The 108,880-nt window shown below is 42.6% G+C and overlaps 5 protein-coding genes across 5 annotated transcripts; 2 read left to right on the top strand and 3 right to left on the bottom strand.

Moving 5' to 3' along the window:
• Positions 1–4,860: 4,860 nt before the first annotated feature.
• On the bottom strand, positions 4,861–27,937 carry LOC139408327 (solute carrier family 38 member 9). The gene is made up of 15 exons (XM_071152075.1): positions 27,831–27,937; positions 24,101–24,227; positions 22,188–22,317; positions 20,570–20,688; positions 20,039–20,102; positions 19,591–19,684; positions 16,351–16,521; positions 16,007–16,066; positions 14,636–14,869; positions 13,859–13,966; positions 13,305–13,411; positions 11,253–11,366; positions 9,803–9,951; positions 7,118–7,207; positions 4,861–6,857 (listed from the first exon to the last, which is right to left on the bottom strand). The coding sequence occupies exons 2-15, from the start codon at positions 24,193–24,195 to the stop codon at positions 6,692–6,694; spliced, it is 1,701 nt and encodes a 566-aa protein (XP_071008176.1). The 5' UTR covers positions 24,196–24,227; positions 27,831–27,937; the 3' UTR covers positions 4,861–6,691.
• An 8,997-nt stretch (positions 27,938–36,934) lies between these two features.
• LOC139408326 (DEAD (Asp-Glu-Ala-Asp) box polypeptide 4) lies at positions 36,935–49,144 on the top strand. Its single transcript, XM_071152074.1, has 24 exons — positions 36,935–37,014; positions 38,382–38,416; positions 38,602–38,617; positions 38,811–38,870; positions 38,946–39,050; positions 39,096–39,143; positions 39,297–39,320; positions 39,590–39,640; positions 39,789–39,827; positions 40,007–40,027; positions 40,469–40,519; positions 41,183–41,215; positions 42,731–42,766; positions 42,864–42,902; positions 43,309–43,454; positions 43,715–43,867; positions 46,211–46,365; positions 46,581–46,710; positions 46,841–47,007; positions 47,201–47,346; positions 47,442–47,541; positions 47,666–47,936; positions 48,250–48,357; positions 48,463–49,144. The coding sequence occupies exons 2-24, from the start codon at positions 38,399–38,401 to the stop codon at positions 48,541–48,543; spliced, it is 1,998 nt and encodes a 665-aa protein (XP_071008175.1). The 5' UTR covers positions 36,935–37,014; positions 38,382–38,398; the 3' UTR covers positions 48,544–49,144.
• Positions 49,145–49,328: 184 nt separating this feature from the next.
• Positions 49,329–64,251, top strand: LOC139408325 (interleukin-31 receptor subunit alpha-like). The gene is made up of 15 exons (XM_071152073.1): positions 49,329–49,826; positions 50,743–51,027; positions 51,145–51,259; positions 51,531–51,703; positions 54,288–54,415; positions 54,571–54,733; positions 55,521–55,603; positions 57,093–57,300; positions 57,703–57,870; positions 58,948–59,046; positions 59,198–59,341; positions 59,433–59,573; positions 59,948–60,032; positions 60,217–60,298; positions 60,783–64,251. Exons 1-15 carry the CDS (start codon positions 49,742–49,744, stop codon positions 61,323–61,325), a joined length of 2,502 nt encoding a protein of 833 aa, XP_071008174.1. The 5' UTR covers positions 49,329–49,741; the 3' UTR covers positions 61,326–64,251.
• LOC139408323 (interleukin-6 receptor subunit beta-like) lies at positions 63,954–83,820 on the bottom strand. The gene is made up of 16 exons (XM_071152072.1): positions 83,534–83,820; positions 82,529–82,603; positions 82,056–82,355; positions 81,496–81,637; positions 80,585–80,748; positions 80,147–80,301; positions 79,069–79,228; positions 78,775–78,857; positions 78,207–78,444; positions 77,808–77,990; positions 77,083–77,184; positions 76,615–76,758; positions 73,297–73,437; positions 72,683–72,779; positions 71,557–71,635; positions 63,954–66,718 (listed from the first exon to the last, which is right to left on the bottom strand). Exons 2-16 carry the CDS (start codon positions 82,596–82,598, stop codon positions 66,056–66,058), a joined length of 2,721 nt encoding a protein of 906 aa, XP_071008173.1. The 5' UTR covers positions 82,599–82,603; positions 83,534–83,820; the 3' UTR covers positions 63,954–66,055.
• A 2,627-nt stretch (positions 83,821–86,447) lies between these two features.
• On the bottom strand, positions 86,448–102,220 carry LOC139409837 (ankyrin repeat domain 55). The gene is made up of 11 exons (XM_071155223.1): positions 101,641–102,220; positions 97,624–97,743; positions 96,301–96,431; positions 95,170–95,279; positions 93,803–93,863; positions 93,309–93,437; positions 90,775–90,959; positions 90,094–90,261; positions 88,755–89,851; positions 88,033–88,134; positions 86,448–87,149 (listed from the first exon to the last, which is right to left on the bottom strand). The coding sequence occupies exons 1-11, from the start codon at positions 101,678–101,680 to the stop codon at positions 86,863–86,865; spliced, it is 2,430 nt and encodes an 809-aa protein (XP_071011324.1). The 5' UTR covers positions 101,681–102,220; the 3' UTR covers positions 86,448–86,862.
• Positions 102,221–108,880: the final 6,660 nt, after the last annotated feature.

Genomic DNA, 108,880 nt, shown 5'->3' with positions numbered 1-108,880 from the left:
TTTATTTCGACATAAAGAACACCTTTTATAAACTATGGCAACACTGCCATGTTGATCTGAGCCTTGCTGTTGGAAAATCAGTGTCCAACTTTCGCCTGTCGCCGATGCACCTCCCCCACCTTCACTCCTACAGTCAGTTGCTTTTTCCTTACCATTCAAAAGCGCCCTTCTTCCATTTGTTAGCTAATTGATTTGCAGGTGATGGCATCATGCCCAGTAATTGCTTATACAGTGCATTCGGAAAGTATTCCGACACCTTGACTTTTTCCATATTTTGTTACATTAGCCTTATTCTAACATTTATTAAATGCCCCCCCCCCCCCCCCCCCCCCCCCCCCCCCCCTCTCAATATACACACAATACCCCATAATGACAAAACAAAGACATTAAATATACATTTAATATTCATACCCTTTACTCAGTACTTTGTTGAAGAACCTTTGGCAGCGATTACAGCCATGAGTCTTCTTGGGTATGACGCTACAAGCTTGGCACACATGGATTTGGGGAGTTTCTCCCATTCCTCTCTGCAGATTCTCATGCTCTTTCAGGGTGGATGGGGAGCTTTGCTGCACAGCTATTTTCAGGTCTCTCCTGAGATGTTTGGGTTGAAGTCCGGGCTCTGGCTGAGCCACTCAAGGACATTCAGACTTGTCCCGGCTGTGTGCCATCTGCTAGCCCCAGCCTGCTAGCTGTCTGAATCGCCGTGTCTCCAGCTCACCTAGCTACTCTATGATCTCTCGCTAATGATCTCTCGCTAATGCCTCTCCCTAATGTCAATATGCCTTGTCTATTGCCGTTTTGGCCTCCAGCCTGGCTCAATATGCCTTAGCTAGCCCTTTTGTTCCACCCCCCACACATGCAGTGACCTCACCTGGCTTAATTGGTGCCTCCAGAGACAAAACCTCTCTCATCGTCACTCAATGTCTAGGTTTACCTCCACTGTACTCTCATCTTACCGTACCCGTCTGTACATTATGCCTTGAATCTATTCTTCCACGCCCAGAAATCTGCTCCTTTTACTCTCTGTTCTGAATGCACTAGCTGACCAGCTCTTATAGCCATTAGCCGTACCCTTATCCTACTCCTCCTCTGTTCCTCTGGTGATGTAGAGGTTAACCCAGGCCCTGCAGCCCCCAGCATCACTCCCATTCCCCAGGCGCTCTCATTTGTTGACGTCTGTAACCGTAAAAAAAGCCTTGGTTGCATGCATATTAAAAGCCTCATCCCTAAGTTTGTTTTATTCACTGCTTTAGCACACTTCGCCAACCCGGACGTCCTAGCCGTGTCTGAATCCTGGCTTAGGAAGGCCACCAAAAATCCAGAAATTTCCATCACTAACTAACAGTTTCCAACAAGACAGAACTGCCAAAGGGGGCGGAGTTAGCCTTCAGAGGTCTGTCATACTATCCAGGTCTGTGCCCAAACAATTAGAGCTTCTACTTTTAAAAATACACCTTTCCAGAAACAAGACTCGCCATTGCCGCTTGTTATAGACCCCCTTCAGCCCCCAGTCAGTTAGGAAAGCAAAGGCTAGCTTTTTCAAACAAATTTGCTTCCTGTAGCACCAACTCCAAAAGGTTTTGAGACACTAAAGTCCATGGAGAATAAGAGCACCTCCTCCCAGCTGCCCACTGCACTGAGGATAGGAAACACTGTCACCACCGATAATTTCAATAAGCATTTTTCTATGGCTGGCCATGCTTTCCACTCGGCTACCCCTACCCCAGCCAACATCTCAGCCCCCACCCCCGCCTCTCCTTCACCAGAATTCAGATAGCTGATGTTCTGAAAGAGCTGCAAAGTCTGGATCCCTACAAATCAGCTAGGCTAGACAATCTGGACCCTCCCTTTCTAAAAGTATCTGCCAAAATTGTTGCAACCCCTATTACTAGCCTGTTCAACCTCTTTCGTATCATCGGAGATCCCCAAAGATTGGAAAGCTGCCGCAGTCATCCCCCTCTTCAAAAGGGGGAGACACTAGACCCAAACTGTTATAGATCTATAACCATCCTGCCCTGCCCTTCTAAAATCTTTGAAAGCCAAGTTATCAAACAGATCACTGATCATTTCAAATCCTTCCATACCTTCTCCACTATGCAATCTGGTTTCCGAGCTGGTCACGGGTGCACCTCAGCCACACTCAAGATCCTAAACGATATAACCGCAGTACTGTACAGCAGTCTTCATCGACCTGGCCAAGGCTTTCGACTGTCAATCACCACATTCTTATCGGCAGACTCAACAGCCGTGGCTTCTCAAATGACTGCCTCGCCTGGTAACCATCTACTTCTCAGACAGAGTTTGTGTGTCAAATCGGAGGGCCTGTTGTCCGGACCTCTGGCAGTCTATGGGGGTGCCACAGGGTTCAATTCTCGGGCCGACTCTTCTCTGTATATATCAAATATGTCGCTCTTGCTGCTGGTGATTCTCTGATCCACCTCTATGCAGATGACACCATTCTGTATACTTCTGGCCCTTATTTGGACACTTAACTAACCTTCTTCCTATTTTGCAACAAAGCATCCTTCACTCATGCTGCCAAACAGCCTCATAAAACTGACTATCCTACTGATCCTTGACTTCGGCGATGTCATTTACAAAATAGCCTCCAACACTCTCCTCAGCAAACTGGATGTAGTCTATCACAGTGCCATCCGTTGTGTCACCAAAGCCCCATATACTACCCACCACTGCGACCTGTATGCTCTCGTTGGCTGGTCCTCACTACATATGTCGCCAAACCCACTGGCTGCAGGTTATCTATAAGTCTTTGCTAGGTAAAGCCCCGCCTTATCTCAGCTCACTGGTCACCATAGCAACACCCACCCGTAGCACATGCTCCAGCAGGTATATTTCACGCCTTTCCTTCCAGTTCTCTGCTGCCAATGACTGGAACGAACTGCAAAAATCACTGAAGCTAGAGTCTTATCTCCCTCTCTAACTTTAATAAGCATCAGCTGTCAGAGCAGCTTACCAATCACTGTACCTGTACACAGCCAATCTGTAAATAGCACACCCAACTACCTCATCCCCACACTATTACTTACCATCTTGCTCTTTTGCACCCCAGTATCTCTACTTGCACATCTATCACTCCAGTGTTAATGCTAAATTGTAATTATTTTGCCTATTTATTGCCTTACCTCCCTACTCTTCTACATTTGCACAAACTGTATATAGATGTTTTTTCTTTTTTTCTGTGTTGACTGTACGTATGTTTTTGCCGCACTGCTTTGCTTTATCTTGGCCAGGTCGCAGTTGTAAATGAGAACTTGTTCTCAACTGGCCTACCTGGTTAAATAAAGGTAAAATAAAGTCGTTGTCCTTTTGGAAGGTGAACCTTCACCCGTCTGAGGTCCTGAGCGCTCTGGAGCAGGTTTTCATCAAGGATCTCTGCACGTTCATCTTTCCCCTCGATCCTTACTAGTCTCCCAGTCCCTGCCACTGAAAAGCAACCCCACAGCATTATGCTGCCACCACGCTTCAACCTAGGGTTTCTTCCGGACACGACGCTTGGCATTCAGGCCAGAGTTCATTCTTGGTTTCATCAGACAAGAGAATCTGGTTTCTCATGGCCTTAATCCTTTAGGTGGCTTTTGGCAAAATCCAAGCTGGCTGCCATGTGCCTTTTACTGAGGAGTGGCTTCCATCTGGCCACTCTACCATAAAGGCCTGAGTGGTGGAAGGCTGCAGAGATGGTTGTCCTTCTGGAAGGTTCTCCTAATTTCTTCGACCTCATGGCTTGGTTTTTGCTCTGACATGCACTGTCAACTACTGGACCTTATATAGACAGGTGTGTGTGTGTGCCTTTCCAAATCGTGTCCAATCAATTGAATTTACCACAGGTCAAATTGTAGAAACGTCTCAAGGATGATCAATGGAAGCAGGATGCACCAGAGCTCAATTGAGTCTCATAGCAAAGGGTCTGAATACTTTTAAAAATAAACACCTTATTTACATTACAGTTGATAAAATTTCTAAACATATTTCCACTTTGCCATTCTAGGGTATTGTGTAAATTGAAAACCAGTTTTTAATCATTTTAGAATAAGGCTGTAATGTAACAATGTGTAAAAAGTCAAGGGGTTTGAATACTTTCCAAATGCACTATGTATAGAGAGCAATAGTAATGGCGTATTTGTGTAGGCACTAATGCCACCATGGCTCGTTGGTCAAAGCCTATGGCGAATGTCATTTCTGTCGGGTTTTTGGATAAAACTCTGTAGTTAACACAGGCTGAGGAGGTCACACTTTTTTCTATGAAAATCTTCATCAGCTAATGTAACATTTTGTGAATTTTTAAGCATTTATGTAATAAAAAAAGCACTGAGGCTTCATAATTCATAAAAGGTCATGTTAACTGACTTCTCATAGAACAATACATAAGATCTCCTAAACCGATGTTAAACAGAAAAATAAGGTCTGAGGTTATCCCAAATCCCTATTATATTCCGAAAGGAATGACCAAACGAACCAGAGGTAACTCACTTTAGGACTACAAGCTGGTGAGCTCTATAGAGGTCATGTATACAGTTACCTTGTTATAACTACGGACACGCAAAGTAATTTACAGTGAGGTATTATTTTCATGTGCTTTACGGTGAATACTCTGTCCATGTGCTTATGTACATTTCTCCACTAGTTATTTAGCACTAACTTCTATGTTAATATGGAGACATAATTGCTAGCTTGTATGCTAAGACTGGCTTCGTTGGCATTCCTCATGCTGAAGGGCTATTTGGCCTGTTTCTAGAAGTCTGCTCCCTTGTGGACCTTTTTAGTTGCCGTTTTCCTTTGGAAATCAATGGTGCATTTAACTATCATTGGTTATAAATGATTCCAATAGCAGTTTGTTACTTCCTTGTAATATTGTTTATTACTATATCCGAATAGTATTTGAATTCCTCATCATTGCTCTCTTAATTCTGTATTTTCAGACAACCACACACACACACACTTAGAACTCCCTGTGAACTGCCATTAAAAACACCCTAACGGCTATCATCTTACTTACCAAAGAATGAGGCCAGGTTTTGTATGACAAGCAACATTTTAGTGAACGTACACAATCCCTTTATCCATCCGATAACATTAAGGTGCAGTTTCTCTGAAGAATTAAGAGTGAAGAACCGTATGTGGCGATAACCAACAACAAAAGAGTTAGCTTCCATTTGTTCAAGTATACGGTTGGTGGTCCAAAATGACTGGCAGATGAACATTACGAGGTTTACACTAGGATTAGCTTTCCAAATCCTAGTGGGGAAATGACAAAATCAGCATCTCGAGGCAACTTTACCTTACAATAACAATGTAATACATTTAAGGAAAAATACCACTCAAACTATTTTTGTTCGCATTTGTTTCATTAGTTCACTGTTGACATGGCCCCAAAATGTTTTACGTCAGCAATCAAGTTTAAGATATAGAACTTCCAAAAATACAAAGTGTCAAAGTATAATGCTATAAAAAGACGTACAAATTATTTTGAAAGTTGTATTTTAAACTTGATTGCTTGACATGCAAAACATTATTGGACCGTATCAACAGTGGACTAATGAAACAAACATGAAAATAGTTTGAGTGGCATTTCCCTTTAAGAGCCAGGGAACAAATGAATTCCACCCAATTATCCACATGGGCCAAGACGATTTAAAAGGCCTAACAGTCACCACAAATTCCATCCAGATTCCCCCTCAAAAAGATAAGACTGAATACAGGACATGATTTGTGCATTTCCCCAGAATAATATGAACTATAAAGTACGTATAGTGTTCAAACAGAAGGGGGAGAATAGGAGGGAGGGGAAAGTGTTTAAGGGAATCATTCAGTAACATTTGTCAGTCAAATGCTTCACTCTCTGGGGAATTATGCTACAGAAAGTCTGACCACATGATTAACTATTGACAACTCTCCCACAGACTTCTTGCCATTGCACTGGTCTACTTTGACGCAAGCTACGCACACATTATTTATAATCAACTTATTAAATTGGGTTGCTTTCTATGTTCTACATATGAATTGCATTTAAACCAAAAAATTAAATATGAGTGTATTTTACACTGATGAGAAGAACCGTGCTTAAATTGTTCAAACTACAATGGAAACCCCAAAATAAATCAACCTAAAAGGAGGAAATAACAAAAGATCAGTTATCAGAACAGTACATGTGAACAAGGCTGTGCAAGGCTAGCTCAGTCCTACTGAACTACCCCCCCAAAAAAAAATTAAATCAACATAAAATAACCTAAAACATTTCTGCACCATCATGTTGAAGGAGGATAGTTCTGAGGTGAAAGTCAATGCCCTTAATACAAAGTCAGAATGATTAGCATTAACATGTTTGTGGAGGGAGCAAAACTAATGGAAATATCCAAAGAGTTAGTGAGAATAGAAGCAATCAGTTAAAGTAGAAAGACAAAGACATTAGCTTGAATTCCCCAGAGACTGCTCCCTGCGCAAACCAGACCATGAGAGTTGGATGCCGTCTCCGAACCGTACACAATGTATACAAAAGGCTTGTGCCGGGTCGTAATCATCAGGGCGCTCATCGGAAAACTAAAATTAGCATTTCACAATGGACAAGTCCAAGTCGTCCCACCTCCCTGTTTCTGTCCATTTTCTTCCGTTTGGTGACTAATGAACACGACCCAGCTTCATTGAGGGACAGACCAACCAAGTAGTGGCATAACTACATGAAGAACTGTCCTGCCACATTGGCCACGCCCAGGACAATGAGGAGGCTGTGGAAGATGGCCGAGGGCCAGCTGAGCTCCCCTCTACGCTTCTGGGAGATCATGTGGACTAGAGAGGGGAAGACAAAGACCAGGGCCAGGCCACACGTCGCCCCCGAGTACCTGGGAGGAGAAACAGAGAGAACAGATCTATATGGACTGAGCAAAAGAGGGGGTGTTATTTTACTGTGAGACTATGGGCTAAACGTGTGTGAAAATAAAATGTTATAGTGTCAATCGTGCATTAATGTCAATGGGGGAATTTGAAGGATAATTTCAATAAATTTTTATTTTCCATTTGCAAGGAATACCTTGTTTTTGGTTCTCTTTATCTACAAACATCTTCATAATTTCTCAGTTAACTGTCTCAGCAGCCATCTTACCTTATAATGGAGCCAATGTTGGGGTAATACTTCGCCATGCAGACACCAGTGCCAACGATGAAAATGTTCAGAGTGAAAACGTGGAAGAAACTAGGGGATAAAGAGATGAAGAATTGTAACATTTTGTAGAAAGCTTGTTTTAACCATCAAAAGCTTCAACACACAAGACTGGCCCCCCTTCCAATGAGGGGTACATTAGCTGGGGTAAAGGCTGCAACTAAGAAACATCACCTTTTCACAATAGATCTGCCATAGGCCAATAACCCATGCCGTTAGATGTTGTAATTAAAACAAATCTGCGATTTTGAAAGCAATGTCCTCCTTCCCCAACTTTTTTCACAGTCAGCAGTTTTCCGTGTGTATCAAGAATGTTCCACCACCCAAAGGACATCCAGCCAACTTGACCCAACTGTGGGAAGCATTGGAGTCAACATGGGCCAGCATCCCTGTCGAACGCTTTCAACACCTTGTAGAGTCCATGCCCCGATGAATTAAGGCTGTTCTGAGGGCAAGGGAGGGTGCAACTCAATATTAGGAAGGTGTTCTCAAAATCAAATGTTTTTCACCATTTGGAAGTTCAGTGACCTTATTTTTCCTCCTTCTGCTTTGGTCATGCAGTCAGTACGCTTCGCAAAATGATTGCAGTCTTCGTTATGACATTATACAATTTTAAAAAATGTAAAAAATGTTTTTAAACTTGACCCTGTATATCTAAAAATGACCATAAAATACTGATTGTTTAAAGCAAAACTATTACTGATGGTGAACCTGAAGAAACAAAATAAAAATCTACTGTAAGCCAGTTCAGCAGGAATAGCCAGATGAGTGGTCTCCGGTAACGTAATTTTACTATGGTAAAACACCATTTTCAACAGCACATAGATAACAACCTATAGCAAATTACATAGGTTGTCACTCAACTAATGAAGCCTAATATCCTACAAGCCATTTTAGCATTTGAAAACTGAAGGTGCTGTGCAGAAGTTCAAGATCAGAACAGGCCGCCACTGATATTACCTCGGGCTAGTCAGCACGAAGCTGGGCACAGTGCAGCAGTTTGACTAGGCTACTGATATTACCTCAGTCTGGTCAGCATGAAGCTGGGCACAGTGCAGCAGCTTGACTAGGCTACTGATATTACCTCAGTCTGGTCAGCATGAAGCTGTGCACAGTGAAACAGCTTGACTAGGCTACTGATATTACCTCAGTCTGGTCAGCATGAAGCTGGGCACAGTGCAGCAGTTTGACTAGGCTACTGATATTACCTCAGTCTGGTCAGCATGAAGCTGTGCACAGTGCAGCGGTTTGACTAGGCTACTGATATTACCTGGGGTTGTTCAGCACACAAAATGACTTGTAGATCAATGACTGAACACAGTTACATGCTTAGTTCATCACTGAAGGAGAAGACGTCACAGGAGATAAAAAGGTATTTATTTACCTAAGGTAATATCAGCAAAACACATTTGAGTGAATCGGCGATTCATAACGTTTGAATAGATTTTCTGACCGATGCAGTCATATATTTAGAATCAGGCATATTGATGAACCATTACATCCCTATTAAGGTGCCAAGACAAAACGGGCAGCTGGGTGCTGGTACCCAGACGCGAATGTCTCCCTCTCCTCACTGAATGAATGCTGTCAGTAGATGAATGGCTGATAGAAACTGGTAACTGTGCACATGACTTTACAATTACATTTTAATGAACTGAATGATGAATATGAGGCGGGTGAAGGTGATTGAATACCAAGAAAGCAGCTACTGCTGCCAACAGCGTGTCGTCATCGTCCCCCCCACACACCACAGGGGAGATGTACTGTGTTCTAAATAACTCAACTGGCTAGGTAGCCGGTCTGCCGATCCTAATGTTCTGATTGGATAACGTGAAGCAGTCTCTCACTTCATATTTCCCCCGATCACTTGTCATGGCATGTTTGGATCTGATCATTTAGATTGCCGCTGCCTCCTGTTAGCCTGCTACTATGATACATCCATAGGTGAGGATGTTTGCTCGCAAGCCATCAATGTGAATAATATCTAGCAAGCAAAGTGAGAGCAGGGAAAGAAGAAGAACCGCTGATGAGCATTCTGACTGAGTGACCACAAAAATGTCTGCCTGCTGAGGACAGTAAACAGACACACCTCTCCGCGCGCTGCTACTAATCTGCAGCTGTTTTGTTCTATAAACCTGCAGGGACATTGGTATTTTGCCAACATCTACGTCAGCATAATAAAACCCTTCAGTTTTTTTCCGTTCACGAGCATCAACTGTCAGTTTACGGATACGAGCATCAACTGTCAGTTTACGGATACGAGCATCAACTGTCAGTTTACGGATACGAGCATCAACTGTCAGTTTACGGATACGATCACGAGCATCAACTGTCAGTTTACGGATACGATCATGAGTATAGCCAGGTTGTCACACCTCTAATAACAAAACAGTATGTTAATCTGATTCGTAGGCTGAAGGACACTGCACCCGACAGCCGGATCTTTAACAGGTGCTTGGAGGCTGAGAAGCCCAGCAGTTCTGGTGTTAAAACAATACGTGTTCCTTGAGAATGGTGTACAGTTTTTTGAATTCTCTAGAGTTTCTAAACTCCGGTTCCAGGGTTGAGTCATCTAGGGTTTCTCGTCCACTGTGGGACAAGGCTAGGGCCAGTGGGGGCAGTTGTTACCTGGGGTAGTGTTTGCCGAAGACCTGGCTCATCATCTGGACACGCACCAGGTAGCCCAGCAGGGGGTAGACAGTGGTCATCTGGAAAAGCAGACAGGTCCGTGCCACAAACACCAGCACGTCACTGCTGGGGAAGTTATCCAGGAAGTTCTGTAGTAAACAGACAAGACAGAATGTCAGAAGGGTGGCAACTGTCATTTCATAACCCCAAACTTAAAAAGGAGTTGTTGAAGTTGCCCCTAGATGCTGATCTTGGGCCAGCTTTGCATTTTCCCCACTAGATGGTTATGGTTAGGATTGAGGGAGGGGAAGCTGATCCTAGATCTGTACCTACGGGAAACCACCCTGGAGCCAACTCAGATACTTGTAGTCATTTAGTGTGTGTGGACACCTGCTCGTCAAACATCTCATTCCAAAATCAGGGGCACTAATATGGAGTTGGTCCCCCTTTTGATGCCATAACAGCTTTCACTCGATGTTGGAACATTGCTGCGGGGACTTGCTTCCATTCAACCACAAGAGCATTAGTGAGGTCAGGCACTGATGTTGGGCAATTAGGCCTGGTTCACAGTCGGCGTTCAAATTCATCCCAATGGTGTTTGATGAGGTTGAGATCAGGGCTCTGTGCAGGCCAGTGAAGTTCTTACACACAGATCTCAACAAACCATTTCTCTATGGACCTCGCTTTGTGCATGGGGGCATTGTCATGCTGAAACAGTGAATGGCCCCAAATTGTTGCCACAAAGTTAGAAGCACAGAATCATATAGAATGTCGTATGGTGTAGCGTTAAGATATCCCTTCACTGGAACTAAGGGACGTAGCCCGAACCATAAAAAACAGCCCCAGATCATTATACTTTAGTTGGCACAGTGTATTCGGTCAGGTAGCATTCTCCTGGCATCCGCCAAACCCAGATTTGTCCATCAGACTGTCAGATGAGGAAGCATGATACATCACTCCAGAGAAAGCATTTCCACTGCTCCAGAGTCCAATGGAAGCGAGCTTTACACCAGTCCAGCTGACGCTTGGCATTGAGACACTTACAGCACTTATATTTGACCGGGGCCACTCCAGCAGCGCAGAAATTGACAGTGCCCATGTTGAAAGTCTGTGCCACGTTGAAAGTCACTGAGCTCTTCAGTACGAGCCATTCTACTGTCAATGTTCGTCTATGGAGATTGCATGGCTATGTGCTTGATTTTATATACCGGTCAGCAACGGGTGTGGCTGAAATAGCCGAATCCACTAATTTGAAGGGGTGTCCACATACTCTTTTATATATAGCGTAGACATGAGAGTTAAGACATAACTGCTAGAGGTGAAGTCAAAGAAGAGGGGAATAATATCCACTCTGCTCTCCTCCATGTCTCAGGACTTGTACTTGTATTGTTCAGTTCCTGTTATTTATGATAAAACCCTCTCTCTTCAAAAGTGAAGTGAAAAGCCTTACTGGTTCAATGCAGTCTTTTGACAGAGGAGGAGAGGGGAACGTAGAAAAGATCAACACTCCCACGTATAGGTACGTCAGTCCCACCAGTAGGTAGGCCACAGACAAGTCCCGCACCTGAAATCACAACACAACACTGTTTATTTCATGATAGAACACAATAGACACCACAGATGGAACATATGTTTCTACACCTGAATTGCTTGCTGTTTGGGGGTTTTAGGCTGGGTTTCTGTACAGCACTTTGTGACATCAGCTGATGTAAGAAGGGCTTTATAAATACATTTGAATTACATCTTTATTACTTCATTATATAAGGGAAACGTTTTGTTGTTGCTGCTGACAGTGTTCAACCCCCCGCACACAACAGGCTGGGTGCAGCACAGGGTCAGTCGTAGGAGGAAAGTAGGTTAAGGGTTAAGTGCCTTGCTCAAGGGCAACAAAACCATGGTCAAATAGACTGTTCTTCACAGCACTGTTGGTGACCAGGTTATGCTAATATTTAGTCATGCTCACCAGAGTTCAAAGCTTGGCAAAAGAGACAATTGTAGTCTATTTTATCAGGTAAAGGAATTGCTCAAAATCTGCAGGACAAGCATGTGAGGCGTCCAAAATTTGCTTCCAACAGTAACGGTAGTGAGACTAGAGACTGAATATACTGGGGGTTGTGGGTAAGAGAGAGAAGAAAAAAAAAGTAGGAACAGGAAACAGAGACCGCAGCCAGACTTAACAATAGAACAATGGGAAGTGAACCGGGTTCTGGTCAAAAGTGCAGTAGGGAATAGGGTCCCATTTGGGACGTACGATTAGTCTACTCCGTAACGCTGACAAGCCACTTCTTTTCTGTCTCAACAGTGGTTCTCAGAACAAAAAGCACTGACACGGTGTGACTAATGTTAAAAAAAATAGCCCGTTCAGCAAAAAAGTACACATTTTAAAAAAGGTAAGAATGTGTGTGGTCAAATGTTAATGGTTAGTCATACATAACATCAGCAGTCTCAAACTGATGTAATTGGAGAAAAGAAGTGGTTAACGGCCCAGTTAGACCAAACGCTACAGAGCAGTAAGGCATCGCAAAGCTCTCTCTGTGTGGGTGCATCTTCCAAACAGCATGCACAACGTCACATTGGCTGTTAGCCTATCTGGCGAGACCTATCCGTCCTCCAATTGGTTACTGTGCGGTCACGTCACTGCTAATTTGGCTAAACTTTGGACTTCGATGAGTTGATTGGACTAGCTCATAGTCGCTAACAGTCATGTCTTGTTCACCCATTGGAAATAAATTGCATTTGTAGGCGGTTTTCATTTACAGACATTAATCACAAAGCTCTTTAGTGCGTAATATATATATAATAAATAAGAATCCCCACTCTTTACATTGTGAGCAAACATAAAATATATTTTTCAAATGGTCTCCGGTAGTTTGATGGCTAGAGATAGTGCCTGGTGTAATAGAGACAAAATAATAAGTTATTTTAAGAACTTTTCGCGACACTAAAAGTCACTTTACATACACGAAAATCAGCAGGATAAAAAGCTAGAAAATCCCATTAAAAATAAGTATATAAAAGAACACTAAACATAATGACAGACTATCCAGGAAAGTGAACTAGATGGAGGATCAAATCTAAGTCAACAGAGAATCTGGGTAAGCCTGTGTGAAGAGGTGTGTTTTTAGTGTGGACTAGAATATGTGTATGGAGCGTGAGGTTCTGACATGGAGAGGGAGGGAGGTCCAGAGCTGGGGAGCTGCACTGCTGAAAGCCTGGTCTCCCATAGAGCGGAGCCTGGTGCGAGGGAGGGTGAAGAGGCCAGTGTCAGAGGAGCACAGTGAACAGGTGGTAGTGTTGGGGTTCAGGAGGCCAGTGTCAGAGGGGCACAGTGAACAGGTGGTAGTGTTGGGGTTCAGGAGGCCAGTGTCAGAGGGGCACAGTGAACAGGTGGTAGTGTTGGGGTTCAGGAGGTAAGTAAGGTATGTGGGCACCAGTCCAACTAACTCACGTTGTTCTCCTGGTGTAATGGAGACAAAACCGCTAGCGTGGCCAACTAACTCACGTTGTTCTCCTGGTGCTTGTTGCTCTTCATCAAGGTGATGATGCAGTTGTGGATGAAGAAGGCCAAAGTGAGAACACCAGTCAGCTGAGGGAACAGCAGCCTGAATTCTGGGGGGGTGGACACACACACGTTACTAAGTTAGTTGCATAAATTAACTTAGAGCAAATAAGGAGGGGTCTGTCATAGTTAAAAACTTGACATGTTATCCTATTGATTTGTAAAGGCATGGCCGCAAACTAAGGTATCAATCTACCCAGACATTCAAATTGAACAGGAAAAGGCACCCCAACTGTCTGCAAACACTGATTAAGATAGCATTGTTGTTTAATGGGCAGACAATATCCAAGGTATTTTGGGGTCAAAGTTGGGGGGGGGGGGGGGAATTGCTGGGCCGCCTCATCGTAAACATTAACATCATCGTGACTCATCATTATCGGCACCTATTTGTATACAATTACAATTACATCATCATCATCATCATCATCATCATCCTCCATCACCTTTGCCACCTTTTTTTCATAAACAATGAAATCCTAGTCATCATAATAATTTACCTGGGACGTAGAACTGAGTGGATTCTAACCAGTGGAACTCCAGATGAAAGCCCAGACGAATAGCCTTCAGTGTGACCAGGATGAGGAGGTAGACCACAGATATGGTGCCTGGGGGGGGTGGGGGGGTCGACAGAGATCAATGAGGCAATAGAAGTCATACAAGGCAGCCAGAAAACAGAGACACCAAACGATGACTCGCATCAAGCCGTTCACTTCACTTTAATAAAAAGCTGACTGCTTTATGACTCGCGTCAAGCCATTGTTTGCATGCCTCATTGACAACCATGAGCAAAAACGACTACTACTTTCACTAGCCATAGCAAAAAAGGTTATATCATTGAACTGAGCTTTCATTAACGATAGAGAGACAAAAAAAAAAAACTTGGAAAAATCCATAATAGCTCCTCACAAACATAAATAATGAATTTATAAAATGCATGGATTTTATACCTTTCTCCCAAAGTGTACAGTTGAACACTCCCTTGGTGGAAAATCACTCTAACTATTGCTTACACCTAACCAATGCTTTTAAACCATGACAGGGAAAGTGCAAAAGAACTGCGACTTAGTTAGCATAGACCTGCTCTTAATTCTGGTCCCGGGGACATCTTTGTTTTTGCCGTGACACACCTCATTCCTCTACTCAAAAGGTTTGATGAGTTGATTATTTGAGTCAGATGTGTAGTGCTAGGGGGAGGAAACTAAAATGTGCATCCCTTTGGGTCCCCGGGACCAGGATTGAGAAACACTGGCATAGGCTGTTCCTCCAGTCCTTACCCAGGAAGGTGAAGCGGGCGAAGAAGGAAGCAGAGCGGAAGTTGAGCAGCGGTAGCAGCAGGATGATGAGGTAGAATGGGATGGTGTTGGTCTTGCTCCACCAGCGGTCGAACACAGCTGTGTCTGACGTGTCGTTGCCGTAGTAGTAGTTGTTGTTGGTGTTCAGGTAGAGGCCGCTGATGCCGCTGCTGCAATTCCCTCTGTGGTCCCCCGTGTCGGGGAACGGGCAGATCACTGGGGGAGGCAGATGGGTGTTAGGGAACAGGCAGACCACTGGGGAAGGCAGTCAGGACAGGACAAGGGTGCGGTACTTTAGGACAGAGTTTAGTTTGCCAATGGTTGGCAAAAGCACAATCAGATCTGGGACCAGGCTAGAGGATGGTGACTATAGAACAAAACACTTCTGCACATCTGAACGTATTGTGATGGAACACCTAGACAGATGCGTAGAAGATTCAAAAACAAAAGTGAAAAGTTATTTGTTTGGCAAGTATACACAGTGTGCGGCAGTCATTTACATGACTGTCTATGGGGAGAGAGAGGAGCAAACCAGAGCAGGCTATGGGGAGAGAGAGGAGCGAACCAGAGCAGGCTATGGGGAGAGAGAGGAGCGAACCAGAGCAGGCTATGGGGAGAGAGAGGAGCGAACCAGAGCAGGCTATGGGGAGAGAGAGGAGCGAACCAGAGCAGGCTATGGGGAGAGAGAGGAGCGAACCAGAGCAGGCTATGGGGAGAGAGAGGAGCGAACCAGAGCAGGCTATGGGGAGAGAGAGGAGCGAACCAGAGCAGGCTATGGGGAGAGAGAGGAGCGAACCAGAGCAGGCTATGGGGAGAGAGAGGAGCGAACCAGAGCAGGCTATGGGGAGAGAGGGGAGCGAACCAGAGCAGGCAGAGCGAACCAGAGCAGGCTATGGGGAGAGAGGGGAGCGAACCAGAGCAGGCTATGGGGAGAGAGGGGAGCGAACCAGAGCAGGCTATGGGGAGAGAGGGGAGCGAACCAGAGCAGGCTATGGGGAGAGAGAGGAGCGAACCAGAGCAGGCTATGGGGAGAGAGAGGAGCGAACCAGAGCAGGCTATGGGGAGAGAGGAGCGAACCAGAACAGGCTATGGGGAGAGAGAGGAGCGAACCAGAGCAGGCTATGGGGAGAGAGAGGAGCGAACCAGAGCAGGCTATGGGGAGAGAGAGGAGCGAACCAGAGCAGGCTATGGGGAGAGAGAGGAGCGAACCAGAGCAGGCTATGGGGAGAGAGGAGCGAACCAGAACAGGCTATGGGGAGAGAGGAGCGAACCAGAGCAGGCTATGGGGAGAGAGAGGAGCGAACCAGAGATTGGATAGTGATACATAAATGACACATGAAGAACGAGTCTCACCTCTTTCTGACCCGTTGGTTCCAAATTCTGTATCTGACATGCTGACATTATGCGCATAGTCTGTAGAAGGTGGAAACAGATTAGTAGCAGTTCAAGATGAGCAAGATAACTTTTCAGAAATCCTTTAGTGTATCACTAAATGACGGTTCCTTTCTACTTCTGAAAACATAAATAACGTCAAGTTTGTATAGTTCTCTAAACTCTGTTATAAATCACAGTATTTGTACTATAGGTTATATTTTGTATAATTGAGAATATTAATTACAGTACACAAATGTATTTAGTTTATAGTTATGATTTACTGTAGATGAATTTATAGAGTTTATAGTTATAAAGGATCTTACTGTAGATGAATTTGCCCGTGTTGAAGAGGAAGTTGGACATTAGGACCCAGTAGACCACCATAGCACCAATGAGTGACACCATGGAAAACACCAGACTGGACCACTGGCCAAACTTCCCAAAGTAATATTTACACACGTCAGGGAACTCCCAGTCTGACGTGTCGATGTACGCTGCAAAAACGGAGACAGACAAATAGGATGTGTGTTTCAAGTCAGTAACAGGGGTGGACAATGTAAGGGTCCCCGAGGGCCACTGTCTACTGGTTTCCTACACAGTCTGTTTTTTTTAGGGGGTCACCATCTTGACCTGTCTGGGTAACCAGGGGTGTTCAATGGCGTGAAACAATCACAACAGGTAGAAATGTAATGTGTACAGCTGACATGGCTCACAGTTTTACATGAAACATTTATACCTGATCTACACAATACATTTCTATCTGAAAGTTCAGTAAAGTCACCCCCTCCTGAACAGTCCCCTGGTACCATGTGATTTTAGCATTCAGTTCTATAGAGACAAAAGCAGCAGGGTCGCGTTCAGTACAGTGTGCAACGTCAAATTCAATGGAAACGGTACTGAACGACCAGTTGAAAAACATTGTGATTATGGTAACCCAGAAGGAAGTGACCATATGGTGTGCTGCACGTGTTTTCCGATTTTCAAAATGGTCACACCCACCACACAGGACCCAAACGTACCTCAAAGGATGTTGAAGAAAGGTGTGCACCGTTTTGGCAAAAACCGCCCCGTAATATAGCAAACGTTGAAGCGAACTGAACGCACCCCAGGGTCGTGTACCACTGGCATGCAGTGCATTCGGTTACAGCCTCATTCTAAAAATGGAATGTTTTTTTTTTAATTATTTTTTTTTTTTAAATCCCCTCAAATCACACAATACCCCATAATGAAAAAGCAAAAACAGGTTTTTAGAAATGTTAGCAAATTTATTACAAATAAAAATACTGAAATATCAAATTTACATAAGTATTCAGATATTTTACTCAGTACTTTGTTGAAGCACCTTTAGCAGCGATTTCAACCACGAGTCTCCTTGCGTATGACGCTACAAGCTTGGCACGCCTGTATTTGGGAAGTTTCTCCCATTCTTGTCTGCAGATCCTCTCAAACTCTGTCAGGGTGGATGGGGAGCGTCGCTGCACAGCTATTTTAGGTCTCTCCAGAGATGTTCGATCGGGTTCAAGTCCAGGCTCTGGCTGGGCCACTCAAGGACATTCAGAGACTTGTCCCGAAACCACTCCTGCATTGTCTTGGTTGTGTGCTTAAGGTCATTGTACTGTTGGAAGGTGAGTCCAGTCTGAGGTCCTGAGTGCTCTGGAGCAGGTTATCATCAAGGATCTCTCTGTACTTTGCACATTCATCTTTCCCTCGATCCTGACTAGTCTCACAGTCTCTGGCGCTGAAAAACATCCCCACAGCATGATGCTGCCACCACCATGGTTCACTGTAGGGATGGTGCCAGGTTTCCTCCAGATGTGACGCTTAGCAGTCAGGCCAAAGAGTTCAATCTTGGTTTCAGCAGACCGGAGAATCTTGTTTCTCATGGTCAGAGTCCTTTATGTGCCTTTTGGCAAACTCCAAGCAGGCTGTCATGTGCCTTTTACTGAGGAGTGGTTTCCATCTGGCCACTCTACCATGAAGGGCTGATTGGTGGAGGGCTGAACAGATGGTTGTCCTTCTGGAAGGTTCTCCCATCTCTACAGAGGAACTCTAGAGCTCTTTCAGAGTGACCATCGGGTTCCTGGTCACCTCCCTGACCAAGGTCCTTCTCCCTTGATTGCTCAGTTTGGCTGGGCAGACAGCTGTAGGAAGAGTCTTGGTAGTTCCAAACTTCTTCCATTTAAGAATGATGGAGGCCACAGTGTTCTTGGGGACCTTCAATGCTGCAGACATTTTTGGGTACCTTTCCCCAGATCTGTGCCTTTGACACAATCCTGTCTCGGAGCTCTACGAACAATTCCTTTGACTTCATGGCTTGGTTTTTGTTCTGACATCCACTGTCAACTGTGGGACCTTATATAGACAGGTGTGCGCCTTTCCAAATCATGTCTAATCAATTGAATTTACCACAAGTGGACTCCAATCAAGTTGTAGAAACATCAAGGATGCACTTCAGCTCAATTTCAAGTCTCATAGCAAAAGGTCTGAATACTTATGTAAATGAGGTATTCCTGTTTTATTTTTTTTTATAAAATCGGCACACATTTCTAAAAACCTGTTTTGTTTTGTCATTATGGGGTATTGTGTGTAGATGAGGGAAACATAATAATTTTATAAATTTTAGATTAAGGCTGTAACGTAACAAAATGTGGAAAAATGGAAGGGGTCTGAATACTTTCCTCATGCACTGTTATAGAACATGTACTGTAGGCTTGTAAAACAGTAAAGTACTGTCCCACATGTGACCGGGGTTAAACTGCCTGGCTATGACATTACTCAGCGCACCATGCCCCGAGGTGCTAACAGTAGCATGCTGGTGTGACAGCAGCCTCATCTACACTGGGCAACTGCAGACAACTGCTACTCTACAATGTTCTACAGACAACAGCTACTCTACACAATGTGAGGGGACAACAAGGCTGTCAATCATCCCATGTCACATAACTAACCTCTCAACAGTCTGGCACTTACCTATACAAAGTTTATTTTTTATTTTTTACGTAAACTTGTGACAGATTTAATACGATCACAACTGTTGCTGAAATAAATACCTTCAGGCCTTCTGGCATCAGACTTGTCAATTGAAAGCAATACAATTTGAACTCTAAACCAGGGGTGTCAAACTCTTTTTGACCTGGGGCAGCATTCAGTCTTCACCGAAGTCCGGAAGTGACGCACTTAAAATTTATTATATTTCCTTGCCGTAAAATCTGCACAAATAAAAAAGGCCTCTTATCCATCACTTCAATTTGATGCTCCCTGACTGTCTAGCTTTGTTTCGATGACATGACTGTTAGCTAGCTGAACAGAGTGAAGACTATACATGTAGATTCATTGTAATTTCTATAGCTTCTATATGGTTTGTCATTTCAATGTCGATTAATAATTTGTAAAAAAAAAATATATATATATAATTATTTGTTTTACTAAAACCACCCAAACATGGTGTTTGACAGCCCTGATCTAAACACTTTTAGACAGAGGTGCAAGAAAGACACGTGAGGGGCACCGTCCCACATTTACAAGGGTAGGGGAAACACTTAAGTCACTGCTGATGGTCTTACGTATTGACTTGGGTGATTTGAGCACTCTGAGACAGCAGTAGAGGGTCAGCAGACCCATAGAGATCAGGAGGATGATGCCCAACGTGAACCCTGCCTGCAAGTAGAAGAGACAGGTCAGTGGGAGTTGGCTACGCATTACACTTTAGCCTGGTCCCAGATCTGTATAACCATGTTAACTATGACAAAATCAGTAGTAGTAGTTGGCGAGACAGCACAAACAGATCTGGGATAATGTGGGCTATTACTTACAGTGTTGTCTGGTAGAATTGCAATATGACTATTCAGTTAGGATAGAGAAATGAATCACAATTACCTGCTTCATCCCCCCCCCCCCCCCCCATGGTATACTGAGTATAGATGAATTACCTGCTTTATCCCCCATGGTATACTGAGTATAGATGAATTACCTGCTTTATCCCCCATGGTATACTGAGTATAGATGAATTACCTGCTTTATCCCCCATGGTATACTGAGTATAGATGTCCCCATCATCGTGTTCCATATGGCAAAACTAAGAGGAGAAAATCCCCATTGTTATTTGGAGGATTCATACAATTAGACCAGCTACAGTACATTGTAAACCTGTCAACTTGATGTAGCGAGGTAAGATACTAAACCTACATGTAAACCTGTCAACTTGATGTAGCGAGGTAAGATACTAAACCTACATGTAAACCTGTCAACTTGATGTAAAGAGGTAAGATACTAAACTTACATGTAAACCTGTCAACTTTATGTAAAGAGGTAAGATACTAAACCTACATGTAAACCTGTCAACTTGATGTAGCGAGGTAAGATACTAAACCTACATGTAAACCTGTCAACTTGATGTAGCGAGGTAAGATACTAAACCTACATGTAAACCTGTCGACTTGATGTAAAGAGGTAAGATGAGTAGTGTGATATTTTTTTACAGGCATTTAGCACCATGCAACTAATCTATGGAGCAAATATCAGTGGTGATGGCTGAGCGCTTACATCGTGATGATGCTGGGGTTTTTGGCCCCTCCGTCCCCTCCAGTCACTTTGAAGGCCATCCCCAGAGGACTGTACACGTAGAGCTCCTCTTGACAGGGGATCACATGGTCTGGAGGGCTCTGACATGGGGGGGAAAAAAATAGTTATCTTCTGTTTGGTGCCTAATGAACATGACCCAGAGCTGAATCAACAACCACCTCACTTAGTAGGGGCTAAGCTCTAACCAAATCAATAGGATTTCAGAGTCTAAATGTACACACAGACGGTCCAGTGACCTGTGCTTTGCAGCCACAGCAGAGTGAAGCTACATACCAAGCATTATTGATTAAAGACTTCCTAAAGGGTCTATCAGAGCACCAAACGTGCACGCACAGCAGTGTTCTAGAATATCGGACCATTGGCTTTCATACTTTTCAAATTCTCAACACATTCAAATGAATAGAGGGTGCGTATCGGCGATGGTTGTGTTGGGAATTGTGGGGAGGTGCGCAGTCGGGCTGTGCGTCCCCCGCGGCTGGTGGTCTCATAACCACATCACAATGGGATGCCGGACTACACTCTCTTTAGGTAACGGTGCTATTCTCTGTGAAACCTCACAGGTTATGGTAGTGGATGATCAACTGCTTGTCTGAAAGCGGTCAATTTGAACTGGAAGGGTGTAAAGGCGTCAGCATGCTTCAGTTTGGCCGACGCCTAGATGAACCAATCGAGTGTGTTTACATAAGACACTTTCACTTGAAATACTTGGAGAAAGCGGCAATAGTACTTTGTCCATTTTGAGATGCTGGAGCCAGTATACACTTCCTCAAAATAGTCTGAATGAATCTAAGATAACAACAAACAAACAAAAAAATCTATCATTACATTTTGCTAAGGAAGAACTTGGTTGCACAATTTTACATCTTAACTAAGATGTTTGGTGCAGTATTTCTCAATGAAAAAATATGAATGAATGATGCATGTCTCTGGAATGAAAGACTTATTGAAGAATCCCTACTGTTGACCAATCACAGACGAACGGGGCGTAGACTTCGGCTTGCCTCGAGGGGGAAAAAAAATGCGTGTGCCGGAACAGCCCAAAAAAACTTTACCGAAGTCCAAAATGTCACAAAAAGTCATCATGACACATTCAAACTCTTCCGAACTGTTTCGCCTGGGAAGCATGCGGACGCCTTAAGGTTATTGACACGGCCAACTGTTGTTAAGAGACAAAACAGGACTTTTATTCGCCAGAGTGGCGGGACTGTGTAATATGCCATACCAAAACCATTCTCAACAGATCATTGCAGGAAAAATGAAGCCATTGACAATTGCTCATCTACTCTCCCAATGATTGTCCTCTCAATTGGCACGCAATTCTCCACATACAAGTGGCATGAACACAGGTTCCTATGTGCAAGCTCCCAGCTTCACGTGTATGGGCTGATGGATTGGGTGTTCATGAATACTATTTAAACCACTTCATATACAGCAAGTCTGATCAATAGGAATACTACTAACAATATGCATCTACTGGTCTTAAAACAGGTGTGTATGTGGTGAGTGTGTGTGTGCACGCATGTGGTGTGTGTGTGTGTTGTTCCAGAAGTCTGTCAGTGTGTGTGTGTGTGTAGCCTACCAGCAGTCTGTCAGAGGAGGCAGTGAGTCGGCTGTAGTAGTGCACTCTGCTGCTGAGGACAGAGGCCTCTGCTGACACCCTCTCAGAGGGGTCATTCTCCACTATATTCCGATGCTCCACGTGGAAAGGCCTGAAGACAACACAAACAGAGACAGATTAGGCTAAATGACTTAAAATAGTTTACTGTAAAATGATCCACCTTCTTTGGTTACATGGATCCAGTTTGAAAACTTTTTTAAAAAATGCTGTATTTTCTTGAGAAACCCACTGACCTAACATGTGAATAATTGGTGAAAGCAAGGGTGTGAAACCATGCCTATCCACACACACTTACAGTACAGATCAGTGATTATCTCAAAGAAGGGAACAAGGAAGGAAACATATGAAAAGGTATTAGATGGAACCAGGTCCACGCAGTACAATATCATAATGGAACAGCCCTGATTAAATGAGCAAGAAGATTATTTTCTAAGATTTCCAGAACCAATTACACAACCTTTCCTAAAGCATTGGTCAGGATTTTGCCTCACAAACGTCCTATTCCACACACACACAGTATGACCGTCATTACACAATGAGAGAAAAAGAGACCGGTACACATTAGACAGCAGTGATGAAAACACTTGTGTACTTTGTCATCCCACAAAACAGATTCTACTGACATCAGAAAAGCATTGGCCAAAGCAGTTAAGCTTGATAGTTAAATTGCTCATAAAAGACTTGACAAAATAAGAAACATTGACCTCTCCAGTCCTACATTTCTTTGTGCTGTTGCAGTGTCGAGGAGGAACCTGCTAGTAAGCATTTCATTGGACGGAATATCCCATACACATGGTGTAGTTGGTGCTGCAGCGTGAAAAACAATGTCTCCGGGGTTCTGGGATAAGTCTACAGCAAAGCAATGCTGCATCTTTCTAATAAATCAAGCTATCACCTTGTTAGAATTTGTGAAATACCAAAGTGGATTAATCCACTGGGTGCCGGAGTTGTGATGCGGCCTGAAACAATCCCTGGGTGAAGTGAGGGCACAGAGGGCACGCTGTTGACTTCAAACACTGACAGATCATTACTCTTCTGAGGAAGCAGAGTACGGGTTGACCGCCTTCCCCTTTTCACTTTATTGTGTCAAACCAAACTGTGCTGGCTCTGATACTAATGGTGGATGGTAACCAGACCAGCTCGGCACAGTTTGGCTTGGCTTGGCTCGGTTCGGTTCAGCTCAGGTAGCCTAGTGGTTAGAGCGTCGGACTAGTAACCGAAAGGTAGCAAGATCGAATCCCTGAGCTGACAAGGTAAAAATCTGTCGTTCTGCCACAGAACAGGCAGTTAACCCACTGTTCCTAGGCCGACATTGTAAATAAGAATTTGTTCTTAACTGACTTGCCTAGTTAAATAAAAGGTTAAAAAAAAAAAAACATTTAATAAATTGTGACAAGACTGTTACACCAGGAACTAACCAAGTTAAATAAAAGTTAAGGGCTTCTCCTGGCTAGTAAACAACTCACTGGCATGCTGGGGGAGAGGGGGGGGGGCTAATGTGCACAGTAGATTCACATGCAGTCATAACTCCCAGAGTGGATCTATATGGCTTTAGAAAAACATTTTTGGCACTGTGCCATGTGAAAGCAATGCTAGTTCCGATTGTGTGGCACATGAGCGGTCAGTGATTAACTTGAATTAACCTGTCAGGTTAGAGATCTCACTTGAATTTACAGATGGAAGCTTGAAAATATTGAGTCAAACCATTTGTGAGGTAAGTTTCGGATAACAAATGCTCAATAACAGACAATAAAATACTAGTATTATAATCTTAGCAACGTTCATACAAAAGCTGTGTATGCTTATTCCGTCAGATTTTCCGCTGTGAGGTACTCCAGCGCACCCAGTACAAATGAGATTATGAAATATCCTACCTCCTTGCCCCTCGGTCCAGTGAATCTGTGGAGCCTTTGTCTGTGTAGCTTCCTCTACACACTGGGTCCAGTAGTGGTTTATTGTCCCCTTCCATGATGCTTTAAATCAGTGCCTTACAGTTTTCACCTGAGTAGAGAAGAACAAAAAAATCATCAACATTTTAGATTTAAAAAAAATGTTAATACTTCCATCCACCAACTTATCCCAACTGTAAAAACTAGATACATCCTTTAAAGCCTTGTGGTTACACAGCTTGGTTTCTCGTTGCTTCACAAAACACTTTCATTGATAAAGAATTACACCTAATATGCCCTCCTCAGGAATATCCATTACTGAGCTGCCTGCTACTGCATGACTCATTAGGGGTCAGAGGTGAGAACTCACATGCCACCTAACCTCGAGCGAGGACAATCCAACAACAATGCATGCCACTTTCCATTTTGATCAGGGGCTTGTGGCGAATAATTTGATACAGCGAAACCTCTGCCACCCCGAAGTGGACACATTTTTGCACTGGCCCATGGACTACTCCAACTAGTGATGATTATTAGATTGGCCTATCATTGATTACCTCCATTGTTAACTAAAATAGTGGACAAAGCCTTATGATGTCATGTAAGAAGAGTACTTTAGAGTCCAATGGTACTGTAGCAAATCTGTATCGGCTACATTAAAATCACACCGATTGGTCATTGTGTTGGGTTGGGACAAATGTAATCCACTTACAACAAGTAGGCCGGCTGTAGCCTTTAGCCAATTAAAAATAACATTTTAGATTGCATTACAGTAGACTAGTCTAACTCAAATCTGTTTAGTATCATCATCCAGAACTAACAAAAAAAAAACAATCAACAACAATAATGACTAACTAATGAAATTAGGATGTGGGACAAAAAAAACAACCAAAGTTAATTGATTATCTACAGAGTGATCTGCAATAGCACCAATTTCTTAACATTGTTATTATTTTTGAAGAATTTGTAAAGGCTAATATGTAATTTACCATTACAGGTTACATGGAAGGTCATAGGTACCCCAGTTAAACATGGGAAAAGAGCTGTTGTTATAAAACATATTGAGAGCGTGTATGTACAACTATGTAGACTAACTTGCAGAACATATGCCACTTCCAGGAAGTGTTAGTTCACAGCTCTGTCTTACGTTCCTAGCGAGGGAGACACACGTACTTGAGGCTTGGCAGTGACAGTGACACACTTAAGGTAGCCAAAATGCCACTGTATCTTATAACAGAGCAATCTTATCTTATCACCAGTGTCAGATAAACAATATTTAATTTGTCCTATTGCCTAAAGGCTGTTCTAACAACAAGAACTTAAAAAACATGACCTACAAAGCAGCTCAACAGTGTTCCCCCTATATTAATTTAGCAGTGGTGACCCACATACAAACATACATATTTCTACTGAGACTTTTAAATGGATAATCATTCGCTCAATGACTAGGAGTGATTAATATCTCTGAGGGTTTAGAGCTTGAGGTAGTCACCTCATACAAGTACTTGGGAGTATGGCTAGATGGTACACTGTCCTTTTCTCAGCACATATCAAAGCTGCAGGCTAAAGTTAAATCTAGACTTGGTTTCCTCTATCGTAATCGCTCCTCTTTCACCCCAGCTGCCAAACTAACCCTGATTCAGATGACCATCCTACCCATGCTAGATTACGGAGACGCAATTTATAGATTGGTGGTAAGGGTGCTCTCGAGCAGCTAGATGCTCTTTACCATTCAGCCATCAGATTTACCACCAATGCTCCTTATAGGACACATCACTGCACTCTATACTCCTCTGTAAACTGGTCATCTCTGTATACCCATCGCAAGACCCACTGGTTGATGCTTATTTATAAAAACCCTCTTAGGGGGGAGTGAGGCCTATCTGAGATATCTATTTCAGCCCTCGTCCTCCACATACAACACCCGTTCTGCCAGTCACATTCTGTTAAAGGTCCCCAAAGCACACACATCCTTGGGTCGCTCGTCTTTTCAGGTCGCTGCAGCTAGCGACTGGAATGAGCAGCAAACAAACACTCAATCTGGACAGTCTTCATTCAAAGACTCAATCATGGACACTTACTGACAGTTTTACATGATGTATTGTTGTCTTCTTGCCCTTTGTGTTGTTGTCTGTGCCCAATAATGTTTGTACCCGGTGTTGTGCTGCTGCCATGTTGTATTACTACCATGCTGTGTTGCCATCATGCTGTCTTAGGTCTCTCTTTATGTAGTGTTGTGTTGTCGTGATGTGTGTTTTGTCTATATTTTTTAATCCCAGCCCCTGTCCCCGCAGGAGGCTTTTGGTAGACCATCTAACTGACTTGCCTAGTTAGATACAGGTTAAATAAATAAAAATAAAAAACAATGCAGTTCAAGAAATAGAGTTAAGAAAATATTTACTAAATAAACTACTGTTAAAAAAAGTTAAATCCTAGTTGATATTTCTAGAAATCAGATGATTTCAAGGTACAGCTCAATAAAGCAAGGTAAAGCTTTTTTTTCCTCCCACAGTTGTTTTCAAAAAGTGACTTTATATTGGTTTCAATGTGGGGATACTATGCACTTTTTTTTCTAAAAATAGATTTTACCCCCTTTTCTCCCCAATTTCGTGGTATTCAATTGTTAGTAGTTACTATCTTGTCTCATGCTCACTGTATTAAGAAGCAGTACGGCTTGGTTGGGTTTCGGTGGACACATGGCTTTCGACCTTCGTCTCTCCCAAGCCCGTACGGGAGTTGTAGCGATGAGACAAGATAGGAGCTACTAACAATTGGATACCACGAAATTGGGGAGAAAAGGGGGTAAAAACTTTAAAATATATATATAAAAAATAATTTATACATAAAAGGCCTAGCTTTCATAAGAAATATACCTATAAAATCAGGGAAGTGGTGAACTGGAATTCTAATGAATGTTGCATGCATGAAGGGGGTCAGTGACTTCACATTATGTGGTTTTACATCTCCATTTTACCTAGACAGGAAGCTTTTGAAAAGTATTGTAAATGGGTCAAATATAGCACAGTAGTTATAGGTAACTAATAAAATGTTGGGCCATTTAGCAATTGGTGGCCCTATGCAGTGTGTAATCTTCATATATGGCTAACAGTCCTGGATGGGAATGCAAAAACATGTTTTATTTTTGCTTACGAGCAATCACCGGTTTTGCAATTTTACGACAGTCCCTAAAACACCTGCGTGTTAAAAACAGTATATTGCCTAATTTTCCGTCTGTTAAGTACGGTGTTCTACTATCGGTTAAAAAAAACAAATGGTGTTTCTTGCGCTCTGCAACAATCTGATACTAGATAGATCACACTCATCTTCCATCGGAGAGCAATTGATCTCATTTAGTGGGCAAGGTTTCATTATGAGAAACAGCTACTATAGCGTGCTATGTTATCAATAGCAATTAATTGATATTACATACACCGCATACTTACTCAATAGGCACCTAACCAAGAATCTCGTTGACCACCTATGACATACCTAGCTAAGGGATAACAAACAAAGTGGGGGGGGGTGAAACATATGAATGTTACCTAGCTAGCTAGCTACAGGAACGTTACGGTAGCGAGCCGGGGGGGCTGGCTATTTGAACACAAAACAGCTTCTAAAACTATTTAGCTAAATAAACCTTCTTACCTCGAGGTTGTGTTTTAGTCCAGCTTTGCAAACGTATCTACTACACATTATAAAAATGTCTGATACTCACCTCCGGAGGCTGCCCGTCACCAAGACTACTTGTCCGAACGTACAGTTTGAAAAAGAAAACAACACGAACGTGTCATGAACATTCTTCTTCTTCTTCTATACTATTATAGCGGTCCGTAAACAAATGTTTGGTGCATGCCGCCACCTACTGTACAATCCATTGTATATGGTAAAACATGATACAAAATTAGAAAAAAGTTCAATTACCCTGCCAACTATTAACTATTAAACTGTCGTTTAACCAACTATTAAACTGTCGTTTAACCCTATCTAATCCTACACCCGGTCGACGGCCTTGGAGGACAGAACACTACCCCTCAACCAGTGGCGGTCACTGCCGTTTAAGATGAGGGAGGACCAGTGCGACTTGGGCAGGAGCTCACCAGAGCTGAGTACCAGCAACTCAAATGTCCAGTCCACTGCCTGAGCTCCAGGTCCTCTTATAAAACATTAGTTTAAAAGTATTGTGGAGCTCCTGCACCTAAATGTAAACAGTACTGGCACACAAAATGAGTACCGGCACCTATATCAGTCCATGTCAAGAACCGAGAAGGACAATTATATTTTTAATGGACATGGCCTTATTTCAATTGCAGCATATTGGATGACTGTCATTCATATTCCATTCACCCAGCTCAATGTAACATTGATAAGTTAAGGCTACTACATGATACTCACATTCTTCCTATACCCATCATGAGGTTGTGACAAACTAGCCTATGAATGAAAGTTTACAAAATAGGTACACAGGTCGAGAGAACATTTTGAGTAATCAAGGTGACAGACAGAGACACATTCAATACCGCCTTGCACACTCTTGTCTGCATCGAGCTGATACAGGGTGTAATCATTAGTCCAACAGTTTCTATTGGACAAATTCCAGTATGTTTATCCCTGTTTCGTTCCATTTGCTTCCGTTTAAGAAAAGTTTTTCAACAGAATCAGCGGAATGAATACATCCCCGATCACACGCAAACACAATTTACTTTCATAGCAGTCACACACAAACAACATGATCACTTTGTACATTGTATAATTACTTCTCGCACTTCTCGCATCTTCTCTCACCTTTTCCCTTCACATGTGAACTTCAGTGCACAACACGTCAGCGACCAGGTGAAAAAACCTTTTCAAAACTAATGTTTTTGACCGTTTACTAAAACAACTACTGACTTAACCAAGGAGTTACTGCAAGTCAGCACAAAGACAACAGGAGCACTGCCTCCGCTATTCCAGCACCATTTCAACTTAAACATTTAAACATCAGTTTACATACACTTAGGTTGGAGTCATTAAAACTTGTTTTTCAACCACACCACAATTTTCTTGTTAACAAACTACAGTTTTGGCAAGTCGGTTAGGACATCTACTTTGTGCATGACACAAGTAACTTTTCCAACAATTGTTTACAGACAGCTAATTTCACTTATAATTCACTGTATCACAATTCCAGTGGATCAGAAGTGTACATACACTAAGTTGACTGTGCCTTTAAACAGCTTGGAAAATACCAGAAAATTATGTAATGGCTTTTGAAGCTTATGATAGACTAATTGACACCCTTTGAGTCAATTTGAGGTGTACCTGTGGATATATTTTAAGGCCTACCTTCAAACTCAGTCCCTCTTGCTTGACATCATGGGAAAAAAATAAAAAATAAATCAGCAAAGACCTCAGAAAGAAAATTGTAGACCTCCACATGTCTGGTTCATCCTTGGGAGCATTTTCCAAATGCCTGAAGGTACCACGTTCATCTGTACAAACAATAGTACGCAAGTATAAACACCATGGGACCACGCAGCCGTCATACCGCTCAGGAAGGAGACGCATTCTGTCTCCTAGAGATGAACGTACTTTGGTGCGAAAAGTGCAAATCATCCCAGAACAACAGCAAAGAACCTTGTGAAGATGATGGAGGAAACGTGTACAAAAGTATTTATATCCACAGTAAAACAAGTCCTATATCGAAAAAACCTGAAAGGCCGCTAAGCAAGGAAGAAGCCACTGCTTATAAACCTCAATAAAAAAGCCAGACTACGGTTTACAACTGCACATGGGGACAAAGATCGTACTTTTTGAAGAAATGTCCTCTGGTCTGATAAAACAAAAACTAGAACTGTTTGGCCATAATGACCATCGTTATGTTTGGAGGAAAGCCAAAGAACATTATCCCAACCGTGAAGCACAGGAGTGGCAGCATCATGTTGTGGGGTGCTTTGCTGCAGGAGGGACTGGTGCACTTCACAAAATAGATGGCATCATGAGGCAAGAAAATGATGTGCATATATTAAAGCAACATCTCAAGACATCAGTCAAGAAGTTAAAGCTTGGTCACAAATGAGTCTTCCAAATGGACAATGACTGCAAGCATACTTCCAAAGTTGTGGCAAAATGGCTTAAGAACAACAAAGTCAAGGCATTGGAGTGGCCATCACAAAGCGCTGACCTCAATCCTATAGAAAATTTGTGGACAGAACTGAAAAGGCATGTGCCAGCAAGGAGGCCTACAAACCTGACTCAGTTACACCAGCTCTGTCAGGAGGAATGGGGCAAAACTCACACAACATTTTGTGGGAGGCTTGTGGAAGGCTACCCAAAACATTTGACCCAAATGAAACAATTTAAAGGCAATGCTACCAAATACTAATTGAGTGTATGTAAATGCCTGACCCACTGGGAATGTGATGAAATAAATCAAATATGAAATAAATCATTCTCGTATTATTCTGACATTTAAAATAAAATAAAGTGGTGATCCTAACTGACCTAAGACAGGGAATTTTTACTAGGATTAAATGTCAGAAATTGCAAAAAACGGAGTTTAGATGTATTTGGCTAAAGTGTATGTCAACTTCCGACTTCAACTCTATGCTTAATTTAATACACTGAAACAAACTTAAAGATACCAATATACCTACCTCATCCTCATATTGTTTTTATTTACTTTTTTGCTCTTTTGCACACCAGTATTTCTACTTGCACATCATCATCTGCACATCTATCACTCCAGTGTTCATTTGCTAAATTGTAATTACTTCACTACTATGGCCTATTCATTGCCTTACATCCTCACACCATTTGCACATGCTGTATATATACTTTTTCTATTGTGTTATTGACTGTATGTTTGTTTATTCCATGTGTAACTCTGTGTTGTTGTTTGTGTCACATTGCTTTGCTTTATCCTGGCCAGGACATCCTACAGAAGTTGTCATAGTTACTGTGTAAGTCTATGGAAGGGGTTGAGAACCATGAGCCTCCTAGGTTTTGTATTGAAGAGGAGGACAGAAATGTTATGTACAGTTATGGACACAGAGGAGGACAGAAACTAGCTGTCCTCTGACTACACCATGGTGCTACATTACAGAATGCTGTTTAGGCTACTATAGACCTTAATTTAAAAAAAATTGTACCTTTATTTTACTTTATTTTACTAAGTCAGTTAAGAAGAAATTCTTATTTTCAATGGCGGCCTAGGAACAGTGGGTTAACTGCCTGTTCAGGGGTAGAACAACAGATTTGTACCTTGTCAGCTCGGGGATTTGAACTTGCAACCTTTCGGTTACTAGTCCAACGCTCTAACCACTCGGCTACCCTGCCGCCCCACACTGTATTTATTATTGCAAAACAGTGTGTTTTAATACATTATTTGGTGAAGTGAATATATTTAATATAGTTTTATCTAAAACATGTTTACTTTTTTAATGTTTCAGAAATGTTTTTTCTTCTGAAATTCACTGAGGTGGATGGTCCTCTGAGGAGCCTCCACTGCCTGCAACTCTTCTGCAGTAAAATCGCACAATCCCAAGTACTTCTCTACAGCTCCCACCACAACCTCTATTTTCTGTGACTGGCTATAAACTCTAAGAAACCCCCTTCCTGAAACATACAGTATATTATTCCCATCACTCATTTGGCCTTGGCCTACTCACAGGAATCCTTTCAGGATCCCTCGCCATCTACCCATCTTCCTCTACTATTCTCTTCACTGCCTCAGCATACGACACCTTCTGTACTACTCTGATCCTGGCAACATCAACCTGCCTTTCTTTAACCTGACACCTCCGATCTGCAGCACAATGGGCACCCCCACAGCTTACACGCAGAACGTTTTCCACCGATACTACACAGTCCTTTGTCTCATGCCCTCCTGCACACTTCTAACATGGTGTGCATAGGAATCTCCTCCTACACACTCCTGCAACATGACCATAAACTTGGCACCTAAAACACCATAATAGTTTGGGACAAAAGCTCTCATGGGATAAATGACATATCCTTACTTGACCTTGTCAAGCAAAGACTGCATCAAAACTCAGCAGGACAGATAGTGTCCTCTCCATTTAATCACACTCTCCACCGGGTCATCATCGCTAGCACACACTCCAGCAGGTATTTCTCACTGGTCACCCCCAAAGCCAACTCCTCTTTTGGTCGCCTTTCCTTCCAGTTCTTTGCTGCCACTGACTGGAATGAACTGCAAAAATCACTGAAGCTGGAGATTCCCATCTCCCTCACTAGCTTTAAGAACCAGCTGTCAGAGCAGCTCACAGATCACTGCACCTGTTCATAGCCCATCTGTATACAGCCCATCTATCTTCTCAACTAGCTTACCTGGTTAAATAAAGGTGAAATAAAATAAATAAATCGCACTAAACAGTGGGTGTCACATACAGTTGATCTTCCTCCACACTTAACGCCACCCCAGTTATCACTGAATTGTTCCTTTGTAGAACGTTCCTTATTGCAACAAAATTATGTTGGAAACTGTGTTTTTCAAATAAATGATGATTGCCAAATACTTTTGAAGGTACGAATGTGATGTCATCATGTAAGTATGAACTCCACTCCACATTTCATTCTAAATTCCTACTACTTGCAACAACAACAAAAAATCAACGATACAAATAATGTTTCTTTGCAGGACAAGGATTGGCCTGACTTTCAAGAATGCCTGAATTGCTTCGCCTTGCTTTTCTGGTTGGCTGGCAAGCGTAACAATTTAGAAGTTGATCCTGTAGTTCAGGGTTTCCCATCCTCAGCCCCCCCGCCCTGGGTGCACATTTCATTTTTTTGCCCTATCATTACACAGCTGATTCAAATAACCAACTCATCATCAAGCTTTGATTATATGAATCAGCTGTGTAGTGCTGGGGAAACAAACCTGGATTTTCTGACGGGCCGCCCCCTGGTTGTGAATGTAGGAAACAACATCTCCACTTCGCTGACCCTCAAAACTGGGGCCCCACAAGGGTGCGTGCTCAGCCCCATCCTGTACTCCCTGTTCACCCATGACTGTGTGACCATGCACGCCTCCAACTCAATCATCAAGTTTGCAGAAGACACAACAGTAGCGGGCTTGATTACAAACAATGAAGAGACGGCCTACAGGGAGGAGGTGAGGGCACTCAAACTGTGGTGTCGGGAAAACAACCTCTCACTCAACGTCAACAAAACAAAGGAGATTATCGTAGACTTCAGGAAACAGCAGAGGGAGCACCCCCCTATCCACATCGAAGGGACAGCAGTGGAGAAGGTGGAAAGTTTTAAGTTCCTCTGTGTACACATCACAGACAAACTGAAATGGTCCACTCACACAGCCTCTTCAACCTCAGGAGGCTGAAGAAGTTTGGCTTGTCACCCAGAATCCTGACAAATTTTTACAGATGCACAATCAAGAGCATCCTGTCGTGCTGTATCACAGCCTGGTACTGCAACTGCACCGCCCTCAACCGCAAGGCTCTCCAGAGCTGCACAACTCATCACCGGGGGCAAACTACCTACCCTCCATGACACATACAGCACCGGATGTCACAGGAAGGCCAAAAAGATCATCAAGGACAACAACCAACTGAGCCTGTCCACACCACTACTATCCAGAAATCTTTGTCAGTACAGGTGCATCAAAGCTGGGACCAAGAGACTGAAAAACAGCTTCTATCTCATGGCCATCAGACTTCTAAACAGCAATCACTAACTCAGAGAGGCTGCTGCCTACATTGAGACCCAATCGCTGGCCACTTTAACAAATTGATCACTAGTCACTTTAAACAATGCCACTTTAATCATGTGTACATATCTTACATTACTCAAATCATATATATATACTGTATTTTATACCATCTACCTCACCTTGCCTATGCCGCTCGGCCATCACTCATCCATATATTTATATGTACATATTCTCATTCACCCTTTTAGATGTGTATTAGGTAGTTGTTGGGGAATTGTTAGATTACTTGTTAAATATTACTGCACTGTCAAAACTAGAAGCACAAGCATTTCACTACACTCACATTAACATCTGCAAATCATGTGTATGTGACCAATAACATTTGATTTGACCAAAATGTGCACCCAGGGGGGGCCCCATGACAGAGATTGGAAAACTCTGTTGTAGTTGACTGGTAGCCAATGAAGTTGAGCCAGGATTGGGGTGATATGGTCTGACTTTGGCAGCATTGTTATGGATTAGTTGGAGCCTCTGTAGTGATTTGGCTGGGAGGCCCCCAAACAGCGCTTTGCCGTAGTTGATCCTAGAGAAGATTAAAGGCGTTGATGAGTGAGAGGATTTGATTAATCTGGCCCGGGAGCACGGGTAGGCGTGTTTTGCACCAGGAAAGTTGATTGCATTTGTTTTGGAAACTGGGCTGCCTCCCGGGTGTGAGCCATGTGCCCCGTTCAAAGCTCACGGCGAAACAAAAGTGACATAATTAGCATGTGGAGTAATGAGTAGGATTCTGTGTTTTCACATGTAAAAGTGATTGCTTTTGATATAAAAAGCTTTATCTGCATTCCCAATGAAAACTAGTTTGAAAATTCAAACATATATTTTATGGAAAACAGATGTATGTTTCTGGATGATGCTCCATACTGCCTCGTTGACACCGCAGATTACTGTTCGGTTTAAGAAGGGTGCTCCTCCCTAACCGCTTTTGCCCGTTCACGTCAGGTGCCTCAGACCGGTGCCCCGCAGCTCAACATAATCCAATCCTCACAGTTTCTCTGCGCCTAGAGTGACGGTATGACCCAGACGATGTTTATACGATGGAAAAATTATGTTTTACATATTTGTTTTATATGGGCTTCGAAAGAACAGAGAAGGATCAAACTTGATTCCTTGGTTGGAGGTGAGAGAGGACAGGTGGATGATCTGGCAGTTGATTGTAGGACAGATGTTTCCAGCACTGATGACCTGCTTGGGTGTCCCAATAAGTATAGCCTCAGTCTTGCTACTGTTCAACTGGAGGAAGGTCTCTGTCATCCATGCCCTGATGTCCTCTAGGCAGCTGCTGAGTTTTGCCCGGGCAGAGAGGGTGTCCGGTTTGGTGTTAATGTAGACCTATCGTCAGCGTAGCAGTGGAAGATGATTTTATAAATTAGTGGAAGTTGATAAAGCATGTAAATTAAAAACAGGATATGCCCCAACACTGACTGACCCCTGTGGGATGCCACATGTGACTGTAGACTCCTCCCATCTGGACTCGCCAATAGTGATGATACACATGTTGCTTCCTACCTTATTAGAACAATTAAATGCAAAAGCATTTCACAGCATATATTGCTCTCACATATTTGCATTATTTAACAACAAAAATCATAAGAATTTGTGGTTTTGAGTGGATTATTCCTTTAAGTGAAATCTTCACCCACCAGGGGCACTGGGCCATGCAAAACAAACAAATTCCACTCTTTGCTTAAAGGTACAATATGCAAAAATCACTTTGTCATTTCCTGATTGCTAAATTTCTAGTTCCCCTAATTTCAGTTTATGTGACAAAACAAGCAATGCATAGTGTAGAGAATCATTGTACCATCTGAACCGCTGTGAAATAACTTTTCAATAACCAAAAATATTGTATTTTCAGCTGTTTGAATTTGGTGTACAAAACCAAACGTAAAAGATAAAAACAAAACTTAAGAGATGGAATTATAGAAATAGCACACGTAGAGCAGATATACTGCTTCTTAGACTTGCTTTCACTGAGAATGACAGTACTGTCCCTGAAAAGTTACATATTGTAACTTTAAAATTCATCTTTAATTAAATAGTTCACATTCATGGTTCTTTGGCACATGAAACAGAGTACAAGGAGTGGAATGTTACAGAGACTGGCAACCAGGCTAAATGTTCATATCTAACAGTGTGAATCTATATTGTAGTGTTATTCTTATAAGACTACAATCGGGGAATTTTTTGTCAGATGAGGCTCCTGCCCTCTAGTGGAAAAATAATGTAAGGTACAGAAGAAAAGATAGTTGGGAATAGGAACTCAGGGCCACCTTCAATTGCCAACGGTTGCAGAAAGAAATGCCATGAATAGAGCCAACATGATTTCTTGGTCTTTTTGTCGAACAAGCATATATTGTTCTACATTGATACTTCTATCAGAACATTCCAAAACGTTGTGTCTTGCTGAACGCACCACTGGTCACACTAAAATATTTGCCCAATTCAAGGATAAGCTCTCCTCCCCAGAGATGACCTCAATCACCAAGAATCAAACAATGATGATGATTTTGGACCATTGTGTTTCCTCTGAACCATGTTTAAATTATATCACTAGAGCCGACATGATTCCTTATTGTACATGAGAGGCATGTTTGTTCTACATTGCATTTTTCTATCTGAACGTTCCAAAACATTCCTCCAGGTGATTGACATGACCTAACACACAACGTGACCGGAGCAATTACCCTAATTGCCAATCACAACATGGATGACATCGATTTTATAGCGCTTCTTGTTTACACATTTTGTCTGAGTTGTTGAAACAAAGATATTTTCACAGTCCCTCCGTTTCAATAAAAAAATACCAGGGAGAAATAATTACTAATATGGATGAGCAACATGTAAATGAGAAAGATGGGAGGTCACATTAAATAGTAACTCCTCACTTACTCTGCCATAGAAGCTTTCTAGTTTTATATTTAAAAACATATATATATTTGTAAATCAACATTTCGTTTTGATATGACCTTTCAATGATAAGTAAATAAATCCAGAGAAGTGGTTTTATAAAATGTTTTAACAAAAAGTAACACCCACTTTCATCCTTGTCTCCCTCCCGCCGTCCAGCTGGGTTTTTATCGCGTCCCCAACAAGCGCGCTCTCTTTTTGACGATCCACAACCTTCTGCCACGTGGAAGAACATCAAGACGCTGCGGGAAAGCGTTTCGACAATGTACGGAGGTTTAAATATTACTTTTTCCTCAGTGCATCAAAATGCTTTTATGTTTGTAATGATTGCAGGGAAAACGTATCTTTAAGTTGGTTAGCTGTTTAACTAGTAATCTTCTTTATGGGTTAGCTAGAAGACCGCTAGGTTCGTGTTGGCTAGGTAATTAGCGCCATAGGAAGCCACTTTGGTGTTAACTAAACTTTTCGGTTAGTTAGTTATCACAACTTGTTATATATAACCATTCATATTGTTATTTTGTGCCATTTCGGACATTTTTCAGATTATTTATAAATCTACATAATGCTACATAATGCTATCTAGCTAACATTACCTAGTCAACATGGCGAGCATGACTAATTTGCTTGTTCAGCCAGTTAACTAGGGTAACATTAGCTTGCCAACTAGCTACATATTGTACATGACTGGCTAATTTTTTTAATAACCAAATAACTATTTATTTAACTTTAAATGTTATCTAGCTCTCAACATTATTGAACTTTGTTAGACATGCTTATCTAGTTAGTGTTGTCTTTACATTTCGAAATCAATGGCTGCACGTGTTGGGCGAACTTGGTGAGTTAATGACCGCAGACAAATGGCCTGAAAAGTAGTTAACTAGCGTTACTTAGTGCGGCCTAGATGGGAGCTGATTTACTGATATCACTGACTTCATCTTCCGAGGCTCATTTGTCATTGTACAGTATTGGAAAAAAATAAGTACTTTCTGGTGGCTGTGTAACAACCTAGTTAGCTAATTTCTTGCAATGTCATTATGTGCTTTGATTCTACTTTCCCAACAAAGTACACTAACGTTAGTCAGTGGTCACACTTGTTTTAATTGAAAATATTCTAGTAGCGCTAGTTAACTAGAGAACCTCCTAGACGCGTTCTGAAACATTGACTACTAAAGATGTGTTTAAATTATACATCGAGTGTCTGAGTGCGCTCTGGGCGTCTGTAAATTCAGAGGTTTGGCTCCCGGAGCGTTCAGAGCGACGGGTTCAGAGCGCACACTGGACGCTCTGGATGAGGGGTTGATCCGAGCGTTCTGACCTCACAACTGCAGTCAAGAAACCAAGTTAACTGGCTAAAGTTAGCTCACTTGCTAGCTACTTCCAGACACAATTGAGAGAACACTTCACTCTGACCATTTTACACGCCCTAGCAGAGCTGGGTAGGCTGTTTTCATGTCATCCAGAACGTTGCTGATAGCCACACGGTTATATTTAACAGGTGTTGTGAATTCATTAGTTATTATGCACACTCGGAGTTCTGTGAAATTTAATTTACCAACGCATCCTAAAATGTAGCAAGCTAGGTAATAAATAACCAGGTGCAGTTAATTGACTTTTGGCTTTTCTTGATTTCAGAACCACATTTGTAGATCATGGACAACTGGGATGAGGTAAATTACTCTAAACCAGTAATTTGAGCTGTTATGCTTTACATATTAGTGGAGTCATTTGTGAACCAAAGCTTACATTTCACACCAAGTAGTGACAATATGTGTAATATTGGCTTAAATCAGCATATGTGAATGCAACATTAAAAAAAATGAAAAACATTTTTTATTTTTATTTTACTTTGCAGGTTACCACAAGTAATGGTAGGTTCATGTAATTTGTATGTGGACTAGCTGGATTCCCTTGGCAAGATGGACATGTTTTCTGTAATAGCCAGAGTGCATCCTGTCACTTGGGTGCAACTTGATTTTTCACGGGTGTTGGGAAAGCCTTTAAACAAAATAATCACAGGATGTAACAAACGATTAATGGCTGAGCTTGAATGTGTCTTTGTAGAAAGTGGATTGAGCTCGTGGACCAGTGGTGGCCAAAGTTCCAGTTTTGGGAGACCGACTGGTAGGATTGTGCCTTTTATATCCATTAGGTAACTTGCAAGAATTGAAACAATGTTAAGATTTGTGATCTCTTCAGATAAAGTCAGCTCCTGGAACAGTGGAAGTGGTGGCTTTGGTGGCGGCAGAGGCAAGTTATTTAAAATAAATGGTTCTTATTGGGGGGGGAATATCACTGGTCTGAGTTATTACTCTACTGACTTGAAATTCTTGCAATTTTTACTTACAGGCCGAGGGTCCAGGGGAGGTGGTGGAGACTTCAAGAGTTTCTCTTCAGGTGCCTAGTCTCAAAATTATTTTAAATACTTTATATTTGATGTAATTCTTGCTGTGTAAAATTTAGTATTTACTCAAGATGTATGCCTAAGGCATCTTGGAAATAATTATTTTACAGGTAATTATTTTTTAAGTATATTGCCCTTTTCAACAGGAGCTGGTGAGAATGGGAATGAAGGTAAGTGACTGACTTGTTAACTTATATTGCAGCTCAAGACTGCAGTTGAGCAAATTGTCACACTGCGATCAATTCATGGGGATGTCACTAAAATAGAATAGAGGCATAATACTGTCCAAAGTATTTGATACGTTTCAGAGTTCCAAAATGTATTGTGGTGCCGCTGGCATTTTAAGGGTCTTCAAATGTCTTCGGCGTGACTTTTTATTAAATCATACCTCGAATTGTATTAACATTGCTGTTCTTTGAATTGGAACTGTTCTGTACAGATAAAGACAGCTCCTGGAACAGTGGTGGAGGCTTCAGGGGAAGAGGCAGAGGTGAGACTTGTGGTTCCTTCCAAAATAAACAAATGAGAAAAAAATAATATATTTTCTGGACAATTAACTTTCTGGAACGATGGGTAATTGCATGACTCTTAATTGTGATTTTCGTCTCCCTAAATGCTTCAAATTGTTGTCTCAACAGGGGGCGGCAGAGGATCAAGGGGAGGAGGCATCCGAAATGGTAAGAGCTATTCTTATCCTCTAGTTCTCATGCCCCACATTGTAAATCTTTTTGGTGAGCAGAGTCTTAATAAACATTATGCCCCTGATTTTCAAGTGTTTCTTGAATATTGTCTTATCCATCTAGCTATTGGATGTAATGTTTTACACGTGGGTTTTGTGAAATCTACTTTTTGACAGGGGATGATGGCAATGACGGCGGTATGTTGGTTTTCATATTCTCTAAATGCAAGAAAATGTAGTTATTCTAGATGTTTGGCTCAGTTTGAACGCTCTCGTTGTCCTCCCAAGTGTTTCTGCATGTCTTTTTGCATTCAAATAAATTGAACATGCTCTTGTCCGATATTAGTGATTAAAAAGGTCAGGTAGATTATCAAATAAGAGCGTTGGGCCAATTAAAGGTTGCTGGTTCAAATCCCAGAGCCGACCAGGTAAAAAAAAAAAAATCTATGTACCCTTGAGCAAGGCACTTAAACCTAATTGCTTTGAATACGTGTCTGCTAAAATATGGAATGTTAACATTTTTGTGGATGGTCTAGACTAAGTTTTAGTTCTCATTATTGAAATGGTGGTACGCTAATGAAATGTATCATGCTGTTTTTTATGGCTCTTTTTTTTTTGCTCAAATCCTTCACATTTCAGGGTTTGGAGGTAGCCAGGGAGGCAGAGGTGGCAGGGGAGGCTTCCGGTCAGGTAAATCAGCACCTCACTTACGGAAATTCGAAAATATTCCTTAGAATATATGATTTGAAATCTATCCTCGGTCTTTTACCAGTGAGTATCATTCAAAGATGCCTAGTTGATGGCAATGCAAAAATATTTTCAGACCTGCCAACCTGTGTGCATTTTGCGTACCATGCACGCAATTTGAGGTGCAAGTATGCTGGTGTGAGAAACAGCCAAATAATGGGCTTCTAGTTGGTTAGGATTTTGACCACAATTTAATCTAGGATCAAACCAGAGTTATTTGTTGGCTGCGTTGTTTGATATTATTGTAGACTCGGTTTCAGGAAATAGCAGCTGTAGGGGGGGAAAACTGCTTCAACTTCCTGAGAAAGAAGATTACTCTGGAATTCCCCTCCTACCCAACCTTATCCCTTGTTTGTACATTTAAACATGTTTCTAGTTAGCTACTGAAGAGCAGCCAAGTTAACCGTATTACCTACCATTCCTTCTGAGGCAGCCTTTTACCAACATTAGGCAAAAAGTGTATTTGCCTATGATTTGAGCAGTGTGGGGGTGTTGCTGACATGGCACTCAAAAAATATTCATGGTTGTCATGTCTGTATTTTCTTCATACTTTAAATCAGTTGAAATGCTTGAGGGAAAGTTGTTGCTAACTATGGTTTGTTTCAGGTGGTGGTGATGGTGGAGGATTTGGCGGAGGAGGTAATTTTAGGACCCTATACGCTTATTTTCCCCAAATTCTGTTTTCTCAGTTCTCACTCAATCACTTTTAATATAAAAACTACTAAATTTGATCTAAGTCCAAAAGGCCTAAATCACATCAGGATGTCTAGGACAAATTTGATGCTTATTTTTGGGTATAATTACCCTTTAATTCCAGTGTGCACTGAGCAAGAGGCACTGTTTTTGTAATGCACATATGGAGTTTGCAAAATAAAAACTCACTGGCTTGATTAAAATCATATGCCAGGTAAGCATAGGCTACTTTGTAGTTAAGAAAGCCTTTCCATCTACCAGAATACTTTTCATTAGCATCAATACAAATGACTAATTGATAATAATTAATTAGCAACATCGCTAACGGCTACACAGTGATAGATGTGTGCACCGCACAGACGGGGAATTCTTGTTGCTTCTTCAGAAGGTTGCAGGAAATGCAAATCACTGACTCATTCTGTTCATTTCCTCTAACTTTAGCAAACACATTTTTAATACATTTATACTGAACAAAAATATTATGTAACATGAAACAATTTCAATTATTTTACAGAGTTAGTTCTTAAGGAAATTAATTTGGGCCTAACCTATGGATTTCGCATAGGGCATTGGCCTACCCACTTGGGACCAAGAACAAGCCACTGGGGCGCCAGGTCCAGCAATCAGAAATAGTTTGTCCACCTAAGGGCTTCATTACATCACAGTCCGCATGGTGATGTGGAGGTCCTGGGCTGGCATGGTTACACATGGTCTGCGGTTGTGAGGCTGGTTGGACGTACTGCCAAATTCTCTAAAATGACGGAGGTGGCATATGTATTTCATTATTTGTCAACAGTTCTGGTGGACATAACTGCAGTCAGTATGCCAATTGCACACTCCCTCAACTTGAGACATCTGTGTGACAAAACACATTTTAGTGGCTTTTTATTGTCCCCAGCACAATATGCACCTGTAATGATTATGCTGTTTAATCAGGTGTGGCATATTTTGGCAGAGGGAGAAATGCTCACAAAGGGATGTAAAACCAGTTTGTGCATAATAAATTATTTTGTGCATATTGAACATTTCTGAAATTATTTTCAGCTCATGAAACATGGGGCCAACACATTACATGTTTATTTTTGTTCGGTATAGTTAATTACATTAAGTTGGGGCGGCAGGGTAGCCTAGTGGTTAGAGCATTTGGACTAACAAGTTCAAATCCCCAAGCTGACGAGGTACAAATCTGTCATTCTGCCCCTGAACAGGCAGTTATCCCGCTGTTCCTAGGCTGTCATTGAAAATAACAATTTGTTCTTAACTGACTTGCCTAGTTCAATAAAGGTTTAAACAAAGTTCATTACTTTGTTTCATATTGTTGCATTTTGTTTTGGTCTGGATTCTGTTATTCCATCAGTTATTTTTGCGTTGATTTTTAGAGCCATAGTAATTGGCCTTGCGTTTACGAGATTGAGTCACAGCAAGCCTTATTGTGAAACTTCCCATTTCTTATCATTCCAGGTTATCGTGGACGAGATGAAGAAATTTTCTCTAAAGGTTCCATGTTTTCATTTGTTACTAATTCATTTCCTTGACTTGATGTTGAATACTTTGACATTTGAAAATGTCTAATGTGAGATTTTCGCCTATTTAGGCTCAACCATGGATGGTGGTGGAGATGGTGGCAATCCAGGTTTGTATGTTATACAAGTTTTGTTTGACTATGTATACCAGTGATCATCAACTAGATTCAGCGGGCGGGGGGGGCAAATAAAACCAGGCCTGCGCCCCCAGTTGGGGAACCCTGATGTATCCCTTAAAGAAGGCAAATAAAACTTCTGTGTTTTTCTAAACAATACTTAAAGGGAACCATTGCATATTGTTTTTGTTCCATGTAACTTATTAATGTAATTAAACATCCTCTGAGTGGTGCTACAACTACTTGGGTTTTGTTTCTACATTGACGACAAGAAGGCTGCTGCTCTTCTCTTAACAACATTCTGTTGTAGAAAGTTGCATCCGAGATGTTCTTTCAGTGGTTTCTATAATTAAATACTTCAGAAGGTTATCACGTTCTCATAACCTCACTCTACCACCAGGTCCCCCAAAGGTGACCTATGTGCCCGAAGCCCTCTGTGAGAAGGAGTCTTCTATTTTTGCTCATTATGAGTCAGGCATCAACTTTGATAAGTACGATGACATCTTGGTCGATGTCAGCGGCAGCAATCCGCCAAAGGCAATCATGGTGAGTGCCTTACTGGTGGCTGTGTTCTTAGTGTTAATGGGTTATTTTATTAATCTCCTTACCTTCACAACTGAATGGACTTCCACAATATTGGTTGCTTTGTTGGAAAGAACAAGGAAAAGGTTAAGATGTTGGGATGGCCCCAGAGTTGCACTTGCAACATAAATGCTGGATTGTCAAATAAATAAACAGATGGATTGTTGTATTGGTAAATGGCAACGTTGCTGTGATTTTGAGACTGACTAACCTATTATCCTCAGGGTTTTGAAGAGGCTGCCCTGTGTGAATCTCTGAACAGGAACATCAGTAAGTCTGGCTATAAGAAGCCCACCCCAGTACAGAAGCATGGCATTCCCATCATCGCTGCTGGCCGGGACCTCATGGCCTGTGCCCAGACTGGATCTGGGAAAACGGTAAGTTGCCCCTGTAGAACTGAAATTCCCTGTTTAGCAAGCAGTCTTAAGCGCCTTTTTCTTGTAGTTCAAATACTCGCAATGTGAAATGGAGCTCTGGTTGTATGCCTTCTCCGTCACCCAGGTTAACCTATTCTGGTATAAATCTACAGCGCTTGTGTTGGCCGCCATGTGTAAGCCAGACCTGCCAACATGCACGCATTTTGTGTACCAACTACTCAGTTCTCTGTCCATGTACGAGATCAGAGTTAAAATTACACAGAAGTTAATAGGGCCTGAATAAAAAATAATAAACAAATCTGAGTATATCTAACATCCTGACTCTCAAGCTGCAACAGACATGTACAGAGTTTGTGTCAATGGACAAGGAGATGAATACATCATTATTCGACGTAGCTGCATCGTGTCTGCGCCTCCTGTTTGTTGTGATGCTGAGTTTGTCGACTGTCAGCTGTCTGTAAAAACATGAACAAATCCCTTTTTCAACTATGTTGTGGGAAAGTAAACACTAATTGTTTCAAGACAACATAAGATGGACATTCAGTGGGCTCTAAAGTGCCAACACTTCACTTGCATTTTACTAGTGAAAGATTAAATGCACAAATGCGACTAGTTATTTTTTGTGAATGTGATACATTTTATTCTGCGTCACATTAGTTTTATTTTCCACTTAATGTTACGAGGATCACGCAACCTGAGACTAATTATGATCCATGTCACAAAAAGCATTACCAAAGTATAATTAAATGTAAACATTTTGGCATTAACTTCTCTGGGATATGTGGGATGGTAGCGTCCCACCTCGACAACAGCCAGTGAAATTGCAGGGCACCAAATTCAAAACAGAAATCCCATAATAAACATTCCTCAAACAAACAACTCTTACACCATTTTAAAGAAACTTCTTGTAAATCCAGCCACAGTGTACGATTTCAAATAGGCTTTACGGCGAAAGCACATCAAACGATTGTTAGGTCAGCACCTAGTCACAGAAAACCATACAGCCATTTTCCAGCCAAGGAGAGGGTTCACAATCAGAAATAGCTATTAAATGAATCACTAACCTTTGATAATCATCAGATGGCACTCACAGGACATCATATTACACAATAAATGTGTTTTGTTCGATAAAGTTAATCTATGTCCAAAAACCTCACATGAAATTGGTCTGTTATGATCAGAATTGCGTTGTCTCAAACAAACATCTGGTGAAAGTGCGGAGAGTCACATCAAATTACAGAAATACTCAACATGGAAATATAGAAACTTCTTAATGCAACCGCTGTGTCAGATTTCAAAATGGCTTTACGGCGAAAACACACCGTGCGATTGTTTGGTCAGCGCTAGTCAAACATCCAGCCATTTTCCAAAGGAGAGGTGTCAGAAATAGCGTTATAAATATTAACTTACCTTTGATCTTCATCTGAATGCACTCCCAGGAATCCCAGTTCTACAATAAATGTTTATTTTGTTCGTTAAAGTTCATTTATGTCCAAATACCTCCTTTTTGTTTGCGTGTTTAGCCCAGTAATCCAAATGCATAAATCGCGATCACTTGTTCAGACAATGTCAGAAGTTCTATTACAGTACGTAGAAACATGTCAAACTATGTATAGAATCAATCTTTAGGATGTTCTTAACATAAATCTTCAATGTTCCAACCGGAGAATTCCTTTGTCTTTAGAAATGCAATGGAACACAGCTACCTCTCACGGGAGCGCGCATGATCAGCTCATGGCACTCTGCCAGACACCTGGTTGAAACGGGGCTGTTTCTCTCCCCCTTCACAGTCGAAGTCTGAAACGAGGTTCTAAAGACTGTTGACATCTAGTGGAAGCCTTAGGAAGTGCAGTATGACCCCATAGACGCCTTATATTTGATAAGCAATGACTTAAACTACAAACCTCAGATTTCCCACTTCCTGGTTGGATTTTTTTCTCTCCAGTTTTTGCCTGCCATGAGTTCCGTTATACTCAGACATTATTCAAACAGATTTAGGAGCTTCAGTTTTATATCCAAATCTACTAATTATATGCATATTCTAGCTTTTGGGCCTGAGTAGTAGCTAGTTTACTCTGGGCACCTTTCTATCCAAGCTACTCAATACTGCCCCCAGTCCCAAATAAGTTAAATGGAGTCGGGAGTTTAGAAGACTGCGCGATGAAGAATGAATGTCTGTTAGCTATAGAGGCAATGCTTCTAAAAATGCCTTTGCACTTGATTTGTGAGTTGAATCTCCAATTTTCTGTGCGTGTCTGGTACTCTAAAAAGTTGGACAGGGTTGGCAGGTCTGGTAAGCCTGTGGGTAGACAAAGTATTTTAACGTTTGTTGTCGTCCCCCAGGCTGCATTCCTACTGCCCATCCTGCAGCAGCTGATGGTGGACGGCGTGACAGCTAGTCAGTTCAGCGAGATCCAGGAGCCAGAGGTTATTATAGTGGCCCCAACCAGGGAGCTGATCAACCAGATCTACATGGAAGCCAGGAAGTTTGCCCATGGGTATGAAGTTATGTTCACTGCATATTCGAAAGGCAGTATGTTCACCCCACCTGCACTTTTCAATAGTAATAGTGGAAATGGTGCTAGATGCAAATAACTTTTGCCATAAAAAGAACAAATTGTGAGGTAAATTGTTTCTAGATTGGTATGTTAGGGGGGGTGGGGGATCAAATGGACACTGATTCTGGATACTTTTTTCCCACTGTCTTTTGTAGAACTTGTGTGCGTCCTGTGGTGGTTTACGGTGGCATAAGCACCGGTCACACCATTCGCGAGATACTGAAGGGCTGCAATGTGCTGTGTGCGACTCCAGGAAGACTGATGGACATTATTGGAAGAGGAAAGGTAATCGGTGCTTCAATAACAAACACATTTTTTTGAACCAAATCTTGTAGTTGGCAGCCGGGTGAAGCCATCTGTTAACATAGTCCTTTTTAGCAAATGGATATACGGCCTCTTCTGTCTACTTCCCCAGATTGGCTTGAGCAAGCTGCGTTACCTGGTGCTGGACGAGGCTGACAGGATGCTGGACATGGGCTTTGAGCCTGCGATGCGCAAGCTGGTGGGGTCCCCAGGCATGCCAGCTAAAGAGGATCGCCAGACCCTTATGTTCAGCGCTACCTACCCCGAGGACATCCAAAAGTCTGTCTCCCACACTCCGCCACAGATAACTGAGATAAACAATGATTTTTAAAATTAATGTTTAGATATTTGTGCAGCTAATGTAAAGGATAATGCAGTAGAAACCAGTCATGGCATGATTTCTAAATGGTAGTTGTGTGTTTTTAAATGAGATGGGTGGGCCCCTGATGCCTTGTTGTCCTGTGGTGTTAAGACTGGCTGCTGACTTCCTGAAGAAGGACTATCTGTTCCTTGCTGTGGGTGTGGTGGGCGGAGCCTGCAGTGATGTGGAGCAGGTCGTGGTTCAGGTGACCAAGTTCTCCAAAAGAGACCAACTACTGGAGGTCCTGAAGACTACAGGTACCCATCAGCACCTCGTTGTATGACTGTCGGCACCTCTCATGCAAACGCTTCACCCACTTTCCAGTACATCAAATTGTCTTTTCATGTTGAAGGGTCTGAACGCACAATGGTCTTTGTGGAAACCAAGAGGCAGGCTGACTTTATAGCAACGTTCCTGTGTCAGGAGAAGGTTAATACTACTAGTATTCACGGGTAAGGGACTGTCTTCAAGTGATTTACCTCATAGTCATTGCTAGTTGGGCCCCAGATCACCTTATGTCTTGTTAGTCTTTGTCCAGTTGTATGACGTGTTATTTGGTATTTATTGTGTTATCAGTGACCGTGAGCAGAGGGAGCGTGAACAGGCGCTCGGCGACTTCCGCTCCGGAAGGTGTCCTGTCCTGGTGGCCACCTCTGTTGCTGCCCGAGGACTGGACATCAAGGATGTCCAACACATAGTCAACTTTGACCTCCCCAACAACATTGATGAGTACGTCCACCGCATCGGGAGAACAGGTCGCTGTGGGAACACCGGGAGAGCTGTGTGTTTCTTTGACCCGGAGGCTGACGGCAACCTGGCACGCTCCCTGGTCAAAGTCCTGTCTGGGGTAAGTGATTTCACACTCTCTGGTCAAAAGCAACCTTTAAAGATGGATCAGCGCCACTGTCCGTCCCAACACCTTTATTGTTTTGTGGATGGAAGTGTTTTAGAAAAAATGAAGTATATATTCTGCTGTTCTAGTGTGCGTGCGATGTTGTCCGAGAGGGGATAATGTGTTTGCAGTTTCTTTGTTGTAAAATCCTAAACGGACGGGAAGTTTCACCATTAAGGATTCCAGCTTTAAGGCCTGCTAGCAAGTAAGTCAAAGCTGACTTTGAACTAGAATAAAAATGTATTCTCACTGCAATTACTTTTCACAGGCCCAGCAGGAGGTGCCCAAATGGCTGGAGGAAGCTGCCTTCAGTGCTCATGGCACCACAGGGTTCAACCCAGGTGGCAGAACCTTTGCCTCTACTGATAGCAGGAAGGTATGGATCTGGAATAGGTTGAGTGCTGTTGTTTTCCATTGAACACTGTTTAGTGGCTACATGTTTAGTGTTCTCATTGACACATGGTTCATCTCTTGACCACAGGGTGGCTCTTTCCAGAGAGATGGGGCAAGTCATCTAGCTGCTGCCCTGAGCAGTGGCGCAGACGACGACGAATGGGAGTGATGATGCACATCTACATTTCTTTTAGTTTTTGTTTTCAAGTCATGTTTTGGTTCGATTTAACTTTTCTTTTAGTCTTATTTTTAAAGAAAATAGTTGTGCACTGCTTGATATTTCTGGAAATGTGCGTGGTCCTGGCTGGATATGGGAAAACCCATTAATGTCAACCACTGGTTAAAATCTGTGTGCTTGAGGTGAAACTTCACAAATGAATGTTCTAGCTATTATTAGTGCTTCTGGTTCTTGTGGTTTGAATTGTGACGCATCACTTGAACTTATTATTTTCCTTTTTCAGCCAAATGTTTTACCTCGTTGAAAATGTGCCATTTACACCCTAGTGTGTTTTGAACTGAACTATTGAGTAACGTGTGTCTGTCCCCAAATAATACCTGTAAAGCGTTGTATTTCTGTAAGGATTCTGCGTTCAGACCTAACTGTGGTTCTGTTAACCAGTCTGAGTTGACCCACGTTTTGGATCGCTTGTTGTAACGGATGTACAAGAGTGCTTATGTTGTATAAAATATTAATGGCATTTTGTGCCAGGCAAAATTAGTCAATACATTTGATTTACATGATTAATTCATGCAGACATTTGAAATATGGATGAAGTCCCATTTTATTCAAAATAAAGAATGTCTTGGATAATTTGTCTAGCTTGTTTATTTTGTTTCCGCTATTGGCGATTAAAGCTTTGCGTTATGTTTCACTTGTAAAATCTAGCTTGAGCGCTTAAATTCGGTCCCCAGGCATTCATCCTGTTTCCTCATTTCCTGTTAAACTTGCCATTGTTGTGCAATGGCCAACACACCCATCCAGTCTTGTTCTTAGGGGTTGTGAATTGAAGGCACGACGACCAACTTCCCACAGGACATTTGAGTATGAAAGTATAATAAAGGTTTATAATGGAGTAACTTGACCAGTAGCCGCGGTTTAAAACAATTTGGCAACTCGGAAATCTGACTTCGGTGCTTTTAAACAACTGAACTCAAACGCACTCCGAATGGAAAATAAATCGGTTTGAAGTCAACCAACTGACCTTTTGCTAGATGACAGACGTCATGATGTTTCCTAGTTGTAGGTGCGGCATTAATTACCGTTTGTGCTATTAAACCCGTTGCTTATAATTACGATTTAGTTTAGCTGTAGTGATATTGTTTCGCCACTTACTGGAGAGGGAATTGTATTACTTGAAAGACATGACATGCCATTATCTGCCAAGGGTCTGAGAAGGATGGCAACTCCGCTAGTCCTGTCAATCTTCCTTTTGCTCCCAGCAATTTCTGAAGGTGAGTTCCTATGTGATAGTAATGCATTAAAGGGACAATCTAATTGGAACTTCCATTTTTTTTAACTTTCAAATTGATATATTATTGAAAATATATATATTAAAAAAAACGGGACATCTTCTGTGATAGACTGACCAGGTGAATGCTATAAACCCAAATTGACGACACCTGTTAAAGTCACTTAAATTAATGTCGATGAAGGGGAGGAGATGGGTTAAAGAAGGGTTTTAAAGCCTTGAGACATGGATTGTGTGTCTGCGCCATTCAGAGGGTGAATGGGCAAGCATTATTTTGTGTCTGAACCAGCCAGACGCAGTGGTTTGTGTCAAGAACTGCAACACTGCTGGGTTTTTGAAGTTCAAACGTTTCCTGTGTGTATCAAGAATGGTCCACCACCCATAGGACCTGTGACACACTTTTGACACGTATTCCATGCCCTGACGAATTGAGGTTGTCCTGAGGGCAAAAAGGATGCAATTTATTATTAGGAACCTGTATGAGCTTAGTTCAACTCTTGTACCATATCAGAACCCAAATATATGGTTGTTTAACTCCAATGTTTGTGAACAATGCAATTGTAATCAAACACTATGTAGCATCAAAACATGGTCAATACTATAATTTTTTATATTGTAGATCGTCAGTCCCTACATCCATAGCTCTGTCTGCATTTGAATGGTCACAGATCTCCAGCCCCATCCCTCAGCTGTTTACCAGAATAGCATCGAAATGACCACTTTGTTTGAAATGCATATTGAGTGGTTAGAAGTTGGGGAGTTGGCGGTCATCGCTCATTCTCTATGTACTTTTCTGTGCTTGAATGTTGGTCTTTTGTACTGTTATCTCCGCACTGTCATCTCTCAAGTTCTTTGCCATGGTTTGTTTATTACAAAGTTTCACATTTTGTTATCAACAGGACAATATGGACATAGATGTGAAGTTATCCCAAAAGACCCATACATTGAATTTGGCTCCAATATTAAGATTAAGTTCAAGAAGACATGCAACAAGACAATCTCAGACAGCCACGGCAAAATCTATTGGACGATCAACAACAAGAGCATAGATGAAAGCCTCTATGAAACCAACACCTCCTTTGCTGCGGTGACCATCTACAATCTATCCCTTCCAAAAGCAATAGTACAATGTCACAGCCATTTAACTCAGCAAGTCTTGGGTGGTACCATCATACAAACATACTGTACGTACCTACTTACATTGTTGGTGTGCGTTACTTTCAATACGTCAACGTTATCATGGCATCTGGGGAATTAATTTTACGAGAGAATAAATCATGTCCTTTAATTTTTTTCAACAGGGAAACCCAGAAACATATCGTGTGTCACGTATATCTCACAACAATATTTTACATGTCGCTGGGAGCACAAGATCAAACCCACATCGAAAATAACATATACCGTTTATAGGAAATGGTGAGTTCTGACTCGAAACCTAGCTTCCTCTTAGTATAGCAACGTAGACTGCAAGATTCCCTTGTCATATGGAATAACGCACAAAAGGAGTGCGCTATGTAGGGGATAAGGTGCCATTTGGGACGTAAAAAAAGAGAGCCCTGCAGCTAAAATGCAATAATTTAATAACCAACGTATCGACAGACAAGCTGTCTTCGTCAGGGTATGTAACCATATGTCTTCCTTTTGGGACGTAACCAACGTTTCTGTTTTGTTGTCTCTTTTTGTGTAGGGAAAAGAGCCAAGATGTATGGGAGAGTGATCATTGTAGTTCTGGAACCATGTCATGCACTTTTAATAAGAGGCTCCCGATTCTTTCAAAGCTAAATTACATCACTGTGCGAGCTGAAAGCACAGTTTGGGAGACAATCTCGGACACACTGGAATTGGATCCTTGGGATACAGGTATGTAGTCAGAATGCACAGCTTTGACTCTTTGAAGCAGTTTGCAATCAAATAAGGATGTTTTATATACAGTACCAGTCTAAAGTTTGGACACACCTACTTATTCAAGGGTTTTTCTTATTTTTTAAAACTATTTTCTACATTGTAGAATAATAGTGAAGAAATAAACTATGAAATAACACATGGAATCATGTAGTAAACCAAAAAGTGTTAAATAAATCAAAATATATTTAAAATGATTCAAAGAAGCCACCCTTTGCCTTGATAACAGCTTTGCATACTCTTAGCATTCTCTTAACCAGCTTCACCTGGAATGCTTTTCCAACAGTCTTGAAGGAGTTCCCACAAATGCTGAGCAGTTGCTGCTTTTCCTTCAATCTGCGGTCCAACTCATCATACCAGTGGGTTGTGGAGGCCAGGTCATCTGATGCAGCACTCATCACTCTCCTTCTTGGTCAAATAGCCCTTACACAGCCTGGAGATAGTTCCACTAAGCGCAAACCAGATGGGATGGCGTATTGCTGCAGATTGCTGTAGTAGCCATGCTGGTTAAGTGTGCCTTGAATTCTAAATAAATCACAGACTGTGTCACCAGCAAAGCACCATCACACCTCCTCTTCCATGCTTCATGGTGGGAACCACACATACGTAGATCACCCGTTCACCTACTCTGCATCTCACAAACAAACGGAGGTTTGGACCAAAAATCTCAAAGTTGGACTCATCAGCCCAAAGGACAGATTTCCACCGCTCTAATGTCGATTGCTTGTGTTTCTTGGCCCAATAAGTCTCTTCTTCTTATTGGTGTCCTTTAGTAGTGGTTTCTTTGCAGCAATTCGACCATGAAGGCCTGATTCATGGTGTCCTTTAGTAGTGGTTTCTTTGCAGCAATTCAACCATGAAGGCCTGATTCACGCTGTCGCCTCTGAACAGATGATGTTGAGATGTGTCTATTACTTGAACTCTGTGAAGCATTTATTTTTGGCTGCAATTTCTGAGGCTGGTAACTCCAATGAACTTATCCTCTGTAGCAGAGATAACCCTGGGTTTTCCTTTCCTGTGGCGGTCCTCATGAGAGCTAGTTTCATCATAGCGCTTGATGGTTTTTATGACTGCACTTGCAGAAACTTTCAAAGTTCTTGAAACTTTCCAGATTGACTGACCTTCATGTCTTGAAGTAATGATGGATTGTTGTTTCTCTTTGCTTATTTGAGCGGTTGTTATCATAATATGGACTTGGTCCATTACCAAATAGGGCTATTTTCTGTATATCTTGGCTCAAACGCGTTAAGAAGGAAAGAAATTCCACAACTTAACTTTTAAAAGGCACACCTGTTCATTGAAATGCATTTAAGGTGACTACCTCATGAAGCTGGTTGAGAGAGTGCCAAGAGTGTGCAAAGCTGTCATCAAGGCAAAGGGCTACTTTGAAGAATCTAAAATCTATTTTGATTTGTTGGATACTTTTTTTGGTTATTACATGATTCCATATGTGTTATTTCATAGTTTTGATGTCTTCACTATTATTCTACAATGTAGAAAATGGTACAAATATGGAATGACTGGGTGTGTCCAAACGTTTGACTGGCACTGTAAGTTAGTTGTGTGTGTATACACCATTCAAAGCAAATTAAATGACCAGTCATACCAGTGGACAATTGGATTGTTGTCCATCGTAAAGCTCAATATCCTTACACCAGTATTTCTTGTTTATCTATTGTATTGTTTGTGTAATTTAATTCTGACTTTAATCATCCAACCTGACATTACTCACCCAACCTGACATTACTCACCCAACCTGACATGACTCTACCAACCTGACATGACTCACCCAACCTGACATTACTCACCCGATCTGATATTACTCACCTAACCTGACATGACTCACCCAACCTGACATGACTCACCCAACCTGACATTACTCACCTAACCTGACATTACTCACCCAACCTGACATGACTCACCCAACCTGACATGACTCACCCAACCTGACATGACTCACCCAACCTGACATTACTCACCCAACCTGACATTACTCACCCGACCTGACATTAGTCACCTAACCTGACATTACTCACCCAACCTGACATGACTCACCTAACCTGACATTACTCACCCAACCTGACATGACTCACCCGACCTGACATGACTCACCCGACCTGACATGACTCACCCGACCTGACATGACTCACCCGACCTGACATTACTCACCCGACCTGACATTACTCACCCAACCTGACATTACTCACCCAACCTGACATTACTCACCCAACCTGACATGACTCACCGACCTGACATGACTCACCTGACCTGACATTACTCACCCGACCTGACATGACTCACCCGACCTGACATGACTCACCCGACCTGACATGACTCACCCGACCTGACATGACTCACCCGACCTGACATTACTCACCCGACCTGACATTACTCACCCGACCTGACATTACTCACCCGACCTGACATTACTCACCCGACCTGACATTACTCACCCGACCTGACATTACTCACCCAACCTGACATTACTCACCCAACCTGACATTACTCACCTAACCTGACATTACTTACCCTGTTTTTCAAGTGAAAATTGACCCTCCAAAGAATGTGCGGGTGGTTCCTCTCCCTGCTCATCTAAGGGTTGAATGGGAAAGACCAGGAGGCACAGCATTTCTTGACCAGGTCATACACTGTCAAGTCAAATATGCCAAGGTACACTGCTCATTTATTCAATGTTACGTTGTCTGTGATTTATTTGTTGCTTAGTGCAATGTGCTATTTTCCCGGACTAGTTGGAAGTTAACATGACAGTTTTTTTTTTTTTGGCCTCTCATATCTTTGTTTCTTCTCTCTGTGTAAATGTCCAGCATGTAATGGATACATCTATGAACACAGTGGCCAAGACAGCCTCTGTCACTTCTGATGAAGTGGAGTCATGCACCAACCATACAGTGTCTGTCCGCTGTGCTTTAGACAAGGCCCCCTGGAGTGAATGGAGCAGGCAGGTGACAGTACTGTCCTCTCTCAACGGTAAGAAAACATAAAGCTTAAAGTTTTTTTTTTTTTTTAAATCTACCCTTTCAGAAGGCATGTTTGAGATGATAGATATATGTCTCAGAGTACTGATCTAGGATCAGCTCCCCCTTGTCCATGTAATCTTATTAATTATGCTCTAAAAGGCTAAATGTGATCTAGGATCAGCTCTCCAACTCTGAGAGGCTTTGATGTCTCTGCCGTCTGTTTTGTTTTTCACTGTTAACATTTTGAGGTCGTTGTAGACATGAATTTGAATGCACATATTTTGCTGTGCTTGAAGAATGAGTCGTTAGACCTTGATTGAATAGCACACACTGTCTGTGTGTTTGTCATGCACCCTTATCAAACGTTATCATGTACAAAAAAAAAGAAATTGCTGTAAGCTTCCTCACATTATAATCTGCCATGGTTTGATAGAGATAAGCAATGTGGCTGAAACAATTTCATCAACCCAGTTGTCTCATTCGATGAGAAATAATAGGAAGGATGCATTTTGAAAGTCTTTTAAACAGTGCTGTGGTCTGAGTCTAGTTGGTGGCGTAGGGTTTGTGAAATGGATTGTGGTGAGAAACATTGTGAACTAATCACCCATCACCGTTTTCTGGAACACATTAGTCAGCCGCAGTATGCTTTCAGTTTGTCTTAATATTGAATGCTACGTTTCAGTTTCAGTCTTAGTATTGAATGTTACTACACATTCTCCGACAGTACATCACAAAATGACGTGTTTATTATAACTAGGCTAAACTCTGTCTAAACTCTATTATTTCTATGTCAACAGTGAGCACAGTGCAGTTGGACCTGTGGAGGAAGATGGATGCACCAGACAACACTGGGACTAGAACAGTGCACCTGATGTGGAAGGTAGGGAGCCTATGAAAGGAAGCTTATGTATGGCACTTTACATAATCAAAATTATAAACTGGGTGGTCCGAGCCCTGAATGCTGATTGGCTGACAGCCGTGGGATATTTAAGCAATAAGGCACTAGAGGGTGTGGTATATGGCCAATATTCCACGGCTAAGTGCTGTTCACATGCACGACACAAGGCGGAGTGCTAGGACACAGCCCTTAGTCGTGGTATTTCGGCTCTATATCACAAACCCCAGAGGTGCCTTATTGCTATTATAAACTGGTTACCCACGTAATTAGAGCAGTAAAAATACATGTTTTGTCATACCCGTGGTATACGGTCTGATATACCACGGTTCTCAAAAAAAGTTTACGATTTTTTGTTGTTGTAATTTGGGTAATTAACAGATCATATATGGTAATCTAGGTATGGTACCTTTGGTAATTTATACTTTAAATTATGTTTTCTTCTATAGTACATTTTTTTTAAATATATTGTCCATTGATTTCTAGTGGATAGACCATATGGTTCAAGAGGAAAGCCTAATTAATGAAAAACGAATCTCATCAACATTAGCATTATTTTCAATTAACTCTGCAACTCTTCCAAATGTACTTTTTACATAATTTTCACCAGTTTGACACCAAAACATTTACAACAAAGACATACTACTTTTATATTTTATTTATTTAACCTTTATTTAACTAGGTAAGTTTAATTAAGAACAAATTCATATTTACAATAAACAGTGTAAATAGTATAAACAAAGGATATCTTTATTCCCGCCAATGTTGAAACCCTCATATTTGGGCTCCCAAGTGGTGCACTGCATCTCACTACAGTCCCTGGTTCGAATCTAGGCTGAATCACAATTGGCCAAGTGTCGTCCGGGTTTGGCCGGAATTTGTTCTTAACTGACTTGCCTGGTTAAATGTAAGGGAAATGTAAAAATTAAACACCAATGCTATTCACCAAAGTGCCAGAGGTCATTACAGACAGCTGTGATAATCTGAAGTACCCAAAAAGGCCACTAGATATCGTGTGATAAATTCCTTGAGAAACAGGAAAAAGATGCAATCAGATGCAAATGTATTTTAAAGCTGAGCTTTCAGTCAACCTGATGAAGGTCGACTTGACTGGAAGCTCAGCTACAATTAAATACATTTGCATCTGACAGGAAGTGTGCAGAGACTTTTTCCTGTTTCTCAAGTTTTGCCTCCAGCACATTCACTAATCAGCTGTGGGTCTGCGGTAGATTCTGCCTATTATCTACATGTGATAAATTCCATCAAATACTTTAACTTTACCAATCAGCTTACTGATTAACTTCGAAAGGTACCAGTAATACCCCCCCCCACCTACCCCCCCACATTGTAACCCTACTAAGAAATATGAGTAAATCTCAAACCTTACTCAAAATATATATATTTCTTTCTAAATGGGGATGATTCAGACTGGGTGTGACGTATTTTCTAACTTCCTCTTTTCTACTTTGTACAGAGCATCTCCCATGCATGCAAGGCCATCGATGGATACAGGCTGACGTACATGGCTGATGAAAAGCACATGCCTGACAGACATTTGGACACCGTTGTGGATAAGGCTTCCATCACTGTGGACCAGCGGGCATACAGAGTCACTCTCGCTGCCTATCGCGGCGACACCACGTTTTCTGAACAGTCAATCTATGTACCAGCCGTGGGACAAAGTTAGTTGCTATATTTGACACATATTCAATATGATTTGCCAGTTATCCTGTTTAATATCATGTGACTCATTGCAAAGCTATTAGCTAGCAGATATGAGTCATATCTATCATGATCCATTTATACTACCAGATAGATAGGTACATCACACTATCTCACTAGAGTCTTTATAATACAGACACTACTGCTACACTAAACTCAATGTTTCAACAAAAGCCTCTAACAATTTTAAACTACTAAACTTCTTCTACTTTCATAAAAATTCTTCTGGACAGTTGAAGAAAGGCACAGTTTTCCTGTAGAAAAAGTACCTGTCCTTGTTTGTTATTTACAGTGTTATTTAGAAGTGGTTTTAAGCCTCTGTGTACTACAGTGTCACATTCATATGAGTTTATGTGTGTCAGGTCTCCCCCAGGTTAGGGGCGCCCAGGCCTCTGCCTATGACGGTGGCATCCAGGTCAACTGGGTTGTTCCTCCTCTCTACCGTGTCCATGGCTACGTCATAGACTGGACCACCAATGGAGATTCATACACCTGGCTACAGAGCCAAGACACTCACATCACATTGACTGGTGAGCTGGGATTCTAAAGAATGGATGGACGGGTGGGTCGATGGACGGGTGGGTCAATGAACGGGTGGGTCGATGGGGGGGTGCCGATGGGTGGGTGGGTCGATGGACGGGTGGGTCGATGGGTGGGTGGGTCGATGGACGGGTGGGTCGATGGACGTGTGGGTCGATGGGCGGGTGGGTCGATGGGGGGGTGCCGATGGGTGGGTGGGTCGATGGACGGGTGGGTCGATGGGTGGGTGGGTCGATGGACGGGTGGGTCGATGGACGGGTGGGTCGATGGGCGGGTGGGTCGATGGACGGGTGGGTCGATGGGTGGGTGGGTCGATGGACGGGTGGGTCGATGGACGGGTGGGTCGATGGGCGGGTGGGTCGATGGACGGGTGGGTCGATGGGTGGGTGGGTCGATGGACGGGTGGGTCGATGGGCGGGTGGGTCGATGGACGGGTGGGTCGATGGACGGGTGGGTCGATAGACGGGTGGGTCGATGGACGGGTGGGTCGATGGACGGGTGGGTTGATGGGTGGATGTATAGTTGGATCCTGATTATGTTACTTTATGTAACTTTACATTGACATTGGAGTGCTTGACATGACTCGAGGTTTGAGTTTAATTTTCTACTGTGGTCATTAGGAATTATTTTAATTGTTTTGCTGTGGTTTCTCTATGGGTTTGAATAGACTCATAGAATGTGCATTAGAGGAAGATCCATTGAGCTTGTTGTTGATGTGGTGAAAGATAAACAGAAGGCTTTTAGATGGATCAAAAATCTAGTCAATCTTTATTGGTGGAGTACACAGAATTACAGATGTTATCGCAGGCCCAGCGAAATGCTTGTAATTCTAGCTACAATTAGGTATTACACCTATCAATGTTTTTGTTTTTATATGATGAGCCGTGACTAGAATACATTATATACATATAAAGTGGGTAAAACAGTATGTAAACATTATTAAATCAACTGGTAATATTGTGTGTATTACATCCCAGATTAAATGAACACCACTCCTCCTGTTATCCCAGTAAACAATTGGAGGAATCTACTTTGGGATGTTTTCATTTTCTCCCTCCCTCTCATAGGCCTGCAGCCTTTTAAACTATACAACATCACAGTAACTCCACTCTACGATGACAAGACAGGACTCGAAAAGGTCATTCAGATCTGCTCAGTACAAAGAGGTACCGTTCACACTTTCCTCTCTTTCTATTGGTCCTTTGGGGTAATGGCTATGTATCTTCATATTCTTATTTATTAAAATTATTTAAATGTTTTAATTGTATCTGTCCCAAATAAATGGGTTACTAAATCAGATTTTCTTGATCGACTCAGCTCCAGGGAATATCTCCTCTGTCGATGTACACGTTCAAGACAAAAGTGCTCAGGTCAAATGGACTGCTGTGCCTCAGAGCCAATGTAGCGGTGATGTCGTCAACTACACTGTGTTCTACAAGACTGAAACACAACCAGAGCTGAGTAAGTCTCCTGAAACATTGTTTCAACTTTGTTATAACGGCATGTCGACTGTACCGAGTGTCATTTCTTGTTGTTTTTCCTCCCCTCTCAGATTTGACAGTAAATAGCCGGAAACAGGGAGTGACTTTGGAGCCTCTCCAACCAGACACCAGATACAGTGTCCATGTTATGGCCAGAGCTGTTACTGGGGCAACCAATAGCAGCGTCATTCACTTCACAACGAGCAGATACGGTAAGGTCATGTCTGTAGGCTTCACCCACCATCTGATAGTATCTCATGGTAACACAGATTGACACTTTAAAGGTCTCTTTATGGTGCTACATATTCATTCCATGTATCCACTTTGAAGCACAGGGTTATAGTAGCAAATGTTCTAACCATAGAATTACAGTTACTAAAACGGACATTCAAGTCGATCTTCCGTGCAGGCTGGACCTGCGGCCATCTTGCGTGCACTCGTCTGTACCAGTGGTTTTAATTCTGTGGTTTTCTGACATATTCTAACTAAGCATTTTGCCCCATGCATACACTACTGCTCAATTGTCCAAAAACAGTATTTGCTGTTGTATTCCTTCATCATAACGTCTCTGTGTCTGTCCCATCAGGCAGGACCTTCATCATAATGTCCTGTGTCTTCGGTGGTATCGGCGTCATCATCGTCCTAGTCACTGGACTCTTCTGCGTCGTTCAGTATGTTCTGCCGTAGATCTCAGAACCTTTTTAAAGCTGCAGATGTTCTTCCCTATATATGTAAATGGTTGTGTTCCAAATGGCTCCCTATTTAGTGCACTGCCCATCACTCACTTCAAGTCAATTATGTCAGACAAGTCAGATGATTGGATGTTCTATGTAACATTGGTTAACTGATCCCTAGGTGGAAACGATTTAAGGGGAAGATAGTGCCCAACCCCGGTCTCAGCTCCCTGAAATTCTGGTCTTCACAGGATTGTCATAAGGTAAACATGATAATGACATGATCATCTTTTTATATTGTATCAATCAATCAAATGTATTTATAAAGCCCTTTTTACATCAGCCGATGTCACAAAGTCCTATACAGAAACCCAGCCTAAAACCCCAAACACAAAACACATTCCATTTAGCCCTATCCTATAGTATAGACAATGGATACTGTATTGAACATGTCCTTCCATTTCACTTGTCTGAAGAAAAGGGATTTGATATACATTTCATTTGTTACATTTCAACACAAATCTTTCACTTTATGACTATTACTTATGGATTAAACCGTTTGTGTTCCGATTGGCTCATTCAACCCCCTTCCTCTCTCCCCTGTAACTAGTCCCCATGTTCTCAGTCAACATACCTGCTGAAATAAATCAAATGTTGGTCTTCATGTTGGCTCAATAGGCTCCAGTTTCCATCGTCCCTACTGTCTTCACCATTCCTTTTTGGAAATATGTCCTTGTCACCCCACAGATCCAACCCTTTAACAACCCGTCTGAACTCGAGACCTTCTGTGAGATGATCTACCCCTGTGAGGTGAATACCATAACGGACGACATCATGGGGTCAACCTCTACAGAAGACGGGGACATACAGGACATGGGCAAAGAGACAGTCTGTGACCAGACAGAGAGATGGAGCTCTGGCTTCAGTAGCAGGACCTTCTGTGACAGCCAACCCAGAGAGGAGAGCAGTAACCTGGGCCTGGCCCCAACCCTCCTCCCTTTACTGTCTCAACAAGACGGAGAAATCAACCTGCTGGAGTCAACTACCTCTGAGGACTCATCATCAGAGCCATCAGACCTCCAGGCCTCCGAGAGCTGTCCCGTCAACCCCTACAGGCTGCAGACGCCAGGGGAATGCCCTGTGAGGTTGGGGCTGGGGGGAGGCGAGGCGACGTCGGGCACCACAGAGGAGAGTAGGAGCCTGTTGGACACGCAGCAGCATAGCAGCATAGCTCCTCTCACTGCATACGTCACTCTGGACATGTTTGAACACAGGGTGAGGGTCAAGTAAACGGACATGAACACACTCCTGAATCCAGTGGACTTCTCAGTCTTTCCTAGAACCTTTTATTCATTCAGTTTTAATGTCTCATATATGCTATTGTGTTTTTGTGTTAGTGGTACTTTGAAATATCCATTTTGTAATTATACTTGAGTGACAATTTGTACAGTATGTGTATTTGTAGATTGTAAAGGTGGATAGATATCAGTTCTTTAAATTTGACTCATAAATATCAATCTATACTGTTGTATGTGGTAGACTATATCTCATCAAATGTTTTAGTTTCTTGTCGTTGAGAAGGACTGCTGTTGGTACAATTTAAGCGCTTCCCCTTCCCGTCCATTACCAGTATGCCGTTTGGTTTGGGGGGAGGGCTGTTGCAGCACCACTTCCTAAAAACAGAAAGCAAGTGTGCCAAGATGGAAATACTTCAGTAACAGGGTCAAAGCAAGGCTTCATGTCTCTGAGTTACTGGCTGGGTGGTAGCCTAGCGGTTAAGAAGTTGGGAAAGTAACCAAAAGTTTACTGATTCAAATCCCAGAGCCGACTAGGTAAAAATCTATGGATGTGCCCTTGAGCAAGGCACTTAACCCTAATTGCTCCTGTAAGTTGTTCTGGATAAGAGCGTCTGTTAAATGACTCAAAAGTAGAATGTAAATGTTTGTGTCCCAATTGACACCCTATTCCATATAAAATACATTACTTTTGACTAGGGCTCGTAGGTCTCAGGTCAGAAGTAGTGCTCTATATAACTATTAGGGTGCAATTTGGGACACACCCAGTGACTAGAGACATTGAAGCCCATCCTTGATTTGACCCTGTACTGCTCTTTAAAATAACATCATTCACTGGGTCATGGGAAAGAAAAAACTAAATCACTCCAAGTCTATGATCTGCCCGATGACATTTTATTGAATAATAACTTATTTTTTAAAATAATGTTAGGAATGGGAGCCAAGCAAAATCACATGTTTTAGTCTCTGACAGACTAATATATTCTGTTCTATTAATGTTGAATGTCTCACTGAATGTAAAGCACTCTTCACTTTGTAAAATGATGCAGACAGAAGAGGGAGGCATTTCATTTGTTTTTCATAACAATTTGACAAGTTATACATGCACTTTTCAGTATACACTGAGTGTACAAAACATTAGGAACACCTTTCTAATATTGAGTTGCGCCCCCTTTTGCCCTCAGAACAGTCTCAGTTCCACAGGGATGCTGGCCCATGTTGACTCCAGTGCTTCCCACAGTTGTCAAGTTGGCTGGATATCCTTTGGGTGGTGGACCATTCTTGATACACATGTTGAGTATGAAAAACCCAGAACCGTTGCAGTTCTTGAGACAAACCAGTGTGCCTGGCACCTACTACCATACACTGTTCAAAAGCACTTAACTCTTTTGTCTTGCCCATTCACCCTCTGAATGGTACACATACACAATCCCTGTCTCAATTTCCCATGGCTTAAAAATTTCTTTAACCTGTCTCCTCGCCTTCATTTACACTGATTGAAGTGGGTTTAACAGGTAACATCAATAAGGGATCATAGCTTTCACCTCATCAGTCTATGTCATGGAAAGAGCAGTTGTTCCTAATATTTTGTCCTCTGTGTACAGGGCTCTAGTCAGAAGTAGTGTATTATATAAGGATTAGGGTGCATTCTGGGACGTAGCCAGTGATTAGAGACATGAAGCTCACCCTTGTTTTGACGCTATACTGTTCTTTACAACAAAAAATATAATTCACAGAGTCCTCACTCCAAGTCTATGGTCTGCCTGATGACATTTTGTGGCATAACAAAATGTTCTAATGTGACGGAGCGTAACAAAATCAGAATTTCTGACTTATTAATATATTTGGTTTTATTCTATTAATGAAGTTCTTGTTGGGAAAAAAAGACCTCTAAAGATGCAGGAAACTGCCAAAATAAAGGAAACACTTCAGTAAATGAGGGATACAAAGCAGGTGCTTCCACACAGGTGTGGTTCCGGAATTAATCAATTAACATCCCATCACACTTAGGGTCATGTATAAAAACGACCAGTTTCCCATTATTTTGGCTACCATGGCTAGAAGAGATCTCAGAGGCTTTGAAAGAGGGGTCTCACAGGACCATAGGGGGTTAAAAGGTGTGTGTCTCAGTCACCACATTTCAACCCAATTAAACACTTCTGAGAGATTCTGGAGGTCCGTCTGAGACAGCGTTTTCCATCACCAACAAAACACTAAATTATGGAAATTCTCATATAACAATGGTGTCGTATCCCTCCAAGAGTTCCAGACACTTGTAGAATCTATGCCAAGACGCATTGAATCAGTTCTGGTTCGTGGTGGCCCAATGCCCTATTAAGACACTATGTTGGGGGGTTTCCTTTATTTTGGCAGTTACCTGTATGCTGCTTGACAAGAAGCATAAACAAATAATTCCTTCACATGGATAACACACAACACTGTGGATTCCTTCACATGGATAACACACAACACTGTGGATTCCTTCCCATGGATAACACACAACACTGTGGATTCCTTCACATGGATAACACACAACACTCTGGATTCCTTCACATGGATAACAACACTGGATTCTTTCACATGGTTAATACTGTTGACTTTGTGAAATGATAGACAAAAATCAGGCATTTAAACTAGTTTATTTCATACTTAAGACTGCTCCAAAAAAAGGGTGCATGTTATGGTTGCATGCAGTGAAATACTAGGCTGTATTCTGCATACATGGAAACGTAGTGTTAACTGAGTGATGTCAGAATAGTTTTCATAAGTAGCAACATTCAAATGTAGGTAAACGTACATTAATTTCTGAGCATACTCCTTGCTGTAGAAACTCATTTGGGAGGTCCAGTTGAGATCTGTACATTCCAAACAAACACATCTTAAACTCTTTTCATGACAAGACAAAAATGTATATATAAAAATTTAAAAAAAGATATACCTGTAAGAAATAATACACAATCTTCCTTTTCAGTACATATAATACTGTACCAGTAATCTCTCTAAATCTGACCTGGAACCAGATGGGCAGGGAACTTACACTGCTTTACTTATAGTTACATTTAACCACAAGTCAATGTCCTTATTAACGGATCAATTTAAAATATAATTGTGTTTTTTTTTAAAGTAGTAATTCATAGAGTTTTGAAATGAACATGAAACATTTTGTAATTCCTGGGTATTAAGGTCTTTGGCAACAGATCAAGTCTAAAGATGACTTGGAGCAGAATTCATAACGGCATGTCAAGTAGACCTTGAATAAAAATTCTTAAGGCATTGTAAAAAGGCAAATATACATTTGTCACAGTTTTTCTACCGATTCCCTACCTGACATGACACCATGTCACCAGTCATACACTGACTAGTGTAGCATATTTCAAGGGGTCCTGTTGTATTGGTTAGTGTCACATGTTGGCTTCCTTTAAGTCCTCTTTTCTATTCTACACTGCATTGGGAAAGAATTCAGACCCCTGGACTTTTTCCACATTTTGTTTCAGGACATTATATAGACAGGTGTGTGCCGCGCGCCTTTCCAAATGATGTCCAATAAATGGAATTTACCACAGGTGGACTCCAATCAAGTTGTAGAAACATCAAGGATGATCAAAGGAAACAGGAAGCGCCGGAGCTCAATTTGAGTCTCATAGCAAAATGTGGAGAAAGGGTCCGAGTACTTTCCAAATGCACTATAAATTCAACTTGGCCAGTTTGTAGAGATCAGCGCCCACTTCTAGACTATGCTCTTCAGACGACAGGTGAAGCTAACACAACAAATTATAAACAGTACAAAGCTCACTAGCTACTGAAGAGGCTTTTAAATTGAGTAAACTTTTCATTGTGAGGCATTACTTCAGTCCATAGACATGGTCCTAGTTACTATGAAGAAAGAAAATATGCCACACTGCAACACTTTACCATTCAATCTACCATCCTGGGAACACAGTCATCTTCATTAGGGCCGACTAGCAAAAATGAGCATTTCTTATTGGACAGGTCCATGTAGCTCCTCCCTGTTTTCTACTGTTTGGTGCCTAGCCCCTCTGGGACATTGCTGTTTGAGACCGACGAGATCTGTTAATTACATTCATGTACAGCATATGTGTTGAAAATCAGGATGAAAAGGATGAAAATCAGATGTTCATCATTGATTAGTAATGCCTGACCTGTGTCTGTCATTTGAACTGATTGAGATGGTGGTTGCTAAGAGAAAAGATGTTATACACTGCCCGTCTAGTCTTAACTATAAAATATAGCGTCTCAGAATCACATGTATTACACTATGATGATAACATGAAAAAGTGGTCTATTTGCTTCTTGGAATGTTAAAACAAAAACTCCACATACAAGCTGAAGGCTTGGAGCCAAACTGTCATCCACTTAAAAAGAGATTTAATGAGGCAAGTTAGGATGTCTGTAGGAAGTTCATGATGGGTGCAAAAATAATATGCCAACGTAATTCATCATTTGAAATCTTGAACGGAATGTCTGAAATGAACCAAGGCACAAAGGCTGGATAAATGAATGTCTGAAATGAACCAAGGCACAAAGGAGGGATAAATGAATGTCTGAAATGAACCAAGGCACAAAGGAGGGATAAATGAATGTCTGAAATGAACCAAGGCACAAAGGAGGGATAAATGAATGTCTGAAATGAACCAAGGCACAAAGGAGGGATAAATGAATGAAGTGAGACGACTTCGAACTAAAGTCACCATTTGTTCTCCTCTCCTAACACGGTTGCCTGTGGCCCCTCAGCTGAGGCATATAGCTAGGAACGGGGCCTGGCTGTCCGTCAGGGGACTGTCCCTCATCTGTGGGCGTGGTCTGTTGTGACCCCTCCTCCAGAGGGCAGAACCGGAGCGAAGCCAACCCCTGCTCCTCCATCTCCAGCTGGTTCCTGTCCCCCGGGTCTCTGCTTTCGCTAGCCACAGGTGAACGGCTGAAGTAGGGGTTCCGCTGGTGGGACTGCCCACTGCCCTCCTGGTTCTCTTCGCTGTCCAGCAGGGGTTGGGTGGACTCAGAGCGGGCGAAGCTGGGCGTCTGGGACTGTGAGGAGCCGCACTGGGGGGTCTGGAGCAGAGTGCAGGGGGACTGGGGCAGAGTGCAGGGGGACTGGCCTTTGTAGCCGTTGGAGGCCACCACCGACGAGTACTGGACGGTGCTGGTCGTGGTCTGGCCCGAGTCACCGCCTTCCTCGCTGTCCGAGACGCTCTGGCGTGGTGTCGACATGCAAGAAGAGCCGCCAATGCCGCTGCTGTGCTCCTCCGACAGGTACTTGTCCTTCTTGAGCGGCAGGCCCGCCTTATCCTCTTCGCACAGCGACTTCCTGTCGAATACGTCCACCTCCACCACACTCACGTCGCCCAGCACGCTCTCCTTGGGACTGACAGCCTGAGATTGAAAAGGAGGGTTAAGTCAAGTTCTATGTAAGGTCCATTTCACATCCATGTTATTATACACTGAGAAAAGAAAAATGGTCAAATGACTGAAATGGATGCACATCTGCATCTAGCAACATGTGCTTAGTGAATAGAAAGGCATAGTAATTAGGGCTGGGAATTGCCAGTGACATATATACGATATTATCACCATACTGAGGGACCTCGCCTCCCGAGTGGCGCAGTGGTCTAAGGCACTGCATCGCAGTGCTAGCTGTGCCACTTGAGATCCTGGTTCGAGTCCAGGCTCGCAGCCGGCTGCGACCCAGACACTAATGGGGCAGCGCACAATTGGCCCAGTGTTGTCCGGGTTAGGGGAGGGTTTGGCCAGCAGGAATGTCCTTGTCCCATCGCGCACTAGCGACTCCTGTGGCAGGCCGGGCGCAGTGCACACTGACACGGTCGCCAGGTGCACTGCGTTTCCTCCAACACATTGGTGCGGCTGGCTTCCGGTTTAAGTGGGCATTTTGTCAAGCAGCAGTGCGGCTTGGCGGTGTTTCGGATGATGCACGGCTCTCGACCTTCGCCTCTCCCGAGTCCATACGGGAGTTGCAGCGATGAGACAAGACTACCAATTGGAAACCATGAAATCGGGGAGAAAATTCTTATTATTATTTTTTAAACATAGCAAGCCATACCATATCATCCCCACGCAGAGGGAGCTCACCATACCATATCATCCCCACGCAGAGGGAGCTCGCCATAGCATATCATCCCCACGCAGAGGGAGCTCGCCATACCATATCATCCCCACGCAGAGGGAGCTCGCCATAGCATATCATCCCCACGCAGAGGGAGCTCGCCATACCATATCATCCCCACGCAGAGGGAGCTCACCATACCATATCATCCCCACGCAGAGGGAGCTCCCCATACCATATCATCCCCACGCAGAGGGAGCTCACCATACCATATCATCCCCACGCAGAGGGAGCTCACCATACCATCCCCACGCAGAGGGAGCTCGCCATGCCATATCATCCCCACGCAGAGGGAGCTCGCCATACCATATCATCCCCACGCAGGGGGAGCTCACCATATCATCCCCACGCAGAGGGAGCTCACCATACCATATCATCCCCACGCAGAGGGAGCTCACCATACCATATCATCCCCACGCAGAGGGAGCCTACCATACCATATTATCCCCACACCGAGGGAGCTCACCATACCATATCACCCCCACGCAGAGGGAGCTCGCCATACCATCCCCACGCAGAGGGAGCTCACCATACCATCCCCACGCAGAGGGAGCTCGCCATACCATATCATCCCCACACCGAGGGAGCTCACCGTACCATCCCCACGCAAAGGGAGCTCACCATACCATCCCCACGCAGAGGGAGCTCGCCATACCATATCATCCCCACGCTGAGGGAGCTCACCGTACCATCCCCACGCAAAGGGAGCTCGCCATACCATATCATCCCCAGGCTGAGGGAGCTCGCCATACCATATCATCCCCACACCGAGGGAGCTCATGTACCATCCCCACACAAAGGGAGCTCGCCATACCATGTCATCCCCACGCAGAGGGAGCTCGCCATACCATGTCATCCCCACGCAGAGGGAGCTCGCCATACCATGTCATCCCCACGCAGAGGGAGCTCGCCATACCATGTCATCCCCACGCAGAGGGAGCTCGCCATACCATGTCATCCCCACGCTGAGGGAGCTCGCCATACCATATCATCCCCACGCTGAGGGAGCTCGCCATACCATATCATCCCCACGCTGAGGGAGCTCGCCATACCATATCATCCCCACGCTGAGGGAGCTCGCCATACCATATCATCCCCACGCTGAGGGAGCTCGCCATACCATATCATCCCCACGCTGAGGGAGCTCGCCTTACCATATCATCCCCACGCTGAGGGAGCTTGCCATACCATATCATCCCCACGCAGAGGGAGCTCGCCATATCATCACCACACAGCGGGACCTCACCATATCATCACCTTACAGGGGAGTAGATACGATATGATTGTGATTCGATATATTGTATTTCGATACTGCGATTTTATTGCGATATGATGTGACAAACATATTGCTCACTATATGTCTGCTGCAGAGAGACGACGAGTTTTGATCAGTCATGGAAATAAAAGTGCTGAAAACATGTTGGCCCACCATTTTTTTTTTTTAAGATGGAGAACAAGCTACAGAAGAGGGAATACCCTTGGCGCAGGTACGTACAGCAGACTAGCACTAGCTAACGTTAACTACATAGCGAAAACGCTATGTAGTTAACTGGACTGAAAAACAAACCATTATCTTCAAGGATTTTGCAACTCATGAATTACATTTTTAATTCTTATCTTGAACTGAAATGGAATTGAGCCCAACCCTGAGGGCCACAGCTAGAGAGCGTGAGGAGGGCCACAGCTAGAGAGCGTGAGGAGGGCCACAGCTAGAGAGCGTGAGGAGGGCCACAGCTAGAGAGCGTGAGGAGGGCCACAGCTAGAGAGCGTGAGGAGGGCCACAGCTACAGAGCGTGAGGAGGGCCACAGCTAGAGAGCGTGAGGAGGGCCACAGCTAGAGAGCGTGAGGAGGGCCACAGCTAGAGAGCGTGAGGAGGGCCACAGCTAGAGAGCGTGAGGAGGGCCACAGCTAGAGAGCATGAGGAGGGCCATAGCCACTCCAAGTAGTGAGGGAAGTAAAGTAGATAAATGTCTACTGATAACAAAATGCAAAGAAACATTTAAGGTGACTCCAAATTGAACGGTGCGAATAAACAATTATTTTGCCCTGTTGGTCCTATCACCTGTCGTCTAGGAGAACCACACGTACTGCTCACACAACCACAATGACGTTATGATCAGTGGAGAGTAGATAGGATCCCAGTAAATATTCATAGCTCATCACAGATCAATTTAGTGGCCTCCATAGTTATTAGGACAGTGACACATGTTGTTGTTGTTGGTGGTGGTGGTGGTTTGGCTCTGAAATGATACAATGACTGAGGTTAAAGTGCAGACTAAGTTTTCATCCGAGTGTATTTTCATCCATATCCGGGGAACCGTTTAGAGCCGCCCCCCCCCTTCACTTGTGTATTAAAGTAATAAAAAGTTTAGTATTTGGTCCCATATTCAAAGCACGCGATGATTACATCAAGCTTGTGACTACACATTTGTTGAATGCATTTGCTGTTTGTTTTGGTTGCGTTTCAGATTATTCTGTGCCCAATAGAAATGCATGGTAAATAATGTATTGTCATTTTGGAGTCTCTTGTATTGTAAATATGAAGAATAGAATGTTTCTAAACACTTCTACATTAATGTGGATGCCACCGTGATTATGGATAATCCTGAAAGAATCGTGAATAATGATGAGTGAGAAAGTTACAGAGACACACATATCATACCCCCAAGACATGCTAACCTCTCGCCATTACAACAGGGGAGTTTAGCATTTTATATCATACCCGAGGCATACTAACCGCTCACCATTACAATAACAGGGGAGAATAGCGTTTTATATCATAGCCCCGAGGCATACTAACCTCTCACCATTACAATAACAGGGGAGGATAGCGTTTTATATCATACCCCCGAGGCATACTAACCGCTCACCATTACAATAACAGGGGAGGATAGCGTTTTATATCATACCCCTGAGGCATACTAACCTCTCACCATTACAATAACAGGGGAGGATAGCGTTTTATATCATACCCCCGAGGCATACTAACCACTCACCATTACAATAACAGGGGAGGATAGCGTTTTATATCATACCCCCGAGGCATACTAACCGCTCACCATTACAATAACAGGGGAGGATAGCGTTTTATATCATACCCCCGAGGCATACTAACCACTCACCATTACAATAACAGGGGAGGATAGCGTTTTATATCATACCCCCGAGGCATACTAACCACTCACCATTACAATAACAGGGGAGGATAGCGTTTTATATCATACCCCCGAGGCATACTAACCTCTCACCATTACAATAACAGGGGAGGATAGCGTTTTATATCATACCCCCGAGGCATACTAACCACTCACCATTACAATAACAGGGGAGGATAGCGTTTTATATCATACCCCCGAGGCATACTAACCACTCACCATTACAATAACAGGGGAGGATAGCGTTTTATATCATACCCCCGAGGCATACTAACCACTCACCATTACAATAACAGGGGAGGATAGCGTTTTATATCATACCCCCGAGGCATACTAACCACTCACCATTACAATAACAGGGGAGGATAGCGTTTTATATCATACCCCCGAGGCATACTAACCACTCACCATTACAATAACAGGGGAGGATAGCGTTTTATATCATACCCCCGAGGCATACTAACCACTCACCATTACAATAACAGGGGAGGATAGCGTTTTATATCATACCCCCGAGGCATACTAACCTCTCACCATTACAATAACAGGGGAGGATAGCGTTTTTTGGAGGGGTATGATGTTTGTGAGTCTGTAAATTTCACACTTGTCAAGATTTTCCGTAATCATTGTAGCATCCACATTCATGCAGAACTGTTTAAAAACAATACATTCTTATTTTCAATAAAAGTGAAAATACAATGACAACGGTTCACCTGATATGGATGAAAATACCCTCAAGTGAAAGCTGACAGTCTGAACTTTAACCTCGTAGTCATTGTTTGGTTTCAAATCCAAACTGTTGAAGTATAGAGTTAAAGGAAGAACGCTTCCCTGTCCCAAAAATTACAGATGGTACTGTGAGTCAAAAAAAGTGACTCAGCCAGTGTGATGTTCTGAACTCTCATATAGATCAGCACAGGAGGCACCAACTTACTTTGGTGGGGAAATCAGGCGACCAGTTAGCGATAGTACTGTTGGAGGGATCTGGAACCGGTGGCCAGATCTTTTTTATCCTACAGAAGAATGGGACAGAGTTTCATTAGAACATGTTGTTTAGGACTCATCCCAAATGGCACCATATTCCCTATGGGCTCTGGTCTAAAGTAGTACACTATATAGGGAACAGGGTGCCATTTGGGATGCCGATTTAGTATCACACACTAGACTTGTATTATCATGAGTGAAGGCTCTTGAGCAATGGACAAAGGCGCTAGGAATAAAATTATGTTTTTCCTTGGGAGTGTTTACTTGTTAAAACACAGAGCCGCTGATGTGTGGTATGAAGCGTTTGTCCCAGCAGTAACGCATCAGCAAGAGAGCATGGTTGAACTAATCTGCTATCAAGTGTGGAGGAAATTAATATTCATGACATACTATGCTGTTTGACTTAAAAGAATTGTCCATTGTTATATGATAGTATTTTTTGCTGATACAAACTTGTCTTGTGTGAGTGACTTGGTCATAAAATCTGAGCGTATTAGATTTATGAGCCTTTTGGGTGTGACCGCAGTATGTGTTGACGATCGGCAGGAATTTAGCTATGTGGGAAGAGCAGGGAGGAACAGAGAATCGTGGCCATATCAGCTATCTTGATCTCCACAGACGAGTTAAATTACTTTTTACATGCTCCCAGGGCCTGTTTCAGCACATCTGCATCCTGTCAAAAATAAAAGGATGTACTTTCCATAAAAAAGGAGACAACTTGATTCGTGAAGCTTTCAACTCTGAACGACTCTTAGTGATGGTTGATCCGATTCACTTTTGAAAATCTGATAATAAAGTTGTTTGAAAGAATCTGCCTCTCTTCCTATAGAGTTTCTGCCATACAAGTTTCAATAAACATTGTTTGTTGAGTACCTGAAGTCAAAAGCGCAATCGTGCCAGAATTCTTAAAATATGTCTGACTCGGGGGGGGGGTTTATAATGAATTTGTGTTACGCAACCCCGAGTCAACGCTCTTACAACTCATCACACTGAAGCAATTGTACACATTCAAAATGTAAAATGTAGAGTAGTACATTCTATTTCAAACAATTCAATAGTGTGTGGTTGTGACTTACAAGTCAATTTTGTACATGCAGAGGGACACAGTTAGCACTATGACAAACAGGACGCCGATGCACACAGACACCACGGTGGCTTCCATCTGCCCAGGAGCTGAGGGACAAACACATAGAATTACATTTTTAAAAAAGGACACTAGAACGAACGGACAACCATCTTGGTCAGGGAAACATTCCTTAAAAAAAAAAAAAAACTGGACAAACACAGATTGAAGATCTAGTTTCCCCTGCAGGGAAAAGAGCTAGGAGGACACACAGAATAGAATCAAGTAGTGACTATTACATGTATTTGCACCTTAAAAAGTGTTGAGGACTCGAGGTCTTAACTAGACATATTGCAGATTGAGTCAATGTCAGGATGTTACATAGACAAAGCATTATCGGGATACAAAATATATTGAACAGTACTGGACTGGAACAGTCGGAAAGTATTCAAACCCCTTCCCCCTTTTCCACATTTTGGTACGTTACAGCCTTATTCTTAAAAAAGGATTACGATTCTAAAAAGGATTTTCCTCAATCTACAAAATGTGGAAAAATTCAAGGGGTCTGAATAACTTTGAATAGACTGTATATAGCATGAAGTGTCCGTTAAACAATGCCTCACTCACCATACATCAGAGTGTTGAACGACAGGTCCGAGCCATTTGTCGAGCCTCGTACTGTAGAGGCCATGATCCGCACCACCTGCTTACTGTTGCTGGCCAGGCCCTCCACTGTGTAAGAGTAGGTGTCCGGGGAGACAACTATTGCTGAAAAACAACAAAGAAATTCATTCAAATTCATGTTTTTCTTGATTGCAGATGTAAATGTTTAAGTTGGACAAATACCAGCACTAACTGTACTTACAAATATCAGTACTTCCTTGTATATATAATAATAGTAAAGGGGATCCATAGTCAGAACAACGTGTTCATAAAAAAAAAGGTATGATTAAAGGGATACTTCAGGATTTTGGCAATGAAGCCTTTTATCTTTATTTTTTTTATTTTACCTTTATTTAACTAGGCAAGTCAGTTAAGAACGAATTCTTATTTACAATGACGGCCTAGGAACAGTGGGTTAACTGCCTGTTCAGGGGCAGAACGACAGACGACCTTGTCAGCTCGGGGATTTGAACTTGCAACCTTCCGGTTACTAGTCCAACACTCTAACCACTAGGCTACCCTACCCTACTTGAACTTCCTTCAAACTGCATGCAGAGACATAAAAATGGTATAAACAAGTTAATCTGACTGGGGAAGTAGATAAAGGGCTTCATTGCCAAAATCCTGAGGTATTCCTTTAAGAACACCATGTTTATATTGGAGAAGGCGACACCTTTAAGTAGGGACTCCTTTAAATTGATCATGCTGTGAGATGGAAGTTATTTTCTGGTTGGTTGTGAACAAACTTGTCCAACAAAAATATAAGATATATTTGTTATCTTATTAAGGGGGAAGGAGTTACAGGCGTTATGTTTTCTATTCCTTTACTGAACAAAAATATACAAATGCAGCATGTAGTGCTGGTCCCATGTTTCATGAGCTGAAATAAAAAGATCCCAGAAAAGTTTCATACGCACAACAAAGCACATTTCTCCTTTGCCAAGATAATCCATCCACCTGACAGGTGTGGCATATCAACAGGTTGATTTAAACAGCATGATCATTACACTGGTGCACCTTGTGCTGGGGACAATAAAAGGTCACTAAAATGTGCAGTTGTGTCAACAAAAAAATGCCACAGATGTCTCAAGTTGCGGCCTCACAACCGCAGACCACGTGTAACCACGCCAGCCCAGGACCTCCACATCCGGCTTCTTCACCTGCGGGATCATCTGAGACCAGCCACCTGATGAAACTGTGGGTTTGCACAACCTAAGAACTTCTGCACAAACTGAAACCGTCTCAGGGAAGCTAATCTGCGCACTCGTCGTCCTCACCAGGGTCTTGATCGGACTGCAGTTCGGCATCCTAACCGACTTCAGTGGACAAATGCTCACCTTTGATGGCCACTGGCACGCTGGAGAAGTGCGCACTTCACGGATGAATCGCCGTTTCAACTGTATCGGGCAGCATTTAACACCATGGTACCCTCCAAACTCGTCATTAAACTTGGGACCCTGTGCAACTGGGTCATGGACTTTGATGCGTCGCCCCCAGGTGGTGAGGGTAGGAAACAACATCTCCACCCCGCTAATCCTCAACACTGGGGCCACACAATGGTGATTTCTCAACCCTCTCCTGTACTCCCTGTTCACCTAAAACTGCATGGCCATGCACGCCTCCAACTCAATCATCAAGTTTGCAGACGACACTACAGTGGTAGGCTTGATTACAAACAACGAGGCGGCCTACAGGGAGGTGAGGGCCCTCGGAGTGTGGTGTCAGGAAAATAACCTCACACTCAACCTCAACAAAACAAAGGAGATGATCGTGGACTTCAGGAAACAGCAGAGGGAGCACCCCCTATCCACGGGACAGTAGTGGAGAAGGTGGAAAGTTAAGTTCCTCGACGTACACATCACGGACAAACTTAAATGGTCCACCCACACAGACAGCGTGGTGAAGAAGGCACAACAGCGCCTCTTCAACCTTAGGAGGCTGAAGAAATTTGACTTGTCACCAAAAGCACTCACAAACTTTTACAGGTGCACAATCGAGAGCATCCTCTCGGGCTGTATCACTGCCTGGTACGGCAACTGCTCCGCCCACAACCGCAAGGCTCTCCAGAGGGTAGTGAGGTCTGCACAACGCATCACCGGGGGCAAACTACCTGCCCTCCAGGACACCTACACCACCCAATGTCACAGGAAGGCCAAAACGATCATCAAGGAAAACAACCACCCGAGCCACTGCCTGTTCACCCCGATATCATCCAGAAGGCAAGGTCAGTACAGGTGCATCAAAGCTGGGGCCGAGAGACTGAAAAACAGCTTTTACCTCAAGGCCATCAGACTGTTAAACAGCCATCACTAACATAGTGGCTGCTGCCAACATACTGACTCAAATCCCTAGCCACTTTAATAATAAAAAATTTGATGTAATAAATGTATCACTAGTCACTGTTAACAATGCCACTTTATATAATGTTTACATACCCTACATTACTCATCATGTATATACTGTACCATCTACTGCGTCAGCCATCGCTCATCCTTATTTATATGTACATATTCTTATTCATTCTTATTCAACGCTAGATGTTGCGAAATTGTTAGATATTACTGCATGGTCGGAACTAGAAGCACAAGCATTTCGCGACACTCGCATTAACATCTGCATGTGACCAATAAAAAATGTCATTTGTGGACGTCGTGTGGGTGAGCGGTTTGCTGATGTCAACATTGTGAACAGAGTGCCCCATGGTGGCGGTGGGGTTATGGTATGGGCAGGCATAAGCTACGGACAACGAACACAATTGCATTTTATCAATGGCAATTTGAATGCAGAGATACTGGGATGAGATCCTAAGGCCCATTGTCGTGACATTCATCAACTGCCATCACCTCATGTTTCAGCATGATAATGCACGACCCCCATGTTGCAAGGATCTGTAAACAATTCCTGGAAGCTGAAAATGTGTGTACGGCAGCATGTTACAGTTCCCACCAATATCCAGCAATTTCACATAGCCATTGAAGAGGAGTGAGACAATATTCGCACAGGCCACAATCAACAGCCGGATCAGCTCTATGCGAAGGAGATGTGTCGTGCTGGATGAGGCAAATGGTGGTCAAACAAGATACGGACTGGTTTTCTGATCTAGTGATCCTTTTCTTTTTAAAAGGTATCTGTGACCAACAGATGCATCTCTGTATTAGAGCCTAAGACATGCATTTAATTTGATTAATTTCCTTATATGAACTGTAACTCGGCCAAATCGTTGAAATGCTGCATTGATATTTTTGTTCAGTGTACTATAGAAATAAAGGTGGGCTTCCTTACAGTGTTCCTTTCCTCCCGTGATGTAGAATATTGTGTAGTTTGTGATGAAGCCTCGCCGTTTGTCCAGCGGAATCTCCATCCATTCCACCTCAGCGTTGCTCTTCCCTGTTCTCCTCACTTTCACAGAGGGACCCTCCAGTGGAGCTACATCAACCAGAACCGGTGGGGAAAACAGCAGTTAACATTATTCAACATTTACATGTTTGCCACCAGCTACTGTAGCAAATATCATAACACTGGTATATCAATGATTGAAATTTATGTGGCGGTTTTTAGAGACACAGATAAAGCCAAGTCCTGGACTGAAGAGCTATTTCAGTGGAGATTCTCCATTGAGCATGCTTTTTAGTCCAGGACTAGTTTTAATGTCTGTAAAACCAGGATTACTCTTAATTTGTGAAACCACTCCTATAGATACTACACTGTGTATACTGTAGTGTAGTGACCAGTACTAGTTCGATTTCTTACCTCCTTGTTCCAGAAAGCATGCAGTGGTTAATGGTTTCCCAGTCCACCCAGAATACATGGGATACACAGATATATTGTAGAGCTTAAATCTCTGAAGGGTACCTTGATTGGGAACAGTACAATAAAGTTTGGATTTATTTCATCTCAGTTTTGATTGATCAACAAGTTTTCTAAATCAATTAGTTGATGGGTTTGATTTAACATGTCATGTTAATCTAACTCAACCCTAGTCAACATAATCATCAAAACTTGTAGAAAGACAGCCACAGAGTAGCCAAACTACAAGACAATTGTCAGTTAAAAACATGGCATTGTTAGGATCTAACTAAAAAAATTAAAAAGTTGAAACTAAGGGACTAGGAAAAGCTCCAACCAAGTTTATTCACCCACTGGGTCAAACAGCTGCAACGACAAAGACATGTTTACACCAGAACCCGTATTTATACCTTCCTCCTATGCCGAGTCTCCTCCTTACACATCTGGACAGCCAATACATCTGTTGCTAGACAAGACTTTTGTAATGCCTGTTCTTTCTCACTTCCTCTTACCTGACCTCGGCCCAAATTCCTCACTCCTCCCCAATTCACGGCTTCCTACCTCATCGGTTGAACTGGAACCAAAACTGTGGCCCTTCAATAACATGTTCTTCGAATAAGGATATTTCTTCGAATAAGGATATTTCACGTTTAGAAGTTACTACCCATCAGCATGCGTCTCAGTCTTACCTTTAATGGGTGCCTTCCTGTTGTGTCTAGGTTCTCTCTGCCAGTCAATCGCGCCGTCACTGACCGAAACCCACTCCAGGACATACTCAGTCACCCCTGTGGCCTCCACATTGGGCGGCTGCCACTCCACCCACAGCCTCCTGTCCTGGTTAAAACAACTGAGCGATGCCACTGGAGGGGGCTCTGAAATACAAGGCACACACAGATACAACATGACATCATGATAGGAGCATCTCAAGGCCAGTCAGTTAACATGCAGAACACATGACGTCACTATTGTCTCTTTTGACAAACATTCAGTTGTTGCTTTGAGAATTGTATTAACATAAAACGTTAATATAATATCATTCATTATTATTGGTAACATAGAGAAAACATATAGCTGACAAGGTCACACACCGTGGGCCAATTTAGGAATGCCCAAAGAAGCTCGAGGAGACTCGCCAACAGAATTCCAGGCCTTCAATTCAATGGAGCCTCTTCTCTTGTCAGACAGTGGAATCTGGTAAAGGGGGATAATTTTCCTCTCCTGCGACCTGGAGTTCAGCTCAGAGCCATTGACCGGCACAACCGCCCAGGCTCCATCTTGGATCTTGATGTTGTAGCCTCGTATCCTTCCATTGGACTCCACTGGATCCTATGATGGGAAGAAGGCAACGAACAAATCACCACAGGGTTCTATGTTTACCTTTGTTACAAGGAGCACGTGTACGCCCAAGATGAAAAATATAGGCGCACACAAAGAAATGTAGGAGCATAATTCAAAATATTTGAGGTATTAAAGCTATAATCTTTAATTTTTCAAGGCGCACTGGCGCTCCTAAATTAAAATTTCAGGTCGCAGAGCAAAATATTTAGGTGCATATACTAATAAAATGGTTGCACTGTAGAGCCCTGCACCAACAATTATTCAAGCCATATAGCTAGTGATAAATCAGCATAGTAGGGTCAGCATGGTCTTTATTACCTTACATATCACTTCCACTCGCCGCTCACTTTTGCCTTGACTGGGAATGACCACTCTCCATAGGTCTGGTTTACTTGTAGGCTCTGGGTAAAGAAGAGAATCAATTTCAAACATAATGATAAAACATGGGCAGTCCATATAGACTACCTACCTGGATCACACTCAATATTATTGCACTTAAAAATCACTCACACACACACCGTCACCACTTGAGTTCTACAGCTTTACATGGTTGCCCACAATGTTAAATGAAAGATGATAGTATGACATATGCTTGTTGTCATGGCTACTCACTGTCCTCTGGGGTCCTGGCGGTAGAGTTCGCGCTCCAGTCACTCCAGTAGCCGTAGCCCGTGTGATGCATACAGCGGACCTGCACTACGTGCTCCATGTCTGGCTTAAGGTATTGGAGACGGAAAGACTCCTTGCTACTTTCAGTGTCATTTGGGGGTACCTAAAAGAGTAAATGAAATGGATATGACAACTGACGGACATGAGGGGGCAACAAACTTGTGCGTACCAGAACGCTGACTTGAAACAGCTCCGACAAAACACAGATGAGAGTAACATGTTTGATTCCCTGTTGAGAACGCCTAAGAATGAGAATAGGATAGATGACTTAATAAAAGGCTCAGTATGGATCTTTGTGGGCGACCTGACCAAATTCACATAGAAATGTGAGCTATAGACTTTCATGAAAGCAACTCTGATAAGCAGTAGGACCGTTCGATGTGCGGTATTTTTATTCTTCCTGTCCTCGCGTTCCGCTTTTGCATCGTTTTACTTTCGGTTTTGAACACCAGCTTCAAACAACTGAAAAGAATACATTTTTGTTACTGAAAATATATTTATTAGCCCGCTGATCAATTTCCCCAATAAAATTTGAGTGGGGAGACTGAGTCTGGGTCTCAACTTACTGTTGAGAGTTAGAATAGTAGGGTTTCTCTCTCGTTATGTCAGTCACTAATAGTCACTCAATTGGCCCATGTCAGCTAAATTGTTTTAGATTGGTAAGTTAGCTGGCTGCTAGACTATCTAAACTTGTAGTAAGCATGGTTGAATTACTGACTGGGTGTCCCCATTGACCATCAGATGATATTAAAAACTGCAAGCATTTGTCTTCAGCAATGGCAAAATGTGTAGAATTGCAGCAAACTTTTTTGCTCTGCCCGGATTACCCCTGAACTAACCACTCATGGGCATTTTGTTAATGGCAACGTATCCTTTCCATTCATTTTGGATAAGACTACACAACAGATGGATGTAGACTTATCTCGACATTAGTCAACTTCTGAAGTTTAAAAAAACGTTGAACAAACTGAATTTGCAGTGAATCATCCCTTTAGCTTGCACTGAGATTGTTGCCATTTACCTCAGTCCAGTCTCCAGAGCCCACCGTGCAGAACCTGAGGTTGTATTTCAGTTTGACAACAGTTTCATGGATAGGGTGCTTCCAGCTCACTAAGAGGGTCCTGGAAAAGTTCTTCTCTGAAATAATATTGACGTCTGATGGGGGATTCGTTTTCACTGCAAAAAAGGTCACACACACACACACACACACACACACACACACACACACACACACACACACACACACACACACACACACACACACACACACACACACACACACACACACACACACACACACACACACACACACACACACACACACACACACACACACACACACACACACACACACACACACACACACACACACACACACACACACACACACACACAATTAAACTCTGGAAGAAGATAATCATTGTAAGGGCATTTGGAATGTTCGTTTGCTTCCACTTACCCATTTCATTAGGATCAATTATGAACAGAACGTCCGATCGAACCTTCCCCAAATCGTTTTCCACGTCTACCCATATATCCAGTTCCATATAGTTTGGAAAGTTGCCAAAGTAGATGCATCCACTGCTTCTCTGAGCTTTTGTGCTGTAGTTCTGGTTTATGGCACTGCAGAAGAACACAAACAAATCTTGACACACCATTTTTGGAACCAGACAAAAAATATATATAAAGACAATCACAATAATGATGTACATTTTTAAACAATTTTTTAAAAAATCCGCAATTTACACAAGACACACACACTTTTAATGGGGTTCTCAGAACTGGAGCCAGGTTTCCCATTCACTGATTATTGAAAGCTATTGACAATTAAATGTTGATGTCAATCATGTATCTAACCCCATTTAACTTTCTCACCCATCACTGTAGCCTCGATATGACTTGGCTGGCCTTCCTTGGCTCTTCGTAGACGAAGTCATTGGTACGTTTTCATTCATAAGGCCACACGGAGACAGCTCTCATTTTACCTGAGTACCTACATTGTCCTGCAGACAAATTTTGGCTACGCTCACATGACCGTACCTTGTTGACTGTGCCTAAAGCCCGTACTTTTTTTTTAAAGCACTCCAGTTCTCTGCCCCATCCACTTGGAACGAGCTGCAAAAGGACATGCAATTACAAGAGCTAGTCCCTGAATGAGTCCACAGTAAACTCAATGCTGGACAATGAAGGGGGGGGGGGGGCTGTCAATGTGTTGACCCTAGATGCACCACACCTCCTCAATGCTTCATGTCTGCTCAGTGTGTAAATGTATGTCTTTAAACGGTAGTACTTTGTTGTAAAATAGATTTGTTTATCTCAATGAGACCAACCTGGTAAAACAACATAACACACGTGTATAGGGACACTCACATTACACTTCCAAACAAGGTGAATGTTGTGCTTATCTTCTCGTCCATTTTCCCAGGCTGCCATGTGCACGTCACATTGGAGGAAATCTGTCGGTCGGACTGGACAGCCATGCAGGACAAATTCTCAGGCTTCTCAGGAGGATCTGGCCAAGAAACCAAACAGCTGCTGTTATTTCATGCGAGAGAAACAAAACTAACAGCCACTGACCTACTGCACTGAGCAGGTTGAGATCAATTAATTTCGATTCAGGAAGTCAATTGAAACTGAATTGACCCCAACCCTGACACTGAGAGAAAGCTTTAAAAGTCCTTCAGTGTGAATATGAAAGAAAATCACACATACAATATTCCTTTGGGGGAATTTGGATTTTATTTCTGTACTAAATTATAGCATTTGTATCCAAATGAATTACTCAGAAATTAAATTGAAAGAGATATTTACCAAATGAAGACCTAAATTCAAACCTAAATTACAGGAAATATAATTACATTATGTGGACATTATGTTCAATTTTTACATGAAATAACCCTTTATTTATGTGAAATCCCTGGCATACTTACACCCTTTGGTCAATTGAATCCCGTGGATTGTTTTACTTTTGTTTAAGGATGAGGGAGGCTCATTCTTTTTACAAAGTAACCATTTTCCAGTTTCCCTGGTGATAGGAATGGTTACGTTAACAGCTGAGTCGTTTATCTTGGTGTACTGCTCTTTGGGCACTATGACGCCACCACTCGTCCAGTAGATGTCATCCACTGTGGCTTTAGCAGCTTCATAGACTACACAGGTAGCGGTGAATTCCTTCCCAATTTCCACTGTTGGAGATTGTGGGATTATTGTTCCGTAGTTTTTGAAAGAACCTTGAAAAAGACCAGAGCACACATCAAGTCAATGCTACACAGCAACTTTAAAGGGTTTATGTGCAGTAGAGGTTTATTCAAACATATCAGACTGAGTCGCTCTGGATAAGAGCACCTTCTGAGCAGTGCTTAATTGCAAAAAAATATAATTTTAAATGTAGTGGTACACTTACTAGAAGTGAGTCTACAGGCCAGACATGCCAAGGACAGAATCTGCAGCAAACGGTATGATGACTGGTCCATGATGCCTGAGGGAAGATTCACAAATTCACAGACTCACTAAGACTAACTTACATTTTATCCCATCACTGGTACATGGGTTAGGCACCTTATTTTATATTGAGTACTTTACCAATAAGTCACAGTTCAATGTTATGACACCTTCCCTCTGACTAGGGCCTATAGTGAATGAAACTAATGATGAAGCCAGCTAGGTATAGCTAAAACCACAAAAGTATGGATAGGTACTGTAGCTAGCAATATTATTAGGAACAAACAGTAGCTAGCTAACTTACTCTTGGCAGACAATCATAGCTTCAAAAGAAATACAATATTATCTTGCTCTGCCTGCTAACGTTACTTGTAACAGTAACTTCATCATATGAAAGAGTTATCAACGTGATTATTTTAGATAACTAGCTAGCTAGGAAAATACCAGAATGCTGATTGTGTTTGCTGCTCACTGTCCAGAAACCTCTCAGCTTTAGACGTGGTTCTATTTGACACCTTCATCAAATGTAGCTAGTTTTTTTTTTTTTTACTTTATTTAACTAGGCAAGTCAGTTAAGATCAAATTATTATTTACAACGACGGCCTACTCAGGCCAAACCCGGACGGCGCAGGGCCAATTGTGCGCCGCCCTATGGGCCTCCATATCACGGCCGGATGTGATACAGCCTGGATTCAAACCAGGTACTGTAGTGACTGGAACCAGGTACTGTCGTGACTGGGATGCAGTGCCTTAGACCGTTGCGACACTCGGGAGCAAACAGTATCGAGCAACATAAACGTTAGCTAAGTAGCGTTAGCATATACCTACAAGCTTAATATAAATTATTGGGTTGTTTGGCGTTACAAAGATGTATTGAAAAGGTTTATCCTATAGGGTCAGAACGACGTTAGTTAGCGTAGCCAACTAGAAGACCCAGACAAGATATGACAACAAGAAAAATACTCACCTTTTATGTACTTTTCTTGTTTGGTTCCTCCTTTTTTTGTAACGCTATACTATCTTACTTCGCTAAATAAAAGTATGTGGATGTAACATATTTTAGCTAAAACCATAAGATACCTCCTCTGGGGCTACCTTACTTTACTGTCGCCACTTCCAGCAGTACATTGCATAATCATCACGAGTTATAATACTTCGGAGGACCAGCGTAAATGATACAGACATATAAACTTTACCATTGAGCTAGGAATGTGTCCAGTTTGACAAATACTTGTCTAGAGATCTGTGCAAACTAACTGCGCGGAATAGTTTCCCTTGTGATTTGCCAGAAGAATTATCTGTCTCATAAATACTTACCAATCAAAACGCATACATTACCTTACTGTTTTCCAGTTAGTCTCCACCCACTTACACTGAATGCGCCACGATATGCCAGGGGCGTATTCATTACGCCAATTCTGTTGCAAAACGTTTCTTAAACGGGGCTGAATCTACTTGAATTTGTCCAATAGAAACTCTAGCTTTAGTTGCAACATATGCACCTGTTTGGCTAATGATTACACCAACGATTTGTATAAACTAACCCAATGGGAAAAAAATGAGTGAGTCATAGTGGGCAGAACAAGCAAGGAGGGTGGCAGAGACAGCACGAGCTAACGATATCCATTTGGCGCCGTTCTGGCATATACTTGCATATTTCCGTTAGGAAACGCCTATACTGTAGAGTGCGCGTGTCCAATAACTAAATTCGCCCTTGCACTCCTAACCAACACTTTAAAAAAATATATATTTTGGTACAGGGTCAAATTGATCAAATATAGTCCACTCTGTTCGTAATAGATTTTAGTTTTGGAAACTATATTGAAATCAAATGTTTCATCAATGCGAAAAGTATCATAATGTTGGCCAAAATCCATATTTGCGCCATTTTCTCATACTGGGCTTCCTCTCATCAAATCTAATAAAATGTTATTTGTCACAAGCGTCTAATACAACAGGAGGAGTAGGTAGACCTTACCTTGAAATGCTTACTTACAAGCCCTGAACCAACAATCCAGTTCAATAAATAAGAGTTCCTAAATTCAGAGCATTGTTAGATTGTCAGTTAATCAATTCAGAGCGATTCGCTCTCGGACCGTTCAGAGCGATTCGCTCTCGGACCGTTCAGAGCGATTCGCTCTCGTACCGTTCAGAGCGATTCGCTCTCGAACCGTTCAGAGCGATTCGCTCTCAGCCCGTTCAGAGTGACCGTTCAGAGCGATTCGCTCTCGTACCGTTCAGAGTGACCGTTCAGAGCGATTCGCTCTCGGACCGTTCAGAGCGATTCGCTCTCGGATCGTTCAGAGCGATTCGCTCTCGGACCGTTCAGAGCGATTCGCTCTAGGACCGTTCAGAGCGATTGGTTCAGAGCGCACACTGGACGCTCTGGATGAGGGGTTGATCCGAGCGTTCTGACCTCACGACTGCAGTCAAGAAACCAAGTTAACTGGCTAAAGTTAGCTAGCTTGCTAAGCTACTTCCAGACACAATTGAGAGAACACTTCACTCTGACCATTTTACTCACCCTAGCAGAGCTGGGCAGGCTGTTTTCATGTTATCCAGAGCGTTGGTGATTGTAACTGTGCTGCTTGCAACAATTTAATGACGCTTTTTTTGCCAAGGTTACTGACACCGGGCATATTCAACGGGTGTCAGGCGTTCGTAAATTCATCAGTTATTCAGCGCTGTGGCACATTCAGCCGAGAGTGCTCTGAAATCGGAGTAGACAGTCAGGGTGAATTTACGAATGCACCCTTATACATCAGGTGAAATATGTGGCTCATTGTTAAATCTGGGATTATTGGTTGGATGGTTCGAGCCCTGAATGCTGATTGGCTGAAAGCCATGGTATATCAGACAGTATACCATGGGTATGACAAAACATTTATTTTTACTGCTCTAATTGGGTTGGTAACCAGGTTATAATAGCAGTAAAGCAACTCTGGGGTTTGTGATATATGATAGATGGCCATATACCAGGCCTTATTGCTTAGTTATACCCCAGGACATGACCACCCACGGAGCCTAGCTTGACTTGTTTGTCTGCGGCTGTATGTAGGCTACCTGACACTACAAGCTCCACAACAAGCACTCTATGTTTCTTTGTTTAATTACTATCCTAACAGAGAACAGAGGAAGCTATACCATGGAACATTTAATACATTAAGTGATTTCAAACCTTTTTCCTTTTTTCCCCCTTAACGAACGACAAACATCAACAAACCAAAGAGGAATAGTCACATACAAAACAGCATACATACAAATGTTTTACATTGGCAGGAATCCTACACATACAAATCATATTCATTAATAATACTACAGGTTTTAATTAACTTCTTTTGTAATGCCCCCCCTTGTTGACTATCCGACCTGAAGATCACTGATGTCATGATTTGACTTCCGAGTACCCAGTTGTCTTATAAGCACCGTGAATGTGACCAGGGACCAACTACTGTGTGCTCAGGTCTCCTGCCACAACACCATTGTAGCAGTCCACTGAGCTAAAGCCTATGGCTATAAGCTTGGGGGAGTCTTCAGATCTCAGTAGTAAGTCTATGTCACTACACTACCACCGTGAACATGCTTGATTTTCCTGCCCCATCCCCTTCCACTCCCACATACTCAGACCTCCCGAGTGGTTACAGTAGTGATAATGGTCAACATAGATCTCGGCCCTAGCGCCAGGACGGAGAAAACATACATGAAAGGGGAATAAATTAAAAACATATTAAAAGAGGTGCAGTCAGACCAGTAATAGTGGAGGATCGTGGACATTTCCTGTATGGTGATCAGGAATGGATCAATAAGTTGATCATGCATCATGCAAATGTGCCTCGTCTCCTTCACACAACTGAAAAATTACCTAACGCAAGCCAAAAATAACAAAAATGTCATATATTTTATTCATTTAGCGAAACAGTCACATGACAACCTCAACATAAAGTCTCAATTTCAAAGTGTAAGATAATCAAACAGTACACAGTGCATGCCTTGAATTGTGTAATTTCCACCACTAAGTACAGTATAAACGTGTAAAAATAGGATGCTGTTTATTAACAAAGGTTTGCAAAGTCTTGAGCAATTTACTGTGGCATACAGTAGAGTCCCTCTTGATGAGTTTAGTCCGTTTTTAGACTCAGGGACAATTATTATAATTTTTTTTACACTTAGGGACAAATTTCATTCAAAATTCCACAGAAAATAGCCTGCTGTTAGCTAACCCAGCCAAGTCCAGTTTCCAATCAGGTCCACTCCACCACATATCTCTCCAAGCCTCCAATGAGCTATGCGGTTGCATCAGGTTCTGTTGTCCAGTTTACTGAGGGTGTCTATTTTGGGTTGGCCCACAGTGGGGCTGTATTTCCTCTGGGATGGGATGGCAGGGAGCACCTGCACGCTCCTCAGAGGGTCTCCATTCAGCATGGGCAGGAAGGAGCACAAGGACGGGCTTTGGGGGATCCCTGGCCTCTGGGTCTTGGAGATCACTGGCGGCGGGAGACCCCCTTGTCCCCGACAAAGGGTGTTGAGAGGCAGGGACTTGGACTTCCTCACCCCTTTAGAGACTTGGTCTGGTGGCAAGGAGACTGCAGAGGGAAACGCTTGTAAAGTGTTTGGTATGTGTTGGCAATCATCTCTACAAGAAGGCCTAGAATAATCTTCTTTGCATCCTCAATTTGCTTTTTTTTTTGGTTAGCGCGTACTGCTCCCGGCCCGCCACAGGAGTCGCTGGTGCGCAATGAGACAAGGATATCCCTACCGGCCAAACCCTCCCTAACCCGGACGACGCTAGGCCAATTGTGCGTCGCCCCACGGACCTCCCGGTCGCGGCCGGTTACGACAGAGCCTGGGCGCGAACCCAGAATCTCTGGTGGCACAGCTGACGCTGCAGTACAGCGCCCTTAACCACTGCGCCACCCGGGAGGCCCGTCAATTTGCTATCTATATTAAGAGGACGCACCTCCACTTCTCAACATTTGGACATACCTACCTACCTGTGCACTGAATGTTACTCTGCCACTCTGGAGGGGAACAGGGCGGCAGGGTAACCTAGTGGTTAGAGCGGTGGACTAGAAACCGGAAGGTTGCAAGTTCAAACCCCTGAGCTGACAAGGTACAAATCTGTCGTTCTGCCCCTGAACAGGCAGTTAACCCACTGTTCCTAGGCCGTCATTGAAAATAAGAATTTGTTCTTAACTGACTTGCCTAGTTAAATAAAGGTAAAATAAAATAGAATACTGCCTCAAGACTTGACCCAGAGTGTCACAAAAGCTAACTTCTAGTAGCTGGCTATACTGAAATTGTAGTGGAACATGTTGTATAGATTGCGATGCAGTGATACTAAGATATGACAATACATCCCCAAGGACGTTTCCCTTACATAATATAACATCAAGCTTTGTAGTTTTAGCACAGAAAGGAATCGAATTCATGCATGCATTCAGAGCTCTGAAGTTTTCAAGGACTTACACCGGTGTGTACAGTGGTCACGAATGGGGGCCAAGCAGTTCCGTGTTAGTGCAGTCTCCCTCATGTTTAACCTGTCCAGAGTTAGCAGGTGTGTATTTGGAGCTGTGGTGAAGAGAAGTACATCATGTTATTAGCATGCACTTGGATGCATACATTGTGTTGATGTAAAGCAGAAGTTACGTTCCCTTGTTGAGAAGAATCATCAAAACTCAACTGCATAGAACTTCAAACGTTTTCTCATGCGTCACTTCCTTGCTATTTTAGGCAAGAAAAACGGTTAGGGCTACTGGTTTTGAATCAAATCGGACTCAGGGTGTGAACAGTGAAGTCAAGTGCAGCTATCTACTGTATATTATTTTAGCAGGATGTGGCTTTTTTGCTAACTGCTGCTTAGCTCTGGTGAAAGGACAGTGAGATGACTCACTTGATAACTCATGAGAATGCACCACAAGTTTTTATGTTTCAGTTAGTCACACATCCCCTCTGCTAAACCAGAGACTGTTAGCCTCTCCTTTTTGTGAAAAACTCGACCCATCTTACCTTGTGAAATACTTAACTCATCCCACCTTGTGAAAAACTCGACCCATCCTACCTTGTGAAATACTTAACTCATCCCACCTTGTGAAAAACTCGACCCATCTTACCTTGTGAAATACTTAACTCATCCCACCTTGTGAAAAACTCGACCCATCTTACCTTGTGAAAGACTCAAGTAATAATACCTTGTTCGTTCTTCTGTATGTATGGGGCTTGGTGTGGGCAGACGACATCAGTAGGTCCATAAGTCTCATGGTACAGTTTGTCCAACAGCCTTTCTGGTGGGGGTGATATCCAGGATTTGTGGGCCAAAATGGACTGATTGGCCTCGGTCTTCCAGGAATGACTGACCAACGCTTGTCCCTTCGGCCTGCTGTCAAATAAGTCATGCTCACTCTTGCTTTTCTGAGAGCGGTGTGCAAAGTGGTTGACCATCGGCCTCGTGGCTTGACTCTGCTCCACAGCACTCTGGGAGATGGCCAACAAAGACGTGCCCAGATTGATGGGCGGAAGGCTTTGCGTCCGTATAGGAGGCAGTCCCTTGTAGTCCTTCGCCGTCCGGATGTCGAGTGGATTGAGTTTCTGCGCTGCTTCGATCGAAGGCCGTTTCCTGACTTTGGAGCGTTCGTTTTCAAGCTCCTTGGCTGAAGAGGAGTCAGCCAGACAATCGAACATGGTGATGATGTCATCCACCTCTGAGGTCTCCTCCCTCAGGTGTCCGTCGCGGCCCAGCTCTCTCTTGCGGGTGGTGTAGTGCTCCTTCCTCTTGCAAGAGAAAATCTGGTTGAGCATGCGGAACTTGCCCTCCTTCTTCTGGGATGGGTCACTCCCCTGGGAAGACAGCTGGGATGGGTCACTCTCCTGAGAAGGCAGCTGGGATGGATCACTGCCCTGGGAAGGCAGCTGGCATGGGTCACTCCTCTGAGAAGGCAGCTGGGATGGATCACTGCCCTGGGAAGGCAGCTGGGCTGGGTCACACACCTGGGAAGGCAGCTGGGATGGATCACTGCCCTGGGAAGGCAGCTGGGATGGGTCACTCCCCTGGGAAGGCAGCTGGGATGGGTCACTCCCCTGGGAAGGCAGCTGGGATGGGTCACTCCCCTGGGAAGGCAGCTGGGATGGATCACTGCTCTGGGAAGGTAGCTGGGATGGATCACTGCCCTGGGAAGGTAGCTGGGATGGATCACTGCCCTGGGAAGGCAGCTGGGATGGGTCTCTGCCCTGGGAAGGCAGCTGGGATGGATCACTGCCCTGGGAAGGCAGCTTTCTGGCTGAATTGGATCTGTAGGCAATCAATCAATGAGACCATGAAGTCTTATTCACAACTCTGGTTTAAAATGGATGGCAGGCATTTTCTTTTCCAAGAGATTTTTGGCTTTACTAATCTGCAAATAATCAACATGTCCGACTGCACACAGAATTATTGCATGGCCTTTCCACCTGTAATTAATGGAAACTACATATACACACACACACACACACACACACACACACACACACACACGGAATGCAGCGTTATTCAACCTGTTGTCAGCTGAGAGCAGCTTGATGCAGGCAGTGTGGCCACAGTACATTGCATATGTGAGCGGTGTGTTCTCGTTGATGTCCCTGGGCCCTGTCTCCACCCCTAGTTGCAGTAAGGCCTGGACACAGTCCTCCTTCCCCGCTGCTGCCGCCCAATGAAGAGGGGTCCTGGAGGATGAACAGATCTTATTCAATCCACTGAATCAGCCTATCGTGAACGGTGAAGTTATTCATGATAAGTCAATGAATTTACCAACCAGTAATGGGAAATTCCACGGTGAAGTTATTCATGATAAGTCAATGAATTTACCAACCAGTAATGGCAAATTCCACGGTGAAGTTATTCATGATAAGTCAATGAATTTACCAACCAGTAATGGGAAATTCCACGGTGAAGTTATTCATGATAAGTCAATGAATTTACCAACCAGTAATGGGAAATTCCACGGTAACAGAATGACGGCACAAACAGCACAAACCAAATTTTGCATCTGCACTGTTCTTCAAGTAAATGCATTTTTGCAAAATGTTCAGTGGAAATTGTTAAAAGTAGTCCTTGTGTATGGAGATTTATGATTTGTTTAACTTTACAATCAATGTTTTTTTGTTTGACAAACAGAGACTGGAAACATAGACTGGTGGCAATTTCAAAGAAAACAATGTGCTGCCATTTTTGTTTACCGTTCGTCCACATCCAGGGCCTGCAGGTTAGTCTCGGCAAAGCGCGCCAACTCATAGAGGATGGCGCTGTATCCAGCGGCAGCGGCGATGTGCACGCAGGTCTTTCCGTTTTCGTCGTCGTAGTTGATGACCGAGGAGCCAAGGCTGTGCTCCAGGATGAGAGAACACATGAATATGCTGCCACTCTGCCAGAGAGAGACAGAGAGAGAGAGAGACAGAGAGAGAGAGAGAGACAGAGAGAGAGACAGAGAGAGATAGAGAGAGACAGAGAGAGAGAGAGAGAGAGACAGAGAGAGAGAGACAGAGAGAGAGAGACAGAGAGAGAGAGAGAGAGAGACAGAGACAGAGACAGAGAGACAGAGAGACAGAGAGAGAGAGAGACAGAGAGAGAGAGAGACAGAGAGACAGAGAGAGAGAGAGACAGAGACAGAGACAGAGAGAGAGACAGAGAGACAGAGAGAGAGAGAGACAGAGAGAGAGACAGAGAGACAGAGAGAGAGAATAATGATTAGAACAGCAGGGTTTTAAATCCATTGAGTAAGACTGTGTTAGCTGCAGGGAGCTAAGGCAAGTCTTCTGGTCTCAGGCAAGGTTACTCATCAACGCAAGCATGGTTCACTGAACCACCTCTGTTTCATACAAAGGCCCGATTTGCACTCAGAACAAAAAATCAAATGACTTATGTGTGTAATGAAGATATGTATTGGTTTTGTTAATGCAACAGTGCAGGGGAAGTTACAGTAGATGTGTGCTGACTGAGGAATAGGTCCCCGCAGTCCATTTAACCTTATTCATTGTGATCAAAAAGGCTAAACTCATCCTAGATCAGCATTTCAACTTTGAGACACTTGATACATACAGCCTCTGACCATCACTGCTATGAATGATTGCAGTGACATTAACAACCTAATTATGTGGCAAATTGACAAAGCTGACTAAGACAACTCTGACCACATAATAGAATATGTTGCAGTGTTCTGTCCCACCAGACAGACTTCTTCATTTCAGACTATTTTGGGATTCACATGTCACAATATTGGCCAGGTGGCGGCACTGGTATCCTCAATGGGAAACAAATGACATAAAACAGAACTAATGCATGATCACTGCATGGTTGCTCAGATGTGTGAGTCTAGGAGTGGATTTATCTTCAATGTATGTAATGCACATGTACCCGCAAGCTTTCAAATCTACTCGTGTAGAAGCTTTAGAACTACAATATGTAGAGTAAAAGCTTTCAGCCAATGTGGTTTCATATATGGCGGATTATTGCAAACCTCGAATGAAGCCAGAAATAATTAACAGACCGTAACGAAACTAAAACGGGTCAACAAATAAATGAATACAGTGACCAGCAAAAGTATTAGGACAGTGACACCTTCTGTGTGTCATTTTGAAATGATACCAGGACTATGAGGTTAAAGTGCACACTGTCAGCTTTCATTTGAGGGTATTTTCATCTATATCGAGTGAACCGTTTAGAAATTACAGCACTTTTTGTTCTAGGGGACCAAGTATTGGGACAAATTCACTTGTATGTGTATTAAAATAGACAAAAATGTCGTATTTGGTTCCATATTCCTAACACACAATAATTACATCAAGCTTGGGACTCTACAAACTCGTTGGATGCATTTGCTGTTTGTTTTGGTTGTGTTTCAGATTATTTTGTAATTAAGAATAGAATGTTACTTAACACTTCTACATTATTGTGAATGCTACCATGATTATGAATAGTCCTGAATGAATCTTGAATAAGGATGAGTGAGAAAGTTTCAGAGCCATAAATATCATAAAAAAATGCTAACCTCCCTTGTTATTGTAATGGTGAGAGGTTAGCATGTCTTGGGTATGATTTTTGTGCGTCTGTAACATTCTACATACTACATTTAGCAGACACCCTTTTCTAGAGCAACTTACAGCTAGTAAGGCATGCTCAAATGACAATCTCCATTGAAATAAGGCTTAATCTGTGTCCGGGAATCTGGCCCCTTAAAGGCCTTGTTCAAATCCCACAGTGGCAGTAAGTTTTCCCCATTCTGCACTGCTCAATGGAGGGTTGTTTTCTACCTGCACTGCCCAATGGAGGGTTGTATCCTACCTGCACTGCTCAATGGAGGGCTGTTTTCTACCTGCACTGCCCAATAGAGGGCTGTTTTCTACCTGCACTGCCCAATGGAGGGCTGTCTCCTTCCTGCACTGCTCAATGGAGGGTTGTCTCCTACCTGCACTGCCCAATGGAGGGCTGTTTTCTACCTGCACTGCCCAATGGAGGGCTGTCTCCTTCCTGCACTGCTCAATGGAGGGCTGTCTCCTACCTGCACTGCCCAATGGAGGGCTGTCTCCTACCTGCACTGCTCAATGGAGGGTTGTATCCTACCTGCACTGCCCAATGGAGGCCTCCTCCTACCTGCACTGCCCAATGGAAGGCTGTCTTCTACCTGCACTGCCCAATGGAGGGCTGTCTCCTACCTGCACTGCCCAATGGAGGGCAGTCTCCTACTTGCACTGCCCAATGGAGGGCTGTCTCCTACCTGTACTGCCCAATGGAGGGCTGTCTTGAAGTCCTTGTCCACCAGTGTGGGATCCGCCCCTTTCTGCAGGAGAGCCTGCACATGCTCAGGACGGTTGTGGAAAGATGCCCAATGAAGAGCAGTCATGCCCTACAGAGAACCAATGAGAATTGGTCGCAATGCAAACTAGACATAGCTTTCCAGAACACTGAATGTAGCATCATCTTAGTTTATCACTCCTTATTGGTTTTACCTGAACACATCAACTTAAAACTAGGGCCTGGGCCTTTACCTTGTCAGGTGGTCAGAAAAACTCAAGGCCCTACTTGTGGTACATAAATGCGTAGATGGTAATTCATTCTCCATATTTAGGTCATTCATCATGCTTTCCCTCTCAGAGCTAGTAGGATGCCATTACATCAGGGAGAGGCTCTTTTTATATTATGCGCCATCCTGTCCCATGCCGGTACTGTGTATTCCCAGGTTACTATGGTATCACTGTTCAGTTTTCATACCTCGTTGTCTTGGTGGTTGATTTCACACGCAGTCGATTGCTGCAGCAGGACTGCCATGAGTCTGCAAATCAAATCAAAGTTTGTGTTGCCAAAACCTGCACAATGTGTATCAAGAGTAAATGGTGCAGGTTTGATATTGACTACATTGCAGTCGGACTGCACAGAATCACAGATCTACACATCACCATAGCAACCAACCCAAATAACTATTTATTATGTGATCAAGAATATCGATTCTGCGCCTCGCCTTCAAACTGATCCTCTGAAACATGCTGTTATTCTGCACTAACTGATCCCCTGAAACATGCTGTTATTCTGCACTAACTGGCTCACATGGGGGGATTGTAAACATGGTACTAATAGGAGTGTCCAAATGCTACAGACTTATATTTTGTTGTTCAGTCTCGGCTGTGGAGTTGAGGGTAAGTTACTAAGCTACGCCTCTGCTGTTATCAAGTCCGGCAGCTAATAGCTTTGCCAGACGGCTTGGGAGAGAAAGGAAGCAGGACGAGAGAAAGTGCCTCTGTTGTTGACAGCACTGGGCTGCTGGATCCAAATCGACAGACCCTGTCTTCCCACATTCAGAGAGAGTGAGCGAGATTTGAGAAAGAGAGAGAGAGAGAGAGAGAGAGAGAGAGAGAAGCGAGAGTGGGGGGAGGGAGTGAGAGAAAGAGACCACTGGAGCAGCTGCTGCTGCCTTAGCATATCAAGCAAAGGTCTGTGGTCGCTATGGGGACTGCACATACATACACACACCCTAGTAAACCAGGCTTTCCTGTTCCAGTAAATAAGCTACTTAACTTGCAGCAGTCACTGAGCCATTAGCCTTCTTTTATGTATACAACATGCTCAGTGTAACATGGAGACTGAGTGCTTATTGATACCATCTGTGGGTAATTTTACAGAGGTGGGCTTTCTATTTCCTGAACTGGATGCTTGCTAACGCACTTGTTGTTCAGCATCTTTTATGCCGTGATTACGCCTATGACTCATTTCTCCAACGGTTTCTTCTAACACCATTGTTTTCAATGCCTACAGATGTAGGATCTTAATTTGATCTGAGATCTTTTGTTGCTGAGAATGTTCATGCAAAGTAGGAAATACAAACTTGTAGTGTATTTGGGTTTTTAAAAGGATTCTGAAGTTTGTAATTTCCACTTTAACATTTCTGACTTGATTTGCCCTCACAAAAAATGTACCTACCCCTACAAAAAATATCCATAATTATAATCCACATAATAATTCCCATTTCCTGTTGCTGCAGGATCATTTTCCTGCTTTAACAAATTTGATTAAATTAAGATCCTACATCTGTACTCTATAGTCAGTATAATAGCTACACGTTAAACATGTATTAAATGAATTACTTGAGGTCGATCTCAGCGGTCGCTGCGTGAAGAGGCAGGCGACCATTTTTATCGGGGATGTTTTGCTTGGCTCCATTTCGCAGCAAACACACGCAGCCTTCGAGCCACCCCTTTAAAAAACAAACAAAAATGGAGGTTATCAAGGCACTTCTGTTTTTTTTATGACAGACACATATGTGGCTTTTTGAAAGTGCCTCTCAAAGACAATGCACAAAGGATTTAGTTTTAAAAAGAAAACAATTGTTTCTGACAATTTTGCAATGCACTCTGTAAAAGCTTCCAGTCAACTACTTGGATGGTTGTTGTTCAGTACAGTTTAGACTCTAACCTCATAGGAAATGAATCATACTCCTGACTATTAAGATGGCAAACATAGGGTCCGCTTCCAATACCTTGAAAGTACATCCTTCCCTTTTAAGTAATGAATCACTGATGTGACTGGATTGCTTTCACTAGTCAACTGTGTCATGTTAGATTGTTGATGGTGTAACGGCCGTTGGTGGAAGAAGGTGAGGACCAAGGTGCAGCGTGGTACGTGTTCATATTGTTTTTTCGAAACTGAACACTAAAATGCAAAACAACAAAGAGAACAACCGAAACAGTTCTGTCTGGTGCTGACACAAAAACAGAAAGCAACTACCCACAAACACCAGGTGGGAAAAGGCAACCTAAGTATAGTTCTCAATCAGAGATAACGATAGACAGCTGCCTCTGATTGGGAACCATACCGGGCCAAACACATAGAAAAGTAAACACAGACAAACAACATAGAATGCCCACCCCAACTCACGCCCCGACCAAACCAAAATAGAGACATAAAAAAGGAACTAAGGTCAGGGCGTGACAGATGGAGGAAAGGAGGAAAGAAGAGGCATTTTCAAAGCATTCAAATGGGGCCCCAATGTAAAGTTATCTACCGATATGTCAGGTGCTGAACAGCCATATGTATTTGAGCCCGGAGATGAGATTGGAATGTCAGTATAATCAGTTTTGGACACAGAATTAAATAAAACACTTGCTATATCTATATAATAATAATTGTAGAAGCTTAACAAAAAATAGGGATAAAAAAAAAACGAGTGTGCGAGCAGGTGTTGTGTGTTGTGTTGTGTGTTGTATATTGTTCGGTACCAGATATGTCGCTAGGGAGAGCGAAGTCCTTCCACAGGCATCCTGGGTATTGATGGAGGTACCCATCTTCAGCAGGAGTTTCACCGTGTCCACCTGCCTCCCCGACACCGCATGCATCAAAGGGGTGGAGCCTACAGCCAGAGAACATTAAACATATAGGTGCAATCTTTTATTTAATTTTTTTAAATATTTTTTTTACATTTTACCCCTTTTTCTCCCCAATTTCGTTGTATCCAATTCTTTTAGTAGCTACTATCTTGTCTCATCGCTACAGCTCCCGTACGGGCTTGGGAGACACGAAGGTTGAAAGTCATGCGTCCTCCGATACACAACCCAACCAAGCCGCACTGCTTCTTAACACAGCGCGCATCCAACCCGGAAGCAAGCCGCACCAATGTGTCGGAGGAAACACCGTGCACCTGGCAACCTTGGTTAGCGCGCACTGCGCCCGGCCCGCAGGAGACGCTGGTGCGCGATGAGACAAGGATATCCCTACCGTCCAAACCCCCCCTAACCCGGACAACGCTAGGCCAATTGTGGGTCGCCCCACGGACCTCCCGGTCGGTTACGACAGAGCCTGGATGGGAACCCAGAGTCTCTGGTGGCACAGCTGGCGCTGCAGTACAGCGTCCTTAACCACTGCGCCAATATAGGTGCAATCTTAAAAGTAACTTCCTCTCCTTGCCTCCTGTCCTGAAACCATGATCCCAGAACAAGGCTCTGTAGCCATGCTGTACTGAACATCAAGAAGACAGTTCTGATTCTGATGACTGAGAGATATCTGTTTCATTTGAAGCAATGTCTTCTTCTTTAGTTAATAAGATCAGCTGTCAGCATCCTACTGCATGACAGATGATCAGTGGGACGTTGGGAGCTTGTCACTAGTACACTTTGACATACTTAAGCCAAGTGAACTAATACAACTAATATACAGTAACATATATAAAAGCTTCATAAGCACTACATACAAGCGTCATAAGCACTACATACAGGCTTCATAAGTACTACAGTACATACAGGCTTCATAAGCACTACATACAGGCTTCATAAGTACTACAGTACATACAGGCTTCATAAGCACTACATACAGGCTTCATAAGTACTACAGTACATACAGGCTTCATAAGCACTACATACAGGCTTCATAAGTACTACAGTACATACAGGCTTCGTAAGCACTTCATACAACTTTTTCCACGTGGAGGTTGGAGGATTCACAGATATCCTGCTTATTCCACCTTGATTCCAGGAATCTTCCAACCGTGATTTCTGGAAAAGCAGGGATTTTGGTTACCCGAGTTTTCCTACCCTGGCAGTTCATACCTTCACCATCACAGTACTCCAAAATGGAGGGATCCTCCCGTATGGTTGCTGTTAATGTGTTGACATCCCCATTGGCGGCTGCTTGGTAAACGACGTTCAGATCCACTTCTTCAGCAGAATCTATAGGAGCCAAGGATACAAATACAATGTGGTTATACAGTAAATATATCAATGTGGTTATACAGTAAATATATCAATGTGGTTATACAGTACATATATCAATGTGGTTATACAGTACATATATCAATGTGGTTATATATATCAATGTGGTTATACAGTAAATATATCAATGTGGTTATACAGTACATATATCAATGTGGTTATATATATATAAATGTGGTTATACAGTAAATATATCAATGTGGTTATATATATATATCAATGTGGTTATACAGTACATATATCAATGTGGTTATATATATCAATGTGGTTATACAGTACATATATCAATGTGGTTATATATATATAAATGTGGTTATACAGTACATATATCAATGTGGTTATACAGTACATATATACATTTGGTTATACAGTAAATATATCAATGTGGTTATACAGTACATATATCAATGTGGTTATATATATATAAATGTGGTTATACAGTACATATATCAATGTGGTTATACAGTACATATATAAATTTGGTTATACAGTAAATATATCAATGTGGTTATATATATCAATGTGGTTATACAGTAAATATATCAATGTGGTTATATATATATCAATGTGGTTATACATTACATATATCAATGTGGTTATATATATCAATGTGGTTATACAGTACATATACAGTGGGGCAAAAAAGTATTTAGTCAGCCACCAATTGTGCAAGTTCTCCCACTTAAAAGATGAAAGAGGCCTGTAATTTTCATCATAGGTACACTTCAACTATGACAGACAAAATGAGAAGAAAAAAATCCAGAAAATCACATTGATGGATTTTTCATGAATTTATTTGCAAATTATGGTGGAAAATAAGTATTTGGTCACCTACAAACAAGCAACAATTCTGGCTCTCACAGACCTGTAACTTCTTCTTTAAGAGGCTCCTCTGTCCTCCACTCGTTACCTGTATTAATGGCACCTGTTTGAACTTGTTATCAGTATAAAAGACACCTGTCCACAACCTCAAACAGTCACACTCCAAACTCCACTATGGCCAAGACCAAAGAGCTGTCAAAGGACACCAGAAACAAAATTGTAGACCTGCACCAGGCTGGGAAGACTGCATCTGCAATAGGTAAGCAGCTTGGTTTGAAGAAATCAACTGTGGGAACAATTATTAGGAAATGGAAGACATACAAGACCACTGATAATCTCCCTCGATCTGGGGTTGCATGGGGGTGGAAACATCATGCTTTGGGGCAGTTTTTCTGCAAAGGGACCAGGACGACTGATCCGTGTAAAGGAAAGAATGAATGGGACCATGTATCGTGAGATTTTGAGTGAAAACCTCCTTCCATCAGCAAGGGCATTGAAGATGAAACGTGGCTGGGTCTTTCAGCATGACAATGATCCCAAACACACCGCCCGGGCAACGAAGGAGTGGCTTCGTAAGAAGCATTTCAAGGTCCTGGAGTGGCAGAACATCCCTCCGTTAATATATTAATATATTGAGGGAACCTTTCTTTTCTCATTGATTGATTAAGAGGGAACATATTATGCAATCCATCAAATCATTACATTGAAAGTCAGTCTTGGTGTTCCACTGACATGACACAATCTGGCTCAACCGCCATAACACAACCACAACACCCCAAATAAGGTGCCACCAACTTAATGTGCTCCACAACACAACCACAACCTGCACAACACAACCACAACGTCCGCAACACAACCACAACCTCCGCAACACAACCACACCACAACCACAACGTCCGCAACACAACAACACCACAACCTCCGCAACGCAACCACACCACAACCACAACGTCCGCAGCACAACCATACCATAACCACAACGTCCGCAACACAACCACAACCTCCGCAACACAACTAGACCACAACCACAACCTCCGCAACACAACTAGACCACAACCACAACCTCCGCAACACAACTAGACCACAACCACAACCTCCGCAACACAACTAGACCACAACCACAACCTCCGCAACACAACTAGACCACAACCACAAGCTCTGCAACACAACTAGACCACAACCACAACCTCCGCAACACAACTAGACCACAACCACAACCTCCGCAACACAACTAGACCACAACCACAACCTCCGCAACACAACTAGACCACAACCACAACCTCCGCAACACAACCACAACATCCGCAACACAACCACGCCACAACCACAACCTCCACAACCCAACCACACCACAACCACAACCTCTACAACACAACCACACCACAACCACAACATCCGCAACACAACCACAACATCCGCAACACAACCACGCCACAACCACAACCTCCACAACCCAACCACACCACAACCACAACCTCTACAACACAACCACACCACAACCACAACATCCGCAACACAACCACAACATCCGCAACACAACCACACCACAACCTCCACAACACAACCACACCACAACCTCCACAACACAACCATACCATAACCACAACGTCCGCAACACAACCACGCCACAACCACAACCACAACCACAACCACAACCTTTACAACACAACCACACCACAACCACACCACAACCACACCATTCCTGATTCCACAGCCAATGTGTGCTACTCTTTCCTTGGCCCCAGGGTGTCATATTGACATTAGTCCATTTCAAATTGGAATTCCAATCATAGAAATATGATTCATATAAATATAAGGAGTAGAATGACTTACAAATGAGGGTTCCCCTAGATCTACTATATCTAACTAGGAAGATAAAATTGAGCTCTTGCTGGATAATCTTCCTAGAACTCTGGACAGTTATTGGGAATGGGAATGCAATCCTAGTTAAATAAAGGTGAAATAAAAAAATAAAAAAATAAAAATTGTGAATGGGAATGCAGTACCTAGTTATTGTGAATGGGAATACAGTACCTAGTTATTGTGAATGGGAATGCAGTACCTAGTTATTGTGAATGGGAATGCAGTACCTAGTTATTGTGAATGGGAATGCAGTCCTAGTTATTGTGAATGGGAATGCAGTACCTAGTTATTGTGAATGGGAATGCAGTACCTAGTTATTGTGAATGGGAATGCAGTACCTAGTTATTGTGAATGGGAATGCAGTACCTAGTTGTTGTGAATGGGAATACAGTACCTAGTTATTGTGAATGGGAATACAGTACCTAGTTATTGTGAATGGGAATGCAGTACCTAGTTATTGTGAATGGGATTGCAGTACCTAGTTATTGTGAATGGGAATGCAGTACCTAGTTATTGTGAATGGGATTGCAGTACCTAGTTATTGTGAATGGGAATGCAGTCCTAGTTATTGTGAATGGGAATGCAGTACCTAGTTATTGTGAATGGGAATGCAGTACCTAGTTATTGTGAATGGGATTGCAGTACCTAGTTATTGTGAATGGGAATGCAGTACCTAGTTATTGTGAATGGGATTGCAGTACCTAGTTATTGTGAATGGGATTGCAGTACCTCTCACTGCAAGATTTCCTCTAAACCGTGGTATATTCAATGTAGAATCCCCTTAGAGGGTTAAAAAAGGGTTCTCCACTTAGAGGTATAAAACCTTTTCATTTAAGACCACGCTTTATGGATAATGTCCCTTCATACTAGATCCCTGCACACTAGATCCCTTGACACTAGACCCCTTCACACTAGACCCCTTCACACTAGATCCCTACACGCTAGATCTTGTTAGCTAGTCATCCCACACAACAGCCATAAACCCAGCATCTACTCATCATGATGCCAAAACCAAGTAGAGAGAACACAGCATTTCCATGGCAACAGCGGCAGCGACATCACTCCCCATCTCCCTCTCCCTCCCTCTCTCTCGCTCTCTCTCTCCCCTGTTCCAGTTCCTCTTCCTTATTGTGATATGTAACATCCAACACTGGTTGCTTGCTTGCTTACCTTTCTGCTGGTCAAACACAGATGACGCGCTGAACTCCATGGTCAAACTAAAACATCATCATCTGTCCAAAATCAACACTGAGACGAGAGACTAGAGAGGCACATATGCCTCTGTTGAAAACCTCCCTCACACTGTAGCCCAAGACATCGCTCATCTACTTCTCCTCCTCCTCTTCTCCCTCTTCTCTCACGTCTTTTACTGCCTTGAAAAGGGTTACATGACCAATATAAATCCTCATCCATCCATCCCAGGAAAGAAGAGAGGAGAGAGAATAATTCCCCCAAGACAGTCTTGTGTTCCCCCTGTTTCTTGTTTCTTTTCCCCACTGAGGAGCGAGGGATAAACGGGAGGGATGGAGAAATCAATCATCCATTGTCAGAGACAGCACAGAGCAGAGTGGAGGTAAGGTGGAGGCTACAGCAGCAGCTTGCCTAGCCAGGCGATGGAGGAAGAGAGATGTACAGCATGAATGAAAAGATTCACGACTGGAGTCTCACTGAGCATGTGCAAGACAGAGAGTCAAAATGCAGCCTGCCGGTGGTGACTGGGGATGTTTTCATTGTGGAGCCACTGACAGACTGAGCGACACACTCCCAAGTCAGCCACACAGATACCCAGGCTGCATTAGTATGCACCTGAACCACACGGCCCCCTTCGAGAGGCTATTTTAAGGCCTCTATTCAGAGGCAGAGTGCTTGGCGTCTGCCAGTTGACAGACGCTAAGCACCAGGAAGTGTCCTTTGATAATGTTGTGTATACTAGATACTCACTGGATTTAAAAGAGCATTTGGTATTGACAGAATGAAAACGGGATCAAATAAAATAAAATGTTATCAGTCACTTACACACATATTTTACAGATGTTTTCGCAGGTGCAGCGAAATGTTTATGTTTCCAGCTCCAACGGTGCAGTAATACCTAACAATATAAAAACAATACGGAACAAATCCCTAAAAATTGAAAGAACTTAAGAAATATCAGAAGGAGTGATATCCGAGTCCGGGAGAAGTGAAAAGAAAGGGAAAATACATGTTCAATGTTTATTTTTTTCAAGTTGAAAAGCTTCTCTCAGCCAATACTCTTTAGGCAGCATAGGGAATGGAGGGGGGGGATATTCATGATTTTCTATGTTTCAATGTGTACGAAGAACAAAGTTCACAGTATAAAGGCGTGTGAGATAAATCTAGGACCCATGAGTTTGTTCTCAGTAAAAAACAATAGAGGTCCATGCTCTCATGAGAGACATATTTTCATTCCATTCATAGTTATTGTGCTGCCGGTCACCATGGGAACCAGCAAGGAGGACTGTGGGAAGATTGTCTGGCTCTGCCTGGTTTCCAGGCTGACGTGTGAAAACAAAAATACCTCAAGGAATTCTCCTCAACATGTTCTCCTTTCATTATGCAAATGATATTCAATTAGGAGAATAGAATGCGTCGCTAATTGATATCATGGGAGTATTTAATTAATAAGCACCTCAGTTTGATCTGTAAATAAAAGTGTAATGAACATTTTCAAATAGGGTTGCCAAACCTCCTGGTTAGGACAGGAGTCTTCAAGAATACATTTGTATTTTCTTAATGTCTAATTGAAATGTTGGACAATCCTACATTTTCAGCTTGTGAAATAGATGAGCTGCATTCAATCTCTTTAAATATAGGCCCTAAGTTAAACCTAACAGCAGTAGTTGCTGTGACTGAGACCTGGCTCGATGGGTCAATTGAGGAGGATGAGGTTGAGCTACCGGGTTATAGCATTCATAGAATTGGCTGCAACTGAAACAGTGGCGGCGTGTGTGTTTTTACTAGGAATTATGTGTATTTTAACCCTCGTTCAGATCTAAGAATGGATGGTCTTGAGGTTGCATGGGTAGATATACTTCTTCCTAAATGTCGTCCTGTACTTGTTGGCCTCCTAAGCAGAATCATTTCTATGATTTACTTGAATCGAATGGCCGTGATCACAATGTATTTGCTGATAGAGGATGTATTCTGCTTGGCAAATGTGTAGTTATCACCCAAGAAAAGTACATTAGTAAATGCCCTGTATAACTATAATCAGTTATTTGGACTAGAACAACTGATTGTTGAGCCCAACCCGGGTGTGTATTGACAGTATCAGATCAAGAGAACGTCTGTCAGTCAGGAGTCTTAAATATTGGTTTTTAGTGATCATATGGTAACCTGCTGTACCCGTAAGAAATCCATAATGCTACTAGAGCCAGGTAATAAATATACGAATGTACGGTCTATGAAACAATACTCAAAAGAACGTTTTGTAGAGGTCCTTGGAAGTTTAGATTAGTCTCATGTACTGAACTGTGATGATTTTGATCAAGCTTGATATCTTTTTAAATGTCTGTTTCTGTACTCGACTCTCTGGCTCTGATGAAACAAATTAGAATCAAACAGCGTTCAGGGAGAAATGGATCACTTCCGAGATCTTAGACCTCATAAGGAAAAGGGATCGCTACCTGGCCAGATACAGAAGGACACGTCTATAACAAGATTATGACGGTTATATTAACTGTAGAAACCAGGCAAGATACAAAATGGATAAAGCCAAATCCCAACATTATATAGATGCTATTAATGACAATTTACCATCAGCCCCGTAAACTGTGGACAAATTTAAAGGACATTGGCTCAAAAACTCCCCGTAAGTTAAAGTCCTGTAGTATTGGCCTGGATATTAATGATGTATTATATTATGACCAGGCAAAAGTTGCTAATTATTTTAACACATTTTTTTTACCACTATAGCCTCATCTCTGGTTAAGAAGTTACCCACCAGCTCTGGACACTATGTCCAGTCTTTCATTAACAACTTTTACCATAGCAAAGGTATCACAAATGATTAATTTGAGCTGTGCATGGTAACAGAGGACAAAGTTAACTACTATGCTTAATGAGCACAAACAAAGCAACTGGGCTGGATAACCTTCCTGCAAGATTCACAAAGGATAGTGCCTTGTGTCACCTCTAAAATGATAACATATTGTAAACCTTTCTATTAGTAGTGGTACTATAAGGTCCTGGGTGTCGTGAGGGTGAAATCAGGCGCAGGAAAGCAGAGTTCAATAAAGTGCTTTTTCTTTAATGCACACTCGGTGAACTACGGTCAGCCCACTTACGGGGGCTCAAACCAAATGCCCCAGACACAGGGAAACGAAAACAGTCTAGCACTAAATACACAAACATGTACATCTAATGCAAACACCAGGGTTACAATAATCAATCCCGCACAAAGAACCAGACGGGCCGGCTGACTAATAAAGCCTCACTAATTATAACCAACTCAAAACAGGTGTAGTCAATAAACACATAAGGAGGGGGAGAAAAGAATCAGTGGCAGCTAGTAGGCCGGCGACGACGACCGCCGAGCGCCACCCGAACGGGAAGGGGAGCCACCTTCGGTTGGAGTCATGACAGGTACGTTTCCCAAGGATCTCAAAACAGCCCGGGTGTTTCCGCTCCACAAGAAGAGCAGTAGAACAAATGTAGGAAACTACAGGCCTGTGTTGATCCTCAGCACCTTATACAAAGTTGTTGAGAGATTCGTTTTTAATCAACTTGAGGGATACCTTCTTGAGCACAAACTTCTTTATGAACTCCAATCTGGCTTTAGAACAGTCCATTCAACAGATGACTTGCCTTGTCTACCTTTTTGACCACATTAAGCAGGAAAGTGAGAAGGGGAACTATACAGGTATGTTCATGTTAGACTTGCAGAAAGCTTTTTGACACTACAGACCATGATATTCTCCTGATGAAACTGAAATGCATGGGTCTAAAGGATGTAACAGTGAATTGGTTTAGGTCTTATCTGATCAACAGAACACAAGTATGTAATATTGGTGATGTTCTGTCAGAGGCCACAGAAATATCCCGTGTAGCACCGCAGGGATCAATTTTAGGACCTCTCTTATTTCTTCTACACGTTAATGATATGCCAGATACAGTAAAGTGTAAACTCTTGCTTTATGCTGATGATTCAGCCATACTGGTATCTGGGAATAATATAGTTTACATAGAGGAGACCCTGACTAAGAAATTGCATTTTGTTAGAGATCGGTTGTCTGACAACAAATTGTCACTACATTTGGGAAAAACTGATGTCAGTTTTGGGCTGACAAGATAACAGTAAACTGTGCAGGCAAGGAGATTGCGTAGAAAACAAGTGTATCCTAATCTTGGTGTGTCCCTAGACCAATCCCTTTCTGGAGACCTGATTGCTGCTAAAATTATTTCTAAAATGGCAAACAAATTGAAATTTTTACATCGTAACTCTAGATATTTCAACATTAAAGTTAAGAAACTGCTTGTCTCAACCTTGATTCAGTGCCATTTTGATTATGCCTGCTCTGCTTGGTATAGTGGGCCATCAAAAAAGCTGAAAAAGAGAATGCAGCATTGCTTGCTGTTTGGGGTTTTAGGCTGGGTTTCTGTACAGCACTTTGAGATATCAGCTGATGTGCGAAGGCCTATATATTGATTTGATTTGATTTGATTTGATATGCTGAATGTCTCCCCTAGGACCCACATAGGGGTACAGGAGTTCCGGGAGGTAGGCTTGTTGCCAGAGTGGACCAACTTAAACTTAATCATATGTTTGACATCTTAAATGATCGCGCCCCAGGTTACATGAAAAACGACATTGATTGGTCTACAACCAACACAGTCACAAAACCAGAGTTACAGTAGTGTTATGTCTTGTAAAATCCCAAGAGTAAACAGTACTGCGAGGAGTATGTTTTTCCATACAGGCATTTGTCTATAGAATAGCCTTCCCTTGGAGATCAAGCATATAAGAAATAAAAATTGCTTTAAAAAGCAGGCAAAGTTTTAATTTGGACAAGGTTGTCTAAGTAAGAGAAACCACTCCACTGCCCCTTGTGCCCCTACTGCTGGTCAGGTGTATTTAATGTGAAATGAATATGGTTGATTTTTGAGGTTATAATGTAATATAAATGAATGTATTTATGGTTGTTTGTGGTTTTGTCTTGTCTTTTAATCACTATGTGTTATTGTTTTTACCATCAAGGACCACTTTGGAAACAAGCGTTTTAATGAATATTTTCAAGTGATATCCTCTGGGTCCACATTGTGCATTTTGTTGTATATGTCTGTTACCCAAAATAAACTAAATTCAATTCAAATGCAGGACTTAAGCAAATGCAATTTGGGACCAGAAATCAGCCCAGGCATGTCTAACAGTCAAACAATTATCATTTTGTGCAAAAGCCCCAATTAAGACAGGCCCACTGGGCTAAAGATGGACCAGCCCATCTGGCATTTGTCTGAACTGCCATATAGCCCAATATAAATTACATTTAGATGGTGTAATAACCATAGACTTTACAATAAGGATTAGCAGCTATTGTGTTTTGTCTGAGGTTTGTCTGACGACAAGGCAAAAAAAAAAAATCTGTCTTGTTATTGATTTAATATTTACATGAGCGTAGTTCTTGTCTTTATCCACTAGATGTCACTTCTACCTTGGGCGAGGACGCTTTCTCTCTCTCGCGCGCGTGCGCTCGCTCGCTCGCTCGCTCTCTCTCTCTCTCGCTCTTTCGCTCTCTCTCTCACTTCCTCTTTCTCCACACACACACATACACACACAGACAGAGGCCTGCACATACAAATAATAGCTTGCAAGGATTGCCTGGGCAGAAAAGTTTACCTTCATAAGCCAAGAAAAAAGTTATTATTCTGATTTCTCTCAAACAATTTCGAAGTAAAGAAAAGTAAAATCTTAAACGAAACAGCTTTAAAGGCGCAATCAGACATTTTTGGACTCATAAATGAACTATATGCACCCATTGATTCTTGAAGAATATAACTTGTAAATTCCTCATGAGCTTAGTTCAACAGTCCTTTAGAACCCACTTTATAGACTCAAAACATGGTTAAAACTATAATGTTGATATCATGGATGGTCAGTCCTTGCATCCATAGCTCTGTTTATGAATTTGAGAGTGGTAAAAAATGTCCAGCCCCATCCCTCAGCTTTTTTACTGAAACAGGGGCAGGGATTCCGATTTGTTATTGTTTTCACTGCTGATTGCCACTTAGCCTGAATGAAAATAGAATATCGGATCTATGCATCTGTTTTGCTTGCTGTTTTGGGTTTTAGAATGGGTTTCTACAGAGCACTTTGTGACATCTGCTGGTGTAAAAAGGGGTTTATAAATACATTTGATTAATTGATTGATACAAATGAGACTCCGCAACCCAAACTATTTATTCAATTTAATTTTTTCCTTACTGTGTTCAATTGAGAAATGAGTTTCCTTTTCCTAAACTACAACATCGGTTGATAGGGGAAATTACAGGCCATATATTTTAGTACATCTCTGAGATGAAATACCATGGGAAAACAATCTTTGATATAAGAGCTTGGTTTACATCATTAGAAAATGATACAGGAGCAGAATAAAAAGGACTGTCCATTTATTTTAATGATTTATACTGTATAAACAGTATATTGCATGTTTGGCTTTTTTTTGTATACTTATTCTAAAAGTCGAAGACTTAGAATGTCTAGACAAAGAGAACTTGTGCATTTTTATGTTGGATAAACAAGTGCTGGGCAAACAGACAAGAGAAACATCATCCATAAACAGGAATTCATAGGACTACATTTTCCCTCATTCTCTCTCAGTCCTAAATATTGTGCTGAACAATGAAGAACAGTAAGGCTGAAAGTAGAAGTCAAAGTCATTCATAGCAATTTTACAGTATGCTCCATCTGTGTCATTGGCATAAAACTAGTAGATATTGAACCTATAACAAAACCAGTTAAACAGTAGAAAATGACCACAATGTTATTGTTGTTGCACATACAGGAGTAAGGGATTTATTGTAGAAACCTTAGGTTATTACTATAATCGTTTAATAGCATGGGAAAGTGAAAATAATATTATCATACCATCTACCGCAAATATTCAGTAGTTTGAACTGGAATATAATCAAAGAGAATTATTAAACAATATTAAAGTTCCCGTGTGAATTTTTAGCAAAGAGATTCAGCAACATTTAAAGACATCAAAAGACTGTTAGGACAAGGAGTGTTAGGAAGACCTTGAAAGTGAAGACAGGTCTTGGTATCCCACAGTGCCTTGGGCTCACATTGAAGACAAGTGTCCAACAACAATAACAGCAGCTGTAGCGGTCAGAGACATGGAGCAGCAGTAAGCCTGATCTTAAAGAGACAGTACTAGTATACCAGCAACACACT

This window comes from Oncorhynchus clarkii, chromosome 5 (assembly GCF_045791955.1).
Source record: "Oncorhynchus clarkii lewisi isolate Uvic-CL-2024 chromosome 5, UVic_Ocla_1.0, whole genome shotgun sequence".
Taxonomy (NCBI): domain Eukaryota; kingdom Metazoa; phylum Chordata; class Actinopteri; order Salmoniformes; family Salmonidae; genus Oncorhynchus; species Oncorhynchus clarkii.
The sequence above is the reverse complement of the archived record's forward strand: the minus strand, read 5'-3'. Positions and strand labels throughout refer to the sequence as shown.

Coding starts and splice junctions, on each gene's coding strand:
- LOC139408327 (XM_071152075.1), bottom strand. CDS start 24,195: ATGGAAGGGGACAATAAACCACTACTGGACCCAGTGTGTAGAGGAAGC. Junction 19,685..20,038: donor TACCATGGGGGATAAAGCAG/GTAATTCATCTA, acceptor TTCTACTTGCAG/GCAGGGTTCACGTTGGGCAT. Junction 16,522..19,590: donor CAAATCACCCAAGTCAATAC/GTAAGACCATCA, acceptor CCGTTTTTGCAG/CGTACATCGACACGTCAGAC.
- LOC139408326 (XM_071152074.1), top strand. Junction 39,321..39,589: donor TGGTGAGAATGGGAATGAAG/GTAAGTGACTGA, acceptor TGTTCTGTACAG/ATAAAGACAGCTCCTGGAAC. Junction 42,903..43,308: donor TGGAGATGGTGGCAATCCAG/GTTTGTATGTTA, acceptor CTCTACCACCAG/GTCCCCCAAAGGTGACCTAT.
- LOC139408325 (XM_071152073.1), top strand. CDS start 49,742: ATGCCATTATCTGCCAAGGGTCTGAGAAGGATGGCAACTCCGCTAGTC. Junction 51,028..51,144: donor TACCATCATACAAACATACT/GTACGTACCTAC, acceptor TTTTTTCAACAG/GGAAACCCAGAAACATATCG. Junction 57,871..58,947: donor CACTCACATCACATTGACTG/GTGAGCTGGGAT, acceptor TCCCTCTCATAG/GCCTGCAGCCTTTTAAACTA.
- LOC139408323 (XM_071152072.1), bottom strand. CDS start 82,598: ATGGACCAGTCATCATACCGTTTGCTGCAGATTCTGTCCTTGGCATGT. Junction 82,356..82,528: donor GGCCTGTAGACTCACTTCTA/GTAAGTGTACCA, acceptor GTCTTTTTCAAG/GTTCTTTCAAAAACTACGGA. Junction 76,759..77,082: donor ATGCTTTCTGGAACAAGGAG/GTAAGAAATCGA, acceptor TGGTTGATGTAG/CTCCACTGGAGGGTCCCTCT.
- LOC139409837 (XM_071155223.1), bottom strand. CDS start 101,680: ATGGAGTTCAGCGCGTCATCTGTGTTTGACCAGCAGAAAG. Junction 96,432..97,623: donor GGAGTACTGTGATGGTGAAG/GTATGAACTGCC, acceptor CTCTGGCTGTAG/GCTCCACCCCTTTGATGCAT. Junction 87,150..88,032: donor TGACCACTGTACACACCGGT/GTAAGTCCTTGA, acceptor TTCCCTCTGCAG/TCTCCTTGCCACCAGACCAA.